Source organism: Tripterygium wilfordii, chromosome 23, assembly GCF_013401445.1.
Source record: "Tripterygium wilfordii isolate XIE 37 chromosome 23, ASM1340144v1, whole genome shotgun sequence".
NCBI lineage: Eukaryota > Viridiplantae > Streptophyta > Magnoliopsida > Celastrales > Celastraceae > Tripterygium > Tripterygium wilfordii.
In genome coordinates, this window is record NC_052254.1 from 3,426,762 (window position 1) to 3,530,050 (window position 103,289).

Consider the following 103,289-nt stretch of genomic DNA (forward strand, 5'->3'; position numbering starts at 1 on the left):
AACGATTTTAATCACTATTTGTCCGTTTGTGACATCTGTTGTTGTTTTGGGTCATTCATTTACTCTTGTTTTAGGAGTGTTTTTATTTTGTAATGTTTCACGAGGAGTTGACTTGTCTTTGCATTGTGATTTCACTGATTGGCTTTGATAATACAAGTTTGTGTTATTTCTCAAAAAAAAAATCATAAATACTAACTTTAACTTTGACCCAAAAAAAAATGTAAGGGGAATTGGAACAAAATTGTAGTACCTCCCGAAAAGGTAGAGCCAACCAAGTACAGCCAACGCCCACTTCTCCAAAGAAACCAGGAGGACGAGAAAAGCAACGATCTTTAGCCCCGGACGAGTTAAAGAACATGCCCCTCTTCATCAGTAGATCGGCTGCGGAAGTAATGGATTCGGGTTTTGTTCACAGAGCCTGGGAGAAATGGGCTTCGAACAATGTTGGCTCTTCTGGTAAGCTCCAATCACACACTTCTTTAACTCCCACATATATTTCTATGCATATATTGAAGAAAATTTTCTAATTTTATGATTGATCGAATTTGATGTTCTGTGAAATTATGTGTAGGTGAGCCATTGAAGGCGGCTTTGCTCATAAATTATGACCCCAGTGGACCTTCTCGTTTGTTGTCTACCATGTAAGACGTATTCTTTAGTAGTTACTTCTTTAGGGTTTTTCATCGATTTGGTGACGGTAATTGGCACTCGAAATCCCAGACGATCTTCTGGTTGTTAATTCGTTTCATCTGGATTTCCATAAGAACCTATGAAATTTATGGAGCATTCAAATTTCTTTACTGCTTCGGCAATTTAAGATGATGCTCTTTTGTGTTCTCTGTAATGGCTCCGCTAGTATTATTTTTTTCCTCCCCTTAATTCTCTTGGGCATATTGCAGCTGGCCAAAATCCCAAATATATTTGCTTACTTGTGGTGATATTCTTATTATATTACATTACTTGCAAACTAAAGGTGTCCACGGTTATTTTACCTTCCATTGAGGTTGCATGGGTGCAACCTAGAGTCTGCACATGTGACTCTAATTCAAGTCATATGTTCAATTCAGTGGAAACAACCTCTCCACATATTATGTGAGGTAAGGTCTGTGTACATCTTGTCTGTCTCCAATCCCACCTCTGTGAGAGCCTTGTGCGCGGTTGTGCACGGGAGTTGTTTATGTTGCATTTACTTGTTGTTTCTGTTTCACTATGTAGTGGATAACATTTCTCTTATATGGGCTGTGCCTTATGTTTTTCTCCTCTTTCAAAGCACCTAATTTAAATATTTATCTGGATGCTTGTAGTGCAGAACAAGAAGGGATAAAAGCTGATCCTATTGAACTGAGGCAGTTTGTTAATTTTGTCAAAAGAAACAAATTCGAAACAGAGAGCTTTGTTATAGGACTTCATCAATGTAAGTTTTACTCAATCTGTGACTCTTTGTAAGCTAAAGAAGTAGGAAAAAAGGTACACTGTTGACTGTACTATCTTCAGTTTGTGGGGAAATTTTCGCATAGAATCATCGGTTTGGTGCTTTGGTTCTTAACCTCTTGTCTCAAACTCCCCTATGATAGTGATGCTAAATTGCTAATAGAGGGATGAATGCTGTTGGCTTTCGACACTTCTTATGGAATCTTTCAGTGGTGGTAGATTTTCAAATATTTTTTGTTTTTATTTCTTTCTTTCCTATTCCAAAAATATTCCTCGTTATATTTTGCTATCTTTCTTTCCTACTTCCTCAAAATTCCAATGGTTTTTTTGTGGAAGGAAATGGATCTGTTCACTTCATTTCCAGCTTGCATATTTGCACATCAGTTTTGACATCACCTTCCTCTCGTGTATACTACTGCACTTTCGTTGGATTGGTCAAGATCATCAAAAACCTATAGTTTAGTGCTCACGATGTTATATTCATGCAAGGCTTTCTTATGAAGCATACTATTGAGAAACAACTATGGGATCTTCTCTATCTCTTCTCTGTATATATGTATGTGCATGTGTGTGTGTTTGTAAATTGAATTGAATTTTTGAATGATATAGAGATACATAATTTAAATTGAGTTGAATTGTTGAATGATATATACATAATTTAAATCTTATTCCTGAAGGATCTGGAAATCGTGGTTTCTATTCTATGATGGAAACAGGCCGTTTGCTATACTAACATAAAGAAATTTTCACTGAAAAGTCAATAGCTTAATGGGAAGTTTAACTGCAAGTTTACATGCAAATTGCTGCCAGCCTGCAACACTTGCATTTTAGAAACATTTCTCCCTTAACATCTTAGCCAAATGTTCCATTAGGATTTTTTACTTTCTCCATCTTACCCAACTTTCCCATATCTTCTTATTGTCTATTTTACAATGTTGACACTTGTTTGTTGATTTTTATGACAGATTTGGTTACATCAATTCATGAGACATGGTTTTGTGGGAGGTGCATAAACACGTCAAAACCTGCTGGTGAAGGTGCAATTGTTTTGCAGACGGAAGCTTTTCTCTTGGTTGCATTGTAAGCAGTGCATACCCATCTAGTTTCTCATTTTCGTCTTGATCAATTATTCTGACTATACATCATCAATCAATGCTTATAATGCTAATGAATTTCTTTAGACTGCAATTTTGAGAATTCATTAGTAGGCAGTAGGCACAAACGTTTTGCCTTCTTTTGTTTTTTTTTTCTTTGTTTCTTTTTAGCTGTTTTTAACTTTATGCACCAGGTATGATGGCTCGATTGGTGCAGCATCTCGTGCCATGGCTGCTGTTGATCAGTTTGCATGGCAGTTAGGGCGAAGAAATCTTTAACTCCATTTTCCCATACGATACCATAGTAAGTATATAGCATAAACTAGATAAATTCTGGTGTTCTGATCTTTGTAACAATATTTTCGTGGATTTTTAGTTTAGCTTTTTTGTATATTTTATTTCTGCACCACCCTGTTGCTATAATAATTCTTTTATAATACCAAAAAAGTATATAGCATATCATTGACCCATTCCCCGGATGTGATTTTATTTCTTAGTCATTGTTTATTATTTGTTGATAATAACATGATATTTGGTTGCTGTATGCCATTGATTAACTTCGGCTCACTGAATTATTCAAGCAGGCAAAATATGGCAGAAATCCATTGCGTCAAAAGCTCATATGCTGCTGTAGAAACTTTATACGCTGTTCGGAAGATCATTCGTAAAGGTCCCCTTGAAAACAGACCTCCACAGCTCCACTAGGTGCAGCACTCATATCATATCTTGAAAGTGCCATTTCTTCCTCCTGTTGGAATTTGTGTTATCAAATGATAATTGTATTGCTTAGAAAGTTGCTACTTACATGTTCCATTTGTCTGGGGTTGCTGAGTGAGGAAACCAGAATGATGTTCTAATATTGCTGTAAAAGTGTAAAGCATCCTAATGCATTAGGATGTCAATGCCTACACAGGTTAAATTTATGGTTGGTTTGGTAAACAATTTGAGAAGTAGCATATATGTATGTATATGCTAGTTTTAAGATGATGACGTGACTATTTGGTTCAATTTTTACTGGTGGCTAGCATATATGGTGTTCAAAAGGTTGTGTTACATACATTGGTATTATACAATTTAATTGGGTTAATAATACTTTTGCACATCGAAAGATAGTCAGTGTTTCAATTTGCATACTATTGTTTAAAATGTTTCAATTTGGTCACCCAATAATAAAATTGTTTCAATTTGGTCTCTCGGGTAGATTTTTTCACTTTAGGATAGTCAAACTGCGCATGTGACACGTTGATTGTCCAAATATTGATTGTCACATGTTTAGTTTGACTGTCCAAAGTGGGAAAATCTGCCTGAGACCCCGAGAAATAATTTTATCATTGGATGATCAAATTGAAACATTTTAAACAATGGTGTGCAAATTGAAACACTGATTATCTTTCCATGTGCAAAAATTATATTAACCCTAATTTAATTTATAACAGAAGCAATTAATTATAAAATTGTTTCAAAATTTAAGCGAATTAGAAACATCTCGATGTGTTGCCTGGTTTAAACCATGAAATTTTGACTCCTGTTTATGGGTTTTTGAATTTTTCTTGCTGACTTCTAGACACATTTCTTTAACGTACTTATATGTTGTCTCCTATCTTCTTCATGTTGATAACATTTTACCTACTTTTTAAGTAGTAAAAGAGATAACTTTGAGCTTTTATTTAAAAGAAGGTGATTACAAAAATTATGAATGTTTCTTTCTTGTTAATCTTGGATTAAATCATAAAATATAAAATTGATGTCAAAAAGATGCTCAGATTGCACATATGTAAATCTTTTTTAGACATAATTTAGTGTTTTTTTTTAATACAAGGGAAGGGAGAGGAGAGATACGAACTCGATACTTCTATAATGCCATACCATACTATCTGAGCCATTCGTGGTTGTCTACTTGTCTCAACATAATTTAGTTTAAGTTTATGCAGAAATCTTTATTTTCGTAAGTGGGGAAGCTAATGCTAATAAACAAATGAATGAGTCCCCCAAAGTCCAGGCAGAAAATGAGAGACTGCCATGTTCTTTAGTAATAATGCACACCCAAAGGGCCGAAACAGAGACAGAGACTTCAAATTTCAGGCTTCTCTCTCTGGAAGTTAGTTGCTTTGTCGCCATTGAAATACTCACCACATAAACCTAAGCTCTTTACTTAGTACTCACCAAACAAGTTTTAACACCATCTGATCAGCAAGTCTCTAAAATTAGACTGATTGAGGAAAAAGGAAAGCACCTTTGATAATGTGACTTTACTCCACATCAAGATCCCAATTCCCAACACACCTTGAAAACCCACCTCTCAACATTCTTCAAACGGAGTTCCCATTTTTTCCTAGATCTGGAGATTTTATATTTCTTTCCGGTGGCAGTGTTATAGGGAGTGTGGTCCTGTTCGAGGTCAAAGAGGTTGTACAGGGAATGGGATCCGGTGGGAGCAAGGTTCGTCATGGCGGGGTTGCCTCTTCCTCGTCGTCGAGCGGGTGGAGGGCTAGATCGATGGGGAACAGGGTTTTCCAGTCTTCTTGCCTGGGCGCGCCATCTGGCTGTCGAGACAGCGACAATGAGGACCAAGTATGCCATTTTATATTGCCATCTTTGGTCTCTCTTTCGGACAATAGCTTTACCTTCAAATTTCAATGTAGTTTATGTTGTTTTCCAGACAATTTTTTCTCTTCAAGATTTTGTATATTTTGTGTATCTGGGTGCTTGTGTTTTGACTCTAATTGTGCAATGGTGAATTAGAATTTATGGGATGTATTTCACAAGGGCTTTTCGGGTCTCTTTGTTGCTTGAGTTAGTTTATTTTCAGTGAAATGACATCCTTAAAATTTGTGACTTTAGGGGCTCCATTTGACTTTGCTTGTGTTTTGTGGGTTTTGGAACTCGAAACGTAGTAGAGAAGGTGGTTGGTAGCCTTGTTCAAGTTACATTGGCATGCCGGAATAACATTGTTGTATCTAATATTGTCGATAGTATCTACAATTTCTAGTTAATTTTCTATCAAAGAAGTTGCTTTAATGAAATGAATGCATATCTGATTTTAGTTGGAATGCCTAACTGTCAAGTTCTTTGCCTTATAAAACTACTAACTTTGGCACTTATAGATCTTGTTGATTTAAATCAATGGCTTGAGAAAATGGTGCATTACTCATGCTTCAGGTTTTTGACAATGGGAACAAAGAAAATGCTGGCTATGCTTTGTGTGAAGAACAGACTGAATCAGACTTGGGGCATGGGAAAACTGAGTGTTTCACAAAGGAGAAAGCTGAACACTCTGATGGAAGGTCTTGTATATCTTCTAATGTTGAGCTTGATCAATGGGTTCAACCAACCATTGGTAATACTTCCTTTAGAAATGCGAGCAACTCTGCCCAAGCTTCTTCTACTCATTCCTTGAACCCACCAAGTCGCTTCCTTTCACGCTTTAGTTTCATTCCAGGTAACATAAGTTTTAGACTAAGCAGAACAACCAGTTCAAGGTCTTCTGGGTCCTGTTCTCTTCCTAATACTAGTCTCTCAATGCGGAATGGTGGAAAAGAGATTTGCCAATCTTCTGGATCTGAAAGTCTTCATAGAAATGAAGCTAATCCAATTACTGACTTGCTTCCTCCGTCCTTGAACAATAATTCTCATGGTTTGCAGTTAAATGGTCCAGTTTATGATGTTTTGGATAATATTCCAGGTAACCAGTCAATTTCTTCCATCCAAGAGGTGGCGGGGAATGGTGGTAGTGAGACAGTGGGGGCTAATATAAGCTTACATTCTCCAAGAGTAATTGGTGATTTAAATGACATTGAGACTAGACTTTCTGATAGAGGGGTTGGAGCTCGACAACCTGTTGAACGGAATGTTCATTTTAGCAGAACCCTTAGTGTCAGAAGGCTTCGTGACAGAGTTCTTCGTCGATCATCATTATCTGACTTAACATTTTGCCCATCAGAACAAAGCAGAGATTTGAGAGATGCTAGTCAGGGTACTGAAAGACAGGCCATGGGTGACGAGACAGCATTATCGACATCTAACGCGATGTCTCCAACCATATCTGGTAATCATCCATCCAATATATCTAACTCTACATTTAGCACTCAAGATAATGAGTTGGAAACCTCACGATCAAGGGAAGGCCGGTATCACGATCTACTGGAACACAGGTCAAATTTTCTTGAACGGAGAAGAAGAATACGATCTCAGGTTTGTGAAGTATCTCACTCTGTAGTTTTTAGAATTTTTGTAAATTTCTTTCCAAATTGCAGAATGTCGGTAAGATCTTCAGGCATGTAACTTTTTAAAGGGCCTCAAGAACTGGAACTGTCTTTCAATCACATGACTAGCTCGTTGGTGTTACTTTTAGAATAGGGGCACCCACCATATCATATTTTAATTTGAGACATATATCAGGCAGCTTTCTTTCTATTGGTCAGTGTCCTGGTTAGAACTCCATTTTGCCATATGGCCGTTAATTACCCATGTATTATTGCCTTATTGGACTCAATCTTAAGCCTATAAGCAATCGCATTCTTCTGTTCCTGCTTTGTCCTTTCATTTCAATACCTTATTCTGAATGTTACTACTGGTAACCTACTAACCTTCGATTTAAATGGATTAGGTCCGTGCACTTCAGCGGTTGGGAAGCCGTTTTGAGAATTTTTCTGGGCATGAGAGGTCATGTATCTTATCTGGTCAAAACAGAACAGGTCGTTGCACATGTCGAGTAAGTAATCGAACTGGCAATCTCAATGACGATACTGGTGCTAGGGCTAGCATATCAAGAATTGTTATGCTAGCTGAAGCTTTATTTGAGGTAATGATAATATCATTTTACTTTTGCTTGCATTCTTCCTTTGTCTGCTTTCATATTTATCTCTGAGTTGAATCTTCTGAACATATTTTAATTAGGTTCTGGATGAAATTCACCAGCAATCAGTGGTTTTATCAACCCGACCTTCTGTATCTTCAATTGGATCTGTTCCTGCTCCTAATGAAGTTGTGGAATCTTTACCTATCAAATTGTACACCAAGTTTCAAAAGTGTCAGCTTGAGGAGACTGCACAGTAAGTAAATATTTTTCCAACATGTGCGGTATAGTTTTATTTTCATTACTTTTGGAGAGTTTTTTGACAGAGTACTATCACTATGAAAGTATGAATGCTGAATCTTAGAGTCATGCATAAAATGGTTGTGAAAGATGTCCTAAATTAACCATTGATGATACAAAACATCCAAGTATCTAAAGTGGGTGAAAGATCATGTGTCCAAATTTACTCTAAAGTAATCATTGATGTTATTCAGAAAGTCTATATTGCAACTGGCATTTCACTGTATTTATTTACTTTTGCATTGGTATTACTGAAGCAGATGTTATATATGCCTTGTGGAATACGAGGAAGGAGACAGCTTGCGGATATTGCCATGTAACCATGAATTTCATAGAGCATGTATAGACAAATGGCTCAAGGAAATTCACAGGTACGATGAGGATTTTATTTTGCCTTACTGCATCTTGAGCCATCAGAAGCTTTTGTTCTGTACTTCAATGTGGACTGAACCACTGCCGTTAAAAGTAGTTTAGGAATTGAGATCAACTGGTGTGGTGTTTTCTTGTGGGATTTATATTCAAACGCTAAATTATAATGCTGATGTTGACGTCCGCAAAACCAGCTCTTTTTTTTTGTTCTTTTTGTATTGTTTGAAATGGGGTTAGGGATTTGAACCAATGCCATCAGGCAGTAGGCATGGTAATGAGGAGCTGGGTCACTTGAACTAGTGGTGCTCCTCAACCAACTGAAAGTAAAGCCGAGGAAACCAGATCATAATGATGGTTGTAATGCACTCGTATACTTTGGTGTGTTTATGTGTTGTCTTTCATGTTTTTAGCTCATTGCCTTTCTTGGTTTACGTCTTATTCTTATTGTTGTTTGTTTTTTTTTTCTCCGGCCTGGGCTCGTAAGTAACTCTGTGTTGCTATTGAGAATAGACCTTGTTGCCTCTTCTTGTTTACTTTGGTGTGTTTGGTGCTAACATATTGCTTTACGCTTTGGTGTACTTTTGTTGCTGCAATATTCCAATAATGCGATTACTTGCTTTCAGGGTTTGTCCGCTTTGTCGTGGGGATATTTGCAAATCCGAGTCACCATCTGCAGTGGATTAAGTTTGTCATTTTTCAGTATGCTTCTCAAAGATCAGGGGAACTACCACACCTTAGAAATATCAGAGATACCTCGGGGCAAATTTGTTTTCGGCCTGTATGAGCATTGCTGTTCAAGGTGTCTTGCTTTGATTGCATTGCCAGGCCTGAAATGATGATATCAATGGACTGAACCTCCACTGACGATGTTCGCCGACAGAACTTTTGGTTCGAACAGGTCATGAGGGATGGGGGCAGCGGCAATTAGTGATATATGTTTTGACATTTTACTTTTATCTATCTCTGATACTTGATACTTGCAGTCCATTTGTTCATTAGCTGAAGAAGAAATCCTGTGTCTGTAGCAGCTAGTGAAAATGCATGGATGATGAGAGATGTGGGGATATTGTTGGGCTGGGTTTTTGTTTGAGACTGCTGTTTGGTCATTGGTGTGAGTCTGGCTCAAGCTCGGATTTAGCTATTTCTATACCTTTTAAGTTCATCTCAATGGGCTGTCAAAAAAAACAATCAAAAAGACCGAACCGACCGTGTGGTCGGCTCTAGTAAATTTTTTAAAAAAACCGACCGATCAGGTTTTTTTTTTTCATTTAAAAAAACGAATTAATGGTCGATTTTTAATATTTTAAGTAAATTGTTCGGTTAAAACTGAACCGACCGCTATAATAAATATTATAATTTATATATATATACATACTATATTTACACTAATTACACTACTACCTAATTATAATGCCACCATAGGAGATTAAATTGGAATTATGAAATGTAATAAACAAAATCAACATCGAAAGCAATATGCCGCCCATTGTTTTGTTACCCAAATTTCAAAACATCGCACCAAATGTCAAAAAGATATGTTTTGGTATCCAAATTTCAAAACATCGCATCAAATGTCAAAAAGAGAAGTTTGTATACATTTGATCCACCTCTCTCGAGATAACATGATCGAGGGGGATTAAATTGGAACTATGAAATGTAACAAACAAAATCAACATCAAAAAGCAATATGTAGCCCATTGTTTTGGTACCCAAATTTCAAAACATCGCACCAAATGTCAAAAAGATAAGTTTGTATACGTTTAATCCATTCTTCTCGAGATAACATGATCGAGGGGGATTAAATTGGAACTATGAAATGTAACAAACAAAATCAACATCGAAAGCAATATGCAGCCAATTGTTTTGGTACCCAAATTTCAAAACAACACACCAAATGTCAAAAAGATAAATTTGTATACGTTTGATCCACCCCTCTCGAGACAACATGATCGAGGGGATTAAATTGGAACTATAAAATGTAACAAACAAAATCAACATCGAAAGCAATATGCAGCCAATTGTTTTGGTACCCAAATTTCAAAACAGCGCACCAAATATCAAAAAGATAAATTTATATACGTTTGATCCACCCCTCTCGAGACAACATGATCGAGGGGGAGGGTTCCGAAAGTCATCCTAGCAACAGACTTTTATGGTAGCAAGCGTGACATTCAGAGGTTTAAAACTTAAAAGTAAATACCCCGCCCTCATAGTCGCAGCATATTGCACATGCCTTCTAAAGCATGACCTTCTATTCCTTTTCCCAGGAAAAAAAAAATCATGATTTCACTTTGACAAAATTGGTCATCCCATGAGACACCTACAACAAAAGCATGAGGTGGGCCGGGTGTCTGTTTCGGATATTGCTGATATCCCCTATCTCTCGGAGTAATGCAACTTTTGATTATTGAAATCGTTGACCATGTTTAATTTGGTTATCGAATTAGTAAATATTTCAACTTGAAAATCCGAAGTTGAAATGTATAGTAAAAAATGCCAGAAACATGTGAAGTGTATAGCTACCCCCAATAATGAAAGTTTCGTAAGGGAATTGGAGCAGACTATCGTAAGACAAAAGATTTTCTTTCTAAATCCATTATATTTGCAACTCTTAATTATGTGTCCAACTCATAATATAGGAAGTAAATAACCCATCCAAGAATACTTGCTTTGCCGGTCTCATGACCCCCCTCATCAGTTCTTCTCAAAGCTCATTTGTTATTCTTGTTATTTCATTTTGTTAAAGAAACATAATTTGGCAATTGCATGCACAACCAAAATAATTAAAATGCTCCAGCTACCACAAAAAAGGTGTGTAATTCTGTCAAAGGTAGAGGTCACAAGTTTTACTCTCACTCGGTGATTCCTCAGCGGTATTCCACAAGGCTATCACGAAAAATGGTGAGTAAACCCAATCAAGTATGTTGGTAGAGTGAGCTGGTGACCCAAGATTTGGTCCAATTGTCACCAAATGGCACGCTAAACTCGAAAATTCCTCAAATATTAAAAAGAAAGTAATTAACAAACTGATGGATGCTAGTTTGCGACGTGTAAAGGATATAAATATATATATATATATATATATATATATATATATATATATATATATATATATATATATATAAAAGTTGGACCACTTGATTAGCATGATGTGATGCGTTTCCATGCATAAAATCATGCACTTGTGGAATCGATGTGTGTTGGTGCCTTCAATTCCATATAAGAAAATGATAAAATATCCCAACAACATCCAACTCAATAAATGAGTATCACATATTATTGAGATACTTTTGAGATTGATGTTACTGAAATGTGTAGCAATGTTGTTCCATATATATGTGTGTGTGAAATGATATCTAGTGTTGTTAGGGCATTGGATAACTGACATAAATGTTATTTGGAGTTCGCCCAAAAGTTATATTGGAATATGTATTTTAAGTATAAATAAATAGGTGAGATAATGTTGATCACACATGGCATGACGTAATGAATCCTTAACCATTGTTCTTAGGGCACTCATTATCAAGATATATATATAATCTTTTCTCTCCTAGGGGTGTAATTTGCGGGTTTCTTTAACAACCGTTGGATCAATCTTAAGGCTGAGATCTAAAACCACAATATACACCCTCCCTTACCCCATCTCTTTCACGCTTTCCCCTATTCTCTTCTTTCACAGTTCGTTCCTCCCTTCACTTCGTGATTTTTCCTTCACCGGAAAACAACTGAAACCCATTTCACGAATAGCGATAATAGTCTTCCTCATCAGTCTCTCGCCTCACCTCACTGGAATCCACACCAGTCACTAGAATCCACACTAGGAGACCTGTCATGATCATCAATGCCTCACCAACAACTCTTACCCATAATACACCAGTCCACTAACAAGCTATTGTAAAGCAAAAGAAGGAATTGAAAAGAAAAAAGATAAGCTTTTGACTTCACCAAATTTGTTCAACCAAGACTGAATTCCAATCTGGTGGTGTTTGGTTATGATTTTCAGTTTCGCCAAATCAATATATCTATGCGGGAGTGAACAGAGCTCCATTGGTGCGGAAGATAATCGGAGAAGACTACCTATGAAATCCAACTCTTGTCAAAATCAACCATCAGTTGCGACTTATAGAGAAAAATCACTAAGCAAAATCAACTCCATATCCACGCGGCTTACAGATCCACCACCAGTAACGACTAACGAGCCGTGCTTGAGGAGTGGTTCCGCCGCTTCTACTCTGAATCGTTCCTGGTGAAAGCACTGGTGAGGAAATCAACTGAGGTCTCATATGTGGTCCTAAATCAAGTGAGGGAGGGGGTATGCTAGGATTTAAGATCTCAGCCGTTGGATTGATCCAACAGCTAAGATAGACACCCATAAAATACATCCACAATTTACACCGTTGCCTGAGAAAAGCTGTATATGTATATATATATGTCGATGCAAAATTTTGCATGACCCACATGTTAGCAGTTGAGGTCCTAGTTGTGCCTGTGACATAGACGATGAATCTTTAACATGCAAAAACAAAGGGAGGGCGGCCCTCTGTGACATGAGGACATTCCGAGACTCAAGTCAATGTCTTTTTTCAAGAATCAATCTAAGTATAAAATGTCGTAATTTAGAGTGCATATCTCATCTTAGTCGATAGTCTCTTTTATAGGCGCTCTGAGTTGTTTGTTGGGTTCATCATATTAAATCTGTTAAGATATGATATTGATCCGATCTCGACAAATGGCTTGCGGATATTGCCATGTAACCATGAATTTCATAGAGCATGTATAGACAAATGGCTCAAGGAAATTCACAGGTACGATGAGGATTTTATTTTGCCTTACTGCATCTTGAGCCATCAGAAGCTTTTGTTTTGTACTTCAATGTGGACTGAACCACTGCCGTTAAAAGTAGTTTAGGAATTGAGATCAACTGGTGTGGTGTTTTCTTGTGGGATTTATATTCAAACGCTAAATTATAATGCTGATGTTGACGTCCGCAAAACCAGCTCTTTTTTTTTGTTCTTTTTGTATTGTTTGAAATGGGGTTAGGGATTTGAACCAATGCCATCAGGCAGTAGGCACGGTAATGAGGAGCTGGGTCACTTGAACTAGTGGTGCTCCTCAACCAACTGAAAGTAAAGCCGAGGAAACCAGATCATAATGATGGTTGTAATGCACTCGTATACTTTGGTGTGTTTATGTGTTGTCTTTCATGTTTCTATATATATATATATATATATATATATATATATATATATATATATATATATATATATATAGAAGTAGGACCACTTGATTAGCATGATGTGATGCGTTTCCATGCATAAATCATGCACTTGTGGAATCGATGTGTGTTGATGCCTTCAATTCCATATAAGAAAATGATGAAATATCCCAACAACGTCCAACTCAATAAATGAGTATCACATATTATTGAGATACTTTTGAGATTGATGTTACTGAAATGTGTAGCAATGTTGTTCCATATATATATGTGTGTGAAATGATATCTAGTGTTGTTAGAGCATTGGATAACTGACATAAATGTTATTTAGAGTTCGAAAAGTTATATTGGAATATGTATTTTAAATATAAATAAATAGGTGAGATAATATTGATCATACATGGCATGTGTAATGAATCCTGAAGACCTGAACCATTGTTCTTAGGGCACTCATTATCTATATATATATATATATAGAGGGATTCTCAGGTGAGGGATCCCGCACTTTATTTAAAGTGCGGGATCCATCTAACACCATTCACTCGCGTGTCCCATCACATGTGGGGGTCACACTTACACATAATGAATGGTGTTAGATGGATCCCTTATTTTAAATAAAGTGAGTGATCCCACACTTGAGAATTTTCATATATATATATAATCTTTTCTCTCCTAAGGGTGTAATTTACGGGTTTCTTTAACAACCGTTGGATCAATCTTAAGGCTGAGATCTAAAACCACAATATAGACCCTCCCTTACCCCATCTCTTTCACGCTTTCCCCTATTCTCTTCTTTCACAGTTCGTTCCTCCCTTCACTTCGTGATTTTCCTTCACCGGGAAACAACTGAAACCCATTTCATGAATAGCGATAATAGTCTTCCTCATCAGTCTCTCGCCTCACCTCACTGGAATCCACACCAGTCACCAGAATCCACACTAGGAGACCTGTCATGATCATCAATGCCTCACCAACAACTCTTACCCATAATACACCAGTCCACTAACAAGCTATTGTAAAGCAAAAGAAGGAATTGAAAAGAAAAAAGATAAGCTTTTGACTTCACCAAATTTGTTCAACCAAGACTGAATTCCAATCTGGTGGTGTTTGGTTATGATTTTCAGTTTCGCCAAATCAATATATCTATGCGGGAGTGAACAGAGCTCCATTGGTGCGGAAGATAATCGGAGAAGACTACCTATGAAATCCAACTCTTGTCAAAATCAACCATCAGTTGCGACTTATAGAGAAAAATCACTAAGCAAAATCAACTCCATATCCACGCGGCTTACAGATCCACCACCAGTAACGACTAACGAGCCGTGCTTGAGGAGTGGTTCCGCCGCTTCTACTCTGAATCGTTCCTGGTGAAAGCACTGGTGAGGAAATCAACTAAGGTCTCATATGTGGTCCTAAATCAAGTGAGGGAGGGGGTATGCTAGGATTTAAGATCTCAGCCGTTGGATTGATCCAACAGCTAAGATAGACACCCATAAAATACATCCACAATTTACACCGTTGTCTGAGAAAAGCTATATATATATATATATATATATATATATATATATATATATATATATATGTCGATGCAAAATTTTGCATGACCCACATGTTAGCAGTTGAGGTCCTAGTTGTGCCTGTGACATAGACTAGACGATGAATCTTTAACATGCAAAAACAAAGGGAGGGCGGTCCTCTGTGACATGAGGACATTCCGACACTCAAGTCAATGTCTTTTTTCAAGAATCAATCTAAGTATAAAATGTCGTAATTTAGAGTGCATACCTCATCTTAGTCGATAGTATCTTTTATAGGCGCTCTGAGTTGTTTGTTGGGTTCATCATATTAAATCTGTTAAGATATGATATTGATCCGATCTCGACGTTGAGATGGTTGAGGTTGTTACGTTATAAGGATTTGTCCTCATCAAAATCTAATTTGAATTTGAATCTGAATCCTCCATAGGTTGACACTAGAAAGTTTCTCTCTGAGGTCTTGCCACCTATCATACTAATTAGGGGTATGAGATTTTTTATTCATCCACAATACAGATACATACAGCCTGCTTTTATGCCATAAATTAATGTCTTCACTTTTTCAAGAATGTTCTTTCATGAAATACAAGGAGATCGATATCAATTTTCCTTCTTTTTAAAAAAAAATAAAGGCACACAGTCACCATCTATTTAGTAGATAAATATTCCCAAATATATCACATTGAATTTAAAAAATAAAAGTAATACTATCAATTTAACTTTCCCTCCCAACTCTTGAATGCACTAACCAGCCCATCTTAAAATATTTACTAAAAACAAAATATCAATCAACACCTTTGCCATAACCCCCATACAAAAAGAAAGAAAAAGAAAGAAAGATTTTAAAATTGACACATGATTTCCATCATATCTTTTTTTCCCCCTTTTTTCAGGATGAGTGAAAGAAAGTCGGTAAATTAACACATGATTACATCATCTTTACGCACTCTACAAAGTACAATTAAGATAACTAAAAAAATTAAAAAGATGATCATCCTCAGACAACACCCTATTACACAGAACATCATCGGACGATCGCAAAATGATTCCCTCCCAAATTTTGATTACACTAACGAATCCATATTAAAATATTTACTTAAAACAAAATATCAATCGATATCTTTGCCATACCCCATGAGAAAAAGAAAGATGATTTTAAAAATGACACATGATTACATCATATTCCTTCTTTTTTTTCTTTTTTCTTTGTGAGTGAAAGAGGGTAGGTAAATATCAACCCAACTCATATCACATGACTTAAAATAGGGCTAAAATTTTTGATATTAAATTAAGGGGAAATTAGGTAGAAGGACAAAAAAACAACATTTATATCCCACCAAGGACAAACTGGGAAAAACTTTAGAAAAAAATACAAATGTTATTAAGTGACTAAAATGTTATTCCTATTGCAAATACGTTGTTCTTCTTTCTTCTTTCTTTAGCACTTCTCTTCTTCCTTCCTTCCACGCCTCTCTTTTTCTTCTTTCTTCGCTACTTCTTCTCTCTTCTTCCTTTACTTGCGACATAGATCGACATTTCTCTTCTTCTTCTTCTTCCTCCTTGCGAGTAAGATCAAGATCGAGGCTCTTTATTCTTCCTTCACTTTTGGCGGAGACGAATATTCAAAGCAAAGTTTTGATCTAGACAGAGAAATAGAGAACGAACATGAAAAAGCGTTGTTCTATCTTCAATATATGATATTATATATGTTTTGTATCTGTCAATATTCTTCTGAAAACGAATTTGAATATGCAGATATATTTGTTTCAAATATGTTCTGATATGTCACATGATATGTTTTTGTCCTTTTGGAACTTCAAACATATAACATTTCATTAAAGACATATAACATTTTAACAAGACAGATAACATTTCGTAAAACATATAGCATATGACAAATATCAAATTAATCGAAATAGACAACATATCACATGCAGTATACATATCTTAAATCAGAACTAAAAAACCATGAAAATCACCACAGAGAATACCGAAAATAATGATGGGATGACAGATCGAAGAAAAACAACAAGATCTACAAGCTCCGTGATAAGTATGAGTAGATTTAGTTCAAATACAAAAAAAAGATGAAATATAACTTAAAAAATATCATATAATTGTCGAATAAGTCATGAGGGGTGGAGATGAAGCTTCCGGTGACAGAGACGAAGCTTCCGACGGAGGTCAAAGATGAATCACAGAGTGTGCCATGTTGAGGATGAAGATGAGGGTATTTTATGCAATAAAATCATATATTTTAACCTTTTGTCCTTTATGGAATAGTGTTTTAAATTTTATGGAATAAAACTTTTAAGAGTGTTCTTATTAGAATAAAACTTTTAAGTGAGAGGCTTATCACCAATTTCCCATTAAATTAATAAGTTTTAGTTTTTCTTTCTATTGTTTTTCATTTATAAAATTATCATTATCATCTAAATTTTTATCTGAGTAAGGCTACATAAGTCAAAAAAAGAGTTTTAGTTTTTCTTTCTATTGTTTTTTCATTTATATAATTACCATCACCTAAATTTTTATCTCAAAAAATTGAGTTCGGCTATATGAGTCTATAATTATGAAAATTAAAGAGATCTTCATTTTTATTTTCATTCATAAAATTGAATGAAAAATCCCCGATATTGGTTATTTGAAATTTTGAAGGGAAAAAATCAAATAGCTTCAGCCGCTGATTAGCGCCAAACCCTACACGTGTATTAGACGTGGCAGCTTTACGTCACCCGCACGTGACCAAAACGGCAAAACCACCATTTGCTTTGATTGCACTAAATCGGGAATCGTCGTCCGCTAAATAGATACGTGTCATAATCCAGTTCGTCTGTTCTCTCTATAAAGAAACCCTCGTTTCACCCTAACTCACTAACTCCTTCGACTTCAAGTCTTCAATGCTTTCTCTCGTTTATATAGGATTCTTCTTCGCGTTTCTTTTATGTATAAACGACGTGAGGTTCTCTCGGTGATTGTCGCCGGCGGTCTCTAATTCGCTTGGTGCAGGTCGGGAACTGATTGGCCAATGACCAGTGGTTGTTGTTTCAGTTCAGAAGAATCGTTGTTCGAAGTTTTTCATGAGATGAGACTGGAGTGGCTTGTCGGATCCCGCCTTGCATCAACTGAATCGGAGACCGCGAGCGGTGAAGGTTGCATGGATTGTGTATGCAGCAAGTGTAGATCTCAGGTTGGAGACTTCCGTTTCTATGATGGTTTACAGCTCTGTCTCTATTTCTTTGTTGATTTGGTGAATGTGTGAGCTTTTACGGGGAAGGCTTGGATTCAATCGAATCTAGATAAGAAAAGTGATAAATCTTGTTTTGTCTGTTTTAAATTCAGTCAAAGATTGCTTCTGGAGATGAGATAGATAGGAATCTAATCAGATTTAGTAGAAGAAATTTTGGCTGTTTATGTTTCGATTTGTTTATTTTCTCGATTCTACAGATTAGGGTCCTATCTCGATGAGAGATGCTAATTTTGTTTCAGTCGTACTTGGGTGCTTTTTTCGTAATTTACTCCGGCTTTTAATAGAAGAAACATTGATTAGCTATGCGTTCTGTTTCATAGATTTTACCAAGTATAGGAGTGGGTTATTATTGTGATTATTGTGTTCTAGCTACTTCCATAGCCCATTTTGAAATACAATTGTTCTTACTTTGGGAAATTTTTGAAATGCCATTGATTGAGATGACAAGTTTTCTTAGGATGCAATGCTGTTTTAGCAGTTTTTGTCTTTTTTTCCCAAGTTGCTTTTACTATTCTTGTCTTCTTGAATGATGCACTGTCAGTGACGATGTTTGCAATTCCAGCTTGGTTTATTCCATTTGAGCATATGGTACGAAGGCATCGAGGGGGAATGGATTAATATTTGACTCCCTTAAATAGGTAGATAAATCCATAAATAAATGATTTTCCAACACACACCTTTATAGGTAATTAGTTGTGGTAATTAGATTCTTGATTTGTCGGTATATGCACGAGTAGATAGACCTCGAACCCAGTGATTCAATGTCCGCATATTTTTAGTGGTAGATCACAAGATACCATGAGACTGATTATGATAAATGCACATATCTAGCTTAGTATTTGTAATAGTTGTGATATGTCTGCTGTGTAGTAGTATTAGTTGCACTGTATTCGATACTCTTCGATGGTAGCTGGCATGATACCATGACATCGGATTATACTCGACACCTGTATCTAATTAAGTTTTATGATACTCAAAATGTGTCTGCTAACTGCTATATATGACAATTAACTCCATTCTTGGTGGTTTGCTGCCCGGGAAGCAATTCCTTTTTTGTCAGCCACAACTTCTTCATGGTGAATGACCAGTTAGGTTATAGAATTTGCTATATATGATATGCCATGGCAAGACACCATGACATCTAATTGGAGTCAATGCACATGTCTTGTTTTGCTGTTTTGTTTCTGATACAATATGTCCGCCCTGTACATGAATTGAGTGCAATGTAGCCGGTGAATTATGCCTTTGTTTTATAAGCCGAGTGTTTCTTTTTCCTGCAACAATTTCTTCATGTGGCATCATTCGCTACTGGTTATTAGAATTTGCTTTAGCAGGTAGTCAGGTACCATATTTGTTACTAGTCATAACTTAAGGAAAATAAACGTGTCTTCTTGAGTTTGTGTCTCCTGATTGAGAGTTGCATTATGATTGGGTTTCGTAACTTCATTCTTCTAATTCCTTACATTTGTTAAGCTATTACATTTCTTAGTACACATTGCGATTTTGATACACTGGTTTCACTTATGCACATTTTGCACGTATGTCTTTTTGGTAACCGAGAATGACACTATACAAGCTTACACTTTTGACATCCGACGATTTCTCCTATATCATGTCTGTTGCTTGTTATGATTGTGTTTGCACCATTTGTTGTTGCTATGCAACTTTCCTTTCATTTCAGAAGTGGATCCTTAATGTCTTTATTTCTTCTATAGTTCCAGGACTACCAATATCTGTACTGAACATAACGGTAAATATAAATGTTGAGAAGCGCCATTTGTTCAAGTGGTCAAGCTCCTCACCGCCCAAAGTACACTGACTTAGGGCTGCGGTTCAAATCCTCATCCCCGTTTAATGGAGGAAAAAAGTTCGTTAATATTCAAAATGCTTTGTGTCGATGTGTGATTGGAAAATCATATTTTTCTCTAAAGTTTCTAAATGACAGAACAATAAAAACTGGAGTCATTATTGTACTCCACTTTGTCATGATTAGGGAAAATCTATCGGAGAACATTTGGCAGCCATGGATTTGAGGACTGGCTCCTTGCTTGGGGGATTCTGTAAGTGTTCCTTTCCTTTTGTCCTGTTAGTGCTAGCCTGCGGCATATTATTTGTCTTTGTGGACCAATTTAAGAATATTGAACTTTCCTGTTATAAACATTCATAAATAAGTAATGGAATCTATGAGGAACTAATCTTTTTTTAATGGCCTGCTTGTGTTCTCAGTTAGTTGGACGTATTGCTCTAAAGTAGTTGGAACTTTATGTGAAGACCAAGTTGATGGGTTACCATGGAAAAGGTTATGAAGCTATATGGTATGGTAGTCAAGGGGTAACCATGGTTGTGACATCGGGTGACCTAACTCTGTGGAGGAGACCAGGTAAATGTTGTAAATGGAGTTGTAGTTTGATTTAGGAATTCAGAAGCTGTCATGACCCATGAGTTGAGTGTTTATATTGATTCATGATTTCATGTAATAAGAATTTTGCATGTCAAAATTACTTAGTTTCCCGGAATATCATGCCCTGACATCTTCATACCATGTAATCAGGTGTAATAAATAAGAAATTACAAGGAACTTTGCGTTGTCAAATTTCACTGATAGGCAAATACTATGCTTATTTATTCTATGTATATGCAACAGCGTCAATGAGGATTGAAAAATGAAGAGTTAAGGGAGAGTTAATTGGGGGGAATTATGAGAGGTGATTACTTTTATTTATACATACTTCATACTTGGATAAAACTTAGAAGGTAGAATAACGAGTGAGAATGATAATAAGAAACAAGTCATTTAATTATGGGTTTTTTATCAAAAAATATATTCCAATAAGGACAAATAAAAAAAATAACTTTAGAAAAAAATACTAACACTTACAAACTTATCAAAATGCCCCTTTATCCTTCTTCTTTGTCTTTCTTTTTCCTTCTTCCTACTTCTCTCTTCTTCTTTCTTCACATCCACAATTAGAATTTGACCTTGAAGTCGCAATCAATCATAAAGAAAAGTGTTCGATCCGAATGCCGGAGACGTCGTCGTCATAAGCCATCACTATGATAGTGTAATCCAGACCTAGACGCATTATTCTTATCCATTTGCTGGCTGGAATAGTCGTCGGAGGAAGAAGCTCCGATTTGATAAAGGGATTTTATCTCTAATTTTCCCTAAATAGAATTAGGCTTGGTAGAACCTTTATGTTTTGTCAATTAGAAGATATTTAGGTAGATGAGGAAAAGAAAAGAGCTTTGCTTACTTAAGACTTAAGACTTAATAGGACCACTCGACAACACAAAAGATGATAAAAGGAAAAGTTGCCCGCCTTACCCTCTTCAAACAAGTCATTATCCTGATATTTCCAGCAAGAAAACAAAACCTTCCTGTAATCAGTAAGCTTTACTTTTGACCATAACCTAAAAAACCCATTACCTTATTTTGAAGGAATCACATATATGAGAAAAATCATATATAATGTCACGGCGAGACGCGCCGTTTATCATTACGATAGGTGTCAAAATGGACATGCAATGATGTATGTAGCCGAGGCATCCTAATAGAGATTGGTAGACTTGAACCTCGTTTCTACATTCCCCGATCAATTTGATCAGGCATCTCATCTATTATCATTGTTCTCTTGGTGAAAAAACCAAAAGCTTTACCCTCCCTCTCTACCTATCCAAGGGATGGAAGGGCAGAGGCTTTCGATGTCCCCTCCAATCAAGAATTGGGGCCTCACAATCACTAGCCAATATGCTTTTCAATCATGCCTTTCTTTGTTCATGGTTCGAAATATATATATATATATACACAAAAAAAAAGGATAGAAAAGAAGAGGAGAAAGGACCACCTGATCAAAAGAAAGACGAGAAAGAAGAAAATGTGAAAGAAAAGAAGGGGAGGGAGGGATGATTCATAATTCATTTGGCCTTGGAACTGCAACGAGAGCGTACATAGGTACCATTCAAAGGATGAAAACGTAGATTACAATTCAAATGACACCAAAACTTGACTGATCCAAGAAGCCCTACTCTCCAACGAGCCCTTGCACTCCCCCTCAGCTCGAACATCACTCTATCTTCCTTCAGTGAAAGGCTCGCATACTCCATCTGTTCAGGATCCAGAGGTATTGGCAGAGACGTCGCGACGTAAGGGAGATCAATGGAGCTGTTCTTCCTCACATCAAACGCTTCTGCAACCAGCCTCGCTATGACAATCCCATCGAAAACCAGAGTGAAACCCACGTCTGAAAACGTTGCGTGCGCCTTCTGGTTATCGTTCTCTGCTCTAATAACGATCGTGACTTGCGTTTCGAGCAAACCTGCAGTGTCATACTGGAATGCATTCAGATAAGCATCAGTCACGCTTATGTAAGGAATTCTGGGGTGAATCACCAGGTAACCAATGAAGACTGCAATGCCAACAATAATCACTGCCACTGCTAGGATTGCACAGATCACGGCTGCAAACCAGATCAAAAGGTGAGTAGGCCGTTGACGATGCGATATCAGCTTCTTTTGCATTGGAGGATTATGGTGATTGCCACCCATCAGAGATTTGACAACATTAATTCGTTTTTGCTTTGGATTTCTGGGCTCTCAGCAATTTTTATGTGGTGAAGTTGGAGACTAGAGAGGAGGGAAAAGGGAGAGAATTAAGTTGGGCACCTAGTTCTAAGTGGTGGGGCAAGGTTAGGTATCTTCTTTTCCTAACTCCAAAGCATTTGTGTCTTGTGCCTATATAAGACTATATATATATATATATGCCTACCCTATTAAGGAATCCCGGTTCACTTCATCTCTTAAAGGAAAAGTATACCAAACTTGCATTGCTAATGCCAAATACCCAAAAAAAACAGAAGAAAAATAAAGAGGGGTTGGCCTTTTCCTGTTTGGAGATTATGGGGGGAACATCTTTGGAACCTTTTTACTGTCTCACCAAACAATTAAAATGAGCTATTAAAATTGTAGATTCTCTCTATTCTAAACGAATTGTGAAGCCCTGGATCCCATTACCGTACCTTCCAAGCCTTCACATCAATTCAATACTGTAGACAAAAACTTCAGAATAACCTGGACAGTCTTGAAGCTTCTTTGACTCATATCTATCAAGTATTCCACTTACAAACCTTCAGAAAAACAAGACTATAGAAGACAAAGACTAAAACTCATTCTGTTATTGATCTCAAGGTACAAGTAATAATCAGAGAAAATTCACAAGGTATATAGCAGATGCTCTGTATAACTTCTTGCAGCATACAGATCCACTAGTAACTGTAAGCTGAAACTCCCATATAATCTCCCCCACTAGTAACCACTCCCTACTCCCCAAAATGATCCAATCTCAAATACTAGCAGACGGCATAAGAAACCGCAAGGAAAAAAATTGAACCAAAGAACTGAACTGATCCACAACCAGCTGAACTAATTCTCTCTATAATTGATATTCAGATTATCATCAACAAATCTTCCAAGAGTCTATATATATAATACCTAGCACGCATTTGGAACAAACATACAGCAAAACATGAATCCAATATTTGCATATGACCAAAAAGAAACACTTTGAACTAAATATAACTTGGAACAGGCACCATACTAAGATCAATTCATTAGAATCTTCAACAAAAAATTATCCATTGTACTCAACATTCTATTGCCAAAATCAAGAGCATCACTTCCTTCAACACTTCTAGTATAAAGTATAAACCCATAAAGTATGGACAGAAAATTATTTAGAATCAACAATGTCAATAGATTTCTAAAGAGGTTTCATGATATCAGGCAGCTCGACAACACCCTCAAACAAGTTCTCCAAAAAATCATGATAGAACTATATATCTTGGATCCATTCCTCTACCATTATTTATTGTTTTCAGCTCTTAAAATTGCTCATACTTATTATGACATATACCTGGCTTATTTGACAGTCATATAGAACCCAAAACTTTCCAGTCAATCTGTGGCAAGTGTATGTTGTTCCTTGAAGCAAAATCAACAAAAAATGTAGATGGGGCATGTGGATTTACCTGAAAAAACCTCAAATGAGCAACACCAGGAACATTTACTTCCTTGCCATCTTCAAAAAAGTGTGTCAAAAATAGTGTCCATCTAACAACATGACAAAACTCAGTGCGTGATTACAAATATATCATTCTTGAGAATCCAATTCGGGAATTTGCGAGTCCATAAAGTTTTAACCCGGAGAGATTCATGCTATGGTTATATATCTGAACACACTCCCAACACAAACTCGTTTGAGATCACCAATTCTGAGAATGAGCACAAATCTGAAGCCCTAGAAAGAAAACCTTATCGAATTACTGATGTACAATATGAGAAATCATTGAACAATATTAATATAAACGAAATTCTCCGCAACAAAACTTAATAAAAATAAAAACTTTATTTTGACAAATATGTGTATGGATGCAATATATGAAGAGAGTCCCATGGGAAAAACCTTTGAATGTGAGAGAGTGAGTTCCTCCTCTGATCGATGATCGTCGCCTCGCCTCGCCTCGCCTCGTCGGAGTAACTGAATTGAGTTTCCCGATTCTCGGGTTGGGGTTATGGGCCATGGATTAAAGCTGCCCAGGAGAACCAATCCTTTCTTCTTTGAATTTACTATATATTTAGGGCAGCTTGATTTTTCCTTTATAAATTATAATTAACATTTTAAAATATTTTAATTGACCCTCACCCAACTCTCATTTCCATGGGGATCTCCGATACTCGGAAGAATGGCCTCTCACACTTTTTTTCTTGAAACAGTGGACATCGTTAATTCGTTATGTAATGTTGATGAAGATCTTCTTTGATGTAATTAAGCGTAGTAGAGCATGTCTCGGTCTCCAATGGAGCAGCAAGTAAGATGTGATGAACTGAGCATCTGGCTATGGCAACTGGAGGATTAGCTCCAAATGGTCTAAACTCAAAGACCCATCTCAGATTTCGACTGAATTGGCGAGCTTCAACAAATATATTAGTCTTTCTTGGTGTTGGTATACCTTTTACGGGTCTTGTGACGAAGGGTCGAGGCAGTTTCATGGCGAAAGGAAGGAAGATGTTGGCATAAAGAGTGGTGAACAGTGAAACCAAGTGAGAGTTGGTGTCTAAATTACACCCTGCGAAGATTATATTGATGGTTTCGTTGCTGTAAATTCAGTTTCTTTCTCTTCTTGTTCTCTCATCAATAATAATTGTGATCCTTTTACACTTTCAGATATCTCTCTCTTATCTTAGGAACGGTGATGCTGGTCTTCGGAATGGGTCTTTATGAGCCTTTTGTTAGCAATCCGGGTTCCGCTCAGTCACAATCGGGCAAAGGAGTTCCACAGGGCTCAAATCTTTTGGCTTATTCACCCTCAAGGTAGGCTCCTTGTTTCAGCAATCCTTATACCATATCCGTAATCTCAAGGTTTTTTTTTATCCACTTTGCTGAATCTATAGTCATTTGTTGGTGGATGTATCCCCATGCTCTGCCTAGATTGATGGCTATTCGGAAAATGCTGTCGTTACATACTTACATCAAGTAGCAACCGAGGACATCAAAATTGAATACTTTTGAATTGCATCTTACATTTTTTCCTAAATAAATTCCTTTTGTATACAGATTAGTTTTTATTCTAGACTAGGGATTGAAAGAATCGAACAGTCTGATGTACAAGCACATATGTCTAAAGAAAATGAAGCATGCTGGTTTTATGCTACTGTTCCTTCTATTCTAAAGAAAATGAAGCATACTGGTTTTATGTTCCTATCCCAGTGTCCCTTATATTTTGCAATCAAATACTGGTTTTAGTAAAAGCTCTTTACTTTCTTCTTCATGCTTTATATATTCATGTGGTTTTAGAATGTTCTCCTTGAAGTGATTAGATCATGACTGCTAGTGTATCCATCACTGATCAAATAGCTTGTTTGCTTCAACACTCATGTGCAAGAGCATGCATACATGGAACCACACTAAAAGAATCAAGATTTAGATGTAGGACAATGTCAATAAATATCCCATCTTTTTTTTTCTTTTTTTTTTTGAACAAGCCATCTAGTTTGACAAAAAACTTTAGTAGTTAATTTGAGTGCAGTGAAACGCAATGCCACAACATAATGGCTCAGGCTAGAACCTTGTCTAATCCAAGTCACTTCTTCTGAGTTCTACCTTTTTATTATTTAGCTTTGATTTGAAATTCCTCTTTGGATCCGTAAGAGGTCTAGTTGGCTTTATGCCTTTATCTACATGATTCCATGACCCCTGAAAGCAGTTCCATTGGATTTGAAATCCATTAGTCAAAGAAAAGTTGAATTGAATGCTCTGAAAATTTCAATGATTTTTGGGTAGCACTAAAACCACATCATCAACACATGCTAAAGTTAGAGAACCAATTTATATTCATTATAACATCATCACGCACGGACAAAAGCCCCATATCATATGCTAAGTTGACCACTAAAAATGTAAGATCATTTCATTTGGTGTCCAGCAAACTAGAAAGGCTTATCAGTCGTCCTGCAGATTTCATTTTTGCAGCTCTTTCTGTGTCTGGAGAGTGGAGACCCATCTCAAGTCTAAACACATCAAACCTTACCTTCTCTTCTCTGATCTCTTTGGGTTTAGGGTCTTCATTATTACATTAAACAATGTGCCTTTCACCGGTGTTTTCAGAGACCAACATTGAATAAGAATTAAAAAAACCAAGAAAATATGCAGAAAATATCTAAAGATTGTTAAGTTAAACCTTTCATTATTATTTTGGAAGTATGTCATCAAAGTATGACTTAAAAGTGTGAATATTTGTGCTCAGCCCATGTACACATCTACCCCTTATTCGTGTGCTTGCATTACTTGTCTACCATTCATCTTTCGCCACTCATGGGCAAAACTAATAATTCTGACAGGCTTGTGATTTCTAATGTAATCATGGCAGGGACATTTAGTGATGTTGGTTGGTGGATTATAATGAAATGATGCTTAAATGAACAACAAAGCTATGAAGAAACTGAGACCGAAATACTGTATCAGTCTCTCTCTTTTTATCTACTTTAGAGGAACCTAGTTTTATAAATTTCTAGGGGAGATGTGTTGTAGTGAGACTGCAATGCAACACCTTGAAGTGCACCAGTCATGTTACGTACAAAACCAGAAGAAGAAAAATAATGCTGAGTTTTGAGTGTTCTAAAGAACAAGTTGGAGACAGAGTGAATGTTCTATCATTAAAAGAAACTTGAAAGTACCTCACTTCCCTCAACTATAGGCTGAACTTTTGGGATGTCTATATTATTTCTGGGGAAGGTTAGGACTATGTACGTAGTGATTTTAACTATTTCTCTGCAACTTGTTGTATATCATAAACTAGCAACTTGCATGGGAAAGGCTGCTTTGGGAACTTTTTTGGAAGGAAATGTTCCTTAAAGAATTGTAGTTTATGGAGAACAACGTAAAGCTTGATAGAAACTAGAAAGTATTGTACAACTGTCGCTAAAGAATGTTTAAAAACCCTAGCATTAACTGGTGACAGGATGTGATGTAAACAAGATATATATATATATCACAAATAACTTGTTACACCAAATTGTTGAGAATCACTCTCAGAATACAATAGGAATCACTCCTTACTTTATGAATAAGTACTTTTCAATACAGAATTTGATAATCAACTCAAAAACATCAACTAGTTTAAATAGAATTCTTCATCATGTAACCGTTGCAAGATGTCAGCCCATATTAGTTCCACGATCAGACCTCCCTAGACTCAAGCTTCGTGCTGGACTCTTGCCCCATCATTCACGTCCTTCCAATCACGTAGAATCCTCCAGTTACCTGAATCCCAGCATTGGTCTTCACTTCAATGTTACTTTGTTGGATTTGTTGGGCCAAAGCACCAGTTGGTTTTGTAGTTCCACCAAGGGCCCAAGCTCCAATGGTTAGTAGATCCATACCAGGCCCATGCAACAGATAGCCTTTTGCCCCAGGATGCCATGAAAATTTAAATGAAGAGGTTTTTACATATGCGAAACCAAACATGTTATTTAAGAGGCAGCCATATGTCAACCTAGTCAAAAGTTAAATGTCATATCTAAGGAGCTCCTGAGCCTAAGAATCTGATGCCTTGTTGTAAAGTGCAAGTTGAGGAGAACTAGGTTTCTGATATTGGTGGGGCTACTACAGATCCTAGTGGTGTTTCTTTTGTTTAAAAAGGTGATCAAAGCATAGAAAAGTACCTCACCCTCCACCTGCTTAAAACAAACCAGAAATGTCAAAAAAAAGTAAAGTATTTCCTTGGTGTTGTCTTATCAAGATCCATGCTCTTTTCCCCGTATGTTGTATATTAATATTGATGGGTGGCTGTGAGAAAAGAAAGCTCTTTGAATTGGAAAGAAGGAAGAAATGCCAAGCTTACCCTATATGGAATTATTCCCATGTTTGCTTCTTTCATTTCTATATTGCATTAATATCTTAATAATCCTAGTTTGGTGCCATATGTTGCATCGTTTATGTGTTTTTGGTTTGCACGTGGGGCCATTACATTCTCTCCTTAAATAGGACACACTCTATGCAGCATTCATATATACTAGGCCATATGCACCTGCACCATTAACATTTCATTAGAAGAAGCTTGACAAGCTTTCATTTCTTCTTCTTATTCTTCTTCTACTGGCTAGTGAGTAAACCTCTTGTTTCCATCAATAATAAATAGAAATGGCACCCAAAAGCTTCATTTTATGTTTTTATGTGATCCTCTTCTTACTGCATAGTCACTGTGACTTTGTAGCAGCGAAAAGGCCTCTAAATATGCAGTTACCAAAGAGTGTTCACCCACCACCACCAGTAAAGCCTGGAGTATCTGATTCGAGTGAGCAGAGACCTCCTTCCATTGATAGATATTACAGTAGAATAAATCGTTACAAATTTACTGAGGCAGAAGCCTTCAGGCCAACAAGTCCAGGTCATAGCCCCGGTGTTGGCCATAAAGAACCTCCATCTGCTCCTTGATATATAGATTGCTCGTTGTGGCCTTTGCTTGGTGACTGGTGAGAGGAAAAATAATAAGTTTTCTAAAAGCTTGCTTGAGACTGGGGTGGAGAGAGCTTATGGCAGCATGAGTGTCACAGGGTTTTGACTGCTTGCATAGAAAACGACTTTTGTTTATTACTTTCTTTCCTTGTCTTTTTCTTCTTCTTTTTTTGAGAGAATTTTGGATATGCTGCCTTTGTATGTTTCATGATTCAGCTTCACTGTTAACCATTCCACCTCCTGATCATATTTATACATATACATACATGAACATATGCTTTTGTTTAGCACTCTAATTATCTGTTGGAATGGCAATGTATTAATATCAATCTCCTCTTTTCATCTCTATGCTGCCTTAGAGCCCACGTTACATGGGGCCGCATGGTGTACTATGACTTGGAGGAAAGTCCCTCGACTCAAAAGTTTACGCCATCGAGTTTGTTCTCCTTCATTTCATATAAACCACACAATTCATTTTGTTATTTGCCCGCTGTGGGACTTGGGGTAACATGATTTAGGATTTAGGGTTATCGATGTATTAACAGGTAAGCTTTCTACGTTACGCTCTGTATTCTGTATGAGTTAGAGATTTTTATTATAGTTTACTTGTGATAGTTTTACAAAAGAAGGAGGAGGGGGGTGTGTATTTGTTGTTCTAAAAGTAGTGTTGGTTGTGTGTGAGAGCAAGCATGGAATCGTATCAAATATGGGTAAGGCTACTATAAGTCTGAAAGCCAGGTACAAACTTTTTCCTTTTATGTGGCAGCGTCTCCGTTTGTTTTTAGATTTCCTTGGCTAGTGTTTGCTTTTTAAGATGAGGTGCAGATACCAAATCGATTTGGCACTTTTATTTTAAAACTTTTGTTATTTTAATTCTTCTGTCAAAGTTGTGCTAAGTTATCAAATCCTTAAGTTGGCACTTGTGAAGTCCATTATTGACTAATACATGCACGCACTGGTAAAGAAGAAATCCAATTCCAACCAAAGCAAGGTTTTTTTTTTTTAACGGAAAACGATGTTATACAAGTTCGTCATGTGGAAGAAGTTTTCCACCAAATGACATAGTAAATTGAGTCAAAGCTCAATGCATAGCCACAAAGATATTGTTCTCAATGAGTATCAAACTTACGGATGTTAGGAGTTTATACGGTTTGCCCCCATAAAGATTTGCGATAAGACTATCCCCAAGTGGTTCAAATAAATCAAGTTAAGATATACACCTAGGACTAAGTTACACTATTTGAGTAGTTTCTCTTTTGTCAGTTGAGCAAAGTCGGCAAAATATCTAATCTGGCTATCAAGCATTGATGCCTTTTGAGGTTATTAGTTTAATAGTTTGCCGTATTATATACACTTTAATTTTGTTGCAAAAACAAGCAGTAGTGCGGCACTGTCACTTTCTTGGACCTATGTTACAAATGTTTAGTAAACTATTATTATGTTCAGATAAGCTTCTTTTGGGCAGAACCTGATCCTGATAATAAAAAAAAAAAAATCATGTGTAGACCCACCTATATATATGTGTGTGTGTGTGTGGCATGATAAACCTATGTTTCAAATTCAGAAATTCTCCTGTTATCTGAACATAATAAAGAGCAAAAACCAGCAGTAGTACACCAATTACTCCTGCAACTCTGAATTTGAATACAGGGAGGGACCTCTGTATACTCAAACTTGGTTTTATTGGCAATAGTAAGCAATTAAGGCATGTATCAGTTAAGATAAAATATTACTTGGCCTGTACGATGACCTGATGGATCATGCCCAATTACCTTCCTTTTAGTTCCCTTATCATATGTAACACATGGTTTTCAAAGGAAAATGAAAAAAAAATTATAAAAAAATTATATTTTTTTAAAAAATAATACCACAAAAACTGAGGCACTCTTGCTCCCTTCCATTAAGTACCCATTCCATAGCTCAAAATTCCCAAAAGTATGTGACTTACAAGACTCTTGAAGGTGGTACTACACAAGTTGAAAAACTCAAATCATAGCTCATAAAATACAGCATTATTGTACCGAGATAGCAAAACATGCACTTCCTCAACCTATCAATTCGGGTCCAGCCAACCTAAACCAAGGAGACTTCAGCACTGAATCCCTCAAGGGAATGCCCCATGTACACCAATTTTATCTATTCTTACAAAAAACCTATAAATCATCCCGCGACAGCTACAAATCTCCCATCCGAATCCAGTACAGTGAGGGCCAGTTTAATCTGTCCTGAAGTGCCTTCAGTTCTGACTACCACATTGTATCACTGCATAAATGCAAATAAATAACCGGCCAGCTCCATGAAGGCATAACTCGATCACATGACATTTAGCTTCAATGACACAGGTGAAAGTTTTCCACGTAACAATTTATCCGAGCAGATCTTTAAACAAGTTGGGATTTTGACTCAATGGTGTCACACCCATCTGCCTTACGAGCGCATCCTTTTCCAGTGCATCTTTAAGGTTAGGGCCCTTATTAAATTGTGTAGCATGCGTTGTTGTTGCTCCGGGAGCACTTTGGATGCTGGCATTTGACAATCCGGATAAAAGGTTATCATTGCTATTAGTTGATAGTGAATATGCCGTATCTCCTCTCTGCACACTTCCAGGTCCCTCCTCATATAGGGATGTAAAATCAGGCACTTTAGCAGTGCCAGCATTGCTCTGATTGGAAGTTGAAGTAACGTTGGTCGAGTCGAGCAGCCCCTCCAATTCCTTAAATGGATCCACTGATGGAGTGCCACCAGAGACTATTGTCTCACCCAAGTCGAGCAAGTCTGGAGGGGGTTGAATAGGAACTGTCTTCTCAGCTGCAGTTTCACTCCTAGATGCAGCCGCTGCTTTGGATACCTGAGACTTTTCTCCAGAATAGCTGCTAGTTTTTGTACCTTTATGGCCAGCTGAAGATGCTCTCCGCTCAGTTTTTGATGCACCTCCAAAGAGTGATTGAGCAAGCTTCTGTTTTTCTGGAGAAATTTCAACCTGTTGCTTCCTTGAATCAATAGAGGTATCACGTGTTTTTGCATTCACAGAGCTCGTCCGATCAACTTGTGTTACCCCATTTGCTGTTTTCTGTGAAGCAGAATCTGAAGTGGAGCTGGAAGAGGAGTAAGTTGGCCTACCCCACTTCTTTTGAACACCATCAAGTCGTAGCTTGACTTCAGAGGATCCCATATCAGAAACAGATGGTACTGATGATGCCTGTTGGGTCTCCCTATAATAAGATGACTCAGGCACCGGAACCAATTCGGTAGAGGATGCAAGTGACACTGGAGGAACCAACGACGGAACTGATGGCTTTGGAAGTTCATATGCCTCAAACTTAAGACCATGAGAAACTTCATTGTGGTCTTGATTTCTAAAGTTGCCGATGTTTAACATTCCAGAACGTTCATTCCCGGGAATATAGGGTTGTGCTCCTTTTTCTAGCGACTGATGCACATAACTATTGAGGAAAGCAAGGCTCTTATCAACCTGCAATGCAGATACATTTTAGAAAAGAATTAACATTGACAACAACAAAAATGAAAAGAATAACAAGTAAATTACCACTCTCAAAACCTAGGATTGCATTACCTGTACTTCCAAATAGCATTACATAGTTAAGGGGTTTTTCTGTTATTTGCATAGCATGGTTAAAAAATGCTTGATGTTGTGGCATGGCATAATGAATCAAGCATGACAAACAATTGAGCTCTTAAGTTAAGATGCCAAAATAAAACTCACGATTTTTTTGGACGAAATAAAGCTCCCTCAATTTAACAGGAGAAACAGGTTAAATGTCAATTTCTAGATCATGTAGTAAGTAAAAGAACTGGTTAAGTTCCAAAAGCTCTGAAACTAAACCTAAATCATAAAAGTTTCTTAATTACTATAGAGAAAATGACAGTTTCTATGGGTTATGTTTCTCATCAGTCTCCACACTGGAACCAAATTACAAAGGGGCAAAAGGTGAAGAAAATGAAAGCTGACCTCAATGTCCTCACAACTTGCATCTGATGGAATTATACTTTCAACAGCATGAACATCTAAGCCAATGACTGCTTGGAGTTCATAAGCACGTTGCTGCAAGTCTGTTGAGTGAGAAGCCGACAATTCTTCTACTAAAGATTGACACTGAGAAAGGGAAGAGAGAACAAATTCAAAATATTTCTGAAAAAGAAAATGCATTGTAAACAGATACTACTATTCCTGAGAAGAGTAAGGGACATGCATGTAAATTAGTCTTTTCTTAAGAATATCTAGGCAATAATATATTTATCTTATATATGTAAGGAGATTAAAAGAAATACATGTAAATTGCATTTCGAAAAACAGTGTGTGAGCTAGTGAGTATGAGAGAGGAAGAAAGAGAGTGCTTTTGCAATTTGCAATGGTTATTACTTATTAGACAAGAAATCTGCATTAATGCCAAAAACAAAAGTAATCTGCATAAACATTTCGACTTCATTATATTCTGAAATTTATAAGGTGATTTAGAAGCAATCCAACAGAGATCCTAAGAAGCTCTTCAAGTTCATTAATCCGACTCTGATTTGTATCCACCAAACACTAATACGTGTAAATCTAAATGACAGCTAAGTTCAAATAAGTTCACCTCATTCAAATCACAAGCTCTCTTCAGCAATCCTCCTTGAGTAGAATTTTACCACATAGGTACATCAGTTTTCTAAGACTCTCTTATTAGTCCTTCCACTCATGCTAAAGTCCAGATGGCCTAGGGACCCACAAATTTGTCTGTCATCAATAATTTTAGTTTCATAAAATGCTGCACGCCCAGGAAAGTGTCAAGGAACAAAGTAAATTGAACAGCTAGAGAAAAACAATATCCCGTCTAACTTTGCACAATGCACACGAACAGAACCCCCTTGGCGCCCCTCATTGTATTTATTAGTTTCACCTTCTCAAAAAAAGGTCTAAAAATTCCCCTAATCCATTGAATTCTGTATTGTTGAAGAAGCTGAAATGCAAGAATATGATGAAATTAAAATGCTTGACATTACCAAGGGCAAGAAATCTAAGATATCAAGGATCCACCAATAAATATTATAGAAACAGAAATCTGGCCTCGTCTACCAATGGTTGGATCGGAGTTCCTATTGGATTTCAGGTGTATTATAATTTATATACTTACAGCTGATCCAGATTAAAGAAAGAAATTTGTGCATACACACTTCAAAATCTACCTCAGGAAGCATATCCACTTTCCTTCCTGCGGCTATTCCAAACGCATATACCTTCATAAGCGCTGTAACTGCATATGCCTTCAAAAAAAAGTAGCAACATATTACCGTTTTAGAGAGTGAGAGAGAGGCAGAGGCAGAGGCAGAGAGATTCAAAAGCATTCAGGCATTCCCAACTCCCCATGATGATCATATAGCAAAGCAAATACTAGAATGAAAGAGTATTAGCATGTAATTAATGCAACTTCTCAGGCAAAAAGCCTGCATTGAGACCCCCACCCAAATGAAATTTTTTAAAAAAGACAACCCACCAGACACAAGTAAGCAAACAAAAACAAATGAAAAAAAGACAAATTAGCTGAAAAGTGATGCATATTGCCAAATTACATAAACATAACAATCAAGCATCCAAAATTTCATCAGAAACAACTATACTGTTATAGATACCAAGACCACGTGGAACCTCATCCCATGCATTACGCTATCTATGTTACCGAATGTAAATCTAACCATTCATGAAAGTGTCACCCACATAAAAAGTTAAAAACTAAAAAGTATATGAGACCCATGAAGATCCTACAGATAAAATGATCAGGAGATTTCAAACAATTACAACAAAAACTCAAGCAAATATGATTTGAGATAGAAGACAATAATCATAACCACAGTATAGAAAATGCCATACAAAACATGCATCAGTTTCACGAGAACTTGCAAAAGGACAACCGCTAATAACACTTTGGCCTATGTCAATTTGAAATCATAAAATCTTCATCTCAAATATTTTGGCCGGCTAAAATTAGGAGTCCATTACGTGGATTCGCTTGGGAACAAAAAAGCGAAAATTGCTATTATTCAATGGGGAGCAGATTTGGTATATTCAGTTTAATAGGCACTGGGGGAGCTATTGAGGTTTACAACATTACGGCAGGGCACATGGTATCTGGAGAAAGGCATGGCTTTCTTAGATGGAAGAAAGTAAGAGCTGGTATATGCACAGGCAAAAGCTACTTTAAGGTGTTAAGAAGTAAGTATGACCATAATTGAGATATTAATTTCCCCTGGAAGGCTATTTGGTGCACACTTTCTCCAGCAGAGGTCTGAAGGGATGGGTTTATTCCTCTAGGAGGCAGCTTGGCAGAGAATCATGACAGTAGACAATCTCCAGCAAGGCCATGTCCTCATGAACATTGCAAGTGGACTGCTCAGTTGTGCTATATGATAAAAGGGATTCCAGGCATCCACTGGGGATTGGGGCATAAATGGTGTTTCACATGGCATAACAACCCATAACTAGAATCTGGTCCAGAGGTAAGAAAATCACATCTCCCACTTAAAAATTAAGCACTTAAGGAATTCCCACTGATTCATTAATGACCTGTTTTTTCCGAATCAAGGTGCAAGGACATTGCATATCTACAGAACTACAGAAGCATACATAAAATAATGTTCCCACTTTTGAAACAGCATAACACAAACTAAAGATACAAATGAGTAAAAAAAAACACTTAGAACATAAATAAAAGTGTTTTTTTTTTCTTTTACGTGGAACATATATATGCGGCATTTACACCATGAAATCTAATCAAAGCTCACAACCAACTTCAAACCACATGTTATGCATTGGAAAATAAGCTTGCCAATGAAGACATATATCACCTTCTGTGGATAAATATCATTAACATTTGAAGCATACCTTAACAATTTCATCATTTGAATATGACTCTGCCACATCACATAATTTCCCACTCACATACGATGCAGAAAACTTTCCATCAGCAGTACCATACTCCCCCAATACCCAACAAATAACCTGTAATGAAAATGGACCATTAATATAACTATCAGCAGCCCCTTGTTTCAACCATTTTTAAATGGAGAAATACAAGCTTACTAAAGAACAGAAGATAAATTGAAGTATACTTGAAGAAAAACCGAAGGAAGTTTTGGATCACCAATAATGCCCAAGTATGACTCCACCTGCACCACAAAATAATAAACAGAAGGTAAGAGAGAACAAGAGAAAGGCTGATGCCACGGTCGCCGTCTAAACTCTAAAAGGTGGTTTTCCTCTTTTTGGATGCTTTTTTTTTCATAATGTCCTTTTGAAATAAGAGGATTAAAAAACTATCCCTTCCAGTTTTCAAAAGTCACCGATCCTCTATGTAAGAGGTAAGAACTAGCAATTGTAACAAGTAGGAATAAAGTTAAAAGCTAAAACCCAGCAAAGCAAATTAAGAAAAAGACTTTTAACCTCTAAGGAAACCATATTTAACAAAAAAAACCACATAAGTCATTCTACTAATCCATCCTACATTTTCTTTTTCAGAGGGATGAAGGATTATTTTATATACAGAAGGATGAAGGATTGTTTAATACAGATGGATAGAAGGAGTTCAGATGCATTTAGAACTAATCATTTTCATGATTCCAATCCTTGCAATATTTCATTTATAAGGGTATTGAAAATCAGTTCACATGCATATACAAACATAATCAAGCTAAATCAAGAGCAATTATTAGATCCACATACAGCAGATGATCTCAGCTGACTATCTGCAGTGTCATCATCCTCTCCAAATCCCTCAGCAATTAAACGCATCAAGTTATGTGCCACCTTAATATTAACTAGATCTCCTGCATGCTCAAAAACCTTGTTCATGGTCTGTAAACAAGCATCAGGAATGGCAAACACTGAAAGTTCAGGTGATCAACAATCAAATTAAGTTAAATAAACAAGCTGAAAAGCAAAAGAAAGAATCTATATACCTGGATAAACCATTGATTGCTTGGTGCAAATTGCTCCGCAAGTTCAACACATCGAGATGCTATTTCAGTTTTGTAATGATTATCGCTAATGCTAATCATGTAATCAATCATCCGATCAACAATCACTTCTACATTGGAGGACTTGGTCATTTTGTATAGAAGTTCAAAAGTTTTTCTCTTTAGAGTATCATCTGGATCCTGTATCAGCACCAGCCATGATTAGCATGCAATACAGATATAAGAACAAGTATGCAAGGAAATAGGTATAGTATTGAACAAAATAGAAGTCCATAGAATTCAAGAAAAGCTCCATCGGATATACAATTTCTTGTTCTGAATCCGGATTTGTTAACAACAGGGTATCCGACCAGACCCAATTGATATTCATACAATATAATTCTGAAAATAGATTTAAAAAGTATCATCTAATAAATAACTATCATGAAAAATTACATACAACTATGGTAAAATAGAAATCGATATTGCATTCCCCTTGCCCAACCCTGGCTGCAGATTTTCTTATATCCTTGGAAGTTTTTTAAAAATTCCCAAAGAGAACACGAGTTTCAACTAAAAGCAACAGTTCTCATTGACAGCATCTGGTTGTTTAGGAATAAATCAATTTGTGAAAATTATGTTACTGATATCAAGGATATTTCTGACCATATAAAGAAATCTGACATGGAGCATATAAATGCTTGGCAAAGTTGGAGAAAGGGGAAGGATATAATGCGGGCAATGAGTAAATGGGTTCCTCCACTCCTTGATATGATCAAAGTCAACTTTGATGCTGCTATTCGCAAGATGTGGCGCAGAGGTCTGCTCACACTAGATGGAGTGGTAGAGTCTCCTAAGAGTGCCTTGAAGCCCGTACTATTTCATTAGAGAGTCCTAACAAGGATTATGATATTGTATTTATTGATCCTAATTGATAGTTTTGTTTTTGCCTTTGTTTGCCCCTTATGCAGGTTTGATTAAAAAAAGACCTTGAGGTCACATGTTCAATTCCTGGAAACAGTCTCCCTACATATTATGTGGGGGTAAGGTCTGCATACACATTGTCTGTACCCGACCCCGCCCCGCCTATTGCCAGAGCCTTTTATATCCGGATTCGTTTTGTGGCGGGTAATCAGGTTTGGGCCCTAATCGGGTAAACAGGTATATTATTGTATCAAAACCTACCTAATCGGATCCGGATCCGGCACTGACAAGCCTATCCACACCCCCCAAAAACGAGCCAGGGTATTAATTTAGCAAAAATTTTCACCTAAAGAATAAATGTCAAAACCTCGTGAAAGTAACCTAATAACTTATAGAGAGATTTGAAGAGATTAGTTGGTTGGGAAAAGACACCACCTTAATCGGTAAAAGCACATTATCAGGAGTAAGATACCAGTGACAAAAGGATGAATGTTTGGAATGGATTTCGTTTCCTTTGTTGTTGGCAAGGGTAACTCAGTGAATTTGTGGCACTTGGTTTGGCTTGTCTCTTTAAGAATCCAATTCCCAAATCTTCACACTTTTGCAGGGAACGCAAGATTTAATTTGCAAAGGGATCACTGAAACGTTGATTTCCAGAGGGAGGCTATATACTCAATTTTTTCTTCCTTGACAGGAAGATAGGGAGGGCTATAGTCTATAGATTAGAGAGTTTTCTATAGATTGTTAGTTTAGTATCGCAACTACAACAAGGGTTGCCTTCTGCAGTTGAGGAGGCATCCAGTGTATCGACATCAGACAATCTATTAAGATGCGATATAGTGGTGGTGAATACATCCTAATTCTGTAAGAAGAAAAACGAAACCATTATCTAGTAGTTCATTGTAACTGGTCAAGATATACTTACTGAGAAAAATTGATAGACCATAATCAGTTATCCAATCCATAGAACTGAAAGCCTCAAGATTCAAGAATGATATCTTACCTCTAAGCAGTCAATTACAGCCAGTTGGTGTTGCTCAGCAATCTCTGGACTTATTTTTATCAGTCGTCCAAGGGCATCAATGCCCATGTATTTAAGATTGTGGCTGTCACTCTGCCAACATCAATGTAATAACACACGTTACAAGGAATGAAAGACAAAAGCAACAACATAAGACTTCAATAACATAAGTTTGTTCAAGTTGTACCACATGATAGTAAGAGGACAACCTTCAAAAATCTAGATATTACATCAGCGGCAGACTTTAATAGCTCGGGATTGGGATGTATGGAAGAAACACAGCAAATGCACTCATAAAGACCAGCATTTCCTATATTACTCGAGGGATCACACTTTCTAAATAAGTCACCAAGAACAGTATACATTTGCTCACTAGCCCGCTTGTCACCACTGCCAAGCAATGCCAGAATTTTCAGCAACCTGATCTGCATAATTAAACTAAGATTTGAATGAACCATGATCCAGAATAGATATAAAGACTAACAAATAAGCAGTGTCAACAAACTTGACTAGCAAAGCAAGTGTTTCACTAGCATATATGCAAATACGAAGAGACACACCTGAATGAATGGAGCTGGCATATTATGATAATCGTAAGCCTTTGGCAATCTACGCTCAGCTACTTGTTTGAGAATGCTGACAAAGCTGACCACTAAGTCCTTGTAAGAATCCACATCAATGGTGATAAGATCAAAGAGAGGACAGAGGGTTGCACCCATGACGCCAGGATCATTGTCACAAAGCTTCTGCAATTGCATTCCCCACATAATTAGGAAGAAAATAATAACAAAAAAGAAGAAGATTGCTTTACTGGGAGTTCATCAAAGATGGGTATAAGGCTGACCTACCATGCGGAAATTGGATAGAAGATGGGAGACAGAGGAGGGCGATTTGCGGTAGAATCTATGGAGAGCCATGATTGCCTTCTTTCTGACAGCGTCCTTGGGGTGGCTGAGGAGCTCCACCACCTGGGGGAGCACGGCGGGAATGGTCTCCTCGTTGATGAGCTTGCAGACAGCATTAAGAGTTGCACAAACTACAAGATAATTGTCGGATTTGAGGTCCTTCTGGATTGTATTGACAATGAGAATGATGAGGTCGTGATCCTCGTTCAAGAAGAGAGTGACAGCGAGGTATCCAGTTCGCTTGAGTAGTAGATTATCGTCGTGAGTCATCTTGACGGCATGAATGTAGCCGAAAGAGGCGTCGTGGCCGAGCATCTCGATGTAGACGAGGCGGATAATGTATTCCTTCATCTTCCGCTTTGGGATGTCGGGCTCAGAGATGCGGCGCTTGAGAGTGTCGATCTCGTGGAGGACAATTCGGTCCTCCTCTGCCTTGGAGCGGGCCTCGCCGATCGACTTTACCAGATCCAGGAACTCCTTGGATTGGCCGAAGCCACCCTGCGACCCCATCGCCAGCTCTCTCCCAATCGTCTTTAATTGCTCCATTTTCTCGATTCTGGATTTGGGTTCTCTCTTTTTAGGGTTTTGGAGTCGAACTTTGGAGCATCAACGCTTAGATTTGATCTGGAAAGAACGAAAAAAAGTTCTTTTTTTTAATTTGTACAGAGAGGGGGGCAAGTGTTGCTGTACAGAGGAGGCAACAAAAACAGATTTTGTTTTTTTGAAAGAAAACAGAGCCGTAAAAAAAGCAAGAAGGTGCCCACTAACCCTGGGTCGGCTCCCTCCCTTTCTCTATCTTGTGTTGTCTTTCTCTATCTTGTGAAGTCTGTGTGTCACGGTCGGTTTCAATCGATTTTTGAGGTAAATTTAATCAATCAATGAACTGATTTTTGACGGTTAGATTGATTTTTCATTTTTTCGGTTAATTTTTCAGTTATTTCCCATTAACATTTGTTTAACAATAGCTGATGGGTTCATTTTAACTTGGTGACTTTTTTTTACTTGAATGTTTTCTGTACAATTTTTTTGAAAAAAATGAATGTATTTTGATCGATTTTATTAGTCTTAACTTTATTTTATATATCAAAGAAAAATCAAATTAAACTTGAAAAGATATAAAATTTATAGACGGTTTAATATAAATGAAATAAAATCTAAATTGAAATTGTAAATCCACAAAAAATTCTGAATTTAAATTTAAAATGTTGTTGAATTTTTTTTATTTAGGTAAAAAATATATAGTTAAAATACTAATTAACTAAATCAAAAATAGTGTTAATTTATTTTTATTTTGATAAAAAATAATTCATGATTTAAAAATAAAATTTCCGATACTGGTAATGTCACTCGCCAGACTAATGTCTCAAAATTTTCCAATAACTATGAAAAACCCTTCACAAATTTTGCTCAACCTCGCTTTCATGTCTCTATATTGTAAGTGTATCATCAAACACGAAGGTCGTAGCTGTAGGCTGTAGCAAATCATATGAAATACAGTAACACCAGCCTAGCAACACAAGAAGACTAACCAAAACTGGAGAATATATGGCTTTTTCAAAGAAATTACATTAAAGAAGCATCATAGAGACATAGAGCCCTTCACCAAGGCATGACAACCATCTTTAGTCGATTTACGAATAATTTTTGCAAGAATCCCACACCCCAGCTCTCTTTTGTTTTGCCAATGCCTTGAGATTTATGCATAAATCACCACCTGCAAACAAAATGAAGACAACAGTCGAACTTTAGTCATTCCAAGAGGAAGTGCATATAGAGAGTGACCGGTGGAAATAAGTTCATTAAACCTGTCAACACTACTTTAATCATCCAGGTAATAATAAGATCCAGCGGCTTTCTGCTCCCGGTCCTTGGTTGATTCCAGCTTGTTGATTCTTGGCCGGAAATTTGTTGGATCCCGTCTAAATGTGATATCCAGATGCTGCATTAAGCGCAACAAATTGGAAAGGTGAGCACCATTTCATTTTTTCTTCTAAATCTTCCCCTACGAGGGTTTGTTAAGGGAAGGGAGCAGCAAAAGAGAGGATATATCAATAAAATTAAATAGCTGATCAATTAATAGACAAGTGAAAGTTAAGGCTGCCTTGAGTATTTAGGGCCAGACTGAGGTTTGGATAAAAAGGATATAAATCTAGGAATGATCTTCCATAAACAAAAGAAAAATATTTCCAACAGTAAAGTCAGGTACTATAATTCAATCTTCAATATTGTCACTTCATTAATTAGAGAGGGAATATATAAATAGTAAAAGAGGCTTACTGATAGGAATAGATTCATCCCAGTCAACAATGACTGTGGAGAGTTCGCAACACAGTCCAAAGACGGCTTTCCCTCATATACAATAACTCTGTCTGCCAGGTAAGTCGCCATTATAAAGTCATGCTCCACCACAAATGCAGTCTTCTTTGCATGAAGAATAAACCTCTTTATGACTTTGGAAGCAACAATGCGCTGCTCAGAATCAAGATACGCACTTGGTTCATCTATCAAATAAATGTCTGCAGGCTGCATCCACAACAAACCCAGGTTAGATAATATAAAATGAAAAGAAACATTAAGGGTTAGATCTCTTCAAGAAATTTCCTCATTCTATAAGCAGACACAGATAACGAGACTATTTGCTCTTAGTTCTGCAGACAAATCTAACAAAGGGGATTTTGCAAGGCAATTGCCCAAGTAATGAGGAACCAAAATCCCAAACACTAATGCCGGATCTAAATCCAGGACTTTCCTTCAGTGACAGGTAAGAGTTAAAACCAGCCAAACTTTGCAACTACTCAAGCAAGAGAGCAGCTATTGCATGTCTAGAGCAAAAGAAATTTTTATTCCAGGGGCATAAAGATAGTGCCGCTCAAAAAAAGAGTACAGGGAAGGAAAATAAAAACAACAGTGTGTCAAAAACAACTGAGAGGAAAACAAGGCTACGCTAGGTTGAAAACATCAGTAAGCTACTCTAAGCTGAAAAAATTAATAAGCTACCCTAAGCTGAAAACTATAATCACAGTATTACATGTCTAGAGCAAAGATTTTAACATAGAAAACAAAGGTAAAGTGGTAAACAACTCCCGTGCACAAGGCTCTTGCCATGGGCGAGGTTGGGGACAGGTAGGATATATGCAGACGTTACGACCACATAATATGTGAGGTTAAACCACTACAACTCTACCACTGGGCCACATGTTCGCCTGATCATGGAAATCAAATTTTCAAAATAATGATCCCTCCTTTCCCTAGGGGAATCTCTTTTGCCATTCAATCCATCTATAGTTACACTATTTACTAATCTCTCTTTCATATCCTTGTCACTCTCACCTAAGCCTTCCTCTTGTCTCCTTCAAATCTTATACTTGAAAGTTCACTTTTCATACCATAACACTCACATATCCAAGCTTCCTCTACCTCAGATAAGTAGTTCCTGAGAGCAAACTAGATATATACTATCATAAAGAAGTACAGACCAAACATCCATGCCCAAAAAAAAAAACTAGTCCTCAACGGAACAAACCCAGACTTGTTCCAACAAAATATAGTACCAAAATATATTGCTAACTGAGGATAAATATATAGCCCTCCATCCACCTTCTCGGTCATCCGATAAATTTTCTTTCCATTCGGGGGAAAAAAAATCAAACAAGACATTTAGAATGAAGGATTTGGCTATCACAACCGATGACAATCTCAAAGCAAAAAACTCTATTCCTTAAATTTCAATGAAAAACCCTCCGGCCCAACTATTTTATTGATGGGGCATTAGAAAGTTCAAACCCTGGGCTTATGTTATCATGGGTCATGCTCAACTCTTATAAGGCATGTGATGTGTCGTTTGCCTTTATGCATGGAGGCTTTTTGGGGTAATGCATCATTTGCCTTCATGACTGGAGAAACTCTCAATAAAGAATGAAGGATACCAAAAGAGTCATTAGCTACTTAACCCACAATTTACTAAGGATCTTAGTAACATAGCCCTGACCTGATTAGCCAAACCTTTTCCTTTTAAATTGGAAGACAAATAAAAAGAAAACTGCACCCACTCCTAAAGTTTTATTGCTAATTCACAGGAAATAAAACGGTGAGTCTCGAGATCACAGTGATCATATGGCTTCAGCCTTCAAAAACTCCATCTACAAGAATAAAAGAGATTAGAAATATGATTTGCTCCAAAGCCCCTCCATTTCAGTACATGAAGCTAGTATTCAAATCGACATCCTAACCCAACCAATCTTCCAATTATCTCATTAAACTCGCTCTTCATCATGCTCCTATGCACTTTGCATGGAAACTCTTCTACTCTTTCATTGCAATCTTAGAAAGAAGAAGATAACTCGACTATGAATTTTTTGACCATCAACAGGATCAAGCCATCAAAATACCACCCCATTTTTCACTCAAACTCAATAGACTACCAACAAAGAGTGTCTCCGAATTTATTTACAGGATTAGTTAACATTTTACCTTCCCTAGGCAGAGACATAATGCAACTCTTTGCAACTCCCCACCAGAGAGATTCACCACTTCCTGATCCATTAGTTGTTCAATTAACAGTGGCTTCATAACATCTGACATAAACTGAGGATGAGTATACGAATCACGTATCTTTTGATGTAGCAAGTGTCGGACAGTTGACTGGAATCTTGGACTAATCTTCTGGGGCTTGTAAGATACATTAAACTCAGGAATCTCCACATCAGTACCTTCAACAGTATCAGGCTTCAATAAACCAGCCTGTACATCCAAATATCCCATAGCAAATCAGATAGGCAATAGATTTTGTTTCCATTCAAAAAATATTTGATGGCAAGATCTATATCACTAAGGGCACAAAAATGATTGAAAGAGAAAATACCAGCATACGAATAAACGTTGTCTTCCCTGTTCCATTCTCACCCAGCATTACAACAATCTGAGAATCAGTAAATTCACCCTCGATCACGCGAAGCTTAAAATTCCCCTGAGTTTTAGCCATGGTTGGGTATTTATATCGTGCATATGTCTCAATCTCCTCGGCACTCTCTTGAGGTGTCTCAGCAACCTAAAAATTGATAATGACAATAATGGTCAAGTAAATGTTGAGACCAGGGCAGGCCCGTCAGGGATATCCAATAAACTAACACGTCTACCTTGAAGGTGAGAGATTCATCCCGGAAACGCAAATTTTCGGTAGGTACAAATCCAGCTAAGAATATGTTAATGCCTTCCCTAACAGAAAAGGGAAGAGTGACAACCCCATATGCACCTGGTTTCCCATACAGGCAGCAAATGAAATCCGATAGATAATCCAAGACACTAAGGTCATGCTCCACGACAATTACATAGCTGGAAAAAAAGAGTAAATAGAGTTGATTATCTTGCTCAAATCTAGTGTAAAAAAGAAATAAAGTATCTGAAAAGATAAATTAAAAAAAAATAACGAAGAAAATCAAACCAGACCTATTAGGCCTCAGCAAAGATCTGACAACTCGGGCAGCTTTCAGCCTTTGTTTCACATCAAGATAACTTGAGGGTTCATCAAACATATATATCTCTGCATTCTGTATGGCCACAACGGCAATGGCAAACCTCTGGAGCTCTCCACCAGACAAATCCCCAACATTTCGATCTATCACCTGGTTCAGCTCAAGATCAGCACAAAGTTCTGCCTTTACATCTCGCTCATCTTTTTGGTCAAGCACCTGCCCCACATTGCCTTGAACTGCTTTTGGAATGTGATCAACATACTGTGGCTTGATAATAGCCTGTTGAATTCAATTTTACAATTCAAAAGAATAGCCAATCAATTTCTCTCCAGCGATGAAGATGATAATAGTCAAATAGTACATGCACAATGATCAAAAAGTCGCCACACGGGGATGCAACACCAGGTAGCACGAAAAATACGAGATTTCTGATTCTTGTTGTGCATATTTACAGGCAAATACATTATAACAAAGAAAACACTATTAACATTCTCCATCATCAAAATATCTTCTCTGGTATTTAAGCATAAAGGACTTGGTTCAGCGAGGAAGAGCAACACAACAAAGCAAAATAATTCAAGTATAGGAAGGAGGAAAACTCAAGATCCAGAATTCATGACTACCAGAAAAGAGACAACACACTTATGAACAAAATTAAAAAATGTAAAAATAGACTAAACTACTCAGGCAACCATATTGCATGGTTAAAACATCACATGTATGCATCATACATAATGTATGCACCACTCCCACTGAAAGGTCCGTAACCCACTCTTATTGTAACTTACTAACTTCTGTTTTACCATTTTCACAACTTGAAGAGTTGAAGAACAGAACCATCATATGGATAGAATATTGCATTAGGTAGTCACACTCACATCTATGCAACTTACTCAGAGGCTTCCAGCTCTTATTGCTATTATATATAAAATTGTGCCAATGACTAGCAAGTAGTGATAATCCCAGTTAAAAATGCGAAAATGATCAGCATACTAAATAAACCAATAAAATATACGTGCCAAAATTAAAGTGCTTAGGGAACATGGGTTTGCAATTTGGGCCACTTCAATATCTTAACCAAGTAGTTATAGAGCTCATATGATATCCCCTCCACAAAAATTGTCTTCTTTTCTGAAAAATGTATTACTAAGCAACAAAACAGTGACATAAAAAGAAACTCTAACAGGGGGTCCTCATCGAATTAAACAGAAATGTACCTTCAAATTGTCTTCCAGGATACGAGTAAAATAATTCTGCAGCTCTGAACCTCGGAAATATGTCAATATTTCCTGCCAATCTGGAGGGTTCTGCCAAAAGAAAAGTAGAAAATCAGTGAACAAGATATACGATTGAAGAAGCAATAAAGATGAAGTGCCTGATGATATTACATTGAAACGACCCAAATTTGGTTTCAGTTTTCCAGCCAAAACTTTAAGAGCTGTAGACTTCCCAATGCCATTTGTTCCAACCAACCCAAGAACTTGCCCAGGCCTTGGGACTGGCAATCTGTAATTTTAATTTCACAATCTCTCAAACGATAGAAAAAATAGTATGGCATATAAAGGAAGAAAAGTTGATAATTAACCTGTGCAATTTAAATGTGTTGGGGCCATATCTATGAGTTGTATCTTTATCCAAGTCTTTCGGCAAGTTGATGATCTGGATTGCTTCAAATGGGCATTTCTGTACCAGTGGATCGACTTATCAGTTCATATCTTCCTGTAGAGAAAAACTTACAAAAGCCAACAAAGATGCAAACTTCAATATACAAACCTTAACACAGATTCCACATCCAATGCACAACTCCTCTGAGATAAAAGCAATCTTAGAGGCAGAAGTAACCTCAATACACAGTTTCCCTGCACAAAAATTTGAGAGGTTCTATTTGATACGGATTAACTTGCAAGCAAAAACTGGCATTCTACTAACGATTAGTTGTTCCTTTTTTAATGAAATATGATTATAGCAAACCCACCATTTGCCATTTCAGTCGAAGCTTAAGGCAGTAAACCTAGTCATCATAAGTAAATTTCAAAATAAAGTCTAAAGGTTCACTCCTTTGCCTTAATGGCCACCTAGATATATGAGATTATGAGTTTGGTCATAAAATTATACATACCAAAAAAATTCTTTATAAGATCCTAGTCCATGTCCAACTAATCTCAAACTTACATATTTTTAATAAGTACACAAAATCTGCAGTCAAAATTTTACATATTTTAAATGCAGACTTATTGCAAAGTTGCTGCATCAATATCAATCCCTCCTAGCTCGAGAAAATTCGTCCTCGAGCATTACAGATAGGTTAGTCCTCCGATACCAACTAATGTAGGAAGAGAAATGGGATAGTCAACTAAAAGGAGTTGAAGGATAAATGATAGCTAAAAAAACAGAGCAACACTTTAAAGTAACTGAATGTTCTGAATTTCATTCATAAAATATACTTATCACATCGTATAAATTTGTAGATAGAAACTAGAAGTCCTAAAGGCAGTTAACCTACAGAAAACATATCGAAAACAAATCCAATACCCAAAAACAAAGAAAGAGTGGCGCTGATATTCATATAAACATGAATGGGGCAGACAAAATTCACATGAATAGGTGACTCAGACAGGAAAGCATAATATTGGGCACTTATAGAACATCGATCCACTGAGAGAAAGAGAGAGCGGAGAGAAAAGTACCAGTCTTGACGACGGGGCAGCTCTTCTTGCACTCCTGACGGCACTTTTTAGGCTTGCACCTGTCCGAACTCACTATAGCTATACGCGTCAACCTGTCGGCCATCTCCCTCTCTCTTCTATATCCAGAGATTATGTAATGTATTAATAAAAAATAAAATTTATTGAACAACTACTGAACATTTAAACTAACAAAATTAAAATCTAGAAGACGATCCTGCAGATTTTATGATTTTCTTTAACATTCAACGCATAAATTTAATTGATGGATCAAATAAACAAACAGAAATTGATCGGAAGTAAAGGAAATCTGTGACAGCAAACGCAAAGATAAATTGAAATTAAAAGAAGTAAAAAAAAAACGAAACAGAAATAGCATACCTGAAGCAAAACGGAACAACGACGTTGAGATTTGAGAACAGAGGAGAAAGGGAGAGAAGTCGGAAACGAAAGACGTGTGCTGGGAACGCTAACAGAGAAAGCGTATAGCTACAGCGAGCAGCCAAATGAGAAAAGTGAAAGCTATTTTAGGGTTTAGCTGTCTATGTGATATGTGGATCCGACCCGGATTGGGGGAGAACAAATAAACCCCAATTTTTTTTATAAAGGAATCCAATAATATATTTTTTCAAACAAATCATGGAAATATTTGTGTTTAACAAACGATTAGAATCATTATATTTCTTATGTTAAAGTCTGATTTTTAGTTTAAATAAAAAAATATATTATTGAATTCCTTAAGCTAAATAATACACATTTACGAAGTTCTCAAAAATATTTATGCATAATGTAAAGCTCATCCCTTAAATTTAGCTTACTACATTCGAGTCACTAGTTGGAATAGTAAATATGATGTGTATTAGACCAGGGTTCGAATCTCGTTTCCATTTCAATGGAAAAAAATTAATTAATTACTAATTACTTGTCCGTTGACATACATGGGAAGCCTTGGAGTTTGGGAAGTAATTAATTAACGCTCAATTTTTTGGAGTATTTTCATGTAAACAATTTGGCCGGGTTTTGCTAAAAAATAAAAATTGGTGCGGCTCTTTTTAATATGGGAAACATCGTTTTTGGTACTCAATTTTATGGGAAAACAAATAACCTAAACTAAAATATCTAAATTAAACATTTTAGACACTAATGTTTAAAACAGCTCGTAAAAAATTTGCAGAATTGATCAAATGAGATTTAAAGAACACATTGACTGGCAGAGTCAGGAATTTATAGAAAACGAGTAAGGTTAACGAGGATTGAGGGCGGCGTTCTCAATTTTTTTAGGACTATTTACTAAAAAGTGATGGAAATAAATAAATATATAGTCATTAAATTACACATAAATGGATTGTGTTTGCAGTTTGTGCAGCATTTTGGTTCCTAACCTGCTGCTCTCATAGCAAGGATAGTAAGGATTTCCTGTTATCATAACATAAAAAGAAAATAAGGAATAGAATAGTGTACAAGGAACCCTCTAATGGCAAGAGTAACCAGAGGAGAAAGTTAAACAAAAGCCTCCACAATGTTAAACATAAGAAGAGCACAAAGCTCATATATAAGTGTCATCATTGTGTCATAGTCAATAATGCCAATCCGAGCATCAATCGGAGACCAAAGATGTATTTATTCATAGTATCTGAAACACAGTAGTTCCAGAGTTTGTTAATATTTTGTACACCTGAATCACTTCCACTTCTTGAATTTCCCTCCAGACTTGCCATGCTTCCCATGCTTGCCAAATTTGCCTTGCTTCCCATGCTTGAACTTGCCATGCTGCTTAAACTTTCCATGGGGTTGACCGCCGTGACCGTACCCACCAACACCAAAGTGTCCTCCACCTGCACCATGATGGCCAGTGTGGTGGGAACCAGCAACAGCTGCTGCTGCTGCAGCAGCACCACCAGCTATCAGTGCTCCCATACCACCGTGCCCTAAACATATGAATAAAAGTCAGCAGTTTCCAATGAACCAGCAAACATATCATTGTGAGGATGTCGCATCACCAAGACATAAAACATGTATATGACTGAACCTTGTTATCCAAAAAGAGTACATCAAAAGGGCAAAAAAAAAAATGACAAAAAAGTGAGACAACAACGACCTGATCGAGTCCACCGCAGTGTGGATAAGAAGTCATCAAAAGGTTAAAACTATTTTAAACGACCAATTACAGTTGGATTGGTAGTCATCAGAAGGTTAAACTATTTTAAACCACAAATTACAGTTGAATTGGTAGTCATCAAAAGGTTAAACTACTTTAAACCACAGTTGAATTGGTAGTCATCAAAAGGCAGAACTCCCCCTACCAATTCACAAAAGAATGATTTTGATCCTCAAATGCATTAGATGTATGAAATCAATCTTTTTGGGTAGCCACAGCAACATTCCTTCACTTGATTATCACTTCAAATTGATTACTTGCAATGTGCAGAAAAGCCAAGATGTTGGATAAAGATCCCACAACTAGCTTTTGATAAACACTCACTAATCACCCTCGTTTCCCTTCCCCTACTGGCTTACCCTCAACCAAAAATGGGAAAAAGAAGAAGAAAATGCCGAATTACCTCCGTGATGCGGAGCAGACGGTCCCGGAGGATAACCTGCAGGTGGGTAGCCTTGAGGTGGGTAGCCTTGAGGTGGGTACCCTTGTGGGGGATATCCTTGTTGGGGATATCCTTGTGGGGGATATCCTTGTTGGGGATATCCATGACCACCATGACCATGGTGTGAAAAAAGCCCTTTGTCATGCTCATCATGCTTATCATGCTTGTCCTTGCCACCTCCCATGTTTAGCAGTATATCTGTGCAAATATTAGAGACACAATTGTTAAACATCGCAACCATTTGAACACATACAAACTAACTATTAATTATAATACACAATTAGTTCCTTTACAATAATAAAATAATCTCTTGACGCAATGAGCACAATGCCTCCCTTAACATAATATAGAAGTTTGTCAATATAAGTATCTGAATCAATGACAAGTTTGAATCAGTTTAACGAGTTGGCAGCAACTAGGCAACTCCTCGAATGATCTCATACTAAACAATCTGAGGAAGGCCGATGGCAATTAAATGCAATGATCTGAGTAAAGACACGCTAAGGTGATGCAATAATTAGAACATGTAATTCTGTGATTGAAAATAAATTTTTGATTTTCGCACATAAGAAATTTTTATCAAGAACATTCTCTCCGCCGTGGACAATCCATCATATCCCAAATGATCCAGAAAAGAAATCCAAACCAGAACACGGTTGATGTTCAATTAAACAATCAGGACACAGAAACTGAAGCCGAAAGTAAAACTTGATAGCAAAAGCTACTAGATTAACAACATGCCATCACCTTCAATGTTTCGACACAAACTCAAATCAGAGACAGATCTTCAAGTTAATGAAGTTTCAGTAGAATCGAAAAATACTAGCAGGATAGTGAGAAAATTACCGAATCCGGTTTAAGATCGAGATCCAAAAAATGCAGGAAGCCAATGGTGGAACAAAGAACTAAGAGAACTGAAGAGGATGTGCATATATATATATATACACCATGATCAGAGTTACTGGAGATCCGGAGTGGATAGATTCCACGCGTTGCTGTGACGCGAAATTGACGCGTCTAAGCATGAAGAATAAACACGTGTCGTACGTCGGCGCTCCACGTTGGTATGTTAAGGCTACGGGATTAGGGGGTGGGAAAAAAAAGAGATTGCGGATCGGGTTCGAGTCGGGCAAAATCACTTGTTTACGAAATATTTATATGTCCGGATTTTAATCTGGATTGAATTTCGAAAGTACCAAACTGACCAAATCCATGGATTGGTTTAAATTTTGACAAGTAAACCGGACAATAAAACAATCCAGATTGGGGTTCGAATAAGTAAACCAACGTGGTTGAACATTGATTTTGTTTTAAACTGGACAAAATTGTTATGTTTGGACTATGATTTTGGACATATAACGTATGTCTAAACTTGATTTAATTCGAGTCGAACAAATTCGGTAATTTGGATCAAATATAGTTGTGTGAATATCAAATGACGAGATTTTGAACTATTATAATAATTTAATAGTTTCAATTTGGAGAAAATTTCATTGGCAAATCAATATCAAATGATGAGATTTCAATAGATGAACAAGTTGGGAAATAATTTCAAAGCTCTCCACATCAGTTTCCATTTATATCACTATTATATATCATTTCAAGACTCCTACTTATCAACTAAATCATTTTACAGAGAATCACGAATAACTCAAAAGACACTCGTGTATATGATATTTCATAGAGATCTCGAGTTCAAACCTCCCCATTCCCTTCCCTTTAATTCATATTAACTCATGCCAAGCCTTGCAAGACTCCTATCTGCAGAAAATTCACTGGGTAAGTCGTCCTTGTATGATTTCTCTGTGATTGTGAACCATACAGCAAAAACCCAAATGAAAAATAAAAAAACTATACAGCAAAATCACAGAAAGTGTGGGGCAAGAAGAAACATTGCGACCAAATGTCCAAATGGATAACCAAATGATGAAATGACCAAATGGAGGATTTGGAACGGCAAATCCTCAAAGCAGCTTCCAGCTCCTCCTCGTCGTTGCAATTATATCCTAGCAAGTAAGCGAGTGCTGCCATGTAAACATAACGATGAGACCATGCGCACAAGGCTGCATAAGTCAGGGAATGCACAGATTGAAAGAGACTGTACCTGAATGTAGAGCTTCTTCCACGCAGATTCCCATAAGTTGTAAGTAGGTTCCTTCCTCTCTCTTCATCACTGCCTCCGCATCCTGTATTTAACCAAAAAAAAAATCCAGACGTCAATACGTAGACGCGGTAGATATGTACAATTGCAAGTAATACTGTAATAGGGTAGGAACCTGGACAGAGACAATGACTTTATATTCATGAGCTGGGCCAGGATTTCGTCTTCCTTGTCCGATATAGTCATCGGAATTTTCAATCGGAAGGGGGGAATGGCTTTCGCCGGAGATTGCCTGGTTGCGTACGTGATGCCGCCCAGCCGATAGAAAAGGTTCTGTTGGATGGATTGGTTTGTTGGTCTAAAAAAAACAAAGGGTTTGGCTCCTATTAGCGGGATTTATTAAGGTACATCTTCATGAAAAGCGTGGATCGTCCATCCCATTAGAATAAACGTGTTAAATCGAATGGTTTTTAACGAGGGTGGACTAAGGGTGGGAGTGGTCGTAAGAGGATCCTCAATTGGCAAGAGTAGTCTTTAGGAAATATTTATATGTCTAGATTTTAATTTGGATTCGATTTCAAACATTTTTAATTGATCAAATCTGAAAAAGTAAATCGGATAATAATTTAATTTGAGTTAGGGTTCGAAAAATAAATCAAACGAAGATTTTTGTGTCTAAAATAGGATTCAGTTTTAAATCAGATAAAAATTTTATGCTTAGATCAAAATTTCAGATATATAATTTATGTTCAAACTCGATTTAATCAAAATAGAGAAATTCAGTTAAGCAAACTGAAATTGAATTTTGACCATCTTTGTTGGTTTGGTGAGTCAGACCAAGAGAGAGATTTTGGGACGGGCCCACCTGCTACTAGGCTTGTCCAATTCAAAAGCCCAAAACAAATAATATATTTTTTACATATTAAATGTTTATATATATATATATATATATATATAAATAATATGTTGTAGCAAGTAAAATGAAAAACATATAGTTTCTTCTTTCTTCTGCGTCTTGTAGTGGTCGTTACTGTGCGATCTATCGCACTTTCGGCAATTTTGAAGGAGAAGTCATCAGCTTTCTGAATTGATCCTGAAGAAAAGGTATGTTGGTTTTCTAATGTACCTTTTGGATCTGCATTTGTGTTGGAATTTGAATTTTTTTTTCACATACTGCAATAGGAGCATGCGTTCTTCCCCTTCCTCTCCAAAACCCTAATCGAGTGATTACATGACTTTCCAGTCTCCATCTCTGCGTCCTTTAAGGAGATCAAGTGCGAATTTGGATATATAATGCCTTTGAACTCTACACATATGCGTTCACATGCACTTACATATAAATGAATCACGAACATGATCGATTTTAAGTTTTTTTGCAGAAAGCTTGATTTGGCTGTGTTATATGTATGTAATAAGTAAACTAGAGAATTCAGCACTTTTTAGAATTGATTAATTCTACATCATTGCCATATGTGTAATGTCCTTAACAGGATTCATGAGAATATTCTGGCTTGGTTCGACTATGCACAAAAAATTCGAGCGACATTCAACTGACTCTGTTTCGGCCATTATAGGAAGAAAGATGGGGCTCATAAGTGGTGTGTTGTAGAATCATTTGCTGGGAATCAATTCAAAGTTTCAGTTTTGCATTGAACTTGGTTCTCTGGTGTCTTCCCTCTCTGATATCAATGGCTGGGTTGACCCCTCTCCCTACTCATGGCTTTGCTGTTCCCAACTCCTCTCATAAGAACAATTTGCGACTCTCATCTTCTCTCCAAGATTTCTCAGCCTATCATAGACTTGACACCCATGAAGCTGTTGAATTTAAACTTCCACATGATAGGAAGCATCCCCATCTCTTGCAGAGAGAAAATGGTGCATCTAGCTTCTCAAAAGAAAAGGCATTAGGACTGTCAGGTGGGACCCCTTTTTTTAGGAGGCGGTGGATGCGATTAACCATGCTTCTGTTGTGCCTCTTTTTGTTTGCTTTCTTGATGTATATGGTTGCAATATATATTTATTCTTATTGGTCACAAGGTTCGTCCAAATTCTATGTTGTTCTTGACTGTGGAAGTACTGGAACTCGAGTTCATGTATTCCAGGCATCTATTGATCACACAAAGGAAGGGGGACTCCCTATTGTCCTAAAATCATTTACAGAAGGTGCTTCTAGGAAAGCAAGTTTACAGAGAGGGCGTGCTTATGATCGGATGGAGACTGAGCCTGGATTTGATAAGTTGGTACACAACATATCTGGTTTGAATAATGCAATTAGACCCCTTATTTGGTGGGCAGAGAAGCAGATCCCTGTGCATGCCTATAAGAGAACCTCTCTTTTTCTTTACGCGACAGCTGGAGTTCGAAGGCTGCCAAGTGCTGATTCGAAATGGCTTCTGGATAATGCATGGTCCATATTGAAGAAGTCACCCTTCTCGTGTCAGAGAGAGTGGGTTAAGATTATCAGTGGCACCGAGGAAGCTTACTATGGATGGATAGCCCTTAACTATCACACTGGCATGCTAGGGTCATGGCCAAAGAAAGAAACATTTGGTGCACTTGACATGGGTGGCTCATCGTTGCAGGTTACTTTTGAGAGTAAGGAACAGCTTCATAATGAGACTGACTTAAAACTTAGAATCGGATCTGTTGATCATAATCTTAACGCCTATTCTCTTTCGGGGTATGGTTTAAATGATGCATTTGACAAATCTGTTGTTAATCTTCTAAAGAGGCTTCCAGGGGTCACTGATAATGTTCTAATCAATGGGAATGTGGAAATTAAACATCCTTGTTTGCAGCATGGTTACAAGGAACAATACAAATGTTCCCAGTGCGCTTCTAATCTCCACGAGAGTGTAAGCCCAGCAATAGGAGGAAGAAATTTGGGCAAAGGAGGAAAGGTAGGGATTTCTGTTTGGCTTATAGGCGCTCCAAATTGGGAAGAGTGCAGTGCACTTGCAAAAATAGCTGTAAATTTGTCTGAATGGTCGAACCAAAGCCCGGGGTTTGACTGTGATTTGCAACCCTGTGCCCTTCCTCATGGTCTGGCACGCCCTTATGGCCAGTTCTATGCCATGTCTGGTTTTTTTGTGGTTTACCGGTTCTTTAACCTGACTTCAGAAGCTGCTCTTGATGATGTGCTAGAGAAGGGTCGTGATTTTTGTGAAAAGACTTGGGAATTTGCAAAAAACAGTGTTGCTCCACAGCCTTTTATTGAACAATACTGCTTCAGGGCACCATATATAGTGTTACTGTTGAGGGAGGGCTTGCATATCACTGATGACCAGATTATCATCGGTTCTGGAAGTATTACTTGGACACTTGGGGTTGCCCTGCTTGAAGCTGGGAGGGTACTTTCCACTAGATTGGGAGTGCACAGTTATGAGATATTTCAAATGAAGATAAATCCATTAGTCCTTATTGTAATTTTGCTTATTTCATTGATTTTACTAGTTTGTGCACTATCATGTGTTGGCAAGTGGATGCCAGGAATTTTTCGGAGGCCATATCTCCCACTTTTCAGGCCTAACAGTGCATCTGCCACATCCGTTCTTAGTATTCCATCACCTTTCAGCTTCCAGCGTTGGAGTCCCATCAATACTGGTGAGCTATTTAATGGATCTTTTGAATTTGACATGATTTGAAATGTTTCACAATAGTTATGTAACATCTATCTAAGTACCAAATTTGTGTGCTTTTACATATAATTCTTGTTTCATCTATTTCCTTGCTGCATATTTTGCTGGCTCTTCTAGCAAGTTTTCTTCTATATTTGTTTCATGCCATCATCTTGCTGGTGGTGTTGTCGTTTTTTCCTCACTTTTTAACTTGGGGGGCAATGTTACTGTGGTGTTCCAGGGGATGGAAGAGTGAAGATGCCACTAAGTCCAACTGTGGCGGGTAGCCAACACAGACCTTTTGGCTTGGGAAATGGTCTTAGTGGCAGCGGCATCCAGCTTATGGATTCTTCCTTGTATCCATCAACTAGCAGTGTTTCACATAGTTATTCCTCGAATAGCTTGGGCCAGATGTTTGACAGTGGTAGCATGGGTTCCTTTTGGTCACCCCATAGAAGTCAGATGCAACTTCAAAGCAGAAGATCACAATCTCGAGAAGACCTTAATTCGTCATTAGCTGAGGCACACATGGTGAAGGTTTAGGGCGTGCTTTTCTAGCAATTTTGGTACGATGACCTCTTTCTTCTTCAAACTACAATTTTCATTTGGAAAACGGGAAAAAAAGAGAAAAAATGTTGGTCAATAGTTTTGATTTGGCATTCAATTCTCGGCGTTCTTGACTTCTTGTGGTGTACACTGTACAATACTAACCCTTTGGTAGAAATCATATCAACACATTCTATCTGGCTATGCAATTTATATATAAGACTGTAGTTTTGCATACAACTTTTCTGTCCCAAACCCGGCCCACTGCGGAGTCTAGTGCATGGATGTTGTTTACCTTTTGGAGACTAATAAATGCCTTAACTTTACATCGGCATAATGAGTTAACTAATTAAATATAAATGAGTGGTTCGCTTTAGCTTTATTGATTCCAATACATCCAGTTCCTTTTTTATTTTTAAATCTGAAGAGTTTGCCTCACACCTGTTTAATATATCGCTAAGGAATTGAAGCAGTTTGTTACTTTTTATATGACCACACATGAACTGATCATGTAACATTTGCTGTTACTGTTTCTTGTATTATAGGTGTTGTCAAGTAGAGATCGACAATAACATTGAGCTGACTTGATCATGGACGTTGACTGATTTCTCTCAGCAGGAATTTCGGCATTTTATTAGCTGGCTTCATTGGCCAATTTTTTGGCTTTTAAACAAGCTGGAATTTCTCAAGATGCCATTGTTTACCGCTATCACTGGCCATGTAATTGCTCCATGTTCTGCCACGCCTTAGTGATGTCTCTACATTTTGTATATCACATTCGTTCAGTGGAGGTCTCATTACCTTTTGACATGGAGAATCTGCCTGATCAGACAGCTTGATCAGTGATTTCACCGCATGTCTTGGCCATAGTTGTTGAGGGATTTGACTCGGATTAGCTCTGTTTACCCAAGTAAAAATTTTTACTTTACTTGTCAATAATTGGAATGAAACCCGATTGGAAATATGAATTATGGGAGACAGTTATAGACATTTTTCCCGTCGTACTCTGCACTATCTTGGAGCGTTATTGCTATGATGAATATATGTGCTGTGAATAATAGATTTGATGATTTAGTCCACTAGGACTTTGTTAAGAAACTCAGCATTTTGAAGGTTGTGTTGCATCATTATGAACTTGTTTAGGAGAGACTGAGAAGGATGGAAAAGAATTCCCCATGTCTAGCTCATTATATCATGTTCTTTTAAGATGGAATGATTTAAGCATGCTGTTGATGAGCACAATAATTGTTGCTTTCAGGAGGGTGAGTATGGGCATATGCTGGATTTTACTTCTACTTTGTTGCTGAATAATCCACATTTATTAATCAAGTGTTTAAATTAGCCTCTTTTGTTGATGCAGGTTGTCAAAACAATGTATCCATGGTTCCATTGATTTTAACATTGGGTTTGGTTGTTTCCCCTTTAGACCTGAATAATAGTTATCTACTTATCTTCATTTGAGATATCAAACCCTTCATTTCTCTAAATAAAAGCTAGTTGGTGAGGTAAAATCCTTGCACATTCTTGCCCTAAAAAGTTGGCTTGTACACATGCAAGTAGCTTGCTCCAATTCAATGGGGGAATCAATAATCAACAGAACAGTTCTCAATTTCTAAAACTGAAAAATCTACAGAAACCTTGATAATGCCATGGACATGGGCCAGCAGTCAGCTATCAAATCGTTGTCCTGAGCTTTGGGTTAGGAGATCAGAAAATTCAATGAATAGTTTGGCCGCTCTACTTTTTTTTTCTTTCCCTTTCACATCTTAAAACCATTGAGATCTCCAGTTTAGGGGCAAATTTTGCAGTGAGTTTTGAGGACACAGGCAACAAAGTTCCAAGCAGCTCCTTCTGACATTCTTTTGCTCATCAAAAGCTTGACAAGTGATTGCTTGAGAAGACTCCAAAGACAGGCCGGATCATGAGGCAACATAAGTTTCGCGGATTCTATTGGGTAAAGGTCTAGCAATAAGTCCCTCAGTAACCCAACCAACACTTTCACTGTCTCTTTTTACATGACAGAATTCTCTTTGCACATAATCTAGAGATAAATGTAAGGTGCCCCCGGGGCTGCAGTCAGTAGAGGCACGCCTCACTCTGATTCCTGCATTCCTCTCTAACCAGTACAGATAATTGACTTGGAACAACGCCTTGAGCATGTCTTGTGGCAATGAACTTTCTTTAAGCATCACCTGTCAAAGGGAACAAATCAACATCACTACCAAAGAAGCAAGCTAGTGGCTAGCTGACAGCAGCTACTACAGAATTCATGCCTCTCAACGGAAGGCCAAATGAAGTTTGGGATAAAATACGACACTCAGATACGAAATGAAGAAAACCCTTCAGGCGCATATTACATATCCTACCATCCTCCCCAAAATTGAGCAAATGTAAAATGAACTCACTAGATTTTGCATAACCTGAAAGAAGTCTCATTTATGAGCTTTCTCCCTGTGCCTTGCAATTTTCTCACATGTTTTCAGAAAGAATTACATGGGTATTTAGTGATCCATACAATCATCACAGAGATCATGCCTTTCTTACACCATGAATTTGTTAGTTGACCGGGCAAAAATTCAGATTCAAGGAATTCAAGCCATATAATTTCTGCTTCCCCATGAAATAACATGCTTATACTACATTGATAATAAGCAAAATTGCATATCTGGAGGTGACAAAAGATAAATCAGAATCTCCCCTCCCATCCCAAAGCCAAACATGAGAAAGCAATGGCAGCAAAGGGAGAAAGAGATGAAAGGTAGGTTGAAAGCTAAGGAGGTAGTTCACTTACACAGAATTTACCCTCGTGCTCAGTCAAAATATAGGCTTCATTTCTATACAAATTGAACAGTGCAAGAGCATCCTCCTTGTTGTTGACAATATCACTGAGCTTTGACCCCAGTAGCAGTCGATGCTTAATTTCAGCAGCTGCATCTTTTGCTTCCGAGGAAAGTAAAACTGATTGTGCCTGAAAATGGAGATCCAGTTAAAGACCACAACAACTATCCAATATAGTCGGTATGCCTTCCAGGCCTATAACATTTGTCCCAATAATAAATTACTAAGAAGTTATTAAAATTCAGTGGGAAAATCCTAATGGTACGTGGACTAAGTGCCATGGAATGTCTGTGTATTTACAAATATTTTGTAAGAGTAATATATTTCCAGGAGGTCAGGCCTACAGTGTTCAGTCTTCCATACTCTTATCACTTTGTTGAAGGTAACTTAACCACAAAATTATTAGTTGCCTAATTCTCAGGAAAATGTATATTCCACATTTCATTATTTTAGCCAAACCATAAAAAAGTAAAGACAATATAGAATGTAAAGTGTGGGTATTTACTAGGTAAAGCTTGTCATGTTGCTATATTGCAAAAAGCCAAAAATATACAAATTGAATCAAAGTTAGAAACATGTAACTTAAAATAAAATTATTACTTTCCTAATTCTTAGGAAACGTACATTCCACATTTTGCTATTTTAGCCACACACATAAAGAGTAAAGACAATGGAGAATGTAAAGTGTGGGTATTGCAGCCACTACACCACCTTAGAACGAAGACATAAAACTCACTCTGTTTTCAGATTTTATATTAAGAAATGGCACAGCTGGAAAAAGGGGCTCTTCATCATTGACCTCATTGATCGGAGATGCTTGGCCGCTAAGGAGATATTCACTAAAAACCAAGCCTGTCAAAACATATGCTGGATATTAGATGAGGATCTAGAACTTTTAAATGACAACAATGAAGGGTCCATGCATTAGTGGAACATATGCATAGCCCATTAGCTAGTAACTTTAAATTGTTAAAAAAATAACAGCCTTGAGCCAATGCGATGAACTCCACGTTTCTTCTTCTTGAAAACTTAAAAGCGAGGATATCAAATGAAGTTCAAAGGATTTACAATGTTATAAAAAAGGGTTGGCAATGATATGGTACTGCGGTGACAATTGTTTCAAGCATTCATGTATATTAGAGCAATAACACCACTGGTCCAGTGGTTGTTTCCTCAGTCCTCACTGGGCAGGGGTTATAATCCCAACATTCCAAAAAAAAAATAGTAAAGAAACTCAAACAATCAAAGAAAGCAATATGAATTATATGCCAGTCAACGAGAAAAAAAAAAAAAAGAGAACAAGAGATGAAGCATGATGAAGAAAGTAGTTACTTGCACGATACGGATTTAAGGTCCTTAGTTGAATGCATTGATATGATTTCAAATTGCAAAACATGTGCGCCCATGTCACCACACTGAAAGAAGTGAGGGAAAGTGGGATAGACAAGCCCACGCAATTAGCCAATGCTATACCAAGCATGATGCCAATGGCTTTGCTCACCATTCCTTGAGCTTCACCTTTAGCAATAACCTGCAATTAGTAGTTCCCTTCAGAAAATATATAATGTGAAAGGAGAATCTCAAGGAATGAGCGACTTTCTTGAGCAGTAATGAGATTTGTGTATTCACCTCAGCAAAGTTCCTTTGGGCAGCAAAACCAGCATAGAAGCAACTCCGGGTAGCAGCCTGTGAATTTAAGGGCGAGAGCTTTAGGTATTCGCAAAATCTCACTTGACATTATTCAAAAGAACGTTGAGGGTGGTTATCATATGCTTCTCTTCCAAACATCCAGAATCTAAACCTATGCAAAACAAAATACTTGCAAACTTCACTGCAGTCGATTTTTCAACAAAATTTGACAGCTTGAGAACTTGGATACCTGAATCAGAGTAGCTGCAGAGCGTCCAGCACCCGCAGCAGCACCAATGGGAACAAAGAGATGGGGAAACGCAGGGGTTAACATCTCCAAACCGAAGGCGGCATTCTCCAGAAGATCGGCGAACAATCTCCATCCTTTAGGATCGACATCAAAATGGCGGCCGTACTTGGAAAGCATAATTTTGCTCAAGTAGCCAATTCCATCTTTGAGTACCCAATTGACCGCAGCCGCGGTGGGGATGGCTCCTTTCCCCAATCCAACAGCGTAGAGCAAGGAATGGGTGGCCAGGACGCCGCTGATTTGGCTGGCAACACCCTGCAGGCTTCTCCAGAGCGAGTAATCCAAGTAATCGCTGGTGACGCTTTGAGGAAATCCCTCAGGAAGCATCAAACGCTTGATAACATCTCTGCAACTCACCCATAAATTCTTGGTAATAGCCAGAGACAATGAATAAGTTTCGGGAACAAAAGCGTCCTTTGAGAAATCAGGAAAAAGTCTAATCCATTGGCTTCCCTTGACCTCCCATACCATACCAGCCTCTCCTTCTCGTGCTAAGGCAAGTGCTGCCGAAACCGAACAGCAGACGAATAAGGAGAGAAAGGTATAAGCGTGAGACGAATCAGAAGAATCATTGTGGTGCTGGCTATCGTCACCCCACCACCAAGACCCCCAATTGTTGAAGCGATTATTGTTATTGTTGTTGCCGCCACCACCGGAACCGGGACCGCTAAGCTGAAGAGGAAAAGGAAAAGGGTTTCGCTTTACGTGTTGGACTTGAGGATGAGGCGGCGTGGTGGTGGAAGAACTCGTTAGCGGCGAAGAAGGTGCGTTCTTGTGACCAAGTGATACCAGAAATGGCCTTCCATCCAGATTATAGTCGCCATTCCCAGTAAGAGTACGACTGTCTCTGCCACAAACGGAAAACGAAGACCTACAATGGCAACCACACCCCATCTTGCTTGAAGAACCTTGGGTGAAAATGAGAAGACAGACGCAAACCCGAGAAAAAATTTAAGAAAAAGAAAATAAAATTAGATCATTATTTAAATTGTTTATAATTAAAAATAATATTTTTTTTAATACAAAGGAATGGGGAGGCTCCAACCCAATTAAAAATAATATTAAGTCATCACTAATGCAAAAATTATATTGAAAATCAAAGGATGCTAAAATTTTTTAGTAGGGGAGAATTTCTCATCGAAACATATATAGGTGAATCACTTTCAAACTCGGGTTTTCAATTCTTACCATTTCTCGTAGTTGACAAGTAAGATCGTGTCAAAGTTCATATGAGAAGAATGAGGCCGAAACTCACAAAGAATAGTTAACTTCAGAAGGTCTCTCCCACAGAACAATTGGACCAATTTTAAACGTCTCCCATCAAACAACTGGATCAATTTTACACTTGCGCGATCAACCTAACTCGCTTCACGTTGATAATAGATGAGATCAGACCAAAGTCAATCTTAAAATAATGAGGCTTTAAAACCCACAAAGGAGACTTAATTCCACAAAACTTCTCACGTGTCTATTGCCCATGCAGGTAGAGGTTTTTAAAAAAAAATTAATGGAAACTAAATTGACCAATCGATTTCTATTATTTTCAACAAAATTTACTTAGAAATTGATCAAAAATCAAAATAATCATCCACAACCAACCTTATAGTGCGGTACAACCAACTATAATAGTTAAATTTATGCCAAAAAATGAGAAAAAAAATATTTCAACTATAGGCTATAACCAACCAATCAGGCTCCTTCCTACATGCGAAGTAGTTACAAAATCAATTTCAGCTGCAAAGGTTACTAGTCCCCTGCAATAACATCAGATCTATATTCTATACCAAAAGCGCGATCTCCCTCCTCCCCCAACACGGGCTTCAGGTCGGTTCACTTCATCGTAGACTCGTTGTTGGTTGGTGGCGGGTTTACAGACACCGGTAGCTATAGCACTTTGCAAAATAGAGCGAGCTCCTGAGCGAGGGGAACAACGACCATGGATGATGATGTTTCAGTACAAGGTGAGGGAAACGGAAACAAGTATCATCCTTTTGAAATTGCCGATGGGTCTTCTGAGGCGACAGAATTCTCGCATTCTGGCGATGATGGATCTAATTCGTTCGGTAATCACGAATCAGTGCCTCCTAGATCCAAGAATTCTGTATCCACTGCTGACATTTTGAAGACTTTGTTCTTTATACTTGTATGGTACGCGTTCAGCACATTTTTGACCTTGTAAGTTTATTCTATTCTCGATCTTGCTTCCTTCTATTTATCCATCTTTGCAGATCGAACTAATTTTCTCCCTCTAACGATCTTCTTGTTTGTCTAGGTATAATAAAACTTTGTTAGGGGATGATTTGGGGAAATTTCCAGCTCCATTAATGATGAATACTGTACACTTTGTAATGCAAGCCGTTTTGTCTACTGGAATCACATGGTTTTGGTCCCATAGATTCCAACCTGCAGTTCCTATGTCATGGAGGGATTACTTTACGAAAGGTAAACAGATTGCGTTCATGTTCTTTGTTGCTTTATCTTGTGTATAAATTTTTGTCATAATTTTTTCAAATGAATTCTCACAACTCCTTCTCATTTTTACCTTTACATGTGTGAATAATCTCTATAGTTTTGTAAATCCACAGTTTAAATATGCAGTTATGGATAATATATTTTTCGAAGATATATAAAGAATTAGAAAACTAGAATAAAACCATTAGCTAAAGGATAAAACACACAGCGGAATTATGCTTTCTATTAAGATTTTCTTCTTTTTCATGTATCAACTATCAAGAGTTAAAATGCGCTTTTTTAGGAGTGAAAAGAAAGTAAAAGTTCTAATATTTACATCTAAAACATATGCCTACACTTGCATTATATACATTCAGTTAAATTATACTTTACATCAAAAACATATGCCTACACTTGCATATATACATTCAGTTAAATTATACTTTACATCTAAAACATATGCCTACACTTGGGTTATATATATACGGTCAACAAGAGTATAATTTCTCTTAATATAAATGTAAGTTCTTAACTAAATGATTATATTAAATTGCATGAATTAAAAAAAAAAATGGAAATTCTATATTTGTTTGTTGTCTTAATTCATTCTGTGCACATCATTTTTTTTTTCAAGAGTTAGAAAAATAAGTAAGATTCTAGTTTCTAATATTCTAGGAAGTACAGTAACTGTGAAAACAAATGCACACTAGTAACTTTGGCAGTATATAGGAATAAACATAGTAAAAGAGGATGATTATGGTCCATTATTTTTGTACAGTTTACGTTGCCATAGACTATAGTTTTCTGTTTTGGCATTTCTTCTCTTTTCTTAAGCAATGTGTTTCATCCTTTTATGAAAACGAGTTATGTTCAAGGTCCATTGAACTCTTGCATCATTACAATCCCCTGGTTTGAAACATTAGTTAACTAGTTTATTAAATTTGTTGCATCTTGGATTTGCCCTATGCTCATCAATGATGTAGGTTACAGAATGTAGTGTTGTTAAGGGAGAATATACTCAAAAAGTGAACATATCAAAAAAATGAATATTGTGTAGATGTTTGGCTAGTGGCAACATAAAAAAGTGATAGGATAAGAAAAGAGATATAAGATGATCTCCTTGGAATAAATTATCCTGTAATTTCTCTCGTTCCAAATTAACCACATGATGGACATAGGAATCAACAGGATATTCTTCAATTTTATCTCATCTTTGGTCAAACAACTCCAAGATAGCAATTCTGAGTCAACCTTGAACTGCTTATTCAGTTTAGGCCCATGAGACAAATTGCAGTGGACCAAACCCTCCTTGACCAAGGGCAGAGAAGCTAGAGATGGTCCATCAATTCTTAATTCTTTAGCTTTGGATATCTAACTTTTATTATTGACTTTTCTATTAACTAATGCTACAGATGGACTTTGCTTTTACAGTTGTACCAACAGCTCTTGGAACAGCACTGGATATCAACTTGAGTAATGCATCCCTTGTCTTTATCTCTGTGACATTTGCCACAATGGTCAGTTATGTTCACGTCAACAATATCTTTTATGTTCACAAGTCGATAAATCTTCTTTTGCCCTTTTAAATCTTTGTTTACATGATTTGAGAAATTATACATGTGCTACATTGTCTTATTGACTTCAAATATTGTTTGATTACTTGCAGTGCAAATCTGCATCTCCTATATTTCTCCTTCTATTTGCTTTTGCATTCAGGTGATTTTATTTATCTCTAAATATATGAAATTGTATCCTTTTTCGAATTCTATTCCTTTGCTTGGAAGGCTTGATGTATTTCTTATGTGCATGTGTTTTCCTTGTACTCTAGTTTTCCTCACATAACTTTTTTGGTTCTCATTTTTTCTTCTCACTGGTTGTAATGGTTCTATCATAAAGATAATAAAACAGGGAAGATGAGTACATATGTTCAATTGTTCATACCAAGTTTATAGTCCAACATCTCTCCGTTTTGGATTAAGAGGAATAACGAAGTCTTAACAACAGGGAATCTTCTTTTTATGTTTTGGATGGTCAGTCAATGTAACAAAGTTCACTCTGTTCTTACCGAATAGCTATGCCATTGAGAACCATTTCCCACCCTTCATTTGGTGCATTTGTTGACTTCTTAGCTACAAGTTTTTGTTTCTAAGTTTTGATTAAGCCATTCTAGTTTGATGTTTGGTTTTTGTGAAATGTTGTCTATAAGGTGTCCTTATGTTATCCGCCTAGAGGTCACATGTTCAATTACTGGAAACGGCCTCGCCACATATTATGTGGGGGTAAGTTTTGCGTAAATCTTGTATGTCCCCGACCCCGCCCACCGTTGATACCTTGTGCACGAGATTTTTTTTCCTAAACCTATTATTCCACCCTTTTAGCTTAGTCTTTGTGTTATTTTTTGATGCGAATTCATTGTATGCTCTTCGGAATGGCATCCTCCTAGTTTCTTAGCACTTCTTTTATTTTTTATTTTGAAGGTTGGAGACTCCAAGTGTTAAACTTTTGGGTATCATCTTTGTTATCTCTGTTGGGATCCTATTGACAGGTTAGTAGGTATATTTTTTTTTATCAATCATTCCAAATAGCCACAAGGCTTTTCCAATTATCGTTTGCATCTTTCTTTTTTGCCGTTAATTGTGGAAAATGTAATGTTCATCCTGTATGGATTCTATTGAACAGGTTAGTAGGTATGTTTTTATTTTCTTTTATCAATCATTCCAAATGGCAGTTACGCTTTTCCAATTAGAATTTGCATCTTCCTTTTGTAGGATCAATTGTGGAAATAAACATCCTGTTTAGTCGATAAGATGCTTTTGTCGCAAATTATTGATAGCTGCGTAACATTAAGCTGTTCATTAAAAAGTGTAAGTGTGTAAAAGTAGGGGCCGGTTAGTAAGAATTGTGTTGTGGCATGTCCTTTTGTTTTCCAATACTTCTGCACTCTGTAAATTCAGTAATTTACAGTTTCTTGGTTGACTTTGTCTTCGAAGGTACATTGTGGGGTCAAATTCGGGCACTTGGGTCCTTTGCGGTTTTCAGTGGCTTAGAAGTGGGCCTATATGAAGAACTTAAGACTGATTAATATATGCTTGCTAAATTAACAGAACTATGTGTTAAGATGTGCTTGTTTGGTTACATGTAGTAGATTTTGTTGTGTGCTTTCTTGAAGGATATTAGGAGTACTTTGTTGTGCTTGCCTAGTTGTTTTTTGTTTGTGTATGTTGTTTCTTCTGTGGTTACAAATAGAGGCGGTACAGAGAGTTTTTTGTTGGGAGGCATGGGAGATAGTTTAACTATTGCTCAGAGTATGATATTCGTACCCTGATACACTTTGGAAGAATGCTGGTGAAGTTTTTATGTACTGTTATTCAAGAATTATTAGGAAATTGGTTCTGGATGCTTGGGGCTAAGATGATGAGATAGACTCAAGTTCTTGGAGATAGGCTGTTCGAGCTGAGTTTGGGGCACCCGACAATCAATGGCTAATGGTGGCATTGGATGTTCACTTGCTGTTGTTTTTTGCCTGATAAGTGCTGTTGGTTTTTGTTACTGGAAAAGCACAAATTTATTAATTCACAAAAGCTGCCAAGGGATATATCTATCCTTTAACATCCAGAATCAGTGCTGTCTCTTTTAAACTAGGCAACAAATGGCCAAAAAAGTAGAAGCCTTAATTCCTTTTTCCAATCTTGCTACTTCATTGTACTCCTAAGTAGCAAGCTCCATTTCATTCACTGCCACATAAAGAATGATGATTATACGTTTAGCCAAAATTCAATGTGCATTCATCCATTTGGAATGTAGAACAATATAGTTTACCGTCTCCTCCTCCTGGCAAGAGGCAGCAGAGGGGATTAGGAGAGTTTGGGATGTTTTTGAAACTGTCCCTTTTGAGTTGGTGATCTTTGGAGTAGGTTTTGCTTCTTGGTTTGGGTTTTGTGGATCTTTGAATAAAGATTTTCTACTCAGCATTATTTTGCTGAAGTCAAAGATGCCTATCTAGCATATCACTTGGATGTTTTTCATTGGAATAATTCCTAGAGCCCTATAATTATTGTAGCTGTGTGAGATGGAGTTACAGAGTCAGTTGTTATGCCTTTTGGCTCATTTTCTTCAAGGAAAGGTTGACTGCTAAATGGGCAATTTTTAGAACCTTATTTTATTCAGAGAGTCGGAGTTCCCTCTTAGTGTCCGAATAGAATTCTGTGTTGGGGATTTTTGTATGTGTCTAACTTTTAGTGGAATTGCTACTGCCACTGTTGGTGGTTGTGATGCAACTTAGTTAAGCATAATTTCAGTTTCCTGCATTTTTAATATCCAGGGAACCTTTTACTAGCTATTTTTTTATAACAGTTGCAAAGGAGACAGAATTTGAGTTTTGGGGATTTGTTTTTGTTATGCTTGCTGCTGTTATGTCTGGGTTTCGCTGGTCCATGACGCAAATTCTTCTGCAGGTATGCTTTGTTGGTCTTTTAGACAACATCTTGTTTATTTGTAACATTATTTTATTCCTGAAGCTTAACAAGATATTTTCTAACACCATGTTGTTCGTTTGGAACTTTGTTTCGGATGTGGTGCAACATGGCGATTTCTAAATCAACATAAAGAAAGAAGTCTATGGTAGGTGCTAGTCTTCGACTTTCGTTTCTGATTTCTTGCTAATTGAGTTTATGAACTCTACTATTGCTGGAGTGTTTTTTCCTTTCGATAACACTACTAAGAATTGGTTCTGAGGTGAATAAAGGTAGTAATGTGATTCTCGAGCTAATTAACGAGTTTTTAAATAGAGTATTAGTGATATTTCTACCAAGCTCAATAAAAAAGTTTGTTTTTGGCGATTTATATTACTTGTTTGATTGTTCCTAAGCTTGTAAATAAGCTCATTCATTAAAATTGTTTTAGTAGGAGGGCAACATTAATTCATTATCAAGTAGACAATATAGCATCTAAACAATCATGTAGTTTTTGCCCAACATAGTCTATATTGTCCATTGCTATTGTCATACTAATGTTATAGCTTAATAAGAAATTTATATGACCATTGTTTTTTGGGCCAGTTTTGTACAATATTATGTTATACATGAATATGCTTCTTTTCGTCTCTTTTTCAGGCTTAAAAAATCCTCTCACGTTGATGAGCCATGTAACCCCAGTGATGGCATTGGCGACTTTTCTTCTCTCTCTTATACTGGATCCCTGGGACGACTTCAAAACAAGTAGTTACTTTGATAATTCCTGGCATATAATTCGAAGTTGCTTGCTAATGCTTTTTGGTGGAAGCCTGGCATTCTTCATGGTATCACTTCTGATTGAATTTATTGCCAATTATTGTTGTTTATCGATGGCATTATTGATATTTTTATGTTGTTGTTGACTTATTTTCCCCTTTGGAAAGTGGGCCGATTTGTTTTTGAATATTATGAAGTTTTACTTGATAAACTACATCGTGGCACATCCCATGCTGTGATTTCAGAATTTTACGACTTATCTTCTTTGGTCTTCTTGTTTGATAATTGACTTACTAATGTCACAGGTTTTGACAGAATATATACTTGTTTCAATTACTAGTGCCGTCACAGTCACCATAGCTGGTGTCGTCAAGGAGGCAGTCACCATATTGGTATATTCAATATTCCGTTCTTTATATCATCTTGTTCGTCTTATATGGAACCTATACATGATGACCCTTGTTGGAGAAGACCCCCAAAAGAATCCCACATTGAAAAGATGTTAGAAATGAGAGTGGTTTACACTTTACAACACAATTGACGAACCCAAAGTCCCAAACTTATGCTTTTGAGTGAGATTGGGCTACTATCAATTGTGTTATAAATCCATGTATGAAGGCTGAATAATTTGGGACTAACCCTAAGATCCTAAAAATCTAACAGCACTTAATGTGGATTTCTTTTTTGGCCAGTCTATTTCATCCTGCCGCACTCAAATGGCAGAGAAAAAAATATTGGACTCGGGAACATTGTAAAGTAGACTGCACTTGTCTAAAAATTGCTCTGCACCCATTTGAAAATTGTTCTTTCCAATTGTTAAGAGTAAATGTTGAATATAAAAGATTCAGTGTTCCTAACGGTATAGGATTTTAGGATAAACAGTAGCTCCCACCAATTATGATCTATCAATTCTTGATATAGTTGTATACTTGGATCTAATTCATTTTTGTTAATTACTTCTGCATCTCTTTGTTTTAATATGGAAATATAATACTGCCAAGGTTGTTAAATCGAATCGAATTGTATGAATCAATTCACCAAAATTTTGAATTGTGAAGATTCACTTAATTTACAGTTGATCCGCCCCCAAACTTTGATGTGGATACATCGTGAAATTGGTGTTAAATTGATGTATGTTAATTGGTGTGTTCATTCTGTACTGTTCATGTTTGGCACATTGGACTAACTGCCACCAATTGTATGTTCCACTACTGATTCCTGATTATTGGTCATGCATACTCAGGTTGCGGTTTTTTACTTCCATGATAAATTTACCTGGTTGAAAGGGTTTGGTCTCTTCATAATCATGGTGGGCGTCAGTCTATTCAATTGGTACAAGTAAGTTACCTGTCAATATAAGTTTCTGATATCACAAGGTCTTTTCTCTATGGTTTTAAGAGTTTACAGTGTAGGCTAGATGTGTAGGCTGTCAAGTTCGGTAAAATAGCTTTATTGTTGCTTTGGATAATGTGAATTTTTAAATGTCTTTACTTCATTTCCAGTTGAGAGTATTCCCTTTTTTCCTGGATGTTGGGTACCTGGTACTTCTGTGAACAGTTTATGTCAAGGTTATGCTATTAAGAACTCATTTGTTTTTTCAGACTCTACATAATTCTTTGGGTATGCCAAAAATTTCATGAGGATATTGTCACCTCCTTTCTCTCCATCGTGTACTTGAGTTACATTTTTATCAAATACCTCATGTACACTTCATTGCTTGGGCATCTCGTTACGATTTTAACCAATTTTCAAATTTAGAAGTCTTTGTTAGACTGTAGAAATTACTGTGCTTAGCCTGGGTTTACTTTGTTGCGAGAAGTCCAATGTGTATTATGTTTGAGAGGTTCAACATTCTAAGAAAACAATGTGCATTTTGACCCTTGTGTCGTGAGTTCAAATCTTCCCCACACCCAAACTTACCTATTAAAAAAATCTGGGAGGGTAGTAAAAATATCCATTATTGATCTCGGCGATAAGTGTCTCGACTCCTTAAAAGCGTTCCTATGTCTTTCCGGCTTAATGTGTCATAGAGAACATGAGTAAGCACAACCCTCCTTGCAATTAAATTGTGCGCTTCCCACCATCCCATTTGGCCAACCAACATCTTAGACTATAATGGAATTTACAGTGTTGCTGATTCTAGAACGATGAATAGACATCACAACTCAAGTAATAGCTAAAAGACCATTTAACACAAATTTCTGTCACTTATCACCATCATCATCTGAGTCTTGTCCAAAACTTTTTCGGATTTACTGCATGAATCCATAAGAAAAATCAATGTGATTCCACTACGTGAATTCTTTATCGGCATTCATTCCTATCTAAGGGCATACTCTCAATAACTCCTATAGGATTCATGTTTTTTTAGTTACTTTTAGCCATGTCTTCTTAGGTCTTCTGTTTAACTATCTCCTCCATGAATTCTCGAAGTTCTTTTAACTAATTTGTTTAACTAATATGCATTTTTTTAACTAATTTGTTTTCAGATACCAAAAGCTGCAAAACGGTCAAACTAGTGAAGACGACATGGTGGTTTCTCCCTCAACAAACATGGCTGCAAAATATGTAATTCTTGAGGAGATGGATGATCAAGAAAATGGATCTTGACTCGTGAGAGCTTCTCTAATGCAGTCTCAATCAAGATCCACCCTTCAATATGGGGTCAAAAGGCCAAAATAAAATTTTTACTGGACTTGAGTAAGTCCTCCATGATACCATCCGAAAATAAAATTTTACCCAAAAAACAGTTCCTGTTTACAATTTGTTTGCACCTAGGTTATAACCTCACACACACTGCACGATTTTTTCCAAATCTTCCTGTGCATACTTTATTACTAATGTGTCAATCCTCATGACTACCTATTCACCTGATTAGTCACTTATAACATGGACACTAGTTTAAGCCCCAGGAAGCCTTGCTCATTTGTATGTTGAACGCATAATACATTCATCCACGTTAAGATCTACTGAGACAACTGACTTTCAGGTTTGTTCGTAGAAGTTTGTGATGACTGCCAGTGGTGTCAAGTTCATGCTTGGTGCATTTTTTACACTGCTTCCTCATCTATCTCCGGCTGCATATATGGGGGCATGTGCAATCTCGAAATTTCATTAGGTAATTTTAGGTCTACAATCTATCTGTTGGCTAGCCTATGGTAAGAAGAAAAGCCTTTTACGGAAAAGTTTCTTGAAGCCTGCTGTTGCGTTCTATTATAGTGTTCCCCAATGATAGTTTAAATGTTGATACAATATTTTGTAAATCTTTTTTTTTTACCATTTTCATTCAAAGGATGAGGATCTGGTTTACTAGCATCTCTTTTTGGCTTTTCCTTTTTGTGTGTGTGTGTAGATGACATCTATTTTTCTTTTGTTTTTTCCTTTGTATTGTCTTACAATTGTCGCGGTTCTTACATCGCATTGAGCTTGTAGTGCATTAAGTGTTTGTATCCCCTGTTAAATTTCTCATGATGATGTTATTGATAATCTGTTTGACTAAAATTGTCAGTACCTTTTTAGCTTCCTCCCCTACCCGTTGATTCATATTGCCATGCTTTTAGCAGAAATGGTCATGACCAGAGTCTTGCAATGTCACTACTTCTGTTGTTTGTTCCCAGTTTTTCTTGGGGGGTTCTTTGCGACTGCAACGACGGATTATTTAATAGCTAAAACATTTGGTTGACATGTGGTCTTTTCTTATTTGAACAATGTGGTTAGCCTGTTGGTGGGTTGGTTCATCTTTAACAAAGTGGTTAGAACGAGACCCCTTAACTTGCAAATGCCATGAGAGCTCATGATATATCGCAACTTCTAGTATCAAATGGTTAGTTCTACTGCTTTTTGACTGGCCATGCTGAATTTGCTGTTAAGCAGCACGCACAGTACAAACCACTGGAGGAAGCAAAGGGAGGACAAAAAAGAATTGACATCAAGAAGTAGTCGATGACGTTTCCTCCCTCTGCAATCAAAAATATTCTTTTGTTGTTACCCACAATTAGTTAACAGAAAGTAACCACATGAAGAGTTGTTTACTCACTTTTCCAAGTAAAATTGGCGAATACTAGTAAACAGACAGGCTTCAGTTCAGTAAAATGCCTAAACAATCCAAAACAAAGTGTAGATCTTGACACAGCACAGATTAGCATTCTTCTTGACCTTGTGGAATCCCAGTTCCAACCTTTGTGCTCTCCTTTTGATTAAGAATGCTCATCAATGTCGCAAATGACAAAGTAGTGCGCCTTTTTCTGTTTAGTATATGTGACTGCCAAGGTACTACTAAGAAATAAATGCCTGCGGAGGAGCATCTTCTGGAATCTGAGAAACAAATGCAGAATATAGGCAAAACGCAGCAACAATTAATTGTAATAATGAAATATTCTTCGCCACATTTCTATAACACACTAGAGCTAGAATCTAGTTGTATATGATATCAGTAGAATTCGGCTCAAACAAAATTTTACCTCTCCAGGATTCCATTTTTCTTTCAACCAAATACCAGTGTCCCCAGAAACAATCTCTGTCTGCAATTTGTTCCTGAACGATGTGATACAAGAAATACATACTAATTAGCATTCAAAGTTTTAACGCATAGACATTTATATGTTTTTTTTTTCCTTTCTGTCTTAATTTCTAGTATTGCAAGTTAAAGAGAAGCAATTCTTTCTCTTTATGAATCTTCTTAGGAAGTAGTCGCTTCAAGCTGGGACCTTGAGATGAGGATTTTCTAATTCTTACACCGATGAGACTGATCTACCAACAAAGTGGCAAATAGGAGCAATTAATTAAGAACTGAAGGTCCTCAAGGATCAAAGAATCAAGATATGACCTAGAATCAAAGAATTTAATCATAAATGAAATCTTAACACCCAGAAAAAGACGGCTATTTCAAAATAAAAATAGAGTTTGCAGATTCATCATCTAGATCTTTCATTTCTATCCACAAAGTCAAAAGATAATTATCAAAGAACAGATAATAACTTTAGAATTTCCTACCAGAACAACTAATCAAACTAATTCAAATGAGGTCCATGGTTACTCCACAAACTTACATGGATTGAATGTCTGTAGTTGCCAGGCTGACCACATTAGAAGCTGAGTTAGGGCCGCCTGAATTGATGTGCTCGTTAGGATTCTCCGACACTTTTGAAACAGAAAACAGGTTACCCTGGCCATTAACTGAACTGTTGTTGCTGAAGCCTGCAACATTGGCGGTCAATGAACTTCCAAACGTATGGGCAGGAAGGTTGCTGCCAAATGAACCTATCATGTGACAAATCATCAGCAGGTAACATTAATACATGTACAATGAGCATCAATAAAGACAGAATCCTCACAAATGTACCAGCTGTTCCAAAACGAAAACTATTTGTTCCAAATGCGCCAGAAGTCTGGCTGGAGTTTGGAAAGGAACTTTGCTGCCCAAAGGCATTGTTTGATGGTGAAGGTGGCCTGAAAAGAAATAACAGGGAAAGAAACTCTCAGCCGGTTATAATAGTTGAAAAGGAAATCCTATAGACACAAAATCTTAAGATATAACATGTGCTACTACTTTTAAGGCAAATGATCAAACAAGATTCGAAAGCTAACAGTTATTCTCACCGTGTTCCAAACCCCGCGTTAAGTGATGCACCAAGCTGACCGAAATTGGAAACTGAAGGAGTATTTTGAGCAGATGGAGAAAATGCATTTAAACTGGTCCCATGAAATGGACCCTGGCTGCCACGATCAGAGATCTGGGGCACTACTACATATGGGTTACAACGAAGGCTCTCAAACTCACTTAACTTGGAAGTGAGTAAATTCCTCTCTCTCTCAACCTGAATTAGGCCGTGGGCACATTGGTTAGTTTCTCAATAAAGAGATTCACTCCGGCATTTAATATACTTCAAATAAAACTACATGATCAACATCATTACGAACTCTTAAATTCTGAAAGAACAAAAAAGGAAAGGAGCTCGTGCATAGAACAGAAGAACTTGTTACCACTTATAGTTCAAAATGACTGTTGGAGAATATTACCACAAAATCTAACCAGAGTTCCATATTGCAAAACTTTGAATATGTATGCATGAATGTTTTACTTACCCTATGCACATATTTGTGTTATATCGGGCTAGATACCAAGCAACACATGGAAGAAATTTTTTGTTGCTTTCCTATAAATGGTAAACTACTCCTGTACACAAAGCTCCTACAGTGGGCAGGGTCAAGGTCAGGGACATAAAAAATGTACGCAGACTATGTGGCCCAGTGGTAGAATTGCAAGGGTGCAACATATAGATCACAAGTTCAATTTCAATCCTTTTTCACAAAAACCAGAGATAAAATGCTGGCACATTTTATGACAGCCCGTAGTTGGAAAGATCAAGAAGCTTTTGACGCAATACTTTCTTCAGTAAACACCCAGAAAATAAAAATAGAAAACGACACAATCCTTTCTTTAGAAGGGTATTTAAAGTAACCTCTTTCGAATTTTTTTTATTTACCGCTACTTTTTCCGGGAAGTTAGATAAGTTGCATGTGATTATATTGTTTCTATTGTTTTTCCATCAATTTGAAGTGACAGAATAGTTTGCATTCCAACCATCATGTTATATTATACTGACTCCAGCCTAACCCTATTATTTAATGCAGTTAGTGAGCATGAAGTTTGAGAAAAAAAATACTCTTAACATTTCCCCCAGAAAGGTAAGATAACTGAGAGTCTGAGACAAAAATGCACAAGCTAGAGTACAATCGCCGACAAACATCATGTTAACACGTACAAGCATTTTGGAGCACTCAACCATAAAATTCCAAAGACCAAATCACAATTTTTCTTACAATTGACTGCAAATTCAACCCATTCTTGGCATCGTTGTATGCCGCTGACCTAAATTCTTCGATGCTAATATCTCCAGAAATATCACAAGGACCGCTGCAAATGAAAGACCTCATGATCAGAATATGTTTTAGCATATAAATCATTCCTATGTGACAAAAAAGGAGCAGATGTTGTATACTTTTTGTTGTGACATGGAGGAAAATATGATATCCAACCAACCACATGTCAACAAAAATATATTTTTTATTGATTGCTTTGGAGAGCCATTATAGCACGCACACAAACATTGAAGCATAGCAATACAGAACTTGGTTTGGTGGCAACTGATTCCAGATTGGCCAGTAGAGTGAAGTGCCGAAAACATTATTTAGTTGAGTCGCTACAGTTTCAAATAAAAACATGAATGCACAACACAATTTCTGGTCTATCCAACATCCAATGGTTTTTTTCCCTAAATTTAACTGTTTATCACACATACTGCATCTGTGTGGTCAACAATCTTGAATATTGTTGGCATCAAGTGGCAATCAGTAATGATTTAGCTTCATCATTTGCTGTGTGAGTCTTGTTTGTAGAGACAAGTCAAAAAGGGAGGTCCTACACAGTGTACCAACGATCATGTGTTGATTAATTTGGTTAGAGAGAAACAAAAGAATCTTCACACGAGGAAACTGATGTAGATCTTTTTATAGATGATTGTCTCTCTACTAGCAAGTTTTCACTTTCAAAAGTTTTTGACTTCTTTCTAGGCACAATTAGCATTGTGAGCATTTAAATTTTTTTCTTTCTCTAAGGAAAAGCCCACTGATCCAGTGGCAATGCCTACATCTCTGAAGTCTGACCTCTTGAGGTCATGAGTTCTACCCCCTCTCTGCCACAATATGTCACCTTAACTATATATATACTCTTTCCGTAGGCATTTTAACTGCTTTTACTGTATCTTTCTCCCTTGGGCTTCATCCTTATTGGCCATGAATAAAGATTCTTTTGCAATAAAAGAAAAGGTAACTGTTTATCACAAACCAAATTACGCTCGTAATAGCTCTTAAAAGAGTGCAACACTCAATGGACACATACTGGAAACTTCTATAAAACCGATCACAAACCAAAAAGAACATAATACCTAACAAGGCAGCTCACAAATTACTTACAGAGCAACTAAATCTTTTGCATATGATTCATGGTGAAATCAAGCCATTCCTTATCCTCTCTAACATTAATTAATTTTGAAATATCTGTTCCATGACTATTTCATCGGCCAACAAATCACATGTAAAAAAGAGGGCCCGATTACTTATAAGGAAAGAAGAGCTTGGAAAAATAGAATCCAATAGCTGAACAAGGACATGCAACTGTATTAGATAGATAATAAGCACAGGGCAGAAAACCTTATTTTACAGTGCAATATCCTGAGAGGCTGGGACTAATTTTTAGTGTTGTAGATAGCAACTAAAAAATATCAATCATAACTTTTTTTTGTCATCCACAATCCACCCCTACCAAATTACTGTTTTCCGCCACATATCAAATTATTTACAGCAGTGCGTGAAACCCACATCCTGAATCATTCAAAACTAAAAATACTGGGAGTAAAGCACTTAGTAAAACTCACTTCTTCCTGTGGCTGTAGCATGTAAGATTCCAGAGTGGTCTCTCACGCTCAAGATCTTCAACAATTATCCGCTTGCATGAGTCAGGATCTGTGCACCTATACTACATACATTATTCTACACTATCACATATGTTCTAACATTGATGCAAATGAAGCTGTAAAGTTACAAACACAAAGAATTCAAGAACTACACTCATTTATCAAGTAGTACATACTTATGATCCGGGGCCTCGGGCTTCTTCTCAGCTTGTTGTTGTGATCGAGGGTCGTCACGGATCCATTTATTTTGAAATGGCTGGCCACAAAAACAAATAACACTATGATGATCAAACCACAAGAATTAAGTACAGTAGAGACCTCAAAATTTGATAACCCTTAAGAGTTTCTAACAAATAAAGACACGGCTTTCTCAAACTGAACAAATTGAGGAAAGAGAGAAGAATAACCTTGACTTGGGTCTGTTTATTCCCAAAATTGGTGGCCCCTCTTGACTGAGAACTATTCTGAACACCAAACCCAAAAGGATTGGGATTCTGCCGCTGCTGTTGCTGTTGCTGTTGCTGAGGTTGACCAAATCCAAAGGCATTAGCTTTTGGCTGTTGCTGGTTCGGCGTCGCATGAAGAAACTTGCAGCGGTCACCATATCGACAGCTGGAAGAGGAAATCAATAAAATTGAAAAGCAAACACGAACAAGTTTTTCTCGAAGGGAATTCTTAGAACTTGAATTTCCTCTGCTCTCTCAGTAGAATGAATGGAAGATAAAAGATTGAGCTTAAGAAGAAGACGACAAGGTACCTGCCACTCTGAAAGTTTCTACAGATTTCGTTCCTTTTATGCATCTTCTGTCTCTCTGTTTGATCAGAGTAAATACAAAAGGAGGAAATTAGGGCTAAATTGAGTTTAACCGTCTAGAATTTGAGTTGGGCTTAAATTGAGTTTTAAAATAGGGCTCGGCCCAATAGTCTGCACGTGATTTCGTCTTTGGGACTCAGCTGATGCTCCCAATCCCATATCCAAGCCAGGAGAAAAGCGAGAATTTGCGCCTCTCCTGGTATTTATCCCAAAATTAGTGGTGTTCAGTGTTGCGAGAGTTGAAGATGGAGATGGAAGGAGGAGAAAAGACGAGAATTTTTGTTGGAGGATTGGGGGAGAGCGTGACAAGCGATGATCTTCGCAAGGTGTTTGCATCTTATGGTGGGATCGAAGCCTTAGACATCATAAGGACCAAAGGCCGCAGCTTTGCCTACTTAGACTTCTCTCCCTCTTCCGACAAATCTCTTCCCAAGCTCTTCAGCACGGTCCGTTCTCTATCTCCACTTCACTTTCTTTGTTTCTGTATTCTCTCTTCGATCGTTGGAAGAAAAAATTTACATGCAAAGCTAGAATGAGCTGCTGAGATCGAGAAAGCCAAAATCAAATTAAATGAGAAACCAGGAATTCCCAACTTTTGCTTGTCCAGCATCTGAAGACCTTCACCTCTCCTTGGGAAATTCTGAAACTTAGGTAGTTTGTTGTTTTTTTATCATAAAACATCTGTAGAAACTGTTGAAGTTTTGTGGATGGATCTTAAATCTATAACCTTTAAGTAACTTTTGTGTTTCTATACGTAAAAAAGCAATCTTATGTGTGAACCCGATAGTATTCAGTAGATCCTGATAGCATTGCGTTATCATGAAGAAAACTTTGATTTTTATCTGCTTTGGGCATTGCATGAACTGCTTTGCTCATATTTATTAGATATGGTTGCTCGTTTTTACCTGATAGTATTCAGTTCATATTTATTAAATACCTGATAATATTCAGTTCATATTTATTGGATATGGTTGCTTGTTTTACCTTCTAGTTGGGGCATTGCAGTATAATGGGTGTGTCTGGAAGGGTGCAAGGCTGCGGCTTGAAAAGGCAAAAGAAGATTATCTTACTAGCTTGAAACGAGAGTGGGCTGAAGATGTTCAAGTGGAAGTTGACAAATCTACCAACGCCATTGATGGAGATAAGAATACAAACTTTGGGGAAAAACTCAGGAAATGTCCAGAGTTGGAAAAGAAACAGCTTCACTTTTTCTTCCCTAAACTGGGAAAGGCAAGCCCTAACATCTTTACCATGCTTTTTTTTTTTCTTTTCTTTCCCATTTTGTCTTGTTTTCTGTTTTGCTGAAATTTTACGTCCATGTACCATGACATGATGAATATGAATAGACTTGTGCAATAGCTGAGTTATCGTATATTCCTTACTCCAGCATCTGTTTTCATTCGTCCAATTTGCTCCATGCCAGTCAGTGGATCATCGAAGACCCTGGTGGCTGTTATTTTGAAATGTGTTTTCATTGCTTGATAACAGGCATAAACAGGATTCGAGGCTTTACTGCCTGATTGCATTTAAATGAAGAGTAAAGAGTTCTTTTTTTTCCCTATTCATAATTTTTTGTGCAGGTGAAATCACTTCCCTTCAGCGGAACTGGAAAGCACAAATACAGTTTCAAGCGTGTTGAAGTTCCTTCTCTCCCAATGTATTTCTGTGATTGTGAGGAACATTCTGGTATTCCTCAGTCTGCTGAAGAAAGACGAAATTCTGAGCTGGATGTGCACAGCGGGGTGTTGAATGAGGAAGAGCTTAATATTATGGACTCCGTGATGGACAAGCTATTCGCAAGAGAAAGTCTTAAAAAGAATGTGCTTAGTGGGAATGAACTGATCGATCAGGGAGAGCATTCCGTCAAAATGAATGGTGCTCAGAGACTTGATGATAACGAAGTGTACAGTTCTGCAGAGGATGATAATCTCATCCTTAATGTAGTGATGAGGGCAGCTAACAGAGTGGGTTCATCGGATAGTCAGAAACAAGAAACATTCTTGGATAATCAGGTAAAGCTTGGTGTTCCATAATTCATGAAGTGCAGTTGTTTATCAATTTTTATGTAGATCAATTTCTTCTCTTTTTTGTCTGAAACAATTTCTCTTTGTTGCCTCAAAATACATAGAAAGCAAGATTCAATAAGAAGCGACACTCAAAAGATGATCCTACTCATAATGAGCATAAAATACAGAAACGAAGAACTTTACCCGCTAATAAGGAGAGGAAATCCCTTCACAAAGAAATTGATGGAGATCAATATACATGTGCAATTCCTGGAGGCAAGTCAAATTTGCTAACTCAAACGAATGGTTCATTGAAACTGTTGAACACTTCTCCGACTGAGAAGAGAATATCATCTCTTCATGAAAAAGCAGATAAATTTGGGTCTACTGTTTTGGAAGAGGAGGAGAATTTGCAAAATCACTCAAGTGGCTCAAAAGAAATAATGGAGGCTCAACCTGTGGAGCATCAATCAGGTGTCAAATCATCTACCAATCTATCATGGTCTGAAAATCATTCAGTTAGTGATGGGGGCAAAAGTGCTTTCAGCGTCTCACATTTATTGCCTGGCAATTCTTCTTTAAATGAAAAGCAGCTCATATCCGACGACATTCTCTACTCCACTGAGAAGCAGATCTTGGAAAGGAATGAAAAGCCGCAACTTCAATCAGAGAACAGAGAAGTGGAGGACCTAGGCCAAACAGGAAAATTAGTGGCAGTGAAGGGGCTCGCAGATACTCAGACTTCCCAACCTAGCGCTGAATGGAATAAGTCAGGCAGGGGTGCTGCATGGTGCAACAAAAAGTCATGGACACAATTGATTGGTGAGAGTAAGAGCAGTTCATTCAGTATCACACAACTTGTGCCTGCTATTACTTTCACGAAACAAGAGCCAAAAACACTTGGCAATATGGGTGCTGTAAACTCTAATGGTAGCACAGCTAGCAATTTAGCAAATGAGGATACAAATGAACATGCCAGAAAGGGGTCTATTGCTCCTGCAGTTGTGAAAGAAGGTGATGATGTAACAAGCACTTTGGTAAAAGATCAGCGGGTTCCTGCACATGAAAATAAGGCTTCTGCCTCAAAAGTAGGGAAACCACACAACTTTGTGCCAAAGCAAACATCTGCCGTAGATGTTAGCATTGGCGAAACTTGCTTGTTTATGAGGAGTGATGCTTCCTTAAAAGAGTGGGCAAAAGCTAAAGCAGCAATAAGTGGGTCACGCAAGAGGAGAGGTAATAACAAGTAGTTCCCTTTAGTCATGAACAATGCATTGAAATAGGGATGTCTACTTTGTTCAATAATGGAGTCTAATGCTGTAAATGCAGCATTAATAGCTTAAACTTAATGCTGCTTTGGATCTCCGTTTGTTTTTCGTTTGTTCCACCTCAGGCTACTTCTTCTTTTCACACAGAGTTGGTTATATGGTATTTAATGCGAAATGTGTTTCAGAAGTTTGGTTTAACATGTTTCTTAGGGGAACTGTTGGAAGCTATGTGATGCTGCCTCCTATGTGATTCTTTTGCAAATATTGTTGCTGATAAGCAGATAAACAGATAAGATGGTTTAGCACTCTGGAATAATGAATTTATAGTCGGTTCATTTGTAAGCTTGCTTAAGCTTGTTCCTTCACTAGATGTGGTAAGCTTGGTTCCAAATACCTTAAGTTCCAAGGGTAATTCCAGACAAAACCAAAAGGACAATTAATAAACAGATGATGGAGTGATTTCCCAGCCTGCTCGATAGTTTTTTTCCTTCTTTTTTTTTTTTTCATAAGCTGCTCAATAACTTGCAAGTCAGCTTAGAAACTGATATGCTTCCCTTCCCCACTTACAAAAGAAGAATGTCGTGCATTATGTAATTGGTATACCACAACAGACCAAGAGCTTACAATAGAAAATATAGAGCATTGGACCAGTTTATGCTGGAACTGGAATCTAAGGTGGAGGAGAAGGTTGTTCAGCTGGGAGGAAGTGATGGAGAGAGACCTGATGCATGCACCTGATTTCAGTTTATATTCTGTGTCCAAGCAGGAGGGGTAATTTGACCACTGTAAATGATTCTTTCACTGTAAAATCCTCGTGCAAAAAGGCTAAAGAAGTAGAACTGCAGAATACATGCTTTTATTCACCAAAGGTGTGGAACAATTCAATCCCACCTAAGAAGCACCATCACAAGGTAAATTGAAGTGGAATGTGGATGGATCGTCACTGGGATGGGCAAAGAGGTCCGTTGCAATGGAATCAGTGAGAGAGGACGGCAAAATATCCCACCCAAACCCATCCCGTTGACATCCCTACTCATTCGTTCATAACGTTGACATTTGCAAACAACATTCCCCGAGTTTATATTAATTGCAGTGTGCCATACTGTCATGCCAAACGGATAATGAACAGCTACCATCAAATGGAGCCTGGCAGCGTCAGTAGTCACTACTGAAAATTGCACTTAAAATCTGTATCTTTGATGTAACCTGTAGAGGACAAGCTGACAACATAAAACTTCATGCAAAGAAATCACAGGACAGTCAAAAGATTGAAATGGTATCAGCGTGCAATTTAGTTTATAGCAATGTGGAGACCACAATAAGTTATGCCAAGTTCAGCTAGACAAACATCCTTAAACACTGATTATTATACGCAATACAAGGAAAGCACATCTTATCTTATTCTCCATCAAACCAATTCGGAAAATCAGGCATACAAGAATGCTAGAGTACACTTCCAGCTCTAAGACGAAATCTAACCAAGAGACGGACAAAGCTGATAAGCGATGACATGCCTCGTTCTATCTATCTTTGAGTTCCTGCTCAAACTGAAGCAATATTTCGCGAACAGGCTCCAAAAACCGCTTCAAGTCCTGGTTAATCTGCAACTTATCTTGATGCAACAGATCCTTTTCTTCACTTATCCGCACTTCCATCTACAATTCAAAAGAGAAGTGCATTTGACTAGTATCTGATGCTCTAAAAGAAATATAATTTTTCAGAATAAGACGGTCATTCGTTGCAAAATGCTAGTTAGTACAACAGTGAAAAAGATAAGGGTTGGGGGTTGGGGGAAGGTTTGTATGAGTTCAAAATGGAAGCTCTGACTAGATTTTAGTCCTTAACATGGACATGTGGACATGACCAAATCCTTTATGACTGAAAAATCTCAGGGCAAAGAGTTTCAACGGGTAGAAAACCAGGCTCAAAACCCACCAACCAAGCCCATAACTCTACAAATACATCTCTGGATACAAATGAATCAAGTGAGACACCTTTCCTGTCCGTAATTATTATCCTATTTTTTCAAATGTTGAGAGAACCAGAAACAACTACTTGAGACCAAGTCATAAAAAGCCAATCCATGAATTTAGTTGAGTTTTCTGCTAAGTTACTCAAACATGGCATTCAACATCACCTAATTCCAACTGAATAAAATTCAAGACTAGGCCAGCCAAACTAGCTAGATAGCTTTAGATTGGGTTCAAAACAAAGTTCCGTGCATCTGGCACAACGTTGTTTTTACCCCTTAGAAGCCAGTAAGCCACACCCACACCCACACCCACACCCCAACATGAATTATATATCGTTGGCCTTCACAAGTAAATTCTGAACATAAAAAAAATCCTCAGGGGCATACTTGGGACAAAATCCCACAACCCATGTGCCATGTATTTTGATCTACCATATATGGCTTAAAAACTCAAATAAAAATATGAACAAACCTGCAAATCATCTAGCTCTCCAAAGGAGAACTCCGGAATATCAATATGAGCTTCAACCATCTTATTGTCCTCTCTGATTTTCCACTCCCCTGATTCCAATAACATTCCAGTTTCAACTGAAGCCAACTAAATCAATGAAAAGCACATCAAAACTATTTTATGCACAAGCAAACCTTTGATCGTCAATGTCAACTCATAAGTATAGCCGACACGTTTCTTGTTCCGCACGGTCACCAAAAATGCCTGCTTATTCAGAAAATACATCAGTACAAACACAAAGTGGTAATACCTGTGCCACATGGGATATATAGGAAATAAAAATGAAAAGCTATAACAGAAGTGTAAAAAGATCATGACACAATTAAGAGGAAATTGTGGCCTTCTTTCAAACCAAACTCTTCTGTTGTCAGCAATATTCCACTTATAGAGACTAGGATGACGTTCGTTGGTGTGGCACAACAAAATAAACCCCAATGGTTTGAACTTAGTAATTCCAAATTGGAAATATCCAATTCAAATCCATTGACATTGAGCAGTGGTGGAATTTACAAAATGAGAGATAACCTCCTACCGTACAGCGCAAGGCTTAGTGTGACTCCTCACAAATGAAGGTGAAAAAAAGGCACTATGATGAGGGTTTCGTCCAGTTACATAGGATTAACAAATGCTACGGCACAGCAAGTTGTCAACTATCTCAGCACTAATTATTCCGCTACTGGAAGGTTACTACAAAAGTCATTTAGTCAGCATCATTGCACACTGGTTAAGTCACAATCATGGGCTTGGCTCAATATTTCCTTTGCTTCTTCATAGTCTTGAACCGAAACCCAAAAAGTGGTGGCAATCAATTTATTACAGTAATCATAGATGAATCAACTGTAACAAAGGCATGTAATACAAATGAATGAAACTCCTAAAAGCTTGGTAGCCCTCTGAATGTTAATCGCATGCACTAGTGGTTGTTTTAAGGACTCACGTCGCCTATGCACTTTGGAACATTGGTAATTTCTGCTTTGCCATCGGAAAACTCCAAAAAGCCCACCGATTTAAGCAATTCCTGCGACAGACAGAACATGAGAATGATAGCAATAAAGAAATCCATAATCACCTAGACAAAATTGTTCAGGTGCCATAAAATCAACATAACAACACTACAAATCTACAGCATATGACAGTGCAATCGCAAGGAATGTCTTCAAAAAGTACGACAAGCTTACAAAGAATTACAAACCTTTATCCTGTCACTTGCCCATTTGTTAAGGTTTTTCTCCTCCCAGGTTCCAGCCTGTACAAAATTGAACCATTGACTCAGAATATATTAGTCAATGGGTATCCCAACCAAAAATGTATACACACATACAAACAGTATCCAGCTCCCTTCAAGGCATTTTTCTATTTTTTATGGGTAAGTGAGGGTAGGGGGATTTGAACCCATGCCCATGGGGGATAATAGCCTCCTCAATTAGGATGTGTTCCCCGGCTGCCTCCTAGGCTTGATAAAAATAAAAATCAGATATAATTACAGAATATAGATGAATGTAGTATCATAAAAATTTAGAATTCATTGCTCAAACTAAAAATAGTTATAGAATTAGCAGCAAAGTAATCCTTTTCCAGCAGCAGTATTCTATCGTGCGTCCCAGACTCCCAAAAAATATTAAAATGAAAATTGATAGCCAAAAATTTTTTTTTTAAAAAAATCTACTCTGTATAACACAAGGATTGAAATAACAAACAACCATGAAAGTTGCCTTTTTTAAAGTAAAGGTCTATTTTCTGTTTAACTATAACTCCATATAACGCATGGGTTGAAGACTGGTTATGCTAAAAGTGAAGTTCTATTTGATGAACCATAAGCCAATAGTTAACCTCATTATCAATCTTCAGCATATCTTTCAAAAGAAAAATATCAGAAACTTGGGAGCCTCCAGGATTACTTCTTCCCATTCCAAGCAACCCCCAGAAACCTAAAACTTTCTACCTGATGAAGCCCAAAGGCAAAGGTTAGTATTTTTTGACCCTTTCAGATGAAAACCTAACAGAGTTACAGCTATCCAAGATCAGCCAGCAATGTATTAGGAGTTGGATAACCACCTATGGATCAAAGGATCCATATTTACATGAAAAGCGGCGTAATGCTACTTTGCAGTCCATTTGCACAAGTGGTTGTACAGTCTAAACCCCACTTCCAAAGAAATTGGAAGTAACTCAGTCTGGCAAATCAAGTCAAGAGATAACTAAAGTGAGAGATCTAAGGCAGATTAAAGTGGAAATAGAAAAGGGGAATCATTGACTAGGTGAGATGGAGATGAATCCAATTCGGCTAAAACATTACTCACGAATACACTGCAAGAACATGCGCTCAAACAAGACACTATAACAACCATGTGCATCAAACTATATCCATGAACAATGGTCGGCGTTAGAAACACGAGATTGTTCCACGAAAAAAATTTAAAAAAAATAAACAAACAAAGCGATGTCAAAGTTGTAGACTTGGAAAGGAATACGGAGAATTAAAGTGGTACTGACCCGATTCCAGACGGAACCGAGAGCCGCGGGCCGAGGCTGGGAGGAGAGATCCTCGGAAGTAAGCTTGCGGGGGACCGGGAGAGGCGCTGCCTCTTGAGTCGCTTCCCTCACCCAATACGTGTATGACGCCCCTTGTTGTTTCTCTGAGGGCACTGCTCCTCCATTCTCCATTGTATCTCGCTCTTCTTCCTTTATTTGTTAAATTGACCGATTTATTCTCTGCAACAAATGCAATGCAGCAAAAACCAGATCTTGAATCTCAATCTGTACCCACCAAAAACAAAGAACGAACGAACGGGACTGCTTCGGAGGAAATCAGAAATTACGTTCTAAGCTATATAAAAAAGTCACCCAGGGTTCTTTCTTCGCTAGTCTCCGGAAGCTTCCTGTACGTAGGAGAAATAGACGGAGGAGCAGAATAAACCCACAAAATTATGAGGATTATTAATTATTAATAATTAATAATTAATCGCGGTGAACCGGTGGATTTGGAAGGAGGCTTGACTTAGGAGTTAGGGCTGACCCGGCACTGTCAGTGGGCATTGGGTCAAACTGAAACCCGAAAACCAAACTTATAGGGTTTAAAAATCGTTTTGGTTTTAATTTTCAAACTCGATATGATTTTGGGTTGAATTTTGATTTTTGATGTCCAATTTAGAATAACGAACTATTTAATAAAAAAAATGAATTATAGTAATAATATTATAAATTATCTATATAAAATGTATTACTAGGATGATATATTATAACATGATAAATAATATTAAATCAAAATAGTAGACCATATATTCATACTAGACTAGATGGTCAGTTGGGTACTTACTCTCCCAACTCTAAGAACTCATGAGTTCTAAGGAGACGAGGATATTAAATTATTCTGAAATAAATGTGTAGTTATACATCTATAGAATCACCCTGATAAGTAGGGGTTCGAATCCCCCCTTTCAAAAAATATCATACTAATAATCACTAAATTATACATATATAGAATCATATTAATCCTTAATATTAATAGAATCATTGTAATAATAATATAACATTGGAAGATATATCATACTTATTTTTATTTGAAGATACATCATATTTAGTATTAATAAAATCCTACTTAGATTATTGATTTTTTTTATTTATTCTATTTTTAATGCATGATTCAGGTTTCTGGTTCGAGTTTGGGGCCAGTTAGGATTCGGACTTGTGGGTATAAATACATTTATCTGACCGTTTATGAAAAAATAAAAAATATGAAAAGTTAAATAGTTAAATGGAAAATCGATACCCTATGGTAAACGATTATGGAACAATTCTAGTTTTGAAAATTTAAATGATATTTTTTTAAAAAAAGTTTTGATATAGGATATCTTAAATGAAAACAGTTTTACTATTTCCTAATGAAATGGTACTCGACCCATTGCTATCCCTAGTATGGCCCAACGTATTTATGCTCCACAGTAATGTTATAGATCCCAATTTATGACCTTTATTTTACTCTCAATACATGTGACATGTAGTATAATCATTGATTATAAAAGCACATCACATATAAAACATCTTAATATCCAACACAATGACGGTGATCTCAAATATTTTTTGGATGCTCCCTCGTTGTTGGTGCTCTAAGTCTACCAGGGTCCGCAAGGATTGAATTAAGGGTTGGCAAGAGTTGGGTTGGTTGATTATCAGCCGAACAATCGACACACCTGATCACCAACTTTGGTCAAAACCTTTACTAGCCCGACTTTATGGGTCGGATAATTGTTGACAACCGACATTTTCCGTTGCTATTTGGGTCAGGTAAACAATACAAATAACTTCCATAATATCATATGTGGAGCCTCTGTCAAATTCATGAAAAACAACTATACTCTTTAAACTCTTTGTTCCTTTGACATCGTTTGATCAACAAAAGTTCATCTTTTTTCACAAATTTTGTTTGTGCAGTTCCTAACCGTAAACAATTTGGCACGCTCCGTGAGACATTTATGTAAGCAAGTTGATCCAGATGCCTCCAAAGAAGAATGCCAAGTCGGTGTTACCAGCGGATGAATCTCCGGTGAGGGCAGCTGAAGTGTAGGGTGGTTTTGGTGCTGGCAACCAACCCAGAACTGATGTTAGGTCCACAATCAATCGCCATGAAAGTGGCGAAGCCAAGCTCATGACAACAGATGCGTCGCAAGATAAAAACAAACAGAACCTCAAAACTCTAATAAAACCTTCAAGTTTACAAGATGCTCTATCCTAACTGGATTTGATCAGACTTACAGTTGGCCAAGCGGATATAAAATTCCCTTTTCATTATTCAAAGGATCCAGATAAGTTTCTGCCATCGAGCACGTAGGGGGTTCATCCTTGAATAGATGACAGCATAAATTTTCTCTGGATCATAGCGAAAAATGTCTCTTGTAAAACTACCAACTGGAAGAAGGTTTTAAAGGCTAATATTTATCATTCCTTGAAATCATCTTTGTCATCAGAAGGAATTGGCCTGTTCCTCCAAAAGACGGCAAGAGCGCTCCCACCAAGCTGTAAAAGATATAATAAACAGCAAATAAGATGGTGGATCCTAATTTTTTCCACAAAACTCTTGTATAAGGATTATGGCAAAAGAAAACAAAAAGTCTGGAGCTTTGAAGAATGCAACAAGAGTCTTACCGCCATGCAAACTACACTAACAGCTGAAGGGATGGCGACGAGGGGATTTGTGAAATGTTTCTGAGCGAGTAAAAATCCAAGCGCAGAGCTCTGTAGACAAATGGACAGATTTTACTGAATCAAATAAATAATCTGGCAATTAGTGAATGTTTTAGACACAAGCAGGTGGCTTTATGTGAAACAAGCTTGTAAACAGCTGTTCTTTTTCTCCTATAGAGGTATAAATATAAGTACCTGCATCCCGCACTCTATGGATATGGTTCGAGAGGTGGATTCACCAAACGATGTTTTTGAGAGCCAATAACCAAGAGCAAATGCAGCAGCATGTAGGAGAGCCACCGGAAGTATCAATTGTGCTCCTTGAGTTTTCAGAACAGTTGAAACTTGCCCTATCTATGAGGTGAGATATATTAATTCAGCTCTCTAAAAGTAAATAAATATCAGTAAAATAAAATGTCTAGATATCATATACTGGATCCCTCCACTGAGAACTTACTGGGCTTGCACAGAGCAGCGTAGTGAGAATAACTCCAACTAAAGGTGTGATTGTAACAATTTTCGAAGTGAATTTCGGGAAGAACTCATTTGATAACACTGCCACATAAAACAGAACTTCATATATACTTATTTCATCACAATAAGGTCACCCTTGCATGCAATTAAATCTAAAGAAAAAACAAACTTAGAATACTTTCAAGTTACCTCCAACAATCGTTGGCACCAAAACAACCTGAAAAGTGCTGAGAGCCAGGCCCTGCACGAAATTAAAGGTTATGATAAGAGAGAATAAAATAAACATTGACAAAAAGTGAGTATAAATGGTACTAACATAACTTCAGATCGTATCCAGATTCCAGACTCAAGTATCACGAACAGGCCAATGAATTTTAAACGTTAATTCCCCACAACGATATCCAGCAGAATTAGAGGCTAACTATCACTATACAAGTGGTGTGTGCTGATTCCACATCGGGTTTGTAGTTCACGGGTTTATAAGGATGGATGGCAATTCACTTATCAGGCTGATCTTTTGGGTTCAAACCCAGCCAGCTGTCATTAGGTATTAGAGCCACCCCAGGGGTGTACACATGGCATGGTCCATGGGTTTATAAATATGGGTGGGCATTTTAACTATCAGGCTGGTCTTTTTGGGTTGAAACCCAGCCTGCTGACACTTAACTATGGTGCGTGCCTGTCCAGTCCAGCTTACCAGATGCTCAAATATATGAAACTTAGGAAAAAAGTATAATTATACATTGCAGAGAACCACATATGTTATGCTATCAGGCCAACGATCTGTGTGAACAAAATATTAACTAGAGTAAATCAATTTCTTGACAACCATTAATTTTATGTAATAAAAATTGAAGGGATGTCGACAACTCAAATTATTAAGCATGTATCTACTTACCGCAGCATCAACTGGAACAAGCTGACCCGCAAGAAGCTTAGTAAGAAGTGGTGTCATCACAATAGCTCCAATAGTTGAACAGCTACAAAAATTCCACATGCACAAACACGCACAAGGAAGTGACAAGGGGAAAAAGATTCAATTTGAAAATGAATTGTACACAGAGAAGCTGGCCACACCAATTTCAAAATGCTACGATGCACATTGCTTGCACAACCATTGTCTACTGTTCAACCATTTAAGTTCAAACCAAAAGCGCACTGTCACAAAAAATATTCTGGAAGCTACATGCAAAAACGTTTCCCATCTGCACCATATATAGCTCATTCACTCCAAGTTTGTTCAGAGAGAGGCATAATCCTAAACCTAGCAATTTATTTCATAACCACACAATTGCTATGCAGATTTTTTTTCCACGTGTACTTCATCTGAAATCAATCATATAACCATAAATGCCTTAGTTTCTCGTGAAACAGGATATGTCAAAAGGGAACGTCTTAATTCCTTATTTCCTGAATGCTTGAACATGTGGACTAGGTTTTCACAACTATTGGCTTTAGCAAAGGTATGGCACCAAGATCAATACTTTGAATAAGCGTAACAAGCACACATAAGATTTTACCCATCGTATCCTTCAATACAATCATTTGCTATCCTACAATTTCATCCTTGTCGAAGTTCAAAAAAAAATCATCAGAATGAAACTTATTTTCATGAGTTGTTAACTTTCTATGCATACTAAACATAAAATGTCAAGGGAATTCAAAATTTTAGGTTTCTCTGTAAGCATGGCAGCCCAGTAGGTTTGCTGAAAAGAATGTGAAAAATTAAAATGGAAAGCGTAGAAGGGGCAGATGGAAAGTCAAATTGTAGCGGAGGTTACTCAGTGCACAAGTTCAATTGAAACTTACGTTGTCATAAGAACTGAAAGTGCTACATTCCCCTTGGATATATAGGTTGCAACATTAGATGCCTGGCCTCCAGGACAACATGAGACCAATATAAGACCAGTTGCAAGGGGCGCAGACAACTTTAGAGACTGAAATAACAGATTCAGTTGTCAGAAATTGAAATCATAATCAAAACAATGTCTTAAAATAATGGGGACAAATAGCAAGAACTTTTTGCAACATTCTACTAGAATACTGAGTTATGTTCCACTTAGAAGATTAATAATTTGTAAAATTTCCATTTCAACACTTATTGTTGGCACAGCAGAAGTGAATCAATAACATGATTCAACACATGCTACACACTATGCACACACACCAAACCAATGAAAGATGATAAAGTAAAAGGTAAACAACACTCGTGCACACAAGACTCTCGAGCAGGGTCGGGGACAAGCGAAAATGTACACAGACCTTACCCCCCCACATAACATGTAGAGAAGCTATGTCCAAGAATTGAACATGTGACCTCTAGGTTGCACCCCTGCAACTCTACCACTGGGCCACATGTTCATCTGCTGAAAAAGGATAAAGTGGAGAAGAAATTAACACGAGTAAAGAAAAGATATTTGAATGGTTCAGAAGTCCATGGAGAGAATAAACTCGTTCCTTACTAGGGAGAATAAAACATTACAAGAAAAATTTGAGTTTAATTGAACCCAAAAAAGCCTCGTACGATCAAGAAGAACAACTCTCTCTAACCCTTATGTTTCTTACATACGTTTATGGCTATGACTTATGATACAACACACACAAACACATATATGCAAAATTACTTTCCCACTAAGTAATATCATGTTTGTAAATAAAGTCTTATAACCATAAAATCGAGCCGTATTCCTGACATTTGATGTGGCAGTTAGATTTTTTTCCTCTCTTTTCCTAGTTCCCCAGCAAAATATGTAGGCAGGGATTTATTGAATAAAATAGTCTTATCTGTCTCTACACCTCTATAAGCATGCACAATTGACACAAATCCAATATGCATAATTTTGGCTCTGAACTAATGTCCATACCAGATGAAAGCATCAAGAATATTAATCAATTTAACTTCTTCGTAACAGTTTCTGATCCCACACAAAACTCAAGAATTGCAACATTTTCCTGATGTCAAATGTGAAGATACCGAGAATTAATATTGGATAAGAGTACTTAATTGCATTGAGAATGTGTAATCAAATACTCAATGTTTGCATTATTTTGACATCCATTAAATGGATGGAGGATACATTTCTAAAACGAATTGAAGTAGACAAAAGTTATTAGAGGCATCAGAAACATAAGAGGAATATGTTGAGAATTACCATAGCAATTACAAATCCAAGCATGGGTTTGATTAAGTACTGAGCAAGAAATCCAACACCAACCTGAAAAATTTTCCATTTATGATTTAATCAGTTGTGAAAAGAAAAACAGACCATTCTGTTATACCAGTCATCCAACTAATTTAGGTGTGGATGTGTTGCTTCTTACAGTCCACGGATTTCGTAGACATCGTCTAAAATCCTCAAATGTCAACGTCAATCCCATTGAAAGCATGAGGAAACCCAGTCCAAGAGTGAAAAGGTCTGTTTCCAACCAAGTGACCTGAACAAAAACCCCAAAATTCAATTGGTTAACCAGAAGAAGAATTCTTTTAGATCAACTAGATGAAAAAAGAGAAGATATAGCACCGCTTCTGGCTTGTAAATTCCAACAATGGTGCCCAATACGACCTGACCATAAAATAGATTTAGAATGTAAGATGAATTTCAATTAAATAAGTTAAGCTGCACAATCAACTAAGAAGTTTCAGTAAGTACTGTAAGTAAAAAACAGGAACATAGCCCATATCTTCATAAAAAATTAAGCCACATATTACACATACCCAAACAGGAAAAAGAGTGGTCAAAGTTTCTATAATTTTCTCATACTTGCTCATTCCACCGGGTGTACTATTGGGGACATCTCCAGACATATTTGTCACCGCATTGCATAAAACTGGGGAGTTCCTGTACACAACAGTCAGAAAATTTCCACCGTCATTGTAATTTTATGCTGTGAATGAACGGAAATTAATGAAGAAAGAGGTCATCAAACTAGCCATTGTACGAAGAGAACTACATGCTACCTATAAGTAATTGACTGCATATTTTCCTGGCAACTAAAGAACAATATGAACTACTTCAAAAAGAGTGAAAATGAAAGAAAAACTTGCCACATTGCAGGGATTATAAATAAATGATAAGAAACTATGAGCCGAGTACTACAAGCTTTTCCTAGGTCGCAATCTCTTCAGCGTCTATAAATACTACCTACCTGAAGTGAAAAATCATGCCAATGCTATACCCACGGTAATTGACAAGCATTGTAAACTGCATCATTTGCATAATTACAACTATCAAAAGCATAGATTCATTGTAGAAGACACACAAATTCAAATTCCTTGCTGCTTTGAAAGATACCTCTTGTTCTTCGAAATTGTAGAAGGGGATGCTAGAGAAAGAATTGGACTCTGTGACTTGCTTTGAAGGGTCAAACTTCTTCCATTCTCAGGCAAATAAACTCCTCTTACATCTGAAATTCCAAATTCAAAAGTTGGGAAACATTGGAAAGACATAAATTTGGGCACTCGTATCAATTAAACATCAGAAATTCAGAATCCACAACCAAACTGAAGAAACCGGAAATTTCACAATATGAGGGCAAATGAAAAGGCATCCCAAAAGCGAAAATATCATAATTGCAACAAGAATGACAGATATCGACATACCCAGATGAGCTTGTGCTCTCCCAGCAAGGAAACAAGAGTCTGATCTATAAACCACATCGCATGTCTTAAAGTTGCAATCTTTGAGAACAAATCTAGATATGGACGCCATTAAAGATTTCAGGAGCGAAAGAAAGAAGAAATCAAAGTTGAGGGAGGGGTTTAAGAGAGGGTTTTTGGAATTTTCTCATGGGGGTTCACTCAAGAATGGCAGGGGCTGTGTATAACGGATAGGGTATTGTGAAGACCAATGAATCAGAAATTAAACCCACTTGCTAGATTCCTAATCCACAATCCCACGTGTTCGCTACTCAGCAGTCAGCACCATATAATTGAAGGGAGTTTTGTTGGGTCCATGACGATCAACCGTGTGTAGATAAACCAAACTCAACTTGTTGGATATTGTAGCTGTAACTTTCGAACAGCAAAACTGATAACGAGGCTTCGGAAAACTGATGCCTGGTCAAGAAGTTACGATGAGTTTACTTTTCAAATTTCAATCGTTGAAACGGCACCTCTCCGCTGGAAGGGATAACATTTGTTTCCGAAGTAACTTGCGATCGCGGCATATTATAATGTTCGTTACTTTTTCTGGCTCAAAGAACAGAAGTATGAAATATGAACTCTGGAGTTTAAAGCTATTTTTTTACAAACATAAATCAAATCACAACAGGTCTGCAGTAAATTTTTTACGACAACAGACCCTCAGAACCCCGTTTCTTTGGGCTTTCGATATTCCAATGGGCTCGTGGTTATTAAAGGGCTTAAAGCCAACGTCTTTCTCGTCTGGGATCTTTAGGTTACCGACTATGCCTTTGCAACTTGGGTGTGTTTTTAGTTTTCATGGAGAACTACTGCTAGAAAACACCCTGCAGAGCAGACAATCAACGAAAGATGACAGCATGAGTTCTGAATTTCTGAAGATTATGTCTGTATGTGCTCGGAATCAAATAATAATTAAAATGGACCACTAGCAACTTGCAAGATATGCAAATGGTGATAATCGAAATCTCCGAATATCGATGGGGTGACGGTCAAAGAGGCTTCGACAGTCAAGACAGTGAGACCAAGAGCCTAAAAGAGAGATGAATGTAGAGTGGTGTGATGCAATGCTTGGCCATAAACGAAGGTGTGATGTTGTTCATGAGAGAGAAAAGTCTTGTGTTATAAGAGTCCGAGCAGAATAAAGTCAATGGCAGGCCTGGTGTCATTAACAGGATGATTTATAGGAAATAACTCAGGGTAACAACTCTATTGTCAATGAAGATGTAGGTGCAAATTCATAAGTAAGGTTGGCACGTATATATAAATATGATGATAACATTGGCATGAGAGACCCATTTGATGGGGGGGGGGGATTGATAGTCGAGGTGACATGAAGTCAAGGTCGATATGAGATGCAAGCATGTCGAGCAGGCAAGACTCATGGTAGTTGGTTGTCTAGGCAAGAGGCCTAGTCCGACATGCAAGATGTGATACAATAAAAACTAAGTGTAAGTCAAGTAGTCGTACCTGCTAATACCCAATGCACTTGCCTTGGGATAGCATTTCACAGTTTCACCTGTTGTACAACGAGGTCATGGATCCATTAGCTTAAATAGGCCAAGACGATTTTTGGCCACCTAGAATGTCAGCTCTAGCTCTATTTATTAGTGGACAAACTTTTCACATATGGGTGTGTTGTATTCCCTTTGAGCATATATAATTACTTGAAGACGGCCAGAGGACTCCATGAATGATATGCCCAACCAACTCCATAGAGTAATTCCCAAGGAAGGAGAGTCGCAATCATCACTCTTTAATGTGTTCCGCTACCAGAAAAAAGAAGAGAGTGTCAATTCCTTTACTTTTTGTAGATGAGGCACGTAGTGGGTAGTATGCTCTTCCATTCATTCAATTGGTCACAACAGTCTGTGCGTGATTGACTGATATCTTGCTTTACAACAAATCAAGTTTAGGGTTTATAGTAGTTGAGGGTACATGTAGTAGGATTGTCTGCCGCAATATTTTGGAATTTCAATCAGTGTTATCAAATTTGTTTATTAAAGTTAAAAAATAGATTGGGCTCCACACTAGTATGCACTATCAACGCTCCTAATTGAAATTGCAGTGATTTTTATTGTAAAGACCCTTAACTCGATTTATAGATACTCAGTGTAGAAATTATGGGCCCCCATTGTCTTCCCCCTAAAAGGCCTATTAGAGGTAGAGGGAATGAGGGCTTACTATTATATACATGATTTTTGTTGGGTTATTACCCGATGTGAGACTTTTGTTCAACACTCCCCGCACTCGTGGGTTGGGTATCTCTGCCCAAGACCCAACGAGTGGACTTTTTATCGAGGATGAGTGCACACCTGCTCCGATACCATGTAGAAATTCTGGGCTCCCATTGTCTTCCCCCTAAAAGGCCTATTAGAGGGAAGGAGGGCTTACTATTATATACAGGATTTTTGCTAGGTTATTACCCAATGTGAGACTTTTGTCCAACACTCAATGACTTCACTTCCGTGTCATCTTTTATAAATCCGTTTGAGAATGTTTTGTATTTTGACAAACCGAGATGAAGTGTTATCAGATAAAAAATTATGATTCTGTGAGGTGAGTTTTGCTTTTAGTGATTGGTGATCGGAGTGTCAAACGGGTACTATATTTTTCTTTCCCGCTTTCTTTTATAAGGGCTAAATTTATTGAAAACAAGAAAAGAAAGACAATTTAAGGTGGCTTTGGATCCAAATGCAACCATACCTCTTTAATCAAGTTATGGCGAATATGAAAAGATGAACAAAATAGCACCGATAAAGTGCCAAATGTGAAATCTGTATACTGTCCCTTCCATTTCTTGGCATTGTTGGCTCCGTTAAAATAATAATGTCCCAGCTCATATTAATATATATATATATATATATATATATGTATATGTATGTATGACTATGTCCGAAGACTCTCCTGGCAGCCATGTCTGTGATGTTCCAGTTCACCAGTTGTGAGTCCTCTGGTTCTGCTCTTATCTGTCTTTGCCACATGGCTCCTATAAATACCATTATTTCAATGTTTTTGGCCTTAATATACAGAATCATCCAAACGAGTACCTGTAGCTCATTGTGGAACCATCTAGTTACCCATCAAAAAATTGATTATTAAATTCCCGATTATATAAAAGACCCCATAACTCTTATGAATCAGTTGAGACCTGGGTCGAGACTCGTGCGAGACGATTTCCCGTTTGCGCTAAGAACTATCATAGTCAAATTTAGAACCCGTTTGGATCAGCTTTTTTAGGAGCATTTATACTACTTATTAGTATAAATGTTAGTTGTCAATCAAACAACATTTTCGTTGCATATAATTCGAGGCATTTTTTTAACATTTTCTAGTACTTTTCAAATGTTACTTGTTTGAAGCATTTTCATAGCATTTGAATGGTAATTGTCTGTTTCGTCCCCAATAAAACTTCTTATTCCTATTATACCCATACACTTTTATTGATAAATTAATTAATAAAAAAATTAGTTGTTATTAAAACTTAACTAATTAATTACTTTAGTAATAAATTAAGTATATTTAATTTTTATTTCATCATATTAAATTTAAGTAACTTTAAATTAACTGTTATTTAAATTTTATTTGATTATATTAAATTTATAAATTAATTTTTATGTTTCGATACAATTATTTTTCTCTATTACAACTAAAATATATAATATCCCTACACGTAATTTATCATAATATGTTAGACAACACAAATATTAATAGCAAAATTTCAATCAAACACCTACCCAGCATTCAAACAGCATATCTATTATTAAAATTCTCTAACATTTCAATTGACATTTCTACTACTTTACGAATACTTTATCAAACTAGCTCTTATCATCTCAATCAACGATTGGTTGTTGTATTACTCATTCATACTTTCAACTACTTACACGCTACACTATTAGCGCGTGCCGGAAATATAAAAGTAATTAGAACAAAAGGGGAAAAAAAGAATAAAATAAAAACGTTTCTTGCTTCCGCTACATTTTGTTTTCAGTTTCTTTCTCCCAGCTTTACTTTTTAACTTTTGAAGCCTCGTGATACCTCTCCTCTCTCTATCTCATACCCTCAGTCTCTCATGGAATCTCACCGGAGAGCTGCTTTATTCTTTATCGGAAATCGCATTCTAATGCCGCCGATCACAGCCGGTATATAAGTGACAGGAGGGGGCTTATTTTTTTTGTTCCTGGTTTTTGTTTTCTTTTCAGGCCGACCAGTCGTATAGTATGGGAGGGGTATGTGGGTCTGCGTTTGTTTTCTTTACTTTGCTTCTTCTGAATCTGTTGGTGGGTGGGGGCGTTCGGTCGGAGCCGGTGCAGGACAAGCAAGCCCTCCTTGCGTTCTTAGCTCAGACTCCACACGAGAATCGCCTGCAATGGAATGCTTCCGATTCGGCCTGCAATTGGGTCGGAGTAAAGTGCGATGCGACCCGCTCTTTTGTATTTAGCCTCCATCTTCCTGGAGTGGGTCTTGTTGGGACGATTCCGTTGAACACCATCGGACAATTGAGTCAGCTGAGAGTACTGAGTCTCCGCTCCAACCGACTTTCCGGTGAGATCCCAGCTGATTTCTCCAATATGACGCTCCTTCGCAGCCTCTATCTACAAAACAACCAGTTCTCCGGTGGGTTCCCGCAGAGCTTTACTCGCTTGACTCGTTTGACCAGACTCGATCTCTCCTCAAACAACTTCAGCGGTCAAATCCCCTTCGCTATTAACAATTTGACACGCCTGACGGGGCTCTTTTTGGAGAATAATCGCTTCTCAGGCAATCTACCCAGCATCAACCCAGGTAGATTGGCGGACTTCAACGTTTCCTACAACAATCTCAATGGTTCAATCCCTGCGGTCCTAACCAGATTCCCTGCATCGGCATTCGCTGGAAATCTAGATCTCTGTGGCGGGCCATTACCTCCGTGTAATCCATTTTTCCCATCACCAGCCCCATCTCCGTCCTCAATTTCACCTCCAACACCTGCCCGCAAGAAGTCAAATAAGCTGTCCACCGTCGCCATTGTCGCAATTGCAGTTGGCTCTGCACTCGTCGTTCTCCTGCTATTACTGTTCCTTCTTTTATGTCTCCGCAGAAGACGCCGGCAGCAATCCCCGAAGCAGCCTAAGCCCCCGGCCGCAACACGAGCAATTGCTGGAGAGGCGGGAACTTCCTCTTCGAAAGATGACATAACGGGCGGGTCCATGGAGGCAGAGAGGAATAAGTTGGTGTTCTTCAATGGAGGGGTTTACAGCTTCGATTTGGAGGATTTATTGAGGGCATCAGCGGAAGTTCTGGGGAAAGGGAGCGTAGGGACGTCGTACAAGGCAGTGCTGGAAGAAGGGACTACGGTGGTAGTGAAGAGACTGAAAGATGTGGTAGTGACAAAGAGGGAGTTCGAGATGCAAATGGAGATTCTGGGTAAGATCAAACACGACAATGTGCTGCCATTGAGGGCGTTTTACTACTCCAAGGACGAGAAGTTGCTTGTTTCCGATTTCATGGCCGCCGGAAGTCTATCTGCTCTTCTACACGGTACAATTTCCCCCACCCTTCAGGCAATTCCATCTAATTATTAATTTATTTTAGAGATTAAATTGATTTCCTTTCACATTATTTATTTATTTATTTATTAGGGAATGAGAATAAAAGTAGTTTATGCTGGAAAATGAGTAAAGGTAAATCCCAAGATTCCCGTAATAATGTTGGCTTGAAAAAACATTCTAGGAGTGCCAACGAATAAAACTATAGCAGACCCGTGGGTTTACAAATCTAATGGTATATATTTTTTTCATTTTAAATAAAAATTATACAAATCATAATTTTAGAGTTTTTCGAGGGGGAGGTTATTTTATTTACACATGTGCCACCGAAGCTGGCATACACTAGCCTCATGATGAACGGTGGTCACCACCGACATTATTCCCCCTTCTTTTCTTTGCTTTCCTTTTCCTTTTTTTTTGTTTTAGGACCCCCACAGGATGTCCAAGCAAGCTTTGCCCATGGACTGAGTCTTCACTCTTGAGTGTCACAGTACCTTTTTTCAGTGTATTCACATGGTGGTGTTGCCTTGGACTTTTCAAAAGTCTTTTCTCACCTCAGCCACAACTTTCAACTCGGAAGAGGGCTAAAACATTGACCATTCATTCATATTCCCATGCAAAATAAAAATGAAATGGAGAAAGCGACAATGATGCTTGATTATCGATAATTTTTGTTAATGAAAAAGTCTTTAGTTAATGTAATAGTTAATCTTATTAGTGTTGGTTACGGTCGGTTTTTGACATAAATTTAACCGATCGATTGGTTATTAAAAATAATCAATGGATCGATTCGCTTATCAGTCAGTTCGATTATATCGATAATTTTTGTACGGTCCTAATTTTTGTAACATTATGTTCACACTTCACAGGTAGCAGAGGGTCAGGTCGTACGCCATTGGACTGGGACAACAGGATGAAGATAGCATTAAGCACGGCAAGAGGTGTAGCCCACCTCCACGCAACGGGGAAGGTCGTCCATGGCAACATTAAGTCTTCCAACATCCTACTCCGACCCGACAACGATGCCTGCATCTCCGACTTCGGGCTCAACCCTCTATTCGGTACCTCTACCCCACCTAACCGTCTGGCGGGCTATCGAGCACCCGAAGTGGTGGAGACCCGAAAAGTCACCTTCCAATCCGACGTCTACAGTTTGGGGGTCTTACTCCTAGAACTATTGACAGGAAAAGCACCGAATCAAGCATCGCTGGGCGAGGAAGGGATTGACTTGCCCAGGTGGGTTCAGTCAGTGGTCAGGGAGGAGTGGACGGCTGAGGTATTCGACGTGGAATTGATGAGGTACCACAACATAGAGGAGGAGATGGTGCAGCTGTTGCAGATAGCAATGGCTTGCGTTTCAACTGTGCCTGATCAAAGGCCGGCAATGCAAGAGGTTGTTCGTATGATAGAAGATATGAATAGAGGAGAGACGGATGACGGGTTACGACAGTCGTCAGATGATCCTTCAAAAGGCTCGGAGGGTCAGACACCTCCGGCCGAATCCAGGACTCCACCTAGAGGGGTTACACCCACACCTTGACTCAAGAAGGTGTTGTAATTTGTAAAGTGGCTGCAGCAAATTGATTGGGCCGGTTCTTCCTGCTGGGTGCCCCCCCAATATGTTATTTTCTGATTTCTTTTTTTTTTTTTAAATATTTCCGAGGGTTCATTTTTTAAAAAATTTCTCAATGATTTTTATAGATCAGGGAATTTGAAATGTTGTTGAAGGGTGTAATTCAATTCTTTTTTCTATTGCTCAAATCATGTCTTGTCTTTATTTTTCTTCACCTCCTCTTATAAAAAAATTATAAATAAACTTGGATAGTGGAGTTATTTTTTAAAAAAGTAGAGATCTTGATATTCCAACTGCCTATTTTGTCATTGTTGTGTTGTGCATATATAATATAATAATAACAATTAATAAATAATTCCCAACTAATAATTGGACCTGGTTATTGGCCTATTAGGCTGAGTCAAGTATACAGGCTGTTTTAATTCAACTTTCTATTATTCCCTGCTTAAATAGCACTCATGTGTTTGATATCTCATAAAAATCTCGAATTCGAACCCCTCTTATGTGAGTTTGATATCTCATAAAAATTTTGAATTCGAACCCCTCTTATCCTCTTCCTCTATTTAAAAAAAAAAAGAGTATGGTAAGCTGGAAGAGTTGGCGCCGCATACTCTATCCAATTATTAATTAACGTGGTAATCGTCGTTATTGTGGACCAACGAGGTTGATATGCGGGGGCATTTGCCACGTGATGTCAAGCAAGCGTGGTATGGGTATGGGGAGAGGGAAACAGGCTGGCGGGCCGGCTTTTCTATGTGGATGGACCATGTCCACTATCAAAGCCATAAACTAAGAACTTGACACAAGTCATTAATCGTATTCGTACCTGTGACGGTCCCCGTTAAGTGAGATATTGATTTTTGGACATTATAATTTGCCCCCCACTCTCTAAGTTGAGAGCGGTTCGAGTTGGAGAGTAGCTTTGTCGACTACATGTCTTTTGTATTCTGATTTTTTATTTGCTTGTTAAGGAAGTGTTTATCAAAAAAAAGGAAGTATTTACCCTGTATGACTAACTTCGGTTTAGATGACAACAATGTGTTTGCTCATTTAACTTGATTTTGGTGCTCGCAGCCTGGTAGTATTTTACTACACGTTGAACCCGAATTGGGTTTCGATAGTATTAACATTGTGACTACTTTTTGATTGTAGATTCGGGCATCTACAATCATAATGCATGACCAGCTACAATTGATAAAGCCGGTTGAAGAAACAATTATTACAAACATGACTCTAGATGTGGGCTCCATTTATCTATTAAAAAATTTAACCTTTGGGCCTAGAAAGAATTAACATGAAAGCAACATGATAGAAAAATGGAGTTTCTTGTTTGTGAAGATGATTGTTGGGTTGCGCATTATGCTTGTGGCTAAATCAGATGATGAGTCATAAGACATAAAAGAACCACCTACCTTTCTTCCCTAAAACTAATCTTGTGTCATAGATGTGGACTGATAGTATTATGTTGAAATCTCAATAACCATATTGAGATTTCAACATAATAATGGTGGTCAAATGAAGGGGCAAAAAAAAACACCAGAATGAAGAAAAGAGAAGGTCAAATGTACACTCGAAGG

General features: G+C 37.5%; 17 protein-coding genes and 1 long non-coding RNA gene across 38 annotated transcripts; 8 read left to right on the forward strand and 10 right to left on the reverse strand.

The window, feature by feature from the left end:
- The first annotated feature begins 257 nt into the window (after positions 1–257).
- Positions 258–3,552, forward strand: LOC119992650. Its single transcript, XM_038839448.1, has 6 exons — positions 258–456; positions 572–641; positions 1,305–1,414; positions 2,397–2,511; positions 2,720–2,829; positions 3,110–3,552. Exons 1-5 carry the CDS (start codon positions 357–359, stop codon positions 2,802–2,804), a joined length of 480 nt encoding a protein of 159 aa, XP_038695376.1. The 5' UTR covers positions 258–356; the 3' UTR covers positions 2,805–2,829; positions 3,110–3,552.
- A 911-nt stretch (positions 3,553–4,463) lies between these two features.
- On the forward strand, positions 4,464–9,130 carry LOC119993859. 2 transcript variants are annotated; one of them, XM_038841151.1, is made up of 7 exons: positions 4,464–5,096; positions 5,685–5,964; positions 6,208–6,716; positions 7,132–7,326; positions 7,422–7,576; positions 7,881–7,991; positions 8,613–9,130. In XM_038841151.1, exons 1-7 carry the CDS (start codon positions 4,944–4,946, stop codon positions 8,671–8,673), a joined length of 1,464 nt encoding a protein of 487 aa, XP_038697079.1. In that variant the 5' UTR covers positions 4,464–4,943; the 3' UTR covers positions 8,674–9,130. The 2 variants fall into 2 exon arrangements, with proteins under 2 accessions (XP_038697079.1, XP_038697078.1); XM_038841150.1 differs by having other exon boundaries at positions 5,685–6,716.
- A 5,029-nt stretch (positions 9,131–14,159) lies between these two features.
- LOC119993741 lies at positions 14,160–15,101 on the reverse strand. Its single transcript, XR_005466566.1, has 2 exons — positions 14,990–15,101; positions 14,160–14,568 (listed from the first exon to the last, which is right to left on the reverse strand). It is a non-coding gene; the product is annotated as an uncharacterized LOC119993741 (long non-coding RNA).
- A 2,522-nt stretch (positions 15,102–17,623) lies between these two features.
- LOC119992630 lies at positions 17,624–20,576 on the forward strand. 2 transcript variants are annotated; one of them, XM_038839422.1, is made up of 3 exons: positions 17,624–17,929; positions 19,983–20,049; positions 20,216–20,576. In XM_038839422.1, the coding sequence occupies exons 1-3, from the start codon at positions 17,768–17,770 to the stop codon at positions 20,293–20,295; spliced, it is 309 nt and encodes a 102-aa protein (XP_038695350.1). In that variant the 5' UTR covers positions 17,624–17,767; the 3' UTR covers positions 20,296–20,576. The 2 variants fall into 2 exon arrangements, with proteins under 2 accessions (XP_038695350.1, XP_038695349.1); XM_038839421.1 differs by lacking the exon at positions 20,216–20,576 and having other exon boundaries at positions 19,983–20,209.
- A 1,291-nt stretch (positions 20,577–21,867) lies between these two features.
- LOC119992423 lies at positions 21,868–24,573 on the reverse strand. Of its 3 annotated transcripts, XM_038839098.1 has the most exons (3): positions 24,447–24,559; positions 24,013–24,281; positions 21,868–23,088 (listed from the first exon to the last, which is right to left on the reverse strand). In XM_038839098.1, exon 3 carries the CDS (start codon positions 22,532–22,534, stop codon positions 21,905–21,907), a length of 630 nt encoding a protein of 209 aa, XP_038695026.1. In that variant the 5' UTR covers positions 22,535–23,088; positions 24,013–24,281; positions 24,447–24,559; the 3' UTR covers positions 21,868–21,904. The 3 variants fall into 3 exon arrangements, with proteins under 3 accessions (XP_038695026.1, XP_038695027.1, XP_038695025.1); XM_038839099.1 differs by having other exon boundaries at positions 21,868–24,273; positions 24,447–24,573; XM_038839097.1 differs by having other exon boundaries at positions 21,868–24,281.
- A 423-nt stretch (positions 24,574–24,996) lies between these two features.
- LOC119992424 (precursor of CEP4) lies at positions 24,997–29,771 on the forward strand. 4 transcript variants are annotated; one of them, XM_038839100.1, is made up of 3 exons: positions 24,997–25,130; positions 25,209–25,355; positions 28,759–29,123. In XM_038839100.1, exons 2-3 carry the CDS (start codon positions 25,262–25,264, stop codon positions 28,974–28,976), a joined length of 312 nt encoding a protein of 103 aa, XP_038695028.1. In that variant the 5' UTR covers positions 24,997–25,130; positions 25,209–25,261; the 3' UTR covers positions 28,977–29,123. The 4 variants fall into 4 exon arrangements, 1 of the variants encoding a protein (XP_038695028.1); XR_005466394.1 differs by lacking the exons at positions 24,997–25,130; positions 28,759–29,123 and adding an exon at positions 26,911–27,409 and having other exon boundaries at positions 25,219–25,355; XR_005466395.1 differs by lacking the exons at positions 24,997–25,130; positions 28,759–29,123 and adding an exon at positions 29,357–29,771 and having other exon boundaries at positions 25,222–25,355.
- Positions 29,772–30,907: 1,136 nt separating this feature from the next.
- LOC119993273 (AP-4 complex subunit epsilon-like) lies at positions 30,908–40,567 on the reverse strand. The gene is made up of 11 exons (XM_038840323.1): positions 39,738–40,567; positions 39,450–39,635; positions 39,099–39,314; positions 38,872–38,982; positions 36,948–37,145; positions 36,712–36,843; positions 36,102–36,158; positions 35,875–35,991; positions 34,182–34,259; positions 32,968–33,111; positions 30,908–32,469 (listed from the first exon to the last, which is right to left on the reverse strand). The coding sequence occupies exons 1-11, from the start codon at positions 40,338–40,340 to the stop codon at positions 31,363–31,365; spliced, it is 2,949 nt and encodes a 982-aa protein (XP_038696251.1). The 5' UTR covers positions 40,341–40,567; the 3' UTR covers positions 30,908–31,362.
- A 583-nt stretch (positions 40,568–41,150) lies between these two features.
- On the reverse strand, positions 41,151–48,489 carry LOC119993560 (ABC transporter E family member 2-like). Of its 2 annotated transcripts, none has more exons than XM_038840738.1 (13): positions 48,331–48,489; positions 47,953–48,068; positions 47,039–47,124; positions 46,851–46,948; positions 46,654–46,771; positions 46,483–46,572; positions 45,240–45,544; positions 44,930–45,125; positions 44,656–44,841; positions 44,265–44,534; positions 42,072–42,317; positions 41,600–41,733; positions 41,151–41,508 (listed from the first exon to the last, which is right to left on the reverse strand). In XM_038840738.1, exons 2-12 carry the CDS (start codon positions 48,053–48,055, stop codon positions 41,614–41,616), a joined length of 1,818 nt encoding a protein of 605 aa, XP_038696666.1. In that variant the 5' UTR covers positions 48,056–48,068; positions 48,331–48,489; the 3' UTR covers positions 41,151–41,508; positions 41,600–41,613. The 2 variants fall into 2 exon arrangements, with proteins under 2 accessions (XP_038696666.1, XP_038696667.1); XM_038840739.1 differs by having other exon boundaries at positions 47,953–48,065; positions 48,331–48,488.
- Positions 48,490–49,343: 854 nt separating this feature from the next.
- Positions 49,344–51,545, reverse strand: LOC119992399 (glycine-rich protein A3-like). 2 transcript variants are annotated; one of them, XM_038839063.1, is made up of 3 exons: positions 51,396–51,545; positions 50,511–50,747; positions 49,344–49,877 (listed from the first exon to the last, which is right to left on the reverse strand). In XM_038839063.1, the coding sequence occupies exons 2-3, from the start codon at positions 50,731–50,733 to the stop codon at positions 49,630–49,632; spliced, it is 471 nt and encodes a 156-aa protein (XP_038694991.1). In that variant the 5' UTR covers positions 50,734–50,747; positions 51,396–51,545; the 3' UTR covers positions 49,344–49,629. The 2 variants fall into 2 exon arrangements, with proteins under 2 accessions (XP_038694991.1, XP_038694992.1); XM_038839064.1 differs by lacking the exon at positions 51,396–51,545 and adding an exon at positions 51,297–51,315.
- Positions 51,546–52,194: 649 nt separating this feature from the next.
- Positions 52,195–54,005, reverse strand: LOC119992678. The gene is made up of 5 exons (XM_038839474.1): positions 53,825–54,005; positions 53,682–53,743; positions 52,826–53,008; positions 52,654–52,735; positions 52,195–52,573 (listed from the first exon to the last, which is right to left on the reverse strand). Exons 1-5 carry the CDS (start codon positions 54,003–54,005, stop codon positions 52,401–52,403), a joined length of 681 nt encoding a protein of 226 aa, XP_038695402.1. The 3' UTR covers positions 52,195–52,400.
- Positions 53,621–57,926, forward strand: LOC119993033 (probable apyrase 7). 4 transcript variants are annotated; one of them, XM_038839926.1, is made up of 4 exons: positions 53,621–53,754; positions 54,141–56,253; positions 56,509–56,833; positions 57,359–57,926. In XM_038839926.1, the coding sequence occupies exons 2-3, from the start codon at positions 54,339–54,341 to the stop codon at positions 56,808–56,810; spliced, it is 2,217 nt and encodes a 738-aa protein (XP_038695854.1). In that variant the 5' UTR covers positions 53,621–53,754; positions 54,141–54,338; the 3' UTR covers positions 56,811–56,833; positions 57,359–57,926. The 4 variants fall into 4 exon arrangements, with proteins under 4 accessions (XP_038695854.1, XP_038695856.1, XP_038695857.1 ...); XM_038839928.1 differs by having other exon boundaries at positions 57,429–57,926; XM_038839929.1 differs by having other exon boundaries at positions 57,432–57,926.
- Positions 57,927–58,314: 388 nt separating this feature from the next.
- On the reverse strand, positions 58,315–62,528 carry LOC119993034 (protein root UVB sensitive 1, chloroplastic). The gene is made up of 6 exons (XM_038839930.1): positions 61,531–62,528; positions 61,281–61,337; positions 60,984–61,182; positions 60,388–60,503; positions 59,605–59,781; positions 58,315–59,005 (listed from the first exon to the last, which is right to left on the reverse strand). Exons 1-6 carry the CDS (start codon positions 62,482–62,484, stop codon positions 58,733–58,735), a joined length of 1,776 nt encoding a protein of 591 aa, XP_038695858.1. The 5' UTR covers positions 62,485–62,528; the 3' UTR covers positions 58,315–58,732.
- A 795-nt stretch (positions 62,529–63,323) lies between these two features.
- Positions 63,324–72,770, forward strand: LOC119993375 (probable sugar phosphate/phosphate translocator At1g06470). 4 transcript variants are annotated; one of them, XR_005466528.1, is made up of 12 exons: positions 63,324–63,765; positions 63,863–64,032; positions 65,473–65,558; positions 65,708–65,757; positions 66,519–66,586; positions 68,395–68,495; positions 68,649–68,661; positions 69,153–69,337; positions 69,575–69,661; positions 70,513–70,607; positions 71,759–71,969; positions 72,271–72,770. XR_005466528.1 is itself a non-coding variant. In XM_038840499.1 (11 exons), the coding sequence occupies exons 1-11, from the start codon at positions 63,527–63,529 to the stop codon at positions 71,877–71,879; spliced, it is 1,215 nt and encodes a 404-aa protein (XP_038696427.1). In that variant the 5' UTR covers positions 63,324–63,526; the 3' UTR covers positions 71,880–72,770. The 4 variants fall into 4 exon arrangements, 1 of the variants encoding a protein (XP_038696427.1); XR_005466529.1 differs by having other exon boundaries at positions 63,324–63,738; positions 72,259–72,770; XR_005466527.1 differs by having other exon boundaries at positions 63,325–63,765; positions 72,259–72,770.
- A 273-nt stretch (positions 72,771–73,043) lies between these two features.
- Positions 73,044–78,625, reverse strand: LOC119993376 (zinc finger CCCH domain-containing protein 16). Of its 4 annotated transcripts, none has more exons than XR_005466530.1 (11): positions 78,501–78,625; positions 78,151–78,355; positions 77,920–77,999; positions 77,705–77,800; positions 76,092–76,185; positions 74,868–75,085; positions 74,611–74,717; positions 74,318–74,528; positions 73,730–73,802; positions 73,306–73,583; positions 73,044–73,227 (listed from the first exon to the last, which is right to left on the reverse strand). XR_005466530.1 is itself a non-coding variant. In XM_038840500.1 (10 exons), the coding sequence occupies exons 1-10, from the start codon at positions 78,542–78,544 to the stop codon at positions 73,545–73,547; spliced, it is 1,167 nt and encodes a 388-aa protein (XP_038696428.1). In that variant the 5' UTR covers positions 78,545–78,625; the 3' UTR covers positions 73,192–73,544. The 4 variants fall into 4 exon arrangements, 2 of the variants coding, with proteins under 2 accessions (XP_038696428.1, XP_038696429.1); XR_005466531.1 differs by adding an exon at positions 73,976–74,094 and having other exon boundaries at positions 73,192–73,583; XM_038840500.1 differs by having other exon boundaries at positions 73,192–73,583.
- Positions 78,626–78,764: 139 nt separating this feature from the next.
- Positions 78,765–82,029, forward strand: LOC119993374. Its single transcript, XM_038840498.1, has 4 exons — positions 78,765–79,003; positions 79,563–79,787; positions 80,138–80,569; positions 80,686–82,029. Exons 1-4 carry the CDS (start codon positions 78,803–78,805, stop codon positions 81,811–81,813), a joined length of 1,986 nt encoding a protein of 661 aa, XP_038696426.1. The 5' UTR covers positions 78,765–78,802; the 3' UTR covers positions 81,814–82,029.
- A 723-nt stretch (positions 82,030–82,752) lies between these two features.
- Positions 82,753–87,231, reverse strand: LOC119993377. 3 transcript variants are annotated; one of them, XM_038840503.1, is made up of 7 exons: positions 86,808–87,134; positions 85,507–85,560; positions 85,252–85,332; positions 84,449–84,518; positions 84,276–84,364; positions 83,311–83,486; positions 82,753–83,037 (listed from the first exon to the last, which is right to left on the reverse strand). In XM_038840503.1, exons 1-6 carry the CDS (start codon positions 86,976–86,978, stop codon positions 83,352–83,354), a joined length of 600 nt encoding a protein of 199 aa, XP_038696431.1. In that variant the 5' UTR covers positions 86,979–87,134; the 3' UTR covers positions 82,753–83,037; positions 83,311–83,351. The 3 variants fall into 3 exon arrangements, with proteins under 3 accessions (XP_038696431.1, XP_038696432.1, XP_038696430.1); XM_038840504.1 differs by lacking the exon at positions 82,753–83,037 and having other exon boundaries at positions 83,098–83,486; positions 86,808–87,026; positions 87,134–87,231; XM_038840502.1 differs by lacking the exon at positions 82,753–83,037 and having other exon boundaries at positions 83,098–83,486; positions 86,808–87,133.
- Positions 87,232–88,982: 1,751 nt separating this feature from the next.
- LOC119993847 (sodium/pyruvate cotransporter BASS2, chloroplastic) lies at positions 88,983–95,188 on the reverse strand. The gene is made up of 13 exons (XM_038841131.1): positions 94,570–95,188; positions 94,262–94,373; positions 93,685–93,808; positions 93,491–93,532; positions 93,291–93,404; positions 93,122–93,184; positions 91,779–91,906; positions 90,868–90,949; positions 90,159–90,210; positions 89,953–90,050; positions 89,691–89,849; positions 89,457–89,546; positions 88,983–89,327 (listed from the first exon to the last, which is right to left on the reverse strand). Exons 1-13 carry the CDS (start codon positions 94,676–94,678, stop codon positions 89,250–89,252), a joined length of 1,251 nt encoding a protein of 416 aa, XP_038697059.1. The 5' UTR covers positions 94,679–95,188; the 3' UTR covers positions 88,983–89,249.
- Positions 95,189–98,584: 3,396 nt separating this feature from the next.
- On the forward strand, positions 98,585–101,786 carry LOC119993292 (probable inactive receptor kinase At2g26730). Its single transcript, XM_038840350.1, has 2 exons — positions 98,585–100,131; positions 101,009–101,786. Exons 1-2 carry the CDS (start codon positions 98,832–98,834, stop codon positions 101,677–101,679), a joined length of 1,971 nt encoding a protein of 656 aa, XP_038696278.1. The 5' UTR covers positions 98,585–98,831; the 3' UTR covers positions 101,680–101,786.
- Positions 101,787–103,289: the final 1,503 nt, after the last annotated feature.

Coding starts and splice junctions, on each gene's coding strand:
- LOC119993376 (XM_038840500.1), bottom strand. CDS start 78,544: ATGCATAAAAGGAACGAAATCTGTAGAAACTTTCAGAGTGGCAG. Junction 77,801..77,919: donor CCCGAGGCCCCGGATCATAA/GTATGTACTACT, acceptor TATGTAGTATAG/GTGCACAGATCCTGACTCAT. Junction 74,529..74,610: donor TTTTCGTTTTGGAACAGCTG/GTACATTTGTGA, acceptor GTCACATGATAG/GTTCATTTGGCAGCAACCTT.
- LOC119993859 (XM_038841150.1), top strand. CDS start 4,944: ATGGGATCCGGTGGGAGCAAGGTTCGTCATGGCGGGGTTGCCTCTTCC. Junction 7,577..7,880: donor CAGCTTGAGGAGACTGCACA/GTAAGTAAATAT, acceptor TTACTGAAGCAG/ATGTTATATATGCCTTGTGG. Junction 7,992..8,612: donor TGGCTCAAGGAAATTCACAG/GTACGATGAGGA, acceptor ACTTGCTTTCAG/GGTTTGTCCGCTTTGTCGTG.
- LOC119993033 (XM_038839926.1), top strand. CDS start 54,339: ATGGCTGGGTTGACCCCTCTCCCTACTCATGGCTTTGCTGTTCCCAAC. Junction 56,254..56,508: donor TTGGAGTCCCATCAATACTG/GTGAGCTATTTA, acceptor GTGGTGTTCCAG/GGGATGGAAGAGTGAAGATG.
- LOC119993034 (XM_038839930.1), bottom strand. CDS start 62,484: ATGGGGTGTGGTTGCCATTGTAGGTCTTCGTTTTCCGTTTGTGGCAGA. Junction 61,338..61,530: donor CTGCAGCTACTCTGATTCAG/GTATCCAAGTTC, acceptor TTAAATTCACAG/GCTGCTACCCGGAGTTGCTT. Junction 59,006..59,604: donor AGCACGAGGGTAAATTCTGT/GTAAGTGAACTA, acceptor TCCCTTTGACAG/GTGATGCTTAAAGAAAGTTC.
- LOC119993273 (XM_038840323.1), bottom strand. CDS start 40,340: ATGGAGCAATTAAAGACGATTGGGAGAGAGCTGGCGATGGGGTCGCAG. Junction 38,983..39,098: donor TAATATCTAGATTTTTGAAG/GTTGTCCTCTTA, acceptor TGATGTTGGCAG/AGTGACAGCCACAATCTTAA. Junction 36,159..36,711: donor GTCAGCTGAGATCATCTGCT/GTATGTGGATCT, acceptor TTTGTGGTGCAG/GTGGAGTCATACTTGGGCAT.
- LOC119992424 (XM_038839100.1), top strand. CDS start 25,262: ATGAGCCTTTTGTTAGCAATCCGGGTTCCGCTCAGTCACAATCGGGCA. Junction 25,356..28,758: donor TTGGCTTATTCACCCTCAAG/GTAGGCTCCTTG, acceptor ACTTTGTAGCAG/CGAAAAGGCCTCTAAATATG.
- LOC119992630 (XM_038839421.1), top strand. CDS start 17,768: ATGACCAGTGGTTGTTGTTTCAGTTCAGAAGAATCGTTGTTCGAAGTT. Junction 17,930..19,982: donor GCAGCAAGTGTAGATCTCAG/GTTGGAGACTTC, acceptor TGTCATGATTAG/GGAAAATCTATCGGAGAACA.
- LOC119992678 (XM_038839474.1), bottom strand. CDS start 54,005: ATGTTCGTGATTCATTTATATGTAAGTGCATGTGAACGCATATGTGTA. Junction 52,736..52,825: donor AAGTCATTGTCTCTGTCCAG/GTTCCTACCCTA, acceptor GGTTAAATACAG/GATGCGGAGGCAGTGATGAA. Junction 52,574..52,653: donor GGAAGAAGCTCTACATTCAG/GTACAGTCTCTT, acceptor TTTACATGGCAG/CACTCGCTTACTTGCTAGGA.
- LOC119993377 (XM_038840503.1), bottom strand. CDS start 86,978: ATGGAGAATGGAGGAGCAGTGCCCTCAGAGAAACAACAAGGGGCGTCA. Junction 84,365..84,448: donor GTTGACATTGACGATCAAAG/GTTTGCTTGTGC, acceptor TATTGGAATCAG/GGGAGTGGAAAATCAGAGAG. Junction 83,487..84,275: donor GAGAGCTAGATGATTTGCAG/GTTTGTTCATAT, acceptor TTTGAATTGTAG/ATGGAAGTGCGGATAAGTGA.
- LOC119993374 (XM_038840498.1), top strand. CDS start 78,803: ATGGAGATGGAAGGAGGAGAAAAGACGAGAATTTTTGTTGGAGGATTG. Junction 79,004..79,562: donor TTCCCAAGCTCTTCAGCACG/GTCCGTTCTCTA, acceptor GGGGCATTGCAG/TATAATGGGTGTGTCTGGAA. Junction 80,570..80,685: donor AAACATTCTTGGATAATCAG/GTAAAGCTTGGT, acceptor CAAAATACATAG/AAAGCAAGATTCAATAAGAA.
- LOC119992650 (XM_038839448.1), top strand. CDS start 357: ATGCCCCTCTTCATCAGTAGATCGGCTGCGGAAGTAATGGATTCGGGT. Junction 457..571: donor GAACAATGTTGGCTCTTCTG/GTAAGCTCCAAT, acceptor AATTATGTGTAG/GTGAGCCATTGAAGGCGGCT. Junction 2,512..2,719: donor GCTTTTCTCTTGGTTGCATT/GTAAGCAGTGCA, acceptor TTTATGCACCAG/GTATGATGGCTCGATTGGTG.
- LOC119993560 (XM_038840738.1), bottom strand. CDS start 48,055: ATGGCCGACAGGTTGACGCGTATAGCTATAGTGAGTTCGGACAGGTGC. Junction 45,126..45,239: donor TCTTTGCTGAGGCCTAATAG/GTCTGGTTTGAT, acceptor CTTTTTTTCCAG/CTATGTAATTGTCGTGGAGC. Junction 44,535..44,655: donor CAACGTTTATTCGTATGCTG/GTATTTTCTCTT, acceptor TTGGATGTACAG/GCTGGTTTATTGAAGCCTGA.
- LOC119992399 (XM_038839063.1), bottom strand. CDS start 50,733: ATGGGAGGTGGCAAGGACAAGCATGATAAGCATGATGAGCATGACAAA. Junction 49,878..50,510: donor GTCTGCTCCGCATCACGGAG/GTAATTCGGCAT, acceptor TCATATGTTTAG/GGCACGGTGGTATGGGAGCA.
- LOC119992423 (XM_038839099.1), bottom strand. CDS start 22,534: ATGGGTGGCAATCACCATAATCCTCCAATGCAAAAGAAGCTGATATCG.
- LOC119993847 (XM_038841131.1), bottom strand. CDS start 94,678: ATGGCGTCCATATCTAGATTTGTTCTCAAAGATTGCAACTTTAAGACA. Junction 93,533..93,684: donor CCACTCTTTTTCCTGTTTGG/GTATGTGTAATA, acceptor TTTTATGGTCAG/GTCGTATTGGGCACCATTGT. Junction 90,051..90,158: donor GGTGCCAACGATTGTTGGAG/GTAACTTGAAAG, acceptor TTTATGTGGCAG/TGTTATCAAATGAGTTCTTC.
- LOC119993292 (XM_038840350.1), top strand. CDS start 98,832: ATGGGAGGGGTATGTGGGTCTGCGTTTGTTTTCTTTACTTTGCTTCTT. Junction 100,132..101,008: donor TCTATCTGCTCTTCTACACG/GTACAATTTCCC, acceptor CACACTTCACAG/GTAGCAGAGGGTCAGGTCGT.
- LOC119993375 (XM_038840499.1), top strand. CDS start 63,527: ATGGATGATGATGTTTCAGTACAAGGTGAGGGAAACGGAAACAAGTAT. Junction 63,766..63,862: donor TTCAGCACATTTTTGACCTT/GTAAGTTTATTC, acceptor TTGTTTGTCTAG/GTATAATAAAACTTTGTTAG. Junction 65,758..66,518: donor CTATTTGCTTTTGCATTCAG/GTGATTTTATTT, acceptor TTTATTTTGAAG/GTTGGAGACTCCAAGTGTTA.